The sequence below is a fragment of the Erpetoichthys calabaricus genome, chromosome 12 (genome assembly GCF_900747795.2).
Source record: "Erpetoichthys calabaricus chromosome 12, fErpCal1.3, whole genome shotgun sequence".
NCBI lineage: Eukaryota > Metazoa > Chordata > Cladistia > Polypteriformes > Polypteridae > Erpetoichthys > Erpetoichthys calabaricus.
Window position 1 is genome coordinate 11,752,857 of NC_041405.2, and position 144,179 is coordinate 11,897,035.

Here is a 144,179-nt window from a genome sequence, read left to right on the forward strand (position 1 = left end):
ATGAAGATATGAGGAGATATGTAAAACTCCACACATACAATATTCAGGTATGTGATTTGTATGCAGGACATGTGAAGCAGCAATGATTCCCAATGTGCTACTATGCCACCTTCCAAAACAACTGTGTTTAGGTTAATTGGCAATTACAAACTGCCTCTCTGACAAATGGAACTTTGAAATCTAAAATTTCCAGTATGGTGCTCTGAGCGCGTCTAGAGAGCTATACTATATTTAATCACTATCAACTGATATTTGCAAACTCAACATGAATTTTTAGTCAGAGAGCATGTGACATTTAAAGGCTACTGTTTCTCAGCTGTGTTGCCTATGAGGGTTAATTGCTATGGACACACATCACGAAGCATCTTAGTTTGCATATTTGCACTGTGGTGAATTGCTGGTGGTCTGTCGCAAACACATTAGTTTTGGATTACAACGGCTCCCAGAAGTAGTTAGTTACTTATCAGCCTGAGCTAAAGGAGGTTCCAACGCTTGGCCAAGCACATACTGCTTCTGAGAAGCATTGTAATCCTGATGTTGAGGGGTCTCAACTGACTACCAGCAGTTAACCACAGAACAAATCTGTGAACTTGAGATGCTTCCTTGTGTGAGCAAACAGCAGTTCTTTTGGTGATGAGGATGGGATTTGCATTGTGGACAGATGGACAGACAGTCAATAAAAGGTGTCAATTTGCTTGACTTCACACTACATCCATAATGGCTAACACGGTACAACAACCTCATACTATGGACAGATGGAACATAGTGGTAGTGTTGCACAAACGATGTTGGGGTTGAGAGAGTGAGAACTCAGTGCATGCTACCAGGAAGCAGTCCACTTGCACTGTTCAGAAGAAGTCACTGCATGGATGACTAACGGTGTTTATTTATTAGCTCATACTTTAATAAGAGTACATCTGAGCCAGGTGTTGTAGGTTTGCAGCTCATGACACAGTCCAAATTAGTGAACTGAGATGCTTCATGGTGTGAATCCACAACAGTACAGAGGGTGTCACATTATACAATTAAGAAACACCATGGGTGACTGGTCACATGATTCCCTGATGACGTTTCATCATGGTTCTAAATCTCATATTGCACCTGTCACAAAGTGCCTGATTTTGGCAGCAGACCGCAAGTGCTTACCAGGTACATTGAGATCGGTTGAATTCAATATTTCTGTCTTTTTGTTTTCCACTTTTTCATGTTATGACAAACATTAAGCATCAAACCGATATTTGCCTTGACTTTAAGATCGATGAGCCCTTTGTCTGTTTGTACAGAGCTCAATACTCGCTTTCCTTCATTCCTTGCATCCGCCAATGTTCTTCTACATTTGTAGGCATTGTAGGATTTGTACTCCAGTTGAACACTCATTTGATGTTAGCTCTTTTACACCCCAAAGTTCACCTCACCATAATGTGCTTCTCACAATGTGTTTGGTTTTATTTTGTAGTAAGTTGCAGAGAGCTGTAGGAGGTTTGAAGTGAGGGATGATTGAAATTCTAGGGGTGTCACCCTACACAACTCCAGTTAATGGCCACACGTTAGGACTGTCCACAATTAGCTGTGATTTCCTTATGATTATGTAAATGAAGGCTATGACTAAAAATGACAAAAGTCGCTAGTTTGCAGGCTAAAGGTCAGGTAAGTGTGCATCCTGAGGGGAGATTTGACTGTATCACTAGGGGGTATTAACTCCAAAACTTATAGTCAGGAAAACACTAGGGAATAAAATAGTCTTCTTGCCTGTTCCATTGTTAATTAGTGCAGGTAGTTTATAAATAATTCTAGGTTTTCTGACTGTAAAGGGAATATCTAAGGTGCATTAATGCCAAGGAGTGCTGGGGGGCACTGTGACATGATCACATCAATATTTAGTTTCCCATTTACTTTCATCTGTTTAAGTTGGCTATTTAATGAAGACTTACCATTTCCTTTCCCTCTTCATATACGGATTCTGAAGGTTCTAAAAGAGATTAAAATAAAAATAAAATCAGTTATACAAGTAAAAATTAATCACTATAGAGTATATAAAACAGTTCATATATGGTTATTGTAGATGCCCCAGAGGACAGATGGGTATCCCATCCAAGATGGAGATGGATCTCTTACCCGGACAGGATATGTTTTATGATTCCCATCCTGAGTGGGATGCCCAAATGCTACGAGAAGAGAGGATGGTAGGAAGCAGTTAATCTCCAACTATACTAGGTGGCAATGTCCCTCATATAGAGTCCCTGTTTGGACACCTGCAGGGCTGCATGGGAGTTGGAGTCCAGAAGTGTAGTCCTGTAGAGATCCGGGGGGTAGGTGATAGAGGGCGCTACTAGGGGAAGACCTCCCTGGCTTTCTTATGATCCAGAAGTACTTACAAATGGCCAAGTCATGTCACTGGAATTGCTCCCGGGTCCAGCATAAAGGATCCCGCAGCAACACATGGATGAGTCCGAGTTGGGGGGGCAGCGGGAGACACTCATTGGAGGAGAGAAGGAGGAAGAACTTAAAACTCTGTATATTGGCTGTAATTGTAACTGTACTGAGGTGAGTGGATTAAAAGTCCTTTATTTTAGAACTGGAGTTCTGTTGGGTCACGTGTGTCTGGGGTCTGGGGGCTCAGTAGCGCCCCCTACTGTTCAAAATGCACATAGTGTAAGCACTTTAGTAATATTCTGAATTCAAATTAAGGAAACAGGAGCAGATAACTAATTATTATGATCTTTTTAAATTTGAAAAGAATAAAAATGAGAATTTTTACTTTGGACTCAAAAGCTGCATTTGACTGTAGGGCTCTATGCAAAATAAAACTGAAGTTTAAGTAATTTTTTTCCACCACACAGCAATGTCAATTACAATTAAAATAAATACTATTGAACATGTTATTTGTTAAAAAGTAACATTTTCTCAATTTAAATGGTAGTGCGAAGTGTTTTTGGGCCAAATTCTGAACTCTTCCTAAAAACGCAACTCATTCAAAATATTATGTTCCATCCATCCAAATATACTTCAATATTGTGGTGAATAAAAAGTCTGTCCTATTATCTTTAAATTAATCTGTTGGTTTGCAGGTCTTTACTTGTTATATTATGAAGTGGTATATTGTTTATGACCAGCGTTTAAACTTGACAGCAATGGCATTCTGGAGTTAGTCTGATGATTTGAACCATCACTGTCAGCACTGACCACCATTTTGCTATCAGGAGTTCAATGGGAAATATTCACACTTAAATATTAAGTAACAAATTAATTTAACTGACTGGTCATTGCAGAAATATTTCTATTATGACTTCATTTTGTGGACATAAAATTGTCAGTTCATCTTAGACAGAAGGATATGTTTGTATGTATATGCAGGGACCTCCATAATGTTTGTGACAAAGACCCATTTTTCCTTGATTTCCACCTCTGCTCCACAGTTTAATATTCCAAATCAAACAACTGAGACATCGTGATCAAAGTGCACATTACAGACTTTAAGGGGATTGTCAGTCAGACGGTCAGTCTATATCCTAACACAGGGTCACGGGGGTCTGCTGCAGCCAATCCCAGCCAATAGAGGGCACAAGGCAGGAAGAAATCCCGGGCAGGGCGTCAGCCCAACGCAGGGAACACACACCCACACATCAAGCACACACTAGGGACAATTTAGGACTGCCAATGCACCTAACCTGCATGTCTTTGGACTGTGGGAGGAAACCGGAGCACCCGGAGGAAACCCACACAGACACGGGGAGAACATGCAAACTCCACGAAGTGAGGACACGGAAAGCGAACCCTGGTCTCCTTATTGTGAGGCAGCAGCGCAACCACTGCGCCACCATGCCACCCTAAGGGGATTGTTTGTCCCAAAATTTATGGAGGGTATTATACAGTATATAAGGGTATATTATATATATATATTTGCAGGTGGAGATCCACAAAGGGAGAAAATGAATCACATATCATAAAGTACTTTTTATTCTTGAGCTTTCGGCCCCTGCCAGGAGCCTTCATATGAGGATAATTCTTAGACATACAAGAATCAAAGGCAATATATAGCAAAATTACGTGGGGTTGGTCAGTGTGTACGGGGTTGGGGGGGGGGGGGGGGGGGGGGGGGGGGGGGTAATGAGGTGGGGGTTGGGAGGAGTATTGGTTATAAAGTTTTATTTATTATGAATATGTTCTTCTTATATATATATATAATATATTTATTTTATATATTTATATATATATTTATATATTTCCACGAAGGGAGAAAAAATGAATCACATATCATAAAGTAGTTTATATTCCTGAGCTTTCAACCCCTATCAGGGGTCTTCATCAGAGGATAATGCTTAGACTTACAAGAATCAAAGGCAGTATATAGTGGGGGGGGGGGGGGTGTGTGTGTGACTAAGTCCGTATGATCAAGGGGGGGGGGGGGGTTTGTATAGTTTATTTATTATGCACATGTTCTTCTTAAGTTAGCATATGCTAGATTTATGTCCAGGTGTCTGTTGATGGCGTTTTCATCTGATAGCCAAGACTCGAACAACTCTCTGGCACTTTTAGTACTGGCCTTAAAATTTTAATTTTACATTGTCCCAGTTGAATGTGTGTCCTGTCGATTTAGTATGTGCATAGATCAAAGATAGTGCGTCCTTTCTTCTGACGGCGTTGCGATGTTCCTGTACACGTGTTGAGATTCTTTTTGACGTTTGTCCTATGTATACCGCTGAGCAAGAATTGATCTATGCACATACTAAATCGACAGGACACACATTGATACGTGATTAATTTTTTCTCCCTTCGTGGATCTCCAGCTGCAAATATGCAAACCGTATAACAGACCTTCTCTTCCATATATATTTATATATATTTATATATAGTGTATATAATTGCAATGATAATACTTGGAATACTCAATGTGGATACATTTATTTAATTTTGTTTTGCTATTTTTTTGTATTAAGAACTTTCACTTCTAGTTGCCTGTAAAATATCACGCTGATTTCACTTGTTTATTGATGTATCAAAGGAAGCACATCACTGTTTTAGAACACGTTAGCCCTCTCTAATATGACACCTCTACCCACTACTACCCAATTTGATTCAACACATTTGGTGTACAAGTGAATTGTAAAGCAGCAACTGAGCTGTGAAACGACATCTCTCACCTCTGTCTCTCTTATGTTTAAAACTTCTAAACTGCCGCAAGATTTTGAAAATAACATCTAACTCTACAGTACAGAGCCTCTCATTAAAGTGAAACCAACAACTTCACTTGCATGCTGATCATCCTCTAGTTCTGTTGCTGTTCTGTGATGTTTTGTGTGCTCTTCATTTGTGGAATATTAACTACAGTATAACTGTTTTCCACTTTATTATGGAATTGCTACTACTTACCAATAACAGATAATGAGTACACATTAGGGATATCATGTGTTTGTAAGATCATAATCAGTCACAACCCTGTTTAAGCCAATTCAGGGAAGGCCTAGTTCTCAGCCTGGTAGCATTGGAAACAGCCCTGGACAGGATGCCATTGTATTGAAGGGCCCATTCATTCTGGAAACAGTTTAGAATCACTGACCAACCTCACCAACATCTTTGGGAAAAACATAATGAAAACACTAAAAAACCTGGAGGAAAATCCACATAGACACAAGGAGAACATCCAGGGAGGATTCACGCCCAGGACACTGGATCTGTGAAGCAGCAATGGTGACCACTCTCATACCATGTAAGATGCACTTTTTATAATTGATATTTATGTTGTTATTTTTTGCATTGTGACTTTGGATCTCCTTACATAAACCAAAACAAAATGTCTTATTAGTTTTATCCATTCATTTTAAAGCTCCTTCATGTATTTAATCCATCAGAGATTTTTTATCATTCACATTTTTTGGCCAAATTGACAGTTCCAGTTACTAATGTTTCTTCACTGACTTTGAATGAAGTGCATGATATTCCTCCGGAGCCTCTTTGTTACACAAAAATGTATTGGAATTCCTTTTGGTGTTTAATGCACTGGGGGAACATGTAATATCCATGTATTGACCGCTTTTTAATGTTCAAAGCTAATTTTTATCTCAGTTTTGATGTACACGAATTTGACAGTTTCTAAGCTATGTGTTACATATGTTGTCTGAAATGTCAATGAAGAAAATATACCAGAGTTATTGTACTATTAGGATGATTTAAATGTATTTTTTTTGCAATTATTATTTCAGCTGAATGCCTAAGTTGCAGAGTGGTGTTGTAGTTATAGCACGACCACCTCATATAACCAAAAAAGCCTTTTTGCCAAACCCACACCCCCTTTTGTTGCCTATGTGGAGTTCATACTTTTCTAGTGTTTGAATGTTTGTTTTCCCTTAAGTTCTTAAAAAAAACCCTCAAATACAAGGTTTTTGTACATTAAATCAGTGTTTTCAGCCCTCGGTGTACGGACTGGTCCATGGAAAACCTTTGACAGTCTGTGAACCTGCAGCCCAAGCCAGTATATGAATTCCATAAATGCTTCATGCAGGTCTGCGAAAGCTCTCCATTTGAAGTCTTCGGTCTGAGAAGCTCTAAATCCGAAAGCCACAATGCTCGTCCCCGGAAGGACCATCAAACATTACAAAATAGCGGTTCGAAGCTCCAAGGGGGGAATAGGAGCTAAGAACGATCGTTAATAAACGAGAGTATCAACATTTTAAAAACGGTCCACTTGCCAAAAAAGGTTGACAACCACTGGCTTAAAGAAGGACGTTCAGAAATTGTCCACCACTGGGCCCACTTATGCAAACATTCACACAGGGACATGGCACTCTGTTCAGAATGGGTTCCTGCGCTGCCTCTGGGGTAAGCTCTGCACGCCTACCTCATAAATCTGAATTCGATGAAACAGATTTCTGAATGTCTTATGTTGCTCTATATTGAGTTTTGTTATCGATGATAGTAGGGCACTTTTTCTTTGAATAGTTTACAATGTGACACTTGCTTATGAGGTAGAATGGTATAATAATAATAATAATAATAGTAATAATAATAACAATAACAGTAACAATAATAATAATAATAATCCATCCATTATCCAACCCGCTATATCCTAACACTGGGGGTCTGCTGGAGCCAATCCCAGTCAATACAGGGCGCAAGGCAGGAAACAAACCCTGGGCAGGGCGCCAGCCCACCGCAGGGCACACACACACACACACAGCACACACTAAGGACAATTTAGGACCACCTAACCTGCATGTCTTTGGACTATGGGGGAAACCAGAGCACCCGGAGGAAACCCACGCAGACACGGGGAGAACATGCAAACTCTATGCAGGGAGGACCTGGAAAGCGAACCCGAGTCTCCTTACTGCGAGGCAGCAGCGCTAACACTGCACCACCGTGCCGCCCACTAATAATAACAATAATAATAATCCAGAAAGGAGTCAAACGGATTTGAAAAGTCTCTGAAAAAACTACCAGGACATAAAACAGCTCAAAAAATGAAGCTACGTGTGCAGGTGGACAGGACATGAACATGGCAGCAGCCGTGAAAAACAAAATAAAGAATAACAATAAGAAAAAGAATTCTGAAAGAGGATTTCTGTAAAATATTACAGATTGAAAAATAGAAAATGTGCCTTTCTTTAAATAAATATGAGAACAGCAATTGATCTGCATTTTTGTTCATAGCAAATTCACAAAATGACTAAATTGACTGACCGAGTAATTAGATATATACTGTATGTGTTTCTTTAGTTGATTTATTTTTAAGTTGTCTATATTATTTGGGAATTGCATCATTAAGGTGGAGTTTAAATGATTGGAAAATTAACTTTATCTTACCTGTTGCTGCAGAACTGCTGGAGAAGATCAGAAGTAAATAAATGCCGCCCAGAATTACAGGAAATACAAGAAAAGCTAATGAATACCAGTATTTCTTCACTGCAGTAACTGCAAAATAAGACATAAAAAGAAAAAGAAAGAAACAAATTATATACAACATCATCCGTTTCTGTTTTTTTTTTCTTACTGAGGTGCTGAATAAAAGTTCGTAGGATTACCACAATACTAGAAGAACCAAACATCAGATTTTGACTATTTATACTAGAATAGTGGTCATCAGACTCAGTCTTGCATGGAGACCCCATGTGGATGCAGTTTGTTTCTCCCCCCATTTTCGCAATCAGTTGATTTGATCTCATTTAATTAGTTGCTTTATTTTTCTCTTCTGTTTTTCTGCAAAGAACAATGATTTTTACATTTATATAACGTTTACAAACACATGTACTTTTGCTGCAGCTTTAAACGCTTAACTCTCTTTTCTTGTTTTTCTGTTAATGTGTCCTTCTCTGTAAAGTTTGCTCTCTTAACTGTATCGTAATATGACAATTAATAAGGAGCAGAGCAGATACCCGGGTAAACAACACTGAATGAACAAATGCTAACTATTTGAGAGTCAGACCCCACTAATTAAATAATAATGGATTAAATAACCAGAATACATCGAAGAGCAGAATGAAAATCTGATGATGATGATGAAAATCTTAAAAAGCAAGTTGTTAAAAAAAATTGTGAGAATTTTTTTTTTTAGTTCTAATTAGAATTTCTACTTCTGATTCTATAAGTCCATTCGGTTTGATTTATTAAAAAAAAAAAAAAATGACTCCATGTATTTCCATGTAACATAAACAAATAATTGGTATACATAAAAAGTGTAGATTCTACATTTTCCCCAAAATATAGAATCTAGAAAAAAAACAGAATTCTAAATTAGTCTAAGTGTCCAATTTAAAACAACCACATGGAATCCCCAGGACTGAGTTGGAGAATCGCACTAAGACACACACGTTTTCAACAACTGATTCGAGTGTACTTTATATGAAGTTTTAAAAAAATCCAAGTTCCAACACTTAACTGTTCTCAACTGAATTCCTAATGTACTTCTTTAGTGGCCTTGCCATTGACGTGTGAGTTGCTTCACACCCGATCTTTGTGCCCGGTAACCACAATGAAGTATTGACTTGAAGGGTGGAGCTGCTGCTGTAGGTGCCATCCGGCAGAAGTCTGGGCGCTACCTGTGAGGTGGTATGGGGTACCTCAGGGAGAGAATGGTGCCAGGAAAGGATGATACGGGAAGGGTAGAAACCCAGGGCGGTGCAAGTCAGAATTAGGAGTTCTGAGTTGTTAGATGAGAAATTAGATTGGAGATTCAGACTGGGGATCACGTTGAGAAAAGAGTGTGGAAAAAAAAAAGGCAGTGAAAAAAATTAACATGAAACTAAGTTAGCAATAAAAACACTGAATAAAAATTGATTGCTATTTTTTTACAGGAAACAATTAAAAGAACCATTTACACATAATATAAAATTTAGTGGTAAAATCATGCATCTTAGATATATGTTATGTTTTATTATTTTTCTATATTTAGATAGATAGATAGATAGATAGATAGATAGATAGATAGATAGATAGATAGATTAATCTGTAATGTTAATCCCTTACCTTTACAGTCTTCCAAATATTACTTAAATAGAAGGAAACTGACAACCTATTACTCTGCTTTTTAACACAAAATGATGCGAGTACAGCTATTTAGAAAATTGTTTAGCTCTTTCTTTTGAAACATGTATTCGCAACTTTAATCAGAGAAAGTATTATTTGTAAAGATTTTTATTGGGTTATGTTTTAAAAGCCACATTCAATTTATTGAATTCCTCACCTGTGACTGTTAAACGAGTCCCATTACTACGCATTGCTCCACGCTCTTTCTTCATGCACAGATAGATCGTCGTGCAGTAATACAACCCATTGTCAAAAACCGTCAAGTTTTCAATCCTCAGAGTGCCCGTAAAAGAAATAGAAATCCGACCACCATTTAAAAGGTCTTCTTTGAACCCCTGGGTCCCATTTTCGAATTCTGGAATTTTGTTCCAGACGTAATATTGAGCCGCGCAACCTGAAATATGACATTTAATAATCGCGGTGTCCCTGACCTGCAACGACAGAAATGTCGGAGACTGGGTGACCCGGACAACGGCGCTCATGGCTCCGACAACTGAAAAAGAAAAGGAAAGAAAAACCTTTAAGTGTGCATGGAAAAACCTCACATTCCATACACTTCCACTTCCACGATAATATTTAGACATATATTATTAGCATTCTTTGACTTGAATCCTTTTGAAGTTCGTTTGTTCAACTGTATGTGCAAAGTTATTTGTATTTTGATGTGTGAAATGTGTAGTTTGGCATTTGTAGAACTATTTTACCTGAGAACTTACAGCGCTCTAATGAAAAGCGCTATACATAATAATAATAATAATAATAATAATAATAATAATAATAATAATAATAATAATACACCATTTAACAGCATTGGCTATCGCGTTCCCGCACCCACGTGCCGAACCAGCTGCTTAACATGGATGAAACCATAATGAATCCGCTTTAAATAACTTACTAAAGATCAAAACCTTTGTGGTTAGATTAATAGGTTAATAATGTCACTTACATGTTAAATGCATCATCCATAGGTTACCCTGCTTCATGTTTTAAATCGTGTACTCTTTGACCTGCTGCATACGACCTATGACAATTAAAAGAATCACATCGAAATCTGCCAAAACGTCCCGCTCTCTCTCTCTCTCTCTCTCTCTCTCTCTCTCTCTCTCATCCACCCACACACGACACACACACACATACGTGTACACGCACACACACACACTCACAGTCTTTCAGGTGTTGTCACAGGAGCCACTCCATACACTGCACCGGATTTATTTATTTAGCGGAGTTCAATCAGACAAAGCCCGCTGAGCAGTTACATTGTCTCAGGTTTATTTTCGTTTTATGTCAATTCTAAAAAGCGCGCATCATTTGAACGTTAAATTGAGTACAGTGAATATTAAAGTGTTTCAAGGATCCCAAAATCCTAAACTCATAAGAACTTGACGGACTTCCAAAAGGTCTCCGCATTTTCATATTTTCGTTGGAAACTTTGAAGGCAGGAGGTGTGGTAAATGGCCATTAAAAAGTTGGTACGACGCTGGGAAAATTGCATCGCAAACGAAAGTGACTGTGTAGAAAAGTGATGCCATTTGCTTTTGAAATTCTTAATAAATAGAGTTAAAAAAAAACTGTGGAAACTTTTTGAACGTCCCTCGTATATTTTTTACTATTCTTTATAAAAAATAATTTTCATATGTTGCACTTAATGCTTTTTGATTTTGTCTTCTAATATACAGGACACACATTAAGGGATTAGTGATACATTTACTTGTTAGTGACCTCATTTAGATTCTGATTCCAAGCATAAAGTTTATATGGAGCTTTTCTCTGGATTCACTATAGAAAATCCCAACGATGCATTATTTCGGCTATATGAATGGGATCCTACTGCTCCTAGTATAGAAAAAAAAGTCTTCCGTTCCCTATAAGAAAAAAAAAATCAGAACGTAGATAGATGGACAGTGGATTAAAACATTATCATTATTGAAGAGGTCCCTGTCCTACCTGTGCATTTCTCATTTGGGTGTTTCAGAATTAACATTTTTTGATCAATACAACAGTCTTATTTCTCCAAATAATCGATTTGTCCAGGCAATTTCCATTCAGTGTCATGAACATTTTTGTTAATTTTTAGATTCAGGTGTAAACTTTCCATTAAGTCACTGCAATGCAGTGGCATAGCTAGACTATAATGTCTGCAATGGCTGATCTAGGGAAAATGAAGGGGATTTCTCTTACATGTTCTAAAGAGGAAAATGTGACAATAGTCAAATTCTATACTGACCATGGCTTTAGACAGCTGACCGCTTTTGCATTAAGAACAACCTGGACCGTTTAGGCCCCATAGGTTCAAGAAGGTGTCAAAAGTGTGGTCCAGTGGAGTTTGTCAATGTAGACTCCATGTTAGCCAGCTGTTGATCACTTCTCTGAAGTGTCTCTTTTTATCCGAGATATGTTTAATTGAGGAAGCAATGGACTGTGGTCAAACATTGTCCACAGCAGTCAAATCCAATCTACAATTCTGTAATGAATTGCACATTAGGTGGTATAAGTACAGTGGTTCAAAGGTCTAGTTGGGTGTGCTCTTTCTGTGATTTGTATCAGTCCATAAATTGGTTTTAACACATAATCATAAACTGATTATCATAATATGTTTTTTCTAAATTAAGTTTTTTTTTTCTTTATTTACTATATTAATAAGCACAAATGTAGGCAAGGTGCTGAAATTGGATCTGTCTTTTACTTTCAGCATTACTGGCCTTGGTGTCTGCTCTGCTTGCCATTTGGATGCTATTAAAAGTGTAAACTCTGCAGAGAGTTAAGCATTTAAAGATATCACAAACTATTCACATAAGTTCCTCTAAGTGAAAATATCACACTAATAAACGTTTTGGAATGCAACATAAGAGAAGGTTAAAACATTTTCTAATTAAATAATGGGATTACTTAAGGATAAAAATGTCCCCCTGGTTGTGAAACAAAATCTGCTGCCGCAGACAAGTCGAAGACCGGACCACTAGTACAGCATACAGCCCTCTTTATAGGCTGATCTGTCTGAGGCTCCTTCACCTGCCCTGTCTCCAAGTTTCACTGACTGTGGTCTACACTGTGACCTGACTCTGTGACATACCTGTAGCTGCATTGTCCTCCTGCCTCTCATCATCCATTTTGTGCTGCTTTGCTGATATATTCATCTATCTCTATATAAAATCCAATGTCTGTCTGTATGTTTGTCTGCTATTCATGAGAGAACTAAATAACGGATTTAGATTGAAAGAATCACAAAGTTTGCTTGCAGGAGAGATATATTTGTGCTAATCTGAGACAGAGGCTGCAGACCGAGGGGAGGGGGAAGCGTGACGTCAGGAATGGGGAGTTGGTCTGCCTCTACGTTTTGGAGTGTACCTTGCCTCCCCTTAGCTAGCGATACCTTTTTGTTTATTTATTTTTAAAGTTTGTCCTGTTTCACTAGCCGCGGGGGACAGCTAGTACACTATAAAGGCGTTGAATAACAAAGGATTGTTTTGTACAACCCTGATCAGTGACAACTGTAAGGTGTGTTCCAATGGCATCATTGTTAAATACATTTCTTTTACTTATATATTGCTGCAGACTGAAGAACGCTTTATTAAAAGAGATCTGAAGTAGAACTGGGATTGAGATTTTTCTTTTCAGTACATAGTAGATAGGGGGCATAGGGTACATTATATAATGAAATTCTTGCTTGCATATCTTCACAGAACAGTTGACAATTATCCAGTATCAACAGATAAATACACAGACACATACAAAATAGATATATTAAAGGAATACTCTAACCCAAAATGATATTCTGATAAGTTGATAAGTGATAAGTTTCTGAGAGAAAAGGCATTTGCGGTGACTGATGATAAACAAAATAGTATGAAAACATCCCTGAAAAAAAATGCCCCTGTACTTATTTTAAATTATCCACATATAAATTCCTCCAGTCATATGTTCACAATGTCCCAAATACAGGTATTTGTACCCTCAGAAAAGAAGGGGAAACCACTCTGTTCCCCTACATTGAAAACATAATCTCCTCTGTGACTGAGGAGACTTCAGACTACCTCCGACTGGCCTTCTCTGCATTTGGTCACCTGTGAAACCAAGGTTGGCAAACAAGGTTGTAGTCCTTCATGTAGTGTTTATATCAACATCCCTGTATGGATGCGAGTCCTGGACTCCCTACCACAAACAAATCTGCATCCTGGAAGTGTTCCACATCTGCAGCCTCCAGATGATCCTGGGCATCACTTGGGAGAACAGGGTTCCAAATATTAAAATTCTGGAACGCTGTTCATAAACTACTGCGGTGGGTTGGCACCCTGCCCAGGATTGTTTCCTGCCTTGTGCCCTGTGTTGGCTGGGATTGGCTCCAGCAGACCCCCGTGACCCTGTGTTCGGATTCAGCGGGTTGGAAAATGGATGGATGGATGGATGTTCATAAACTAGCATTAAGGCCATGCTGCTCAGCCATGTCTTCCACTGTACCAGGCACATTATCTGCATTGGATGAGTCTTGGTTTACCTGGATGGTCCTGTATGGTGAACTCGCCAAAGGATCACAACCTCAGGGTGGCCCAAAGAAACACTGGGAGGATTACTTGAACATAGGCAGCTCGATACACTTGCTCGGGATTCATGTGCTTTGGAGATGGACAAAGAATTCTGTCACTTGGAACAAAAAGGGGGTTGGGATGAAGGGACAAGACATCAATATCGACGCTAACCCACTGTGCCTGGGGGTAGGGCCCCTGCCAATTGTGCCCCCCCAGATCTGCCTTACCCAAACTGGGCTGCTGTTCCACCAGCGTACACACAGAAGGGGGAGTGACAGAGGCAGACAAATGGATGGGCAGCATCATCATTGGAGCAAAAGAGAGCCATGGCTGATTACTGAATCCACATGTCAACTCATGCAGTTGTATGTTCACAACATACCAAACAAAGGTATTTTTATTAAAAAAATGTTATATTAACATATGCTCGGAAATGCTGTTGTGGACAGAAATGGAAGACATTCAGATACAAATGAGTATTTGAAGTGAGTGGAGAATGCCAAGTGTGTGTGTGTGTAGGTAGGTATGTAGATAGATAGATAGATACTTTATTAATGCCCAAGGGGAAATTCACATACTCCAGCAGAAGCATACTCATAAGAAACAATATTAAATTAAAGAGTGATAACAATGCAGTGCAAGTGGAGAGTGCAAGGCAGGTAGAACAGTCAATAACATTGTATAATGTTAATGTTTACCCCCTGGGTCAACAGAGTGAAGCTGCAGACTGCAATACCTCTGACGTTAGACACGGAACGCCCTCCATATCACGGAACGCCCATAGCGTTAGTAACGGAACGCCCTTGACAGCGCACTCCATGTAATGACACGATTATTGTAATGCCTTCTCCCAATGTCACTCACAACATGCCCTCTGCGAGACAGTATTGACACGCTCATTTGCACAGTATGCTGCACTTGTAAAAATTACAACAGTTTCTATTTGGACAAACAAATGACTTCCAGTCTCACACGTAAGCTATCCAACCATTCTAAGCACTTTGCAATATAAAGAAGTTTGTTGTTTTTTACTATTTTGAATGGTTGTTCATATTGTTTTCTCCGGAACCATTACATTATAGTAAAAGTAAATCTTATTACCATGTAGTGTTTCAAACAGAATGCACCTCATGAAACTCATACCTAGAGATTTTCAGTCTATAAATGTATTTCATATTTTCACTAGCAAATTATAAACATGTGAAACAACATTAAACTTAATTTTTAAAAGGTTTGCAAAAACAGTGCTACATATAAAATTAGTTTTAAAATTGTCAGGGAAACATTTTAGGAAACAGCAATTTATTTATTGATTTGATCCATCAACATTTTCATTACTAAAAGCTGTTTGTGTGAAATACTGCATGTCATTTTCATATCAATTGAACGGTATGTGACAGCCAAGAAATTTTACATTTTTAAATAACTTTTGAGTTTGAGACAATCATGATTGTTCTTAAACCTTTGTTGTGCAACATTTAATGTTGATCGCAAAGACCCAACTTAGATCAGCATAAAAACAAACGGTCTTTGAATTGTCGTCTTTTTTATCTTTGATAAATATCAAATACTATTAACACTGCTACTTCTAATAGTAATAAATAGTTGGTTGGTTGCAGTGTGCATTCAGTAGGGAATCATCCCAAGGTGATCATCATTACACATATAGTATTTATCGTCTTGTGCATACAGTAGAATTATATTGTTACTACATGCCTCTCCAGAACAGTGATAATAATAAAACACAAAAATATACATAGAATACAATATACAGTATAGCTATATATTAAGTTATATTTGAAATATTGATACATAGTCTTTATCTTACAATGTTTCTTATTACGATTGGCTGTTCAGTAACTCCACAACTAAAACACTTTCTCTGAAGCCATACTGAAGGCCACTGGTTCTTTACTATTTGCCAGAAGGCAGGAGCAAGAAAAACAGTCGTGCAGAATGGCTGAGTGTGGAATAATCTTAGCAGAATGTCTTTTAGATACCCTGCCTGGATAGAAGGCAGCTGGGTGCCAGTAATATTTTCTGGCTTTCACTATCCTCTGCAGTAACACAAGCATGTGTGCCCTAGCAGGATGTGATGCCGCCAGTGAAGATGGACTCCAGACAGCACCTGTGAGACATCTCGGAAGGCATTGGTGAACTTGGCAATAAACAAAATGTGCTGTTCTCTCCTCAATTAATCAATGACTAAAAGTCAGATTGTCCTGGGACCACCGAGTCAAGCAGATAGACCTCTCGTCTGCGAGCAATTTAATCATTGTTGGTGGCCAGGCCTATGACGGTGAGGTCAGTAACATTTTTAATGACAGAGCTGGTGTGGTGTCCGGACGCACAGTCACACCGAGGGATTGATGCTGGCAATCTGCAAAGCGGAGGTCTGTTTGCTATGAAGTCCAAAATCCAGTTCTGTTGGCACTACAGTGTCGAATGCTAAGCTATTGTCTATAAACATACCTCTGTAAGAGCAGTTTTTACATTATCCAGATGTGCCAAGATGATATGGAGTATAAGACTTAACTGCTGTACCAGTATGCATCATGGAGATGATGAAGGGGAGCAAAGTTATGTACTAAGTTAAAGAAGTCTGAGTGAGTGTAGTTAGTTATAAAATTAGTTATCACATACAACACACAGACTGTTATGGACATGAAAATGATGAATAAACAGATAAGCACATTTTAAACATTACAAGAGATGTAAATCATGAAACACACATATTCCCTCTTTCTCATATATACCTACATACATACACACACCCAAACCTATATAGTATACATATTAATAATCCTGATTTGTAACATGGCATTGTTTCATACAGTGGTTCTCATATTCACTCCCAGGAGCTGCAGATTTTTGTCGCAACTAATTTTTGCTTTTAATTAGACTCCCATCTTGAACTTGCAAGCCAACAGTCTAGGCCTTGAAAGTTGAAGTGATGCATCAAAACACAAAGCTCATTGTTATAACTACCACATAGGGGAGTGTAACCAGTGGAGGGCAATTTTAGCACCTAAACCCTTGACACAACCACACACATACAAATTCCAGGTTCAAACATGAATATATTTTAAAGAACTAAAGCACACAATCCCAGTCAGGACACCCATCCGTGTCCTCCATCCACTATATGGGTCTTTTGAGTAGACAAGGCACTATTGAACCATATCAGAAAGCCAGTCCATCCCCACCTTTCTTTACAGTGGAAATTTTGAAGATTGACAAAATGAAAACAAAAGTTGACAACCTAATTGGTAGAACAGCAGCTACTGATGGGAACTTTTTTACCCCGTATTTCATTAAGATATGAAAGCATATCCTTCATGCAGTCAAAAGTAAATAACAAGGAGGACATGACTTCTTCAATATCTTCATCATCTCCACTTTGGTCTAATTTTCCAATTGTGTGTGTTACTTCATCCTTGTCCATATCCAGAATTCTTGGCCCGAGTTCTGTCCCAACAAGTCGGTCAGAAGCAGTCAGGATGTTTTTGATGAATGAAGACTTTTTTGTGAAAAAGAAAACAATGCAGAGTGTGAGGTATTTTATTAGGAATACCAACACATTATCTCCACGTTCACTCAAACTACAGCCAAATTGGCTTATGAACACACCAATATGACCACAGCATGTCATAGGAATGCTTAGCTCTGTTGATTTATCTTGCGTTTTGCCTCTACTGTACCCCCTGTATTCATGAGGTGGAGTAAAAATGAAAAAAAAAAACTCCAGCGTACAACCATAGCAGTTCATCTTCAAGGGAACGTCGTGTCTAGTTAGAAACCATTCAGCAAGTGCACAAATAATTAAAAACGACTAAGTGCTCTGAAGTGAAAAAAGCATACATTTTTATTTACTAATACATTGCTGTAACACCCATTTCAATTCAATCTGTATGTATACAGGAATTGTACTTGAGTACCTGAAAGACAAAAATAGCCCAATTACCACAATATAGTCACTTGTGAAGGCCAAATTCATCATTTCAAATAATATGTAGTTTAATTGTTCCCAATTTAGTAAGTATACTTTAAAAACTACTAAAACATTCACCTAAACATTGCAATAGAAATGCTACATGTAAAAGGTTATACGCAATTTAAAGGTTTTTACCTGAAGTAAACAATCACTCCATTCTAGACTGATTGATGACTGACCGATATCGAAAAGGAAAAAGAGAATCCTTACCTTTAAGGCATTTGCTGTGTTTGAGTCAGTAAGAATCATTTCACTACATACAGTAACTGACAGGGCTGTGCCTTTGTGAGAACCACATTTTCCATGCTACAAGGCACTGCAATACAGATTATTAAATATTATGCATTTCTGCAAATCAATTATGTAGCATTGAATTCATTATGTAGCATGTAAAAGAGAGAGTGCAGGCAGGGTGGAATGGGTGGAGAAGAGTGGCAGGAGTAATTTGTGACAGACAGGTATCAGCAACAGTGAAAGGGAAGGTCTACAGGACGGTAGTGAGACCAGCTATGTTATATGGGTTGCAGACGGTGGCACTGACCAGAAAGCTGGAGACAAAGCTGGAGGTAGCAGAGTTAAAGATGTTAAGATTTGAATTGGGTGTGACAAGGATGGATAGATTAGAAATGAGGACATTAGAGGGTCAGCTTAAGTTGGACGGTTGGGAGACAAAGTCAGAGAGGTGAGATTGTGTTGGTTTGGACATGTGCAGAGGAGAGATGCTGGGTATATTGGGAGAAGGGTGCTAAGGATAGAGCTGCCAGGCAAGAGGAAAAGAGGAAGGCCTAAGAGGAAGTTTATGGATGTGGTGAGAGAGGACATGCAGGTGATGGGTGTAACAGAACAAGATGATGAGGACAGAAAGGTGTGGAAGAAGATGATCCGCTGTGGCGACCATTAACAGGAGCAGCTGAAAGAAGACGACGACGACAATTTGCTACCAACTACACATAACCATAAATATGCTGACATGCAGATTCAGTTAATGCTACCTAATGCCATAGATGAAACTGATCTTTCAAGAACAAGGAAAACAGTTAAAAAGTTACACTTCACAAAAGGAAGCCTATGAAGCCATTCATTGCCTAAATTTTAAGAACAGTAAACTAAATTTGATACTATTCATTGTACTGGCATAAATAATTCAGTCAACATTTTCAAAAATACATGCATTTTATATAAAAGGTTTGGTATTTATAGGTGAAAACACTTGATTTTCTTCTGTATTCCAATTCAGTAGTCTTATACTACATTATATTTTCACAAAATATATTTTACATTATCACATATTGGTTAAGGATATACAATATCAAGCCCATGAGAAATGTGTGAATTAGTGAGAAAAAGGAGAGAAAGGCTGCATATGCTTCACTATTGGAAAAGGAGCAGAGAGAGGAAGGTCCTGGCTGTTCCTTATCTTGTCTGGAATTACTGGATGCAGAAATAATTGCCATTTAATAAATCATTTAGAGCACACAAACCCCCCATTTTTAAGACCACTATTCTCTGCCCCCATAATGCCATTGACACGGCACAGGGCTGAAGAAAGACACGAGTCAGTGAAGGACTCACTGGAGGCCTGGTTTGTGACCTGTTGGTCAAAGATTTTTTGTGAAGTTCTAATATATAAAATGAGTATCAGAGAACTTTTAAACTGATAATTAGGAAGCACTACCTTTGGTACACAGAATGTACTTCTTCCCGTGTGGAAACTGAAGATGGCTGTCTTGGCTGGAGGAAAAAAAAAAAAAATACTGTAAGCTGACAAATTGATAACAGTTCTTCCCTTAAAAAAGCTTGAAAAGTTTCACACCTTTAATGCTGGCTTTCCGAAGTAAGAGAAGACACTGCCATCTTCTAATTTATGGCATGTCTTCCTAAGAAATGTAAATCAGGAAATTGCAATAAATTCTGATTAAAAGAAATAGCATGCTTTTTTTTATTCATAGAACAAACATTATAATAAAAGATACAGCCAATGACGTTTTTAAACATTTATGAAAATATATTATATGTTGCCTGTCAATTGTAGGTAATGTAACTCCATGCTTACGTTCTTAAAAATTAAAGTATTCATACTCTATGAATATACATATGTCATATTCTACTAAATATTTTAAAAGAGAAAATTGTGTTAATAAACAGTCATAAATGAATTAATCTAAAGTTAATCAAAGCAAGCTTTTCAAAACGTGGAAAAGTAAACAGTATACTATTTTGTCAAATAAAATCTTGTTGTTAATGTAGAGCTGTAGCTGCATTAAAATGTGTTAAAAGTGTCAATTGATCAAAGTTTATAAGTTATGAGAGCTTCACATACCTCCATGGACCACCACTGTCTTTTTATGGCTTTGTAAGTGGTGATGAGGCCTACAGAATCTGATCTTTTATAGCAAAATAGACAAGCAAACTCCTGAGCACCAAACAACTGTAGGTTCCTCTGTGGACTTGAACATACTTGTGTCTCTGGTGAATATAAAATAGATATAAAGTTCTTAAAACTGGCAAATATGCACAAGAACAAACGTTTCACTTTATTTCAATTGGAAAAAAAAAAAAAAAAAAAAACACTTCAAAAGCAGTATTTTTGAAGAATGCAGGAGAAGTCAGCATGAAACGCTGAATATTGTTTTAAGAGTTTAAACAAACTATACTATCATTGAAAGAACTTTACAAAATAAAATACTAATAACTGGCTGTTCTTTTCCCTCCATTGTCTAGAGTCTAATTTGAACTTTCTTGAACCGGAGGTAATTGAATATTGCTTTAACACTTGACCTTTGTAGCTACTTGGCAAAATTTTCCATTATGTACTGTAAATATATATAGAGAACTATGAAAAAGGTCATCTAAAGCAGGGGTGGGCAGATTCAGTCCTGGAGGGCCACAGTCGCTGCAGGTTTTTGCTCCAACCCAATTGCTTAATAAGAAGCCCTTATTGCTCAAGTAACACTTCAGCTTCACTTTAGTTATCTCGCTCGTTAAGGTTTTGAACCCTTATTGCTTATTTTAGTCTTAAACAGCTGTATTCTTGGTTTTTAATTGCTCCTAATTAGCAATACCATGCAAATGACAAAAGAGACCAGCATTTCTCCATTTAGCTTGTTTTCATTTACACCTGTGTGTATTTATCATGCACTAGTTGGTTTAATTAAATACTTGGAAGGAAAGTGAAGAGAAAAATGTGAAGCACTGAGAATCATTTGGATGATATCCTTAGAAAGGAAAATAAATCTAGGATATGAGAATGACTTGACATAGCAGAGTTAAAGCACTAGCAAGCCATGCAATTAAATAATTGACAAGGATTGTTTTTTAATTAAGCAACTGGGTTGGAACAAAAACCTGCAACCACTGCGGCCCCCCAGGACTGAATCTGCCCACCCCTGATCTAAAGTGACCTAAGTGTATTCAAACTTTTGACTAGTAATATTACTATACAAAAAAAAATAGTATATCCACTATTAACTGTGTTTGTCTTAGAAACTTGTGCTCTTTTTCCACTTTTCAGTAGAAAATCACTTTATATTGGCTCAATCTCTCTTTACTATCTTTTTGAAATATATTTTGGTATCCAAAATATCAGGTTAATGTTAGGTTTGCTTCTTATTAACTAGCATATACGTGATATACAGGACAGTTATAGGGCAGGGCAATTATAAGATCTTAATCACAGTAACTGATAATTTGATTACGATCCGTTACATTTAGCTTTGTTATACTCAAAGGACAATTGCATATTAGTCATTATAAAAAATAATCGACAGCAGAATTTGTCAATTTAGTATTCAAAATTGAGTTTTCCGAACAGCCCTGTAACAATACGCTACACAAACGGACCTGCTTGTTGTTTAATACTTTCTAAGAGTATTGCACAGCACCTGAAAGTCGATTCAACTAACATCTTTAATACATTCTGGTATAACGTACCCTACCAGTAAAGTATGAGGTTATCTAATATTAATAAAACTTGCAACAAGCTCACCGTCATCTTGATTTCCAACTCAAACTCTGTCTTGTTCTTTTTTGCACAAAAAGCTTTCATAAAGATTTATTCAAAGTCCACCATTCCTTCGAGCGCCGACAAAAACAATGATGGACGTATCGAAACGGACATCAGAGGGCATTCCTTGACTAATATTAGGGGCATTCCGTGATATGAAGGGCATTCCGTGTCTGAACCATAGGTTTTGCAGGCTGCAGGTAGACCCTTCTCCCCCGGGTGGAATTGAAGAGTTGCATAGTGTGGGGAAGGAACAATCTCCTCAGTCTGTCAGTGGAGCAGGACAGTGACAGCAGTCTGTCACTGAAGCTGCTACTCTGTCTGGAGATGATACTGTTCAGTGGATGCAGTGGATTCTCCATGATTGACAGGAGCCTGCTCAGCGCCCGTCGCTCCACCACAGATGTCAAACTGTCCAGCTCCGTGCCTACAATAGAGCCTGCCTTCCTCACCAGTTTGTCAAGGCTTGAGGAGTCCCTCTTCTTTAGGCTGCCTCCCCAGCACACCACCGCGTAGAAGAGGGCGCTCGCCACAACCGTCCGATAGAACATCTGTAGCATCTTATTGCAGATGTTGAAGGACGCCTGCCTTCTAAGGAAGTATAGTCGGCTCGGTCCTCTCTTGCACAGAGCATTAGTATTGGCAGTTCAGTTCAATTTATCATCCAGTTGCACTCCCAGGTATTTATAGGTCTGCACCCTCTGCACACAGTCACCTCTGATGATCATGGGGTCCGTGAGGGGCCTGGGCCTCCTAAAATCCACCACCAGCTCCTTGGTTTTGCTGGTGTTCAGTTGTAGGTGGTTTGAGTCACACCATTTAACAAAGTCCTTGATGAGGTTCCTATACTCCTCCTGCCCCTGCCCACTCCTGATGTAGCCCACGATAGCAGTGTCATCAGCAAACTTTTGCACGTGGCAGGACTCCGAATTGTATTGGAAGTCCGATGTATATAGGCTGAACAGGACCGGAGAAAGCACAGTCCCCTGCAGCGCTCCTATGTTGCTGACCACAATGTCAGACCTGCAGTTCCTGAGACGCACATACTGAGGTCTGTCTGTAAGATAGTCCACGATCCATGCCACCAGGTGTGAATCAACTCCCATCTCTGTCAACTTGTCCATAAGGAGCAGAGGTTGGATGGTGCTGAAGGTGCTAGAGAAGTCCAGAAACACAATTCTTACTGCACCACTACCTCTGTCCAAGTGGGAGAGGGATCGGTGTAGCATGTAGATGATGGCATCCTCCGCTCCCACCTTCTCCTGGTTTGTGAACTGCAGAGGGTCAAGGGCATGGCAGACCTGTGGCCTCAGGTGGTAAGGCAGCAGCCGCTCCATGGTCTTCATCACATGTGATGTCAGGGCGACAGGCCTAAAGTCATTCAGCTCACCAGGACGTGATACCTTTAGGACTGGGGTGATGCAAGATGTTTTCCCAAGCCTCAGGACTCTCCCCTGTTCCAGGCTCAGGTTGAAGTTGCGCTGTGGAGGACTCCCCAGCTCCAACACACAGGCCTTTAGCAGTCGTGGTGATACTCCATCTGGACCCACTGCTTTGCTGGCACAAAGTCTCCTCAGCTCTCTGATTACCTGGGCTGCTGCTGTTGTGGAGAAATCTTAGAAAAAACAAGCAGAGTCTCCAGAAAGGCAGTCAGAATTTAAGACATTATTGCACAGCATAGAAAACAATTGCGGACCACATAAAGCCCGTCTCAATTCATGAAGTGAGCCCCGAGTGTCCTGAATATATTACAGTTCTTATCTCTAAATGCCCCCTTCCAGACTAGGTTCCCAGCATCTACTGTATGGAGGTTCCCATGATGTTTTCCTCACTCAGCACCTTTACCCATAACAATCACCTGTCCCAGACCTTCTCATAACAATATTCTTGCCCCTGGAGACATCCCCATAAAAATCATCTTTTCATAACAATGTTTTTGCTGGCAGGACATATTTGCCATCTGGCGATAAACATCACCTGATTACCCCTTTCTCTATTTTTAAGGCCTAATCCTGGACTGGTATTGTCAATAGCCTTTCAGTTGTTAATCAACTCCCAACTTAACAATTAAGTTGAGGAACAATTAAATAGAGATCAGGGGGACTCAGATAAAAACTGGACTGCCTAATTAATAATTCAATAAATGATTACTTGTTGCACTAGCATCCTGTAAGGCTAAGGGTAACATAGTAAGCGGCTGTGCCAATGAGCAGTAGCACACAGCTTCACTGATAAGGGCTAAGCTGCAAACAACCTTGACATGACACAGTGCTTCATGCTTGAGAGAAAAGAAAAAAAAAGACAAGCCTTTAAAAAATTGCTTCTTTAAGCTCACTCATATGTACTACTATATCTTATTATCTATTATCACTAAGCTATATAAAGAAATATTGCAAATGCTACCATAAAATTTAAACATGCGTGCTAATATAGAAAGCCAATGAATGCAGGCAGCAGCACTGTTAAGTCATGGCACACAGCTGCCCAGTGGTCGGACAGAGGCCAACCTGCTGCTTACGTCACAGCACATATTCAGAAAAGTCCCCTAGCTTTCAATAATCAACTCTTAAGTGCCTAAAGGGTTCAAAACTAACTATATCATAAAACATGGCATTTCATTTTATTGCCTAAGCCATTCATGGAGTCTAATGCTTCTCTTCTAAATGCCATTTAATTACTTATATATTTTATACGTTAGCTTAAGAGCTTACCCTTTACTCACACAGGTAAAGGCCTTACATGCAGTTTGTTTAGTCTTAGAAAAAGCTCTGTTCCTGCAATTTTTAAAACAAAGTTTGCCCGCTTGCTTCCTCAGAGAGCATGATGGCCTCGTCTCACAGCTTGCTTTGCAGAAACTCAAACACAATGCAAGTATGAAGGACAGGCAGGCAAGAGGCCTCTCTAACAAAACTAATGGTGTCCTTTAAAAGTTGTTTCAGGCCTAAACTTTTCATAGCTAAGAGCACAAAACTAATAATAAAGCCCATTGATCTCTAATCAAAATTGTCACTACTGTAATTGTTGGGGGGGAACTCTCTCCTATGCTGGTATCAGCAGAAGGATGTGTGGAGGGTGCAGTACTCTGAGGTGAGAGTGAGAGAAGGTTATGGTGGTCAAACCTGTTAAAGAAGTTGTTCATGTGGTTTGCTCTCTCCATGTCTCTCTCGATGGTGGCACCCCGCTTTGAGCTGCAGCCAGTGATGATATTCATCCCATCCCACATTTCCTTCATGCGGTTATTCGGCAACTATTGCTCCAACTTTCTCCTGTACTGCTCCTTTGCTGCCCTGAGCTGGACTCCCAAGTTCCTTCTGCATACGCTTGAGCTCATGCTGATCACCGCCTTTAGAACAAGCGCCTCGGGGGGTGCTGCGTTTGTAGTTTAGCAGTAGCGGAATGGATGATGTCACCCGCTATCTCCATGTCCGCCCGAGGAGGGATGTAAACAATAAAAACAATGACGTGTCCAAACTCTCTGGGCAAGTAATAGGGACGCAGACTTACAGCCAAAAGTTCGAGGTCCCTGCAGTAAGTGGAGATTTTGACATTTACTTGTCCAGGGTTGCACCACCTTGTGTTCACATAGAGAGCGAGTCCTCCTCCTGTCTGCTTCCCCGCAGGTATTTGTGTCTCTGTCCGCTTTAACTGTGCTAAATCCGGGTTGGCTCCACGTTAGCATCTGGGATGCTAGTTGTTAGCCACATGTCACAAAAACACAACAAACTGCATTCTCTGTAGGTCCTGACATTTTTCACCAGTGCAGCCAGTTCAATCTTATTTGGTAGTGAGTTCACATTTCCCAGGACCACAGAAGGCACCAAAGGCTTGTATCGCCATTTTCTCGCTAGCCGCTTGGCCTTTAGCTTAGTGCCGCTCTGCTACCACAATACGGCCTTCTTACCTCTTCAGGTAAATAGGGAACCACACCGGCACAGGCCTTTGTTCTCAGTGCTAGAAGTTGACTACCTGAATAGAGGAGTCTGTGTGTGTAAAAATCCATGTCCAAGTAATAAAGTGTCCAGGAAACGAGTCCACATAAAAGTGGTAGGAGTGATCAGTGAAATAGAGAAAAAAGATAGAAAGATAGTCGTACACGGAGCTGCTGGAAAGGCCGCTACTCATGGCGGCGCCTAACTAACACTAACACACATAAAACCAAATACAAGTCCATTGCTATAATATCTTATTTAGTGCCAGAAACATACCCTTCACAACCATTTTAAAATTTCTTTTAATTTGCATGCTTCGTAAATGTTCATGGTTTGCACACCATCAGAAGTACCTAAAATAAAGCAAATACTGAAACGTCAACCTCTACAAGCTGTCACTTTAGTCTCATTCTGGAGAGTTCCTACAAAAGGGCTTCAGCTTTCACTTGTTGCTTATGATCCTTTTCCTTTCTCCCGTTTCCTGTTCCTCTCTTGCGCTTCTTTATTTGTGTTGTTATTTGGATGGTTAGGTTAGGGCAGTGGCGGACAGGAGGCTCATGTGATTGGAGAGGTGCACCGAGGATGCAGGGGGGGCCGCGTATGTCACATCATGTCTCTCTCTCTCTCTCATTCACTTGTTTGCTTGCTTCCTCTGTTGCATGGCATGTGGCCCAACTGCATGACTCAGAGTGGCCTGGAATTGTCCCATTGGTCAATTCATTCCTGCAATGACATTAGAAGACTGGTGTAACTGGTGCATTAAGTTCACTTTGTGTTTCATAAATGGTCACAAAAATATTACAAAAAATAATTGGTATTCCTTATACAGAATAATTGCTAAATGTATATATCAAATCAAAAAGTCCCAACCAATTGATTTCAACCAATACACTGGACCCTCCCACCGACCAAGCAAACGTGAGCTATAGGCTGAAAGCCACCAACAGTGTTATACTAATCTTCTGATTTGTTGCTTTCATGTATTATTTCACAACACAACAGAAAATAACTCCGAGTGACACATCTGGGGGGTATTTTTCGTATGTGGATTACTCGCTTAGCCGGATGTAATTGTTGACGATTTGGCCTGATCCTGGATCGGTCGTTTTTTAAAAAAAAAAAAAAAAAAAAAAAACTCTTGCTAGAAGTGTTGTCATAGCAACACATCCAAATCCGCAAACCTGCTCGGAGCAGGTTTGTTCGATGTAAACAAGGATTAGTTTACACACGTAATTAGTGATGGTGCGTGGAAGTCATCCAGTCACGGCTTCGGCGTTCATGAATGAGCGACCAATTGATATTGGTGCGCAAATTATACGGAGAGAATTTTATATAGAGGGGGTTTTGCGCGATCGGCAAGATCCTTTATTGCTCCCGGCGGAAATTCTGTACGAAAGATACCGCTTTAGCCGAGGGGGAATATTGTACCTCAAAGATTTATTAGTGCCTAATATTCGAAGTCAAACTTGGCGAAGTCGGGCTCTCACAACCACACAGACAGTATGCATTGCTTTGACGTCTCTTGCAAGCAGCACTTTTTTTTTTTTATATATATATATATATATATATATATTATATATACACACACACACACACACACACTGCAGGCGACGCGGAACATCTATCGAGAAGTGCAGTTTGCCAGGCAATTCGTAAAGCCTGTTTGGCTCTGAAACATTTCCTTTGGGTTTTCATTGCGTTTCCTGGACACCTGCGTGTGCAGACAATATAAGAGGCGTTTCATGCCATTGCAGGTAGGTAATACACAGGCAAAAACACCCACAGTTCCATTAGGAATCTCACAATCAGCCTAACATTCTCATTACCTAGGATTTCCAAATGTGATTGGGGCACTGGATTGTACGCAGATACGAATAAAGGCCCCATCAGGTCCAAATGAACCAGATTACGTGAACAGAAAATGCTTCCACAGTATTAAACATGCAGGTAATGTCAGTTTTTGAAAGAGTTGAAAATAGTCAATAGGTATGTTGACAGTAAAATTGTTTGACCTACATGCTATCAATTCTCAGATGATCAGTGATTCATCCTACCTAATATCAAATGTGGAGGCTAAATGGCCAGGGTCTGTTCATGACTCAAGAATTAAGGAGTCACACCTGTATCGGACATTTGAACAAGGTAATAATCTAATTATTAATCATGGTGATGTGTGTATTGTATTCACAATTTTTACATATTCCACCGGTCATCATGATGGAATCCTGCTTGGGGACAGGGGATATGCCTGTAGGAATTTTCTAATGACCCAGTTTCCTGAACCAAACCCTGGGCCACAAACTAGATATAATGCAGCTCTGTCTAGGACAAGGGCACGAATTGAAACGACCTTTGGCCAACTGAAGGAGAGATTTCAATGTCTAAAAAGGCTGAGGGTTGCACCTGACAGAGCATGTGACATAATTGTTGCTTGCTCTGTCTTACACAACATAGCGACCATCAGAAAAGAGAGTCCCCGAGGTTTTGGTGCAGCCTGATGATGACCTTGACCCAGTGCACCTTGAACAAAGCAGTGGCAGAGCTGCCAGAGACAGGATTGTGGCCCAATATTTTCAATGAAAAAAAACGACAACAGTGGTTTCACACAAAACTGATTTATTATATATTACAGACCTTCAGCCTGTAAGGAGGAGAACAAATTAAGGATTCACTCGCGCATACACATCATGGGAAAGATAATTTTGTTACCAATTGTTTTTGTAGTATTTTAATCTGCAACTTCATTTTGGTGGTCTTCAGTTCATGAAGTTCCATGTCCTGCTGTAGTTTCCTCATTTTGAGTTTCCTGTACGTGACTTTCTGCTGCAGATCTCTCTTGTATAGAGCCTTCACATTTTTCTGCAAATAAATTCACAATTACAAATGCCTTTGTTCCTCTATATTGTATACACAGTATATCATTTTGAATCATTTCGTATCAAGTACAATAAATGGCTCAACCAACCTCACCATCTCCTTTTTTTGATTTGGATGTTCCAAATGGTACATGTGTGCTGCCTACAGGCACCTGCAACACAGTTAAATCACGATTAGCACATGGGACTGATCAGAGTGGAGTTTGTTCAAACATTTGGAACATTTACATCTCCTCCTGATGAATAAATCAGATACAGTGTCTTCAAATATTTGACATTCGTCAATAGCTCGGTGGTCAGACACAGGTTCTAGGGATATGACATTCCCTGCAACTGACCCAACCAAAAAAAAAAAAAAAAAAAAGGCTAAATGGGACATACTTATGGCACACATTGAGGACAAAATATATGCAGTGACCATCCTTTACCTGAAATGAAGTGACCACTGCATACTGCCACTGGTTCTGAGGAGGAGCTTCCCCCGGAATGCTCTCAGAAACCGGGCGAGGGGCATTTTGCTGGAGAGCCAACTCTTCTGCAGGGGTTAGGTCTGTACAGGTCTTGTGCTCATGTTTGATCTGGAATTATGACATTAAATAATTATTAATCTGACACATAGGAAATGAAATGCTGCATTCAGTAAATACAATGCACACTACTTACGCGTTTAAATTTGTCAGCCACTTTTTGCCAGCCGTCTTTTCTGGTTCGGGCCGCTTTTGCAGCGTTACCCCTTGTACATATTAACTCTTGAAATTCTTCATATCCTTCGAGTAACAGGTCCTGCTCCGCTTGTGTGAAATAATGTGCCCGTTCTTTCGTCATTTTGTTGCAGCCTATCAAAGACTTGCTGATCATGTTTTCTGGACTCTATATATGGGCTTTTCAAATCAGCACGGGCACGCGCAATCATCTCAGATGATTAGATCCAGCTACACTAATCTAATACACAGCTGTGTTTGAAAAACTGACTTATCTGGATGAGTTTCACTGGCATTAACTCATCCAAGATGAGGCACCTGATCTTGGATGGTTTAAGCGACGTACGAAAAATACCCCCCCTGTACTTTCAGTTGATTCTACAGATCAAAACAAGACCAAGCACATTATACAATGCACTCATGAGATATCCTCCAAATAACAGGAGTTGAGGCAACCTTTGACAAGTACACCTCACATTTCTGTGTTATTAGCTCTGACTCAGTAGGTCAGGTGTTCCACAATCTCCTTCCGGATGCAATTCTGGGTGTGGCAGCAGCCCTGCAGAGATGGGCTCAGCCATTCTCCATGCGCCCCCTGGTAGAGGCCATGATCCTCAGCAGGACCGAGTTTCCATACTCTAAACCTGTGGCACTATAGTAAACAGGCTGCCCTCTATTGTCCTGTTGGAGGTACTGCCCTACGTAAGCTCCTTACTCCGGTCCGTCCCTTACGAAAGTACCCCAGCTGGGTAGGATTCCTGGCTGCCCATTATAAATGTAGAAAGTAGGAAAACAAGCAAACCTTAACATGGCACAAGATCTACTTCATGCTTCAGAAGGGAGCAGGTTCCTCATCCTGTGCTTCACGGACCTCTAGCTGAAGATTCTCAGGGTTTCTGGCAGACTCTTTGGTGGTGCCTAAATTAAAAGACGAGTAACTGGAACTATGTATTTGGAAAGGTTTGTAAAATATGTTAACATAATGACAGACATTTTTTACAGTAACTTTAAAACAGGACTTTCAGTTTAGACTTGGAATCTCCACCTGCAGCTGCATCTGTCTCTTGATTGGCATATTCTTTCAGAATTTATCAAAAGTATGTTTTTGGTTCACTTCTTGCTTCGAGTTGCAATTTGCACAAAAAGTGACAGACGCAAGATGAAGGCCTCAGACTCCTGGAGTTAAAATAATAATGATACAGAATTTGAAAATACATTACCTCTTCGTCTAAAGAAAAATGCAGCAATGGCCACACAAGCCAAAATGATCACCACAACAGAGACTGTCAAAGTTCTGCCTCTTGTGACTTTTGGAACTGTCAAAAATGGAAACACGCACAATCAGCTCCAGTTTTCACATAGACACAAGATCTGTATAGATGAGCTAAAAAAAAAAAAAAACTGGAACATCTTTAACAAATTTTATGTACAATTACAAGCCCCTCCAGTGATACACCCAAAAACCTTAACCTTGCAATTTCACATCTTTGTTTTGCCATACTTTAATCTTAAATTGTAAAGCTCAGACGTGCTGGTGGTAACATGCATTCCTGAAGGAAGCACAGTAATGAGATGGCTGATGTTTAATAACCTGCTCAAGGTTTTTAAATTTTGATTTGTCAGACCACTAAACCAGGCAATAAAGGTGAAAGTGATGACACTGACAAGAGAACAGCATGAGATGTCTGACTATTTTTAGTCAAAGTACTGATTACATAGAGAATGGATATTTTTGGACATATTGCATATTAACAAAAATTACATGAACTTACAAATTATTTCAAGCGTCACCCCTCCTTCTTCACGTGTCCTCTCTGTTCCCAATGAATATCGGTACAGCCCACCATCTGTATTTTGTACTTCATTGATGTAAAGGGAGATGTCTCCTTGACTGATACGATCTTGATCAAGGGCAAATCTGGAGTTTCCAGTTTTTGTCAAAGTTGGGCTTTTTCTTGGATAGCTGGCCAGGATATTGTCATCTTTGGTCAAAAAAACATATGTCACCTTATCACCGTTCAAGTTCTCAATGGTGCAGTTAACTGAGGTGTTCATAGTTAGGAAGGCTCTCTGCGGACTTAGGCATTTCATCTCAGAAGGCACTATATGAAAAAGAAAAGAGTTTTAAAAGAAGTCAACAAATAATTTAAAAGGGTATACAATACTTTTACAAGCAATTTGCTTTATTATTTCTTAATGTAATACGATACATTTTGGTTAAATTCTTTGACTCATTCATTTTTTATTTTGGTGTTGAATTGACAATGTTTATCAAGCCATATGAAGATAGTAAATGGATTCAAATTTGAATAAACCACACACAGGGTTCCCACTCTTTTTAAGGAACCATTTTCCAGGAGCTATTTCCAGAAATTCATGACAGGATCTGGTCATACAGTCATACACTTTAGTCGCAGGCTTAACGCCATTTTAATTTCTCTTTGCTTATGCAGGGACTTAGTGTCACCGATATGCTAAATTACATAAAGGCAACACCAATTAATGCACTGATGTATAATGGAGTTGTTTGACCTCTTTTTGTTACACACTTTTAAACTGCAAAACTTTTAAAGAAATAAATGCCTCTTGGATTGTGGAAAACTATCCAAACACTGACATATACGGAGCAATTTCATAATGTTCAGTATAGAGCTGTTGATCACACCATGAAATAGGCTACCATAGTGACCTAATTTCAGTAAAAGTTACTTGCATATTACATATTATGTCATTGTTTGTATCAAATAAATTTATGTACAATGTTTGTATTAAACAAAACTGCATAAAGCCAATTTATTGCCTATCATGTGTATGATGCCTATAACACTAATATATGCAACAACTGGCACGCGACAAAACAAAGAGTTAACTTTCAACTGGTAGCTTTACTGGGAATACAGCAGCTGTAGAATTTGCATAAGTCAACGACAAAGATTATAATAAAGAACTTAGCTTTGTGGGAAAAGAAGCAAAATGCATCCATTTTAAATCATGATAGCCTTGCCATCAATTCCTGAGTTGAAAACTTGGTTAAACTAGAAAGAATACTAGGAACAAAGGATAAGAGCCTGAACTCCAGTATATTGGAAAAAAACAAAACAAACAAACAAACAAACAATCTAGAAGTCACTGTAGTGTAACCTATGAAAAAGGCATCTGGTGTAGGCCTAGGTTTAGAAACAATGCTGGTGTTGCTCCTTGAGGTCTGATAAAACTGCATCCAGACCAATGACCTCTCTTTTTTTCAGCAACACTTTTACGATAGGCATTAGATTTTGTGAGCAGTGTAAAGTCCTGTTTTCTCTCAGCCTTCTCTGCCATTGCATCTGCTTCTTCTTGCATTGCCTCAATGCTAGTGATTATTTTCTGTCCCTTTGCTGCCACTTTTGTGATTTCAGAGCGGAGCTCCTCTTTGCTTGTCATTTTCAGTTTCCTTTTTCTTCTTTTTTTCCATCATCAAGGTATTGGACATATCGCATCCTGGCATTTCTGCAATGCTGCAAGAGGGGCTTTGGCAATACTCCATCAAATGAGCCACCAGTCAAAGAATCTTGGATTAGGCGAAGAGACATCAGAGTCCTTCCTTTCAGATTTGTAACCAGCATGTCCTTATTCACAGAGTACCCTCTTTCAACCGCTGCTTGCCCATGTGAACAGGTCTTTCATTGAATTCCACAGAATTGCGTATTCTGCTTTGTCACCAGCAAATCTTCCCATGAATGTGTCCAGCCGACAGGAGCTACTTCTATACCCTTGAAATCCCTCCTTATGGTGCTGCACCATTTCAGTGAGGAACATCTTGTACTCAGGATTTGGTCACAGTCCTCTGCTGTATGCCATTTGGCACTAAGCAGCAGCTGTAAGAGCTTCTCAAACATGGAGATGGCACGCCTTTCATCGCTGATCATAGTTACTGGATCTAGGCATGCCATGTGCCTTACTGCTGCATAATTCAAAGGGCATTTGTCCAGCAGTTTCTTTGCTGTTGCGGACAGGAAGGCTACACATTCTCTCCGGAATTGTTGACTCGGCAGCGGTTTTTCAAGCAGCTTCTCTGAGGCTTTCTCAAGAGCTTGTTTGGTGGCAAAGCCAAGATCCACCTCTTTCAGTGGCAAATGGAGTGTTTTGTCCAGTACATCAATTTTAAGCATTTGGACAGGTGTTTTGATGTTATCCAGTACCTCCCTCTTCATAAAGCATGAAATCAAACTCTTCAGAAGGGCCTGAAGGTCTTTTGCCAAAAATGGCATCATGGGGGCATCAGTCTGGAGAGTCTCAAAAGGGTTTCAGCTGCCTTGCCACATAGGCTGTTGGTGACCCCCTTTTTGAGGCAAAATTTTTGCCTCTCTGACCACAGTGTATGATGTGGACGTTGGCATTTTACTCTCTGGCAGTTTCTTGTAATTGTCGACAAATATTTCAACATGTGGCCACATCTTAAGTGTTCTCTCTGCCACTGGCAAGTCCTCCACCCACCTGTGAGCACAGAATTTTAGAGGGAATGTTGATGTTTTGGTAATTTCAATAAAGTCATCCCATCTGGCTGGTGTGTCATGAAAAAGCTGCCAAAGGGCTCTTAGTTTGTCACCTATCTTCCATCCACTTTCCTTCTCGCCTTGTTGTCAGCTACTGACAAGCTAGAGCAACGAGGGTCAAAACTCAAATATAATTGCCTATACAGGTCTCAGTAGGTGGAGACATTGCGCAGCAGAGGCCATGACCTAGCTCAGCTGTCATATCTAGACTTACGAACAGCAAGCTGTTTCAAACAGAAAAATTAAAAAGCGAAAACATAAAATTCCAGGACAAGAAAGATTCAGGACATTTGGCCATTTCGATCAGTTTCCAGGTCATTTCAATGACTGGAAAATAACCCTCAAAATTTTCAGGTTTTCCAGGACGCGTGGGAACCCTGCACACATCCATTTCAACATTCTGATTTCTACCAAATCTAGCTTCTCCTGCTCGTCCTTTTACTGCCCTTGTCTCAGCTCCATACATCATTGCTGGTCCTATCACTGTCTTAATAAAGTCACCTTCAACATTTGCCTCAATTTTTCAATCGCACAATATTACGGATTCCTTCTTCCAATTGTTCCCACGGAGTGCAGTGTGGATGGATCTCTCGACATCTAGCTTTCCATCTCTTGTTAAGGGTAAATTTCACACATTAGGAAGTTTTTCTTTACACAAAGAACGATAGACACTTGAAATAAGCTACCAAGTAGTATGGTAGACTACTAGACATGAAGGACTTTCAAAAACTCAACTTGACGTTTTTTTGGAAGAATTAAGTGGGTAGGACTGGAGGGCTTTGGTGGGCTGAATGGCCTGTTCTCATCTAGATTGTTCTAATCTCAGTCTACCACCGATCTTTAATATTTAAAACTTATCCACTTTTTCAGTTGCACTCCCTGCAGGTTAACTTTTGAATCCTGATTATAATTAAACCTCATATATCCCATCTTCTTCCGATTTATCTTCAAACCTTTGTCTTCCAAAGCCTTTCTCCATTCTTCCAACTTCCTCTTTTTTGGTGCTACAAAACACAGCGTCAAGAATAATGATATTTAACCAGTGTTTCTTATTTAACTTGCAAATAACCTATATCACTGAAAAATCTTTGGGTTTATATATGTCTTTTAGATGTCTCAGAAGAAACAGCAGCACCGTCTGTAGGCAGCAACTTGAGACCTACCAAAAAACAGAACCTTCTACCATGATGCATTTCAGTTGAGATGGGTATAACTGCATTCAGCAATATCTGTGTATGTTATACATGATTGACAACACAACATCAAAGGATGCCCTCAGTGTTGGTCACAAAATGCCCTTATGTCACTTTGTTTACTCAATGGTTGTCACTGTTTGAGCAAGATTATCCTCCCACAAACCTAACCTTAGTCATAGTTTTACAGGGTGTAGGTGTAACATCACACAGATAAGGCAAAGTGGCAACCACCTCAATGGAGGGGATCTCTGGAGGTCTGCAGCTAGACTCTATTAGTCTCGACACATGATGGCTGATTCAGGCCTGATGTTGTGGGTGTTACGTGACTGAGATCACAGGTATTGAGAGCAGCTGTTACACTCTGCTTCAGTCCACTTTCACTAGAAAATTCCAAGCTTCTGTGAAAATTAAGTTTCTTAGGATATTAAGATCATGAGCAGGATATTCACACAGCAATCATAATGCTAGTATTGCAACTTTGCAAAAGTATTAGCCAATATGGCCTTTGCAGTTGCACTCGCAGAGCACAAGCTGACCAGCTGGCATTTGTCTCACAGAACACCTTTATTCTGCTATTCTCGCTTTTTCTGCTTTCATTAGAATGCCTAAAGAACTTTCATGCTGAAATGACCCCATGGTATTCATTCCTGCCATTAGGAAATATTTTGACTGGCTGGTTATTGCACAGTACACCAGAAAGATTAGCTCCATTTCCATTTACTTAAAATTATAACAGGTTAATAGTCATTGCTTTTTCTATGATTATCTGAAGAGACATGTCCTAATTTGATTAAAGAAATTCCAGTATCAGAATAGTGTCCTATAAAAATACCTCAGCATTTAATACGTACAGCTGCCACAAACCTGCGTGAGACGTATAGGAAGAATTAGTGTGTACACAGGACAAACTTAAACTTCAATATCACTTAATCCTTAGTGATCATAATCAAGGTCGAGGTCTTGGGTTTGGATATTTCTTTTAATAAGTACATACAAGCCTTGTTGACAGGCACACCAAAGTGTTATAACCAGTAGATTAATCGCGTGTCCTGAAGAAAAAAAATTGTAATGTGTTTAAGAGATTAAAAAAGGTCTTGCTTTGAGGGATAATCAATTGTACTCAGTGAAGAGCAATGGAGTAAGTCATTGGAACAATCACAAAACATGCTGACCAAAATCCAGGACGAAATAAAAAAAATAAATAAATTGTGAAATTACAAATATTTCCCCATCTTTAGCCAAAACAATCAGTTCAGCATAGTTGGCAGATGCTTCCCTAGCCCTGAGACACTTAAAAGCCCATTACACCATTATAATCCACTCAAATCTACTTCAGTTCCTCTTTCTCTGTTAACTTCATGCGTTTCTCAGAGTTCGCCGAAGTTCCGAAACATTTATCACTCAGGGTTCACTCATCACTACTCTCCAGCTAACGTGCTTCCATTTAAACCTGTGTATACGAATCATGAAGTAGTTGTGTTAATAAAATGTTTTTGAAATAAATAAGGGAAGGACCATGGAAGTACAAATCTGTTCTGGACTACAAAACAAATGGATAGGGTTGCCAGTAAATGAAAAATCTACAATGCTAATAAAGATTAGTATTGGAAGAAGCACCAATCAGGCATATAATTAAATACCAAGCTTCTGCATCTGCCACTCCTGGCTTCTAATTATGATATGAAAAAAATTGTTGTAAAGAAAACCTGCAGCCACTTTGGCCCTTCAGGACCATAATTGAGGACCCCTGCATTAAAGCCTCAAATACCAATCTTTTCTATTAAGATAAAGCCAAAAACTAAAAGATTCAACTTTTTCACATATGCATAGAAACATGGAAGGACTTTTTACTTTCAGAAACACATCTCCTTCACGTTTCACTTTTCCTGTTGAAATTGTGTATTGATAGTTGCCCTCATCTGACTTGTCCACTGCTGTTATGTCTAGGGAGAAATCTCCTTGCTTGATTCGATTCTCATCTAGTTTAAATCTAGGCAAATTTTTGTATTCATTGTGGTTTCCATTGTCAGGATACACAGCCAGGAATGTATTCCCTTTATACCAGTGAACAAAGGTTAGCTCTTCGCCATTTAGTCCCAAGGTTGTGCATTTGAGGGTGAAGTTTGTGTTGATCTCAGCAGTCTGTGGATTTTTACAGTTCACTCTAATTTGTGCTACATTGATGAAGAAAAATAAGAATACGCCTATATTAGTATATTCTTAGCATTTTTATTCTATTATAGAATTATGCTTATTTATTTGGAAAGACATTTTGACAAATTAAAAAAAAAAAATTATGACTGATCTATCTTGAAAGTTTCAAATTCAAACAATGCAACAACCCTGTACGGGATACTAGTGCACAATCATAAGTCACCCACCTTCACTAATACCAGTGGCTATTAAGCATTGCATATGTAATTAAAGTTTATGAACACGGTCCCCCCCATTTCAAGGCACCATAGTGTTTGGGACATAGCAATTGTAGGCTTGTATATTAAAAGTACTGTTTAGAACTTTGTTGCATATCCTTTGCATGTAATGACTGCTTGAAATCTGATTTATAGACATCAGCAGGGGCTGAGGAACTTCTCTGGTGATGCTGGCATCTTCAGCTCCTGCCCGTTTCACGGGCTTGCCCTCTTAGGTTTTCTCTTCACAATATGGAAGGCCTGCTCAATTGGATTTAAAATTGAGTGACTGGCTTGGACATTCAAGAATTTTCCATTTTTTAGGTTTGGAAAAACTCCTGTTTTGCCTTAACAGTATGTTTGGATCATTACCTTGTTGTAGGGTGAAATGTCATCCACGGAGTTTGGAGGCATTTACTGGAACTTGAGCAGATCAGATGTTTGTATACATCTCAGAATTCATGGAGTTACTGACATCAGCAATTTAAATCAATGAAGATAAGCGTGCCAGGACCTGCGACAGCCATACATGCCCAAGCCATAACCCCAGCACGTTTAACAGATTAGATGGTCTGCTTTGGATCTTGGGGAGCTCCTTCTCAGCTCCACACTTTGCTCTTGCGGTCACTCTGAAGCAGGCTCATCTTTATCTCATCTGTCCAGAATACCTTTTTCCAGAATTCTTTAGGCTCTTTGAAGTCCTTTTTTCACAAACTGAAATCTGGTCATCCTGTTTTTGTGACTAACTAGCAGTTTTCCTCTTGCAGTGTGTCCTCTATTTCTGTTCATGGAGTCTTCTGCTGATAGTCGTCTGATACATTTGCCTCCTGAAGACTGTTTCTGACCAGTTTAGACAGGCATTTGGATGCCTTTTCTTTACCTCAGTGAGGATTCTTCTGTCATCAGCAGTGGGTGGTTTTCCTTTGCGATTTCGGAGCTCAGTGTGTTCTTTCTTAATGATATTCCAGACAGTTGATTTAAGTCATCCTAAGGTTTCATTAATGTCTTGGTTTTATTCTTTTACAGCTTCAGAATGGATTCTTTGACTTTCATTGGCACAGCTCTTGTCCTCATGTTGAACAATGACAACCACAGACTCCAAAGAGCAGAAGCAAGCCGATTTATCTTATGAAGACATGAAACCCACCTGATGAATGACAAACACCTGTGATGCCAATTGTCCCAAACATTATGGTGCTCTGAAATGGGTGGCCCATTTAGAAAAAGTGTTGTCATTTCTACATGGTGTGACTGAAATGAATGCAAACCCCTTTCAATGAAAGTGTTCAATGTGCACTTTAATCACATATGAATTTTTTGAGTTGTAATTTTAAACTGTGAAGCAGAGGGATAAATCAATGGAAGATGCATCTGTGTCATACATTAGAGGGCCCTGTACTGTATATACAATCAAAGAATTCAAACAATTCAGAAAATTTTGTTAATGGGGAGAAAGTTTCTGCAAACAATTTTCAGGTTTAATTTTTTCATGTTGCTTCATCCAGGAACTGATGCTGGCCACATTCTTAAATAAAATAGACCCAATACAGAAAATAACCTACTTTAAAGTCCAACAGACCTAGCATGTTCACCCTTGAAATATGGTTAGAAAAGAAAACAATCATAAATGCGGGATTATTCTCATTGCATATCTTTGGAATAAGGGAGGAAAACTAAGAAAACCCAACAGAGAGAACAGAATCTGCAAACTCTACACAGGGCTAATATTGTTGCCATTTCACCCATTAAATGAATTTAAGTCTTAATTCACAGAGCCTGAAAAAACACGAGCACTAAGTGATCTTTTATCAAGACAGACCATCATTCACCTATATTTTGAAGCCACATTTTATAGACTACTAAATTTTAGAATGAAATATGGCTCAGGGTGATCCCCTGTAGAGACTGGCAAATGTGAATACAATTTGGTGGAGATACTGTAGGTTCAACAGTGTGGATTGGCCTACCAGACAAACACAAGTAGAAGTATCTGCTACTGCCCTGGGGGAGATGTAGGTTAACTACATTTTGGAAAGAAACAGTTTACACTGTCAAAAATACTTGTTCTTTAAATTGCATTTTATGTTTTTTTACTGGGTTGTATGGATCCTTGCAGAACCATTGCTTGACAAAGCACTACCAGTATGTCATTCTGGGAAATATTTAAATGCTTTGCTAGGCTACCTAGCAATACACCAAGATTAAGAAAACTTGAACTTAGCCTGTGTTGCTGGATGTATGCAGCAAGAGTCCTTTTAAAATCATTAGCCATTGCATTTTAGAGATTACCATCTACTGTATTGTTGGTTATTAGTTGAATGGAGCTGGTTACGAATCTAAATAAAGATTCTTTCTGGAACCTTCATGCAGATGGGTCTTTTACGAACCCAGAACTGTTCTCCTATCCTATTGCTTTCAAGAACCACTCTGGCACCTTTATTTTAAGAGTGTATGATGATCCCCTGTAATGTAAAATTTGATTGAGATACCATAGGTTGAACAGGGAGGATCTGCATACCAGACAAGCACAAGTAGAGGTACCTGGTGCCAAATTTGGCATAAAACATAGAAAATCCCATAGTATGGACTTAATAATGACTTACTGGTAATAACATCAACGATGAGGAGGACGACAAGTACAGCATTCAAAGTAACATGTAGTTTGGAGCCAAAGAAAATCATCATTGAGAAAGACATCAATTCAGTGGGAAGAAGATCTCCTACCATCCCTGATGCTTTAAGGAGTATAAATATATATATTAGCCCATAACATCATTAATTTGGTCTAAACAAGCTTCCAAAGAACATGGAAACAAAAGAGGGAAAGGATAGTTGAAGTACTGACAAAATTCACTAAAATTTTTTTTTTTTTTTTTTTTTTTTTTTTTAAAAACAAACCAGCAATATGAAAACATGTTTTCATTAAAAAAAAAATTTGCAATCAGTTACAATTCATATTTTTAATGGTAAAAACGATTTCTAAGTAGAAAAACACAAGCGGGTTGTAAAAATAAAAGGGTTTTTCACCATCCCTTCTAGATTTATATAAATGTCTCTCTAAAAAAATAAATTTTTTTCTATCATTTTTAATAGTGAATTTGTTTAAATTTTATAAGTTGTTTAACGTACCTAAATTCTCGAATTGCCTCCCTAAAAAAATCAAATTGCCCCACGTAGGGAATCACCGATCTAAATTAAAAGGTTATTTCTGGATCCTTTAAGTGGATGATTAATTTGTGAACCAAAAAAAATTTTTGGCATCTCTATAAAGTACCATTTTAGGAACCTTAATTTTTAATTGTGCCGGTAATACTCATGCAAACTCTTCAGTGATGTCACTCCAATTTAAAGGCCCGTCTTTCCCGTCATTCTTTCAAAGACGTTTCTTCTAAAATGTTATAGCTCTACCATGTGGACAAAGTAGTCATTCGCGTCATATTCTGTCAATGACTGTTGCAAGTTTAGTTTAATTACCAAAAAGCCAATACACAACAGTACTTTTGACGAGAACAAACCATTCAGCCCAATAAAGCTCTCCAATCTCCAATTCGCCTAAACTGTTTTCATTCAGAGCACATTTTATTGACCATTTTCAACATACATACGTAATGACAACTGGAATGTTATACCGCTCTCAGATCCGGCACGATTATAATATGCGCTGCTCTCTGAGAGGCAGCAAAAGAAAATAAATAAATAATCCGGGGCGCGTGTGACCAACACTACTTTTCTACTACACCACTTCAAATTATGGAGACACAGCAATGAGAGCAGGATCAAGAAAAAATTGAAAAACAATACTCATTATCACGGGACAAAACAGAAAACCTTGTATGCATAATATCGCGCTGCATCGCTACCCGTCACGCAACAATCACAACACAAACACTAGAAAACATACATTACTAAGAAGGATTTGAGCAGATGGAAACACACAAAAAAAAAGAAACAAAGAATTTATAGTCTTATCTGTACGGTAGCGTAGCTCAGTCTATCTTGGGGAACGAGGCGCCGACCATATCTCGTATTCCGGGAAAATGTATTGATTAACTGTTCCTAGTGCTGGCCCGTCAAATCCTCTCCCGTCTGCCTTCCTCCCGAAAGAAAAAATAATTTCGCTGGCAATGAACCCGGGTTCACCTGACGATATCCAAAAGGTGTTAATCCTTTCCCTTGTGCCTTTTCCTGTTATGGCCGCCGCCGCCGCCGCCGCCGCCTCCTCCTCCTCCTCTCTCCTAGCTCTTCTTTCTTCTTTTTCCCGCCACCTATTTACATACGGATAGCTCCTCCCCGTACAGTCTGTTGGCCCTCCAAGCCAGGTGCTCCCCTCCCTGTATAAAGGGCTGGCCCTGCACATAAAGGCGTACCACTAAAACAGGTATGGAAAAAGGTACAAACTTACAAGTACATACACATATTCCGGTCGACCGTTACAGAGTAACATTGACCACACCATGCATTCGTAAATCCATGTTCTAATGCAGGGGTCCTCAATCACAGTCCTGGAGGGCTGCAGGTTTTTGCTCCAAACCCAGTTGCTTAATAAGAAGCACTTATTGCTCAAGTAACACTTCTGCTTCACTTTAGTTGTCTCGTTCGTTAAGATTTTGAACTCTTATTGCTTATTTTAGTCTTAAACAGCTGTACTCTTGGTTTTTAAATTGCTCCTAATTAGCAATAACATGCAATGACAAAAGAGACCAGCAGTTCTCCATTTAGCTTGTTACCATTTACACCTCTGTGTATTTATCATGCACTATTTGGTTTAATTAAATACTTGGAAGGAAAGTGAAGAGAAAAAAGTGAAGCACTGAGAATAACTCGTCTGTTTTAGACTTCAAATCATTTGGATGATATCCTTAGAAAGGGGAAGAAAATCTAGGATATGAGAATGACCTGACATGGCAGAGTTAAAGCACTGACAAGCCATGAAATTAAATTATTGGGAAGAATTGCTTTCTAATTAAGCAACAAGGTTAGAACAAAAACCTGCAGCCACTGCGGCCCTCCAGGACTGTGACTGAGGACCCCTGATCTAATGGATCGGAGTTCATAAACACACACACACACACACACATGCATGCACATGCATATTACATTAAAAACAGTATTAATAAAAAAGTCAGTTTCCTTTAACCCTTTCTTTGCAACAATGTGCTAACTTGACCTCAGTGATTTACAACATTTGACTAACTTAAACTAAAGAACCCTTCATAATAAGTACTGAGTACTCCTGAACAAACCACTTAAACAAGGCTTTTTATGATTACAAATACTGTAGTATTAAGACACCCTATCGATTTAAACAGCCCTTGAGCAGAGCTTGGGGTCTTCTAAAATGGTGTCATTCACCCATTATTTTTCTGAACCTGATTATTGTTGTAACACGATTAGAGTAAAGTAGTACGTAATCCAGCCGTATTAGGGCTGCATGGCAATGACTAACGAGCCGTATCCACAACTGAGGTCTTGTGGCCTTACCTGCCATCATCCTCCATCCATAAAAAAAAAAAAATGACAAGATGAAACACTTCCGTTGGTGAAAAATTTGTAGGAGCTAATCTTTATTATATACGAGTTAAATTACAATAGATAATTTAGTAGATATACATAAAAGAGGTCTCGAGGACCGCAGCCACCTCAACAGATTGCAGTGCAATTAAAAGAAGAAATTTGTGAGATGAAATTTGATTTTTTTTAACCACTTTGTATTTCTCCACACTACCGACCACAAATCAACATTTAATTAACAGACATATATATTTTAGAATTTTAAGAAATTTGTTGACTAATAATTTACTAATGTATAATGGAATTTAAACAAGTTAACTAGACTTTCTAAAGCAAACAGTTCTATCGTGAGCAATTTTTATTCTATCTTCAGTACTTACCTGTAATTACAGGTTGTTATTTGCCATCTTATGAGGTGCAGCACGTTGTAGTTCGATTTATCAAACTTCCTGAAGAAACTCAGCAATTCCAAGAACTTTGCACATAGCGGTATTGATTAATGGCAATACTGCTCACCAGGGACCTCATGTATAAACGGTGCATACGCACAGAAATGTTGCGTACGAACGTTTCCACGCTGAAATCGTGATGTATAAAACCTAAACTTGGCGTAAAGCCACGCACATTTCCACGGTACCTCATACCCTGGCGTACGCAATTTCTCCGCTCGGTTTTGCAGACTGGCGCCACCCAGCGTCAAAGCAGTGTTACTGTTCCTGTGTGGTCACGCTTTCTTTCTTAGACCCACATTCCTGACGTGGCTTTATAAATACACTGAAATTAACTCCATATTGTTTATTAGTGTAATGCATCTGATTGTAGTTAACCTGCAGCAATATAATGGTCCAGGGAATAGCCATAGTATTACAAATACCATAACTGTTTTAGCGTTGTTACTCTCACTGCATCTTCTTCTTTCAGCTGCTCCCGTTAAGGGTTGCCACAGCAGATCATCTTTTTCCATATTACTCTCACTGCACCACTCAGAGTATTTATATCACTGTATCTGAGTGGGGAATCACAGCAGCAGCTGATAGGAAAGAGAATTATCGGTATACAGTTTCAACAACAACAACATTTATTTATATAGCACATTTTCATACAAAAAGTAGCTCAAAGTGCTTTACATAATAAAGAAAAGAAAAATAAAAGAGAAAATAAGAAATTAAAATAAGACAACATTAGTTAACATAGAAAAGGAGTAAGGTCCGATGGCCAGGGTGGACAGAAATTAATTCTGGGAGGAGTTGGGGCGGGACAGAAGGCGCATGCACGTGCGTTACTTTTCACGCTGATCGGGATTTATGTAGTGGAAGAACGTGAAAGTTTGTGTGCGCACAGATTCCTGCATCTGGATTTTTCTGTGCGTATGCACATTCCCACTTTTGTGCTTACGCCATGTTATAGTGTGAGTTCTACGCACGGCGTTATACATGAGGCCCCAGAAGCGTGGTCAGGGAGCTGCTGTTGACAAATTCATCTGCATTTCACAACGTTTATCTAAGAATGTGATCCTGTAAGATCTGTAAAACTGAACCTCCATTATGGGAGGTTTTTGATGTTTACTCTGATTTTGCGCAGCTCTTGTGTAATCTCGGCAAGCACCGACACGTTTTTAACATGTGCAATTTATGGGATGATATCACATATTACTATATGGAAAACAACAGAGAGATAGAAACGAAAATGAAAGTTAAATAAAGCAAAGAAAAATCTTTTGAAATTAAGAGTGCATTTATGCCTTGGGAATTCAAAATGACAACATTTAAATGTAATCATTTGAAAAAATATATATATTTGCAGATTTTAAAATTTGATTTATGCTAAACAAAACTGAGAAAAAATAACCAAGTTGAATTGGTCCATCGACATATTAATTTTATTTTTCATAGTTAGTGACATTATAATACAATTTAAAAATAGTACGAAAAAGGTAAACAACAAAAATAACTTTGTTACCGTCTTTCACCTGGCAATGACTAAGAAACACAAAATGCAAATACATATGCAAAATAATGAACAGCAAGACAGATTTGTACAGCAAACTAAAAAGAACAATTAACCAATGCACTTCTTATCTAGGGCGGCACGGTGGCGCAGTGGGTAGCGCTGCTGCCTCGCAGTTGGGAGACCTGGGGACCTGGGTTCGATTCCCGGGTCCTCCCTGCGTGGAGTTTGCATGTTCTCCCCGTGTCTGCGTGGGTTTCCTCCGGGCGCTCCGGTTTCCTCCCACAGTCCAAAGACATGCAGGTTAGGTGGATTGGCGACTCTACATTGGCCCTAGTGTGTGCTTGGTGGGTGGGTGTGTTTGTGTGTGTCCTGCGGTGGGTTGGCACCCTGCCCTGGATTGGTTCCTGCCTTGTGCCCTGTGTTGGCTGGGATTGGCTCCAGCAGACCCCCGTTACCCTGTGTTTGGATTCAGCGGGTTGGAAAATGGATGGATGGACTTCTTATCTATCTATCTATCTATCTATCTATCTATCTATCTATCTATCTATCTATCTATCTATCTATCTATCAGCTGTTAACTGAAAGGTTGGTGATTCGAGCCCACCCAGGGACGGGCTGACTTTTACAGGCAGTGTGGTTTAGTGGTTAAAGCTTTTGACCTCAAACCATGTGGTTGTGGGTTCAAATCCCCTCACTGATAGTATGTGCCCTAGAGCAAGTCACTTCATCTGCCTATGCATCAGGTAAAAAACGAAGAGAAATGTAACCAATTGTAGGCCACTTTGGATAAAAGTGTCATGCAAATTAATAAATGTAATCTATCTGTCTACCTCAAAGCATTTTGATTACAAAGTTCATGTGTTACCATTTCAGTTTAGGCAGTTCATAGACAAAAAATTATCCTGAACTGTTGGTGGCCACATGGTTTTCAAATTGCTTAGTGTTAAAATCAATATGGCTGTATTTCATCAGATGATGACAATGTTACAATGATCTGTTGCCAACTGAGAAAAAAATCAGGCACCAGCATAGCATTGTGTGTTGAATTTTTTTTTTGTGATGTTAAAGGCATGTGCAATTGTGTTTTTCTACTTATTAGCCAAAGAGGGTCAAACATTATTCATTGGGTAAGTTAAGGTTTATGTTAGTGAAGTCTGCACACACCTTGAAAAAAACTGATATGACCCCACCAGAATTTTCATGCCAAAAATGGCACTGATGGGGAGGCTCACTCTTTCCATGTATATAGTGGATCACCGCCTTTTTCCCAAAATACAGTAGGTAGAAAATAACTTCTCTATGGCAAAGTTAAGTGCAATCACAATACTAACACTCATTATCAGATTGTTCCATGATTAGTGTTTTGGCTTAAGTGGGAAGGAATGGCTTTCCAGTGCATACCAGAGCTCCCAGGTTTGCTCTCCTTCTCTGCTACTCCAAGTACACAGTGGAATCCATTTTCACTGAATGCATAACATCCTTTATTGTACCTGGTTGACTCGAGATAAGACTGTAAAGCAAAACACAAATCAAGAATAAACCTTGAAGGAATTTTATACATACAAGTGACAAGAAATGGATGCATAGAGGAGTCTGTAAAGTAACTGAAGGAATTTTGCAGAACAAAGGAAACTTGATGTCTTACCAGACCTGTCTTTCTACCTCAGTTGAGTTGGGTCCTTCATATTCCCATCTACCAAAGCTTTTTTATTTTCCTTCTTTCATTTCCAATCTCTCTGTCTCCTCTAATTTTGTTATACTTTCTACTTTCTTGCTTAACCTTGTAGTCACTGTCGAGTTCAGAGGTGGTTCATGTAGTTTCAGGGCTGCTACTTCACTGGGATGTGGAGTAATCATAGCAGGGATTAAACTCTAGTGACATTGTCTGACCATTATTTTGGAACAGCCAGGCATCCAAGAATATTTCTGTGTATATATAAAAAGGATATACAAAAAGTTTCCACACTTTTATGTTTTTGTTGGAAACGGTGAAAGCGGGAGGAGTAGTAATTGGGCATTAAAAAGTTGGTACGGCGCTGGGAAAATTGGATCGCAAATGAAGGTGACTATGTGGCAAAGTGATGCAATTTGTTTTTGAAATTCTTAATACCGGTAAATAGAATTAAAAAAAAGTGTGGAAACTTTTTGATCATCCCTTGTAAATTGTAAATGATAAATAGTGAGGGTCCCAGATGGATAAACCTCATTTACTGAACCAATGAATATGTTGGGTTTATATAAACACAATTCTGGCAGTAACCACTGTACTTAAACATTGGCGGTGAGAGAACAGACTCTTCTAGATTAGCTTCTTATGAAATGTAGAGGAAACAGCTACAGCTGAAACCCCTTCACATGTTATGTTCTCTTTAAATCTATATATGTAATTTGCAGAAAAGAATATACATTTGTGATTGATTGCTCTTTAGGAATTCCCAGCAAAGGCAGAAAAAAACATTAGAGCAATAGTGGCAAGAACAGGCCATTCAGCCTAACAAACATGTCCATCCTATAGATTGCGAAAAATAATATCAAGTTGAGATTTGAAGTTTCCTAAACTCCTATACTCTCCACCACACTAGCTGAGCCTATGATTCTTTGTGTGATTTCTGATGTTTATTCTTGTTAAAGAATTCATGTTAAAGTAACAGCTGGGACCCACTGTACTAATTCCCTTCATAACTTTAAACTCTTCAGTCACTTCTTCTTCTTCTTTCAGCTGCTCCTGTTAGGGGTCGCCACAGCAGATCATCTTCTTCCATACCTTTCTGCCCTCTGCATCTTGTTCTGTTACACCCATCACCTTCATGTCCTCTCTCACCAAATTCATAAACCTTCTCTTAGGCCTTCCTCTTTTCTTCTTCCCTGGCAGCTCTATCCTTAGCATTCTTCTCCCAATATATTCAGCATCTCTCCTCTGCACATCTCCAAACCAATGTAATCTCTCCTCTCTGACATAGTCTCCCAACCGTCCAACCTGAGCTGATCCTCTATTGTCCTCATTTCGAATCCTGTCCATCCTCGTCACACCCAATTCAAATCTTAGAATCTTTAAGTCTGCCACCTCCAGTTCTGTCTCCTGCTATCTGGTCAGTGCCACCGTCTCCAGCCCATATAACATAGCTGGTCTCACTACTGTCTTGTAGACCTTCCCTGCCACTGTTGCTGATATCCGTCTGTCACAAATTACTCCTGTCACTCTTCTCCACCCATTCCACCCTGCCTGCACTCTCTTTTTCACTTCTCTTCCACAATCCCCAATACTCTGTAGTGTTGATCCCAAGTATTTAAACTCATCCACCTTCACCAACTCTACTCCCCGAATCCTCACCATTCCACTGACCTCCCTGTCATTCACACACATGTATTCTGTCTTGCTCCTACTGACCTTCATTCCTCTCCTCTCTAGAGCAGATCTCCACCTCTCCAGGGTCTCCTCAACCTGCTCCCTACTCTCGCTACAGATCACAATGTCATCAGCAAACATCACAGTCCACGAGGACTTCTGTCTAATCTTGTCTGTCAACCTGTCCATCACCATTGCAAACAAGAAATGGCTCAGAGCCGATCCGTGATGTAATCCCACCTCCACCTTGAATGCATCTGTCACTCCTACCACAGACCTCACCCGTGTCACACTTCCCTCGTACATATCCTGTACAACTCTTACATACTTCTCTGCCACTCCCAATTTCCTCATACAACACCACAGCTCCTCTCGAGGCACCCTGTCATATGCTTTCTCCAAGTCCACAAAGACGTAATGCAACTCCTTCTGGCCTTCTCTAAACTTCTCCATCAACATCCTCAGAGCAAATAACACATCTGTGGTACTCTTTCTTGGCATGAAACCATACTGCTGCTCACTAATCACCGCCTCACTTCTTCACCTAGCTTCCACTACTCTTTCCCATAACTTCATGCTGTGACTCATCAATTTTATTCCCCTGTAGTTACTGCAGTCCTGCACATCCCCCTAATTCTTAAATATCGGCACCAGTACACTTCTTCTCCACTCCTCAGGCATCCTCTCACTTTGCAAGATTCCATTACACAATCTGGTTAAAAACTCCACTGCCATCTCTCCTAAACACCTCCATGCTTCCACAGGTATGTCATCTGGACCAACGGCCTTTCCATTTTTTATCCTCTTCATAGCTGTCCTTACTTTCTCCTTGGTAATCCATGCACTTCCTGATTCACTATCTCCAAATCATCCAACCTCTTCTCTCTCTCATTCTCTTCATTCTCAAAGTACTCTTTCCATCTGCTCAACACACTCTCCTTGCTTGTGAGTACGTTTCCATCTTCATCCTTTATCACCCTAACTTGCTGCACATCTTTCCCAGCTCGGTCCCTCTGTCTAGCCAATCGGTACAGGTCCTTTTCTCCCTCCTTAGTGTCCAACCTCTCATACGATTCATCATACGCCATTTCTTTAGCCTTCGCCACCTCTCTCTTTACCTTGCGCCTTATCTCCTTGTACTCTTGTCTACTTTCTTCATCTCTCTGACTGTGCCACTTCTTCTTTGCAATCCTCTTCATCTGTATACTGTCCTGTATTTCCTCATTCCACCACCAGGTTTCCTTTTCCTCCTTCATCTTTCCAGATGTCACACCAAGCACCCTTCTTGCTGTCACCCTTACTACATCTGCTGTAGTTTCCCAGCTGTCTGGTAATTCTTCATTGCCACCCAGTGCCTGTCTCACCTCCTCCCTAAATTCAACCTTGCAGTCTTCCTTTTCAATTTCCACCATTTGATTCTTGGCTCTGCCCTCACTCTTTTCCTCTTCTTGATCTCCAACGTCATCCTACAGATCACCATCCAATACTGCTTAACTACACTTTCCCCTGCAACCACTTTGCAGTCTTCAATCTCCTTCAGATCAACTCTTCTGCATAAGATGTAATCCAGCTGTGTGTATCTTCCTCCACACTTGTACGTAACTCTATGTTCCTCCCTCTTCTTAAAATACATATTCACCACAGCCATGTCCATCCTTTTGGCAAAATCCACTATCCTCTGACATTCTTCATTCCTCTCCTTCACACCATACCTACCCATCACCTCCTCATATCCACTGTTCCCTTCACCAACATGCCCATTGAAATCCGCTCCAATCACCGCTTTCTATCCCTTGGGTACACTGTTCATCACTTTATCCAACTCACTCCAAAAATCTTCTTTCTCACCCGTCGCACACCCAACTTGCGGTGCATATGCACTAACAACTAGGGAATCCATTCCCGGGCTCCCGATTACTGGGAATGAAATGCGGGATTCCCGAATTCCCGGGAATGGATAAACCTGTCTGGGATTGGATTCCCTACTAACAACATTCATCATTACACCTCCAATTTCCAGCTTTATAAACATTACTCTGTCTGATACTCTTTTCACCTCCAAAACACTCTTGACATACTGTTCCTTCAGAATAACTCCTACTCCATTTCTCTTCCCATCCACACCATGATAGAACAATTTGAATCCTCCTCCCATCCACCTGGCCTTATTCCCCTTCCATTTAGTCTCTTGCATGCACAATATATCAACCTTCCTTCTCTCCATCATATCTTGTAACTCTCTCCCCTTACCAGTCATACTGCCAACATTCAAAGTTCCTACCCTCAGTTCCACTCTCTTTACTTTCCTCCTCTCTACCTGCTTCCGGACACGTCTCCCCCCTCTTCTTCTCCTTCTTCTTCGGCCAACAGTAGCCCAAGTTCTGTCAGCACCCTGTTGGATAACAGTACTGGTGGCGGTCATTGTTAACTCGGCGCTCGACCGATCCGGTATGGAAATTTGTATTGTTGTCCGCTTATTGATTTGGCAAAATTTTACACTGGATGCCCTTGCTGACGTAACCCACCCCATTTATCCAGGCTTGAGACCGGCACAAAGACACACACTGGTTTGTGCATCCTCTGTGGCTGGGTTATGAGAATGAATGGTAATATTACAAAGACGGGAATGCTTTACCATTCCACCTTTTTTTGGAATGTCTTGAATGCCTACAGGAATGGATGCATATTAACAAATGAAATGAAGCTGACCTGACAAAATCTGAAATATCTTAGGTTCATACTGTCAGTGATTAAATAAAATTCAAAGTAATTTAACAATCACTGCCTTTATTTTTTTCCTTTCCAATACTATCCCAACATTTTTTGACTTGGGGTTCTAAAACAATTAAATTAGTACATAGAAATAAATAATTACTGCATTTTATATTAGGAGAAAATGTCAAAAAGATAATGCATATAGACCAAGTTAACATACTTCAAAGATGAATATTCTAGCATCAACAGGAATGCTAAAATCACAAAAAGGCATCATTAAACAACGAGGCAAATAAAGAAATAAATAAATCACACTGAAACAGCCTTTACTTCAATAGTACACATTATGCACTCTTACAAAATGTACATATCTGCATGGAAAATTTAAAGAGAATATACTGTACTTCACAAACTGATAACCAAAGGAATGTCATAGATAAGCTCGATGTGATTCAGCTTTATCTTTTCTTGTCTTCTTTCAGTGCACAATTCCCCTAAAACAAACTCTCTATGAGCATACAGTAGCTCCCTGAACTGTATAGCAAATAAGTTTTGAATTCAGAGTTAATCCAATTTCTTTTTAAATATTCTCGTTTAGAATGTTGAACTCATTGTATGTTTGATTGAGCTGCCTTTAACATAAAACCAAAACATTCTGGCCTCGTCTTTGTCTGTGTGGCTGGTGTGGTATTTGAATACTCTCCCTGTGCACATGTGGGTTTCAAGCAGGCACTTTGGTTGTCCCCCTCCAAAGATGCGTCAGATTAAGTGGTTAATCTTGGATTGTCCAGTGTTATAGAGAGCGAGTGTGTGCTGCGACGGGCTAGTATCTGTCATGATTTTAAAGTACATGACTAAGTGAATGATAGTGGTCATGCAGACTCTGCACAGGGAGCTTTGGCGTTGTCAGCAATTTGAGAATTTTTTGAAGTTAACAGCTCCTTTATGTTAACAAACTGAAAGCGCTTGGCAAACGAGTTACAAAAAAATAAATGGCGCTCCTCAGCCCACAGCTGCATAACTTGAATTCCCTAACAGTTTACATAACGGAGGCAGAACGAGTCATTACATTCAAAACAAAAAGATTGGCAAGGCTTCTTGTTTTTTATCTTTATAAAGCGGTTAATCTCCTTAATACTTTAAGTGGAGGGATTTATCAGAAAAGAGTTAAGAATGTTTCAGAATTTAAATTTAACAATAATGCACAATAATTTAGCGAAACATTGCCAAATATTGGTAACATAAAGACATTAAGAGGAAAATCAATTTTGCATTCCTGTTCAAACTAGTTTTTACAAAGTTGACTCTGATAGATTAGGAGGGATATAATTAGTTGATATAACAACAGGTAACTTAATAGACATAAAAGATGCTATCCAAGAGACAGTGAATGATCGCGTTATACAAAATGGAGTGACAGATATTTCATTTTGTGCATTGAACCATTTGCAAAGCTGAAAAACATTTAGATTAACAGAACGTGACACTATGTTATCATTCTGCAGCTGCTTTCTAAAATCTCTGTTTTGATATTTTCTAAACATTTATTCTGGTTGCACTGATATGCTGATCACAATTTTTTTTAACTAAAAATAAATGCTTAAAAATGCACAATGATTTAAACACGTACTTTCTATTTTCTAAACCTTTAATCAAATGTTTTAATTAAATATTCAGCAAGTAAAAGGGTACTTGCTGTATGTGAAGCTGACTGAAGTTTATTTGCTACATAATGAAATTGAAATTTTGTAAAATGATCTGTAAATGGAATGCATTACTTCCTCTTTGCATTTTTTTTAGTTTTATTTCCAACCCCAGGCCAAAAGTTTAATTTATTTATTAATGTACATATTCATATTTTTTATATATGTATACAGTATATATACCAGTAACAGCGCTACACTTGACTTGAGCATTCCTAGTTTTCATCCTCTTTCTTTCTTTGTATGTTTACCATTCATTTGCTCAGAGGTTGATGCGCTTGCTGCTTCCTGAGCAGCTCTTCTTCTCTCCACACTAGCGGCCCGCTTCTTCTCTTCTTCTGTCGCCATCTTTTCGCGTTAAAACTGATTGTCAGTGTTTGTGTTGCAATAACTTAGTATGTTTTCATTATTTTTTCAGTTAAGCTGACACTTGAGGCATAATGAAGACTCAAGAATGATTTAAGATATGAAGAGGTAGGGGAAGTGGTAGGGATGAGAACGGCTTCCGCATGTATGCGCCGCATGGCTGCCTGCAGTTCACTGCTGAGAGTTGATTCTACAATAAAATAAAATAAAAAAAAAAAGAGCAATAACCTTGGAGGTCAATCATCACATTGAAAGCAGATAGTAGACATCACATAGTATATGTGTAGCAAATTTCAGGTTAATAGTTCAAACGGTTTGCGAGCTACAGGTGATTTAAAAATGGGTGGCCATGGTAGAGTATTATAATAAGATGATATATATATATAAACAATCAGTCAAAAAAGTGCAGAGTTTAAACAAGAGGTCATACACAAAGGTGAACACGACAAAGTCCACAATTTTCAAAAATCTTGAAGCAAAAGGCAGAATTCAAAATGAGTTAAAGGTTAAAAAAAATCAAAGCAGGAATCCAAACAAGGCAAAAATCATTAGGCAAGTTGAAAATCACAAAAATAAAGTAAAGGCCAAAATATGAAGACGCTAAACAAGCTCATTAGAATAAAACATGCTCTAGAAGGAAAGGAACAAATTCAAATATTTTAGCACCTCACTAGGTTTCTGTTTTTTATGTCCCCAACTTGTCTATCGTGTGACTGCTGTTGTGGCCAGTGTTTATCATGAAGCAGGCTCAGATGATGTCTAGGACTATGGTCAGGAGAAAGGAAGGTAGAGCTGATAGACACTAAGTACAGTGTTACATGTCCGCAGTCTTCTGTGAAGCACATGAGCCTCCTGTAGTGTAGAGGTGCATTTCAGCCACCTGTTTATCAAAATCACGGAATGATGGAATGATGCATCTTTGAGAAAAATACTTAATGGTGAAAACATAATCATTTAGTATGATAATGACCCCAAACAAATTGCAAACACAATTAAGATGTACTTGGGGCGGCACGGTGGCGCAGTGGTAGCGCTGCTGCCTCGCAGTTAGGAGACCCGGGTTCGCTTCCCGGGTCCACCCTGCGTGGAGTTTGCATGTTCTCCCCGTGTCTGCGTGGGTTTCCTCCGGGCGCTCCGGTTTCCTCCCACAGTCCAAAGACATGCAGGTTAGGTGGATTGGCGATTCTAAATTGGCCCTAGTGTGTGCTTGGTGTGTGGGTGTGTTTGTGTGTGTCCTGCGGTGGGTTGGCACCCTGCCCAGGATTGGTTCCCTGCCTTGTGCCCTGTGTTGGCTGGGATTGGCTCCGGCAGACCCCCGTGACCCTGTGTTCGGATTCAGCGGGTTGGAAAATGGATGGATGGATGGATGGAGAGAAACAAAATGATACACAGATAGGCCACTAACAGAGTTAAAAGGGAGACCATGGGGCCCAAACCTTAGTATACAGTAACTGAAGCTGTGTGGGTTACTTAGACTAGAACAAAAACAAAACATTCAAAGTCAAAAGAAGAATTTTGATAAATCCTACAACAAGATTGTGCCACTGGACCACTTGAAAAATTATGATGCAATTTAACAAATTGAATCACTGCATATCTGTACATTAAGAGAGGCCACACCTGAATTGTTTTAACAGAACAGGACATTTTAGTTACTTTTTATTGTATCAATGTTTATTTATATTTATTCCAGTGTTATAAAATGTTTTCTACACAGTGGTGTGCTGGGCTGGTAACATCACTTCAGAAGAGACTCACAGAATCAACAAGCTAATTAAACACTTTAGACCCCCTGGAGGTCGTAGCAAAGAAAGAAATTAAAACAAAAATGAGTGCCATTATGAACAATTCTGCACATCCTTTCTGTGACACACCAACACTGAGGACCTTCAGCCAACAAATTATTCAGCAGTGTGTGGTTTCTCGTAGAACGATTGCCTGACCAAGAACAATTTCATTTTGGGAAGGGGTTTTTCCATATGAAGTTGGTTCTTTATGCTTTGAAATACCTCCTAGTGTATAGAAAAGAAACAAAATCTTTAATGTATGGTAGGTTGCCTAAAAGGACACTAACAAAAGAAGTAAACCTGAAATTAGCCTGTTTTATTATATGCACCAAGAATCATTTTAAAATCATGACCCATTGATATTTCACAAATTGGTTACCATCTGTTCATTGTTATTTCCTGTAAGGAGCCTGTTAAAGATCTAAATAGATAAAATGTGCTTTCTGGAATCTTCATATAGATGGGTGTTTTAGGAACCAAATATAGTTCCCCTATGGCATCGCTCTGAAGAGCCACCCTGGCCCATTTTTTTTAAGAGTGTATGTGTATATAGTATTTGCCATCCCCCGCCTGCTTAGTAGTAAAACAGAACAGTGAGGAGGGCCCCACCCGGCTCCTCACTCCTGATGTCACACTCCCCCACCCCCCCCCACCCCCCCTCAGCCCACAGCCTCTGTCTCAGATTAGTGTGAATATATCACTCCTGAAAGCAAACTATGATACTTAGCGTGATGAGAGAAGTCGCGAAATGAACCGGAATGTTCAAGCAAATTCTAGAAAAAAACCATTAAGTACTTCTCTTGTGAAAAGTGGACAGACATACAGACAGACAGGCAGACAGACATTGGATTTTATACATATAGAGATGGAACAAGGGGTGGTACAGTGGTAGCGCTGCTGCCTTGCAGTTAGGAGACCCGGGTTCACTTCCCGGGTCCTCCCTGCGTGGAGTTTGCATGTTCTCCCTGTGTCTACATTGGTTTCCTCCCTGTGTTCGGATTCAGTGGGTTGGAAAATGGATGGAGATGGAACAAAGAAAGAGATATGGTGGGAAGAGTCAATTTATTGATTGACTAGGTAAGTAAGTTGGGTATGCGCAAATACACTGCCAACAACATCTTTTGCACAGCGGGGGTGATGGAGCAGTGGTGCCACCATTGATGTGTAGATACATGTGGGCCACTGGAAGTTACAGTCTTTATATAGGCTGCAACAGTGGACAGAGTTAGGGCAGGTCACAAGTTTTTATCCAGGTCAGCAATTTCAAAATTGCAGAGTATCAACTACAGCTGCAATTCCTTCCTCTTTTCTTTTTAAATTTACAGTATGTATATACAGGAGATCATCTGGTTAAGATGAGCTCAGTTTCTGCAATGTTCGTAACACGATTTTATACGTAAGTTGGAACTTGCAATAAAAATGTTTGCTAATGAAAAAACAGTTAAATATTGATTTATTACTTATTTTACTGGATAATTTCAAGTTTATTAATAAAATAATAGAGGTAATATTAATGTACTGTAAACCACAAAATACCAATAATGGAAACTAAAATGAACCCCAGATGTGCACAGCATATCAACCTTATACTTAATCATTCTGAAAATGAGATAATGCATTCATAGCTCGGAAAAGGCAGAATGATTGAGGGATCAATTGTCATTATTATGCCTTTTCCAACACCAGGATGTACAGCGTAATTTTCAGAATGTTTAAGTATAAGGTTCGACAGACAGTGCACATCTGGGGTTCATTTTTGAACCGGGGGAAATTACGAGTAACAGTTTCTACCCCTCAGCTAAACTGCCAACTGTCAATCGGACTGCTAACCTGTGACCTTTCACATTCAATGACTTGTGTGCACAAAACCACACAATGATTGAAAACGCTGTAAGAATTATGTTTCTAGACTTCTCTAGCGCCTTCAACACCATCCAACCTCTGCTCCTTAGGGACAAGCTGACAGAGATGGGAGTAGATTCATACCTGGTGGCATGGATCGTGGACTATCTAACAAACAGACCTCAGTATGTGCGGCTCGGGAATTGCAGATCTGACATTGTGGTCAGCAACACAGGAGCGCCGCAGGGGACTGTACTTTCTCCGGTCCTATTCAGCCTATATACATCGGACTTCCAATATAACTCGGAGTCCTGCCACATGCAAAAGTTTGCTGACGACACGGCTATCGTAGGCTGCATCAGGAGTGGGCAGGAGGAGGAGTATAGAAACCTCATCAAGGACTTTGTTAAATGGTGCGACTTAAACCACCTACAAATGAACACCAGCAAAACCAAGGAACTGGTGGTGGATTTTAGGAGACCCAGGCCCCTCATGGACCCCGTGATCATCAGAGGTGACTGTGTGCAGAGAGTGCAGACCTATAAATACCTGGGAGTGCAGCTGGACGATAAATTGGACTGGACTGCCAATACTGATTCTCTGTGCAAGAAAGGACAGAGCCGCCTGTACTTCCTTAGAAGACTGGCATCCTTCAACATCTGCAGTAAGATGCTGCAGATGTTCTATCAGATGGTTGTGGCGAGTGCCCTCTTCTACGCAGTGGTGTGCTGGGGAGGCAGCATTAAGAAGAAGGATGCCTCACGCCTGGACAAACTGGTGAGGAAGGCAGGCTTTATTGTTGGCATAGAGCTGGACGGTTGACATCCATAGCAGAGCAACGGGCACTCAGCAGGCTCCTATCAATTATGGAGAATCCACTACATCCATTAAACAGTGTCATCTCCAGACAGAGGAGCAGTTTCAGTGACAGACTGCTGTCACTGTCCTGCTCCACTGACAGACTGAGAATATCATTCCTCCCCCAAACTATGTGACTCTTCAATTCCACCAGAGGGGGTAAACGTTGAACATTATTCAAGTTATTGTCTGTTTTTTTTACCTGCATTTTTTATTACTCTTTAATTTAATATTTTTGCTGCTGGAATATGTGAATTTCCCCCTGGGATTAATAAAGTATCTATCTATCTATCTATCTATCTATCTATCTATCTATCTATCTATCTATCTATCTATCTATCTATCTATCTATCTATCTATCTATCTATCTATCTATCTATCTATCTATCTATCTATCTATCTATCTATCTATCTATCTATCTATCTAAAACAGCAACAAGGTCTGTTCTCTGTAGTAGTGTTCCTCATCACTAGTGACGTTTGCTGCATATTCATACGTGATGAAACAAGCTAGCTTCATTGATAAGTAAAAAAGGGAACTTGCTAGATAAAAATGAATTGAAATTCAGCTGACAAGAAATAAATTGGGAGTTTTATTTGCTTGTTTGTGTCTGTGGAATTAACTGTAAGATGAGACCACTGCAGCCATAGACAAACCTGTAACTTGCATACATAAGACCAATATTTATAACTGATCAGAGTGTAGGAAAGCCTACCAAATGCACATGGAGAGAGATGGGCTAAAAAATGGAAAGTAAAACCACTATGGGCTCAACAGTCATAAACAGGTCTGTAGGGACTTGAAAGGAACCCAAACAACACCTGATGTGGTACAGGTTCACAAGTCAACCTCCAAAGTGTCTGATCTTCTTAACTGAGAAAAACAGGTCCTGAAGATCTGGGAATATAGAGGACTCAGGCTGGCAAGAGGTGAACAAGTGAGATTTAACTATCTTTAAAAGATACCTGACAGTTACAAATTACCTTTCAGAAGTGTGGCTGTAGGAACACAAGAGAATGCTAGAGGGAGCCCTTGGCTTGGGGTCTGCTATGCAAGGCCTTCAATGATCTAGAAGTGATTTTGGAGCTTCAGAATGAAATATACTGTTCATGCTAGCTTAAGGGCAGGGAGGAGAGTTTGGGATAGTGGGTTGTTTACAAGGTTCGGGAACAACGTCCCTTTTAAAAAAAGAGAGAAACACACATTTAGAAGTAATGAACTTTGTGGTTCTTAGGAGCTGGACAAGTAGCTAAGCTGTCTGTTTCATAGACAGGAAAGTCAGAGTGAGAGCAGGTTTGCTTTGTCATTGTAATTCCTTTTGTATTTATATTCTACCTGTGTTTTGCCATCCTTTTTTTCTGTTATGTCTCTATGTTCTTCTGTGTGTGCAGAGACAATCTGACACTTTCTATTACAAAATGAAGGAATCTTCCAGGTGTGTTCTGAATGCCAAGTCACTGTAAATGAGAAACTGTACACAGTCTAAAGTCGAGGTGTTTAGACTTGTTTGCTGCAATTCTGTGTTGCATTTTTACTTAGAAACTATTTGATTTTTTTCCCATTTAACTCAGATTTAATTGTATTTGGAACATTTTCACCTCAGTAGCTTGCCAAGGACTGTTTACTTTAGTCTCCAACCTTTTTATTATCCCATTTAATAAGCATGCCATAAGGTACGAATTGTTCCAAATGAAAAATGAAAGAATGAACAAAACATGCAAGGTTTGGTAATTTGTTCTAAAGGTGGATCTCATATTTTCTTTTATTTTAATTGTATCTGCCAAACAGGCTTAGCCAAAGCCCTTCACTTTAACCCTTTCATTCCACAAGTCTCCAGCACTTAAAAAGACCCCTCAGGAATTCTTCCCTACAAATTTCAACTGAAATTCTAAGCTTCTTTAAAGTGCATCATTTTGTTACATTTATTTACCTCGCAGTCTAAATCAATTGTTCAAAGAAATAAATGTCTTTTCCATAAATAAATGAATACTTTGCAATTAGTAAGTTACAGGCACATCATTGTATAACTTATGAATGTATCTGAAATCGAAGAGAATCAATACCACTATGTATTAATGAAACAGCTTTATTTCCATTATCAACAAATTTGTGTAACATTAAAAGTTGTCACAAAGCAATAAAAAATTAGAATATGAATGACGGACATTTGAATTGTTTATTAACCATAAGAAACCAGAAGTAATAAGAAACATGTTTAGTGCCTCATGAATTCAGCAATCATTAAGACTTGGATCAATGTCTCTCATAAAGTTTTGTGAAAATACCTGATTTCAGGCCTTATTTCTCTCTTAAAAACATAGAAACATGTTGGTTCTGCATGATTTTTTGTCCACATCCGGCAATTACTTGATGTTTATCTTTCACTACAGTGATTAAATCCACAACTACACTGAAATGATGAAGTTTATATCTAGTGGTGTATCTGCAAATTTACTTTAGGTATCATGGTGCCCATCAGATCTAGCTTCCTGGAATTGGAATATTTTTCCCTATGTCTGCTAGGGTTTTTTCCTACATTTCCAGTGACATCCTGGTCACAGGCAGTTTTAAACTGGTTCCAGTGTGTGTGTTATTATTGCCCTGCAAAGGTATGACACCCTATATGGGTTTTTTTCTTCCCTTGAGTGCAGTCCTGCCAGGATGGGCTTCGGGCAACCACATGATTTAGGTTAAGGTTATTTGAGAATGTATGTATGAGGGTTGTCTGATATGAAGTGAGTCTGCCTATAAAGCAGTAATATCAGTGTGAAATTATTTTTCTTAAGTAGACCAGAATATGTTTTGTTATTCCTGCCATCTTATCAATGTGAAAGATGCAACTGCTTATTGCTGAAAAATGTCCTGAAAAGTTGTCCTTTAAAGTCCTCTTTCATCATGGCAATACTCCACTACACAGAACACAGAACTGTTACCCCACCCTCCTTAGCTTGAGAGATATCAGATTTGGTGCCTTCTGACTTCTTTCTCTTTCCTGGGATGAAGAAACACCTGAGTGGTCACCATTTTAATACAGATGGTACTGTCACTTATGAAGTGGTGCAGTGGTGTGATCTACAAGAAGCTTTATTTTTCTTCTGAGGGAATCTAGAGGTTGGAACTTTGGTGAGAAAAGTGTTTTCACCTTCAGGGACACTACACTGAAAACTCCTAAAATGGCGTCGTACCATGCCACTTCTTTCCCAAGTAGGCGCACTTCACATCAGACAACCCTCGTATCTATTTCTATATATAAAGCTAAGGGATGTCTGTCTGTCACACATAAACTCACAAACCCCAGGGCCTTGAGGCTTATTCTTGGTATTAATCGACATTGTATGCCATAATACACGCAACACATCCCATGAATTGGATGTGCTTGCTACAGCAGCCCCAAAATTACATAGGCTTCGACTTCTGCTTGTCCACCTTAGCAAACAGGAAAAACATGTTTGCCAAAGATTAGATCCTGTGTACTAAAATGTGCAAGGCATTTGTAATTGATGGTGTATATTTATTGTTTCAGAACTGAGTCAATATCAATGATGAAAACTGCAAAAACAAGTTTTGTGTTATTGATGAGTTTCCAACATTGGAGACTAATGTGCTGTTGGGGATGGGTTGCAGAATTCCATGGAGGAAGGATAAATCTTGAAAATAACCCATGGTAGGGCCAGCCTTCAAAAGATGACAGAAGAAAATGTAGCTCTATGGAGCAAATTGCAATTGGAGCTCAAAGAGCGACAGTGCATGAAATAGCATACAGTGTAAGTTATTCAATCTATTACTGTATTCAAATATCCAAACCAGAACCTTAAGCTAGGGAAAGATTTTATAAGCATTTCATAATTGGAGAGGAAACTTGCAGATATCACTATGTCCCAAAGCCCAAACACCAACTGAAAAAACTGAACATGGAGAGTCTCCAAAATCTAGGAAATTCAAGGTTTGTTAAAATGTAAGTAATGTATGGTTTATTGTGGTTTACTTTGTGTTTTCTTTCTCTTCTATGAGCATTGGTATCTGGACACTTTGCCTGCATAAACGACTTACATTTTGTTAAGCCCTTTCAGTATTGTTAATCTGTTTCCAAGTGAAACTTACCCGGTCTGACTGTTAACTAAGGTGTTTATTTTTCTCTCCTTTATCATCAACTACCCATACAGGGCCCTCCAAAATGCTTGGGACAATAATGACACCTTGATTTCCCCCTCTGCTCCATAGTTTAAAATTACAAAACAAACAATTCAGACTTGATTACAGTGCACATTGCAGACTTTCATTTAAGTGGAGTTGCATACGTTTCGGTCACACCATGTAGAAATTTGAATTGTTTGATTTGTAATTTTAAACTGTGGAGCTGAGGGATAAATCAAGGAAAAAGTCTTTGTCCCATCTCTGAAGCCACTTCTGTGTTTTTACACCCGGACCTTCCCCTTTCTGCCACTTGAACTCAAGGCCTGGAAATCAGCCATCTTGTTTCAATTCAATTGAGAATTCCTGTCTGAAAAGACTGCTCTACATTTATTGCCTGTTTTCTTTGTTTATTTTTCATCTAATTATATCGGGTCTACTGTATAAAATGGTTCTGCTAAATATTATCTTTGTTTATATCCTGTTTTATAATGTAAATACAAAATGTTTTGAGAGTTTAATTATTCTGAATAATTACAGTTGTTGGGGAAAAAAAGAAACTTAATAACAGAAGTGAAAGACTTCTTTTTCTCCTAATGACTTCAATCCATCCATCGACTTTGCTACATCCACTAAAGTGTCTCATAAAAACACTTATTGGCCTAGCAGAGATTTTGAAAATGTTTTCATGTGATAGCTCTTGACACCTTTAGCTGCTCCCTGTCACAAATCACACCTAATATGTTTGTTCTTGCCATGTAGGCTATCCCTTTATGACCACAGGACGCTCTTCAGTGGAAACTTTGAATATTGTCTGCACTGTTTAAGATCTTTGCACTTTGATATGCCCTTTAAATATGCCATTGCAGTTTCAAAATTGCTGTTAACCAGTCCAGAGGAAACAAGCTGGCTAGAGAAAACATCTCATACTACCAGCATCAGATTGTATTGACATTTTGTAGCTAGCACATTTTAATATTTCTTGCAACTGTGAATTAGATTTAAAGAGTTTAATAATGAAGGGATAGGCTTTCAAATACTGATTTAAATGTGTTTTCACAGATACATATGGGAAATATTGAAACATTCAAAAAAGTATTTATATTACTACTCATTTAAACCATGTCAAATATTATGACACTTTTTGCTGTTCATGATTCATACTGGCTTGGGATAGAAAGAATTTCTTGTTCTGAATGCATTTAGTAGATATCCTGCTCAGGATTTTTTGGAAACCTGTATTATAGAACGTGTCATGACATGGTGATGTCTGGAGTAGATACTAGGACTTTTAATGAGACAACCCAGTTCTCCAGATAGCCTTTATATGCAATGAGTTCGTGATGCCCTCTGTATGGTGATGTCAGCAAATCAGGGCGTTTGGAAGGTATGGCAATACAAATACAAAAGTGTCCATCCTGAGTTGTTTAAACATGAATGTAAGAAGTAACCTTGAAATCATGGGTGGAGATTAAGGGGTGGAAAGGGGGGGGTCTTCCCTCCCCAAAAGATTGCACCATGTCACTAAAAAAAGTCTCAAATAAAGGGTATTTTGTCCTCTTTTAATTTAAGGATAGAGGTAATGTAAAGATGTTAATATTCAATGAATATGCTGCACGATGTTGCAATGGTAGTGCTGCTGCCTCGTAGTAAGTAGTCCTGGCAGTTGCACATCATCTGTAGAGTGAGAATGTAGCTCCACGTGGGTTTCCTTTTGCAATCCAGATACATGCAGGTCAGGTGAATCAATGATGCACCCTGGTGTGTGTGTGTGTGTGTACTCACCCTACAACAAGATGGCATCCTCTCCTGTCTGTGCTATTTGTTTACTTGTTAGGATAGACTCCAGCTGCTCCCTGTCCCCAAGAAAACTAGGTTTAGAGGATAGATGGATGGATGGATCAATGAATTGTATAAACCATCCTGCCCAAAGTAACTCTTCCTTGCACATTGCCTTTCCTTAAAACAGACATTTTCCTTACAATTTTTATTGCAGATTACTTAACAGCTACAGATTTAGCTTGAGAGAGGTTATTTCAACTTGTATTTTCTGAATTCAGTATTTTCCACTTTTACACATCTGATAGTTTCTTCTGTTGGCAAAGCAGATCCTCAGTAGTCCTTAAGAGCAACTGAAAATGGAAGCATATGTGTGTGTCCAGCAGTTAGCCCCATCTGTACAAATAGCTGAGTGGAGATCTGATTAAATCTCCATTTCATGTTACACTCAGCCCTGTTACAAAATATTTAAAAAACAAAAAAATGATATCTATCTATTTGATTAAGCAAAAAAAAAACCATGTAAATGATCCAACTTGCAGGTTATCCCTGAATGCACTACTTACACTTTGGATTACTTTTCTAACTTGTTAAAATCAGACATTGCTTACAAATAAAATGTAGTTTCGGATACTGAGATATGCTGAAACTACCCCTTCCATTCACCAAAGCACTTGACCGTTCTGCGTGATACTTTATCCTGTCTCTACCCGCACTCGTTTCACCAAGGTGAAAGCCTGCTGTTCTGCCGGTGGTTGTTTCAACACCCAAAAGCTTTTCGGTTGCTATATGAATTGTCAGTAAATTTAAAAAGGTAAAAGTGGGTCCTGAAGCCATAAATTTTGAGGATGGATTGTGCTGCTGGATTTCTATCTTCCATGCTTAGTTTAAAAATAAAAAACAACAAACATTATCTGACGATACATTGTCTGACCATAATGAGAATATAATGAACACTGCCACCAGATATACAGTGCTGATCAGTGTTATCGTGTGCCTAGCTACAATCCCTTAACAAGTATTAAAGCTGCTCTCCCCACCCCGCATCAGAAAACACAGGACAAGCTGTGAAATAATAAAAACAAAAGATATTTTACTATTTACAAGATGTTTCTTTTTTTATTCTCAATGGAAGAAGAAAGTGTGAAGCATTTGCACAGATACATATGAAACAAAAAAGACATTCCCGCTGGGTCCGTAGCCACAACTTCAAACAATGGAATGAGCCAGTCCCAATCCGCCACTTTATGGCAAAATCAATGTGTGCCTAATGAGCGTAACTATGTTAACGTAATGATCTATATTTTACTTACATATTGCTAATTTGTGGTCATTTGTTGCATTTTGTTTGTGTTAATCTTTCTAATTAGAATGGCTGCCTGACAGCTCTGGTTACCTTTTTGCCACAGTAACTCCAGCATAGTTGACAGACACTTCCCAAACTTTCTGGGACACTGAAAAGACAATATCACTATTAAAATGGACTTATAACTACTTTGGTTCCTTCTTCCCCAATGACTACAAAACATTTCAAGGAGTTCAACAAAGTTCTCAAAAATATTTGTGATTTTGCTGAACTCACAGAATTCCATGGAGGACACTCGTCACTAATTACGAATATTTAAACATTTTGTTGTTCAGCCTTGGAGTTTTTAAATAAAAGTAAGCTCATTCACTTTTTTAATTTTAAATTATACTTGCAATGTTCACTCTTAATAAAAAGTGTTGTCAGCAAGAGCTATTCATCCCTGAGCTGCAGGTCAATGGTGAATATGTAGTAAGCCGAGGGCTTTTCAATATGGTGACATTTGGGGTCTCATGAATATCCGGAACAGTACAGTCCATGCTGTTTTCACATTCTGTTAAACTGCCCTCTTTCATCTTCACTTCTGAGTATATGCACCTGAAATCATTTTCATTTTGAGAAGAAGTGTATTTCTTTAGATTCTTCTGGAAGAGAGTGGAATACTGCAGCTCAATCTCCTAGAAAGAGAAAAATGAATTAGCATCACTCATGACAGAAAGTAAGCTTTGGTGCTTACCTACTATATATGAGGGATGTTGAAAAAGTTTCCGCACTTTTATATTTTCATTGGGAACGGTGAAGGTGGGAGGAGTAGTTAATTGCTGGGAAAATTGCATCACAAACAAAGGTGACTATGTAGAAAAGTGATTCATTTGTTTTTGAAATTCTTAATAAATAGAGTTTAAAAGAAGTGTGTAAACTTTTTCAACTTCAAACGCTGCCCAAGTTGGCAAGATTACAAAAAAAGGTATACACTTAAAAGACTGAGCTTTCACTGGCTCAGAAGTCCTTAACTCCTGTTCTTTTAATTCTCAACCAATACTCTGTGAAAAAATATATTTTTACCAAAGAAAAATGTATGTATAAAATTATATGCACAGTAATAAGGATTAGGAGGTCTTTTAGGATAAACCTATGGCGTCTTTGATAATAGACTCTCTATCCAGCAGATGATGGTTTGTGGGACTCAAAGACTGTGTCAGGAACACTGGAGCACCACAAGGAACAGGCCTACCTCAGACTAGAAATATAACAGCAAGTCAAGTCACTTGCAGAAATTCTCAGATGATTATGCACTTATGGGGTGTATTGATAAGGGTGATGAAAGGGAATACAGAAGTCAGGTGGAGAAATTTGTTGCTTGGTGCAAAAATAATTGTCTGCATCTTAACATCAGCAAAGCTAAGGAACTGGTGATTGACTTTCAGCACAATAAAGTGCACCTACACCTGGTCACTACTCAGGGAATGGTTGTGGGAGTGATGCTTTGCTACAAGTACTTGGGGGTCAACACCAATGACAAGCTGGACTGGTCCCATAACACAGAGAAAGTAACAGAGCAGACTCCTTTTTTTCAGTGTTCCTTTAATACGTGCAATGACATCCTTTACATGTTCTACAACTCTTTGTTGGCCAGTGTGATTTTCTACAATTTTGGTGTGCTGGGCCAGTAATATTACTTCGAAGAGAGGCCCACCGAATCAACAAACTTATTAAAAAGGCAAGCTCAGTTATTGAACACACTCTGGGTCCCCTGGACGTAGTAGAGAATTAGAGAATGAAGACAAAAATGATGGCTATTATGAACAATGTTGCACATTCTTTCTCTAACACATAAGGAATACTTTTAGCCAATTTATTATTCAGCAGAAGTGTGTCAAGAAAGTCCACTGGGGTTCATTCATAACTACAGCAATACAACAACAACATTTATTTCAATAGCATATTTTTATATAATGGATGAAGCTCAAACAGTTTCACTTGATGTCAAAGAAATACAGTAGTTACAAGCACAGAAAAACAAATTAAAATTTGATAAGAATAATAATGAATAAATAGTATTCAGCACACAAATAATGCACACTTACATAAGGTAGATATATATTTAAGAGATGTAAGTCTGTAAATGTGCGTCTGATGATAAGGTCCGGTGGCCAGGTAAACAAAAACGCTGAAGTTTGTTCTTCTTTTTTGTAAATCTCATGTATGGTTTTTGGGTGTACAGTAATGGGGGCTTTACTACTGTTGTCTATTATAATCTTTCTATATTTTTTTAGCGTCGGTAAAAGCTAAAACTTTCCCTTGCACAAATAAAGTGATATCTATCTATCTATCTATCTATCTATCTATCTATCTATCTATCTATCTATCTATCTATCTATCTATCTATCTATCTATCTATCTATCTATTATATAGTGCCTTTCACATCTATCTATCTATCTATCTATCTATCTATCTATCTATCTATCTATCTATCTATCTATCTATCTATCTATCTATCTATCTATCTATCTATCTATCTATCTATCTATTATATAGTGCCTTTCACATCTATCTATCTATCTATCTATCTATCTATCTATCTATCTATCTATCTATCTATCTATCTATCTATCTATCTATCTATCTATCTATCTATCTATCTATCTATCTATCTATCTATCTATCTATCTATCTATGAGATTAGAAAAAAAGCAGCAGTGCTTGCCCCCCCAACCCCAACAACCATGCTTAGGTAATTGGCACCTCTAAACTGCAGTTCTGGCAAATAGAAGAACTTTATTTTCAAAAATTTTGGCAATTAAATAAACCAAGACGTAACGCTGTCTGCTGTATTGATAGTTTTACCATGTGTTATAGTGGTCTTTTTTTATTTTTAATTCAATTATGCTTAAAAATGTGTACAGCACTATGAGCCTGTCTATTAGAGGAATGTGCTGTAAGCAGACAGGATAAAGTGATATTTGGAGTTCCAAAGGTATAACTAGAAAGTTTTCCTTTCAGATGGAGGAAAATGACCAACACACTACAGGACTCAATGTGGATTCTATTTTTATTTTCCACTTTGTCATATTATGACAAACAGGAAACATCTAACAGATATCTACAGACACTAAAGTTTCATGAGACTCTCCTCTGTTTCCATAGACCTCAACACTTGCTTTCCTTGATTTCTTGCAATCACCATTGTTCTTCTCTGTTTTTGGCCATTGCATACATTGTACTCAGGTAATGTGCTCATTACTTGTTAACTGATGCAGAGCCAAGAACTTACCTCAGTGACTTGCTGGTCACTTTGAGAAAAACAAGAGCAGATTGGTTGTATTTCGTAGTTGTTGTTGAGAGTTATGGGGCTTTAAGAGAACTATGACTTAGTTACTAGGGATGTCAAAAAAAACAAAATCTTCTCTTTTCCTCTAATGCTGTTCAGATGCCTTTTAAATAAAGACTCACCATTTCATTTCCATCTTCATCTGTGGGTTTTGAAGTTTCTAAAACAGATTAAAATAAAAGTGAAATCAGCTATTGAGGAAATTACTAAGTTACTACTGAGAATATAAAACAATGCACATAAATGTTTTAATAAAATGTATTAATTTAAATTGAACAAATAGGTTCATCTAAGTCATTTTAGATAATTATTTAATCTTTTTGAGGTTCACAAGGATGACAAAGTGAATTTTAACTTTGCGCTCAAAACCTGATTCCGACTGCAGGGCTCTAGACAAAATAAAAAGAAACCATAAGTAACTTTATTCTCCCTACCACAGAGTCAATTACAATAAAAAGATAAATTACATCTTTTGCTTGTTATTTCTTAAAGAGTAACATTTTCTCAATTGAAGACGCCATCAGTGATATCAAGCCAAATTTTAAACCATTTTCAAAAACTTTGCACATGCAAAACATTTATGTTTCCTTCATTCAAATACACTTCCATGTTTTGTCAGCTAAACCGTGTGTCCTATTATCTTTAAATTAATCTAAGGTCCTATGTTTTGTCTTTAATTAAGTGGCTTTTTGCTTCTGACTGGTGCTCAGAATTGAGAGTAGCAGCTTTCTAGAGTTAATTTGATGATTGGAACCATTGCCATCAGTGCTTCCTTTTTGAATTTTAATGGGAAATATTCACAGTTACTTATTATGTAATGAATTAATTTAACTAACTGGTCAATTAAACAATGTTGTTATTGTTGCTATTGTGATTAATTAGGGTGAAGATAATTTGCATGTTCATTTCAGACTGAAGAATAATTTTGTATGTATCTATACCCTTAAAATGGCACTACAGGAAAATTGAACATACTGTACATCCATTTTGTCATTTTATATTTCTATTTGTTTTTATTAAGAACTTTCACATCTGGTTGCCTGTAAAATATCACACTGATTTCACTTGTTTACTGATATATCAAAGGAAGCACATCACTGCTTTAGAACATGTAAGCCCTCTCTAATATGACACTTCTAACCACTACAGCAATTTGCTTCAACACATTTGGTGCACAAGTGATTTGTAAATCTGCAACTGAGCTGTAAAACGACATCTCTCACCTCCATCTCTCTTATGTTTAATACTTCTAAACTGCCACTAGGTTTTAGGAAACAACATCTCAATATATGGACTGTCTCATTAAAGTGAATGCAACAACTTCTCTTGCATGCTGTTCCTCTTTCTAATTCTGTTGTTGTGCTGTGCTTGTGACCTCTTCCTCTGTGAAATATGGACTACAGTATCTGTTTTCCACTTTATTGCTGAATTGCTGCTATTAGACAATAACAGATAATGAGTACACATTAGGAATATCATGTGTTTGTAATTTCATAATCACTCACAAACCTGCTTAAGACAATTCAGGATTATGGGAAGGCCCAGTTCCTAACCTGGCAGCATTGGACACCAGGTTGAAAACAGCCCTGGAAAGGATGTTAGTTAATTGAAGGGACCACTCACTCTGGAGCCAATCTGGAATCACCAATCAGACTCACCTACACCTTTAGGAACATGGGATCTCCATACAAATACCTGAAGGAAAATCCACACAGTCACGACGAGAACATCCGGGCCAGATTCCCACCCAGGATACTGGATCCACGAAACAGTAATGGTAACCATTGTTTTATCCATGTTTTCCAATGTGATTTTGGATGCATGAATCCAATTAATTTCCTTGATTGTTTTCTTGGACATCCACTTATTTTTAGAGCTCATTTGCACATTTATTAAATTTCTTATTGTCCATATTTATTACTGAGTGCACAATTCTAGTTTAGGCTTTAACAGCCACTACTGTTTCTTCACTGAGTAACTGTGAATAAATTACATAATATTCTTCTAAAGCCTATTTGTTACACCAGAGGATATTAAAATTGATTTTGTATTTCATGCTCACTGCGGTGGGTTGGCACCCTGCCCAGGATTGGTTCCCTGCCTTGTGCCCTGTGTTGGCTGGGATTGGCTCCAGCAGACCCCCGTGACCCTGTGTTCGGATTCAGCGGGTTGGATAATGGATGGATGGATTTCATGCTCATGGGTGCAATGAAATATCCATATATTTACCTATTAGTGCATTCTAACATCCAAAGCTATTTATTTTTTTCAGTTTCGTTGTCCATATACTTGGCAGTTTCTAATCTCTTTGATTGATGTGACATTTATAAATATTAGCAAAAAATAACAGTTTGTCTAACTACTTATAAGGATTTTTACATTGTTTAGAAACCAGTACTTGTGGTGGCTGGTTGACTGGTTGAGTGGCAGAGTGTGGATCCAAATTAGTCTTGGTTTCAATTCCATGCCCCTAGTCATTGTCTCTGCGGTGGGTTGGCACCCTGCCCGGGATTGGTTCCTGCCTTGTGCCCTGTGTTGGCTGGGATTGGCTCCAGCAGACCCCCGTGACCCTGTGTTCGGATTCAGCGGGTTGGAAAATGGATGGATGGATGGATAGTCATTGTCTGTGTGGAGTTAATATGCTTTCCGGGTGTTTAAGTTTTTTTTTTCAGCAAACATTGTTCCCCCAAATAAAAATATTTTGTAGATTGAATAAAGCCATATAAAGACAGCTGTGTGTGAATGTTTGCTTTTATGGTCCCTGTAGTGGATTAGCACTTTATCCTGATTTTCTCTTATTCTGAACTTAGTGTTGTTGAAATAAGTTGAGCCCCCCAATCACTCCGAATTTGATTAATCAGATTTCTGAATGTGTCATGTTGTATTATGTTGAGTTACATTATAGTTAGAGTTTTATTCCAACAACATTGTACTTTCTCTTGGCACAATTTACAATGTGGCACTAGTTTATGGTGTAGAATGATATAATAATCATAATACTGAATAGTATTATTAGTATTACAGATTACACTTATTGCCATGAAACAAATGTGCCCCACCTTAAACAAATATGAGAAACAGTAGTTTGAAAGACAAAATAGAAATTAGTTTGAAATTTCATACATACGAATTACATGAACTGACTAAAGTGAGCAATTATTTTTTTAAATTTATTAAAATTAATTTTAAAATTAATTAGTTAATGCATTACCTTTTTTCATAGTTGTTGACCTAGGTTGTCTATGTTTTTTGAGAATTGTTCAGTTAATGTGAATTTTAATTCACTAGAAAATTAACTTTCTCTGGCTGTTACCTGTTGCTGCTGTGCTTCTGAAGAAATTAATGAGTAAATAAATGCAGCCCAAAATTAGAGGAAGAGCAAGGAAAGCAAATGAGTACCAGTATGTTTCCCTTGTATTAACTGCAAAATAAGAAAAAAGAAACATATTTTAGAAAACCTCAGCATCTTCTGAGATGTTGCTTTACTGGGGTACTGAATAAAAGCTTTGATATTCATCACAACAGGAGGCCAACCGAATATCAGTTTATGAAAATTTCCAGAATGTTCCGGTTCTATTATCAGCCCTTTCCACCAGAATATTAGTTCTCAATAGTATAGCTGCAGGTTTTTGTTCCAACCAGTTTTCGCTAATGGGTCTCATTTAAGTCGACAGTGTTTTTCCAGTTTTCTCTTATTCTCCATTCAGAAAAGTACTGTGGTGTAATTATTACATTTATAAGTCACTTAGAAATATTGTATCATTACTATAACTTTAAATACTTAATTTTTGCTTGTTGTTTTCCCATTGATTCAAGTTTTTTATGTAGTTTGCTCCCTTAATTGTATCGTTGTATAAGATTTAACAACCAGCAAAACAGATGCTCAGGCCACCAACAAACACTGCATGTTAAAAGGTTGCAACTACTTTACCGTTAAACTGATTAATGACTAAATAACAAATTAAATAGCCAGAAAACTAGGAAAAGCAGATTAAAAAAATAAACTGATGATGAAGAGAATCTTAAAAAACAAGTTAACAATAATAAGTTATCCCTATGGCACATTTATAAATATTTATAGTTTTGAACTTTCTATGTTGACCCCAAAACATTTACACTAAATTATAATAGTTTGCATAATTATAGGAAAAGAGTCCACTTAAAAAGAAACGTTTGCTGGAACATAAACCTGAAGCCACTAGGGACACTGAGGAGTGTGTTTGATGACCACTGCACTAGAGGATATCCACATTTTGAATACCAGTTCATGTGTACGTTTTATGAAATTTGTAAAAATCAAACCCCAAGACTTAACTTTTCTCAGGCACATTCCTAATGTATTTCTTCAGTGGCCTTATTGTTGATGTGTGATTTGCTTCACACCCAATCTCTGTACCCGGCACCCATAAAGTAGAATTGACTTGAAGGGTGGATCTGCTGCTGTAGGTGCCATCCAGAAGAGGTTCAGGGACTTCCTGAGAGGTGGTATGGGGCACCCCAAGAAGAGAGTGGTGCCAGGAAAGGACAATATAGGAAGGGTAGAAACCCACAGCACTACAAATCAGAATTAGGAGCTCAGGGTTGTTAGAAGACAAATTAGACTGGAGATGCAAACTGGGGACTGCTTTGAGAAAAGAGTGAGAAAAAAGAGAATAAAAAAAGTAAGAACATGAAAGAGTCTCAGTCAGTAATTACAATAAAAAACAATGAGTAAAACAAAAATGTACACACAATAAAGCATTTAGTAGATAGATAGATAGATAGATAGATAGATAGATAGATAGATAGATAGATAGATAGATAGATAGATAGATAGATAGATAGATAGATAGATAGATAGATAGATAGATAGATAGATAGATAGATAGATTTTTTTACAGTGCTTCATTAGTGATGTTTAAGCTTTAACTCCCTTCCAAATAAATCTCAAAATGAATGAAAAACAGTAAGGAAGGCATTTTACATTCTATAGTCCCACTGTTATACTAAAATAAAATAATCTGTTCAGGCTTTTCTAAAGTTTTACAGTATTTCCAATTTCAATATGTAATGTTTAAATGAGATTTTAAATGAGATGTATTCTTACAAAATGTATTTACAAGTACGTCAACCAGATTGTTTTATTGCAAATCAGGAAAAGGCAGTTTACAAACCTTTGTTGAGATTTGTTTTAAAAGCCACACTCAGTTTACTGAATTCCTCACCTGTGACTGTTAATCGTGTCCCGTTACTCCGCGTTGCTCCAGGCGTGTTCTTCACGCATAAATGGATCGGTCTGCAGTAATACAGCCCATTGTCAAATACCGTCAAGTTTTCAATCCTCAGAGTGCCAGACAATGAAACCGAAATCCGACTACCATTTAATAGGTCTTCATTGAACCCCTGGCTCCCATTTTCGAATTCTGGAATTCTATCCCAAATGTAATGTTTAGCTGCGCAACCCAAAAGCTGACAGTTGAAAATTGCGGCATCTCTGACCTGCAGCGACAGAAATTTCGGCGACTGTGTGAACTGGACAACGGCGCTCATGGCTGTGATAACTGAAATGAACAAAAGAAAAGTCTTTTAATATGTTTAAAAAATCTCGCATTCTACACACTTTAACTATACAGTAGATATATAGCATACTATATTGTAAGGATTTGTTCACCTGATTCAGTTTCAAATGCTGTGCACACCGTCAGCAGCAATATTTTGATGTGAGGGCATTATGTAATTTGAAATTTTTTAAACTTTTTTTTTAATCTGTGAATTTGTTAGAGTGTTGTACAAAGAAATAGAAGAAAAAAAAAACAAAAAAAAAACCGTAACGATCCCCACAGGCTTCCTACGATACAACGTAAAAAAAATCTAGGTGATGTGAATGTAAGTTTGCGGAAACTGCAACTGCAAATTATGGCTGACAAAGCTAAACGTTCCTGAAAGAAGAACTTCTGCACCTTGTCGGGTCTACTTTCTCCAGGCTGCAGGTTATTATATGAAACTGATAAAATATGTCACACAGTGCTTATACCTTTTGAAGCCTTACTACAAGTGTACATTAAACAATAACTTTTGGTTCATGTGACACCTTTCTATATACGTGGCACGATCAGAAAATGATATCTGCAAAGGAATTAAAACATACATAACAATAAAAAAAAGAAATAAACAATTTAAACAATTCATGGAGTAATGCTTTAAATATTTCAAATAAATATGGAGGAAGCAATAATGAATCCACTGCTTATTAAAGTCGCAAAACCTTTGTAGGCAGATTAGTATAATGTCACTTACGTTTGAAATGCATCATCCACACGCTACGCTGCATCATGTTTCAGATCGAATGCACCTTTACCTGCTGCGCCTTTAAGACTTATATGACAGTGTGAAGAATCAGATCAGAATCTGTCAAAAGGTTTACCGCCCTCCCCCACCCCTTCTCACACACACACACACACACACACACACACACACACACACACACACACACACACACACACACACACACACACACACGTCTTTCAAGAGTTGTCACAGCAGACACCACTGAACCACCAAATCTGCACAGACGATTTCGACTGACCGGTTAATGGATTTATCATCTTTGAACAGAATAACTGAGCCTGTTTTTGAAAGCTTCCTCAACGAACGTTGTCGAGACAATTAAAACGTTTTTCTTTCTTTCTTTCTTTCTTTCTTTCTTTCTTTCTTTCTTTCTTTCTTTCTTTCTTTCTTTCTTTCTTTCTTTCTTTCTTTCTTTATGCTTATATTTTTTTCCTCTTCTGAAATACCCAAACTAAGGGATCAATAATACCTCTATACAAGGTTGTTACTGCTATAAACACTGCATCAGAACTCCAGTAATCTTTTAACAGATTTCGATTCCATTATTGATATGAGGCTTATCTGGAAAGATGTGCACATTATTCTTTCTATAGGAACAGTTTCCTACACTGCAAGTCTTCCTAATGCAAGAAAGAAAGTCTTCTGTTCCCCATGGTGAACACATGACCTCATCTCATCCCATCTTCTAAAACCACTTTTCCTGGTAAGGATCACAGACCATGCAGGCAGGTGAGCCCACACTTCCCTGTCCCCAGTCTTCAGCTCTTCCTGGAGAATTCCCAGTTATTTCCTAAACAACCGAGAGATGTAATCTGTCCAGCATGTCCTGGGTCTGTCACAGGGTCTCTGTCCAGGGGAGTCACATGGGGGAAATCCTTAAACACATGCCCAAACTATCTCAGCTGGCTCCACTTGATCCAGAGGAGCAGCATCTCTATGCTGGAATTGTCCTGAATCACAGAGTTTCTCACTCGATCGCAGAGTGTCAGCCCAGCCACCCTGCCAAGAGCTTTCATTTCATCTGCTTGATTTTTGCGAGGTTATTCTTTCCATCATTACCCACAACTCATGACTATTGGTGAGGACCAGAATGTGTTCAACTGGTTTACCAAAAGTGTTCCCTTTAGACTCAGTTCCTGTTACTCTTGTGTCGATCTCATTATTATCTCTTATTATGTACTTTGTTTTAACATATTTCTTGTTTCATTTATCATTTTAAGGACAAAATATTTTGCATTATTTAAACTCATCTTTTTATTGGAAAAAATACAATTCACAAGAGGCCTGTAAGTCATAACTTAAATAATATACTCACGGAGCAAATAATTAGAACCACTATATCTAATTCTGGGCTGAGCCTCTTTTTGCTCTCAAAACAGCCTTAGTTCTTCATAACATGGATTCCACAAGATACTGGAAACAGTCCTTTGAGATTCTGGTCCATGTTGTCATGACTGTGTCTGTTTCTGCAGGTTTGTCAGCTGCATATTCTTACTGTGAATTACCCATTCTACCACATCTCAAAGTCTTCTGTTGGATACATCTGTGGTAACTGGGAAAGCCACTGAGCTCATTATCATGTTCATAAAATCATTTGGAGATGACTTTTGCTTTATGACATGATGTATTATCATGCTAGAAGTAGGTATTAGAAGATGGATAAATTGTGTCCATGAAGGGATGCACACCGTCAGCAGCAATACTCAAATAGGCTTTGGCATTCAAATAATGATTAATTAGAATTAACGGGCCCAAAGCATTCCAAGAAAATACTCCCCACACCATTACACCACCTGGGACGATGTCGGTCCCCTACAGACTCCCAATTCCAACATGGGAGTCTATTGAACCAACACCGTCAATACTTATGACCGAGATGAGCCACACTGCGCAGCCAGACTATCCGAGGTCGGCACACCTCCCGTCTTCCTTCGCGCCCACTTGGTCACCCCTTGGATCCATTGGGAGCTCTTCCATCCTGCTCGCCCCACTCTACTTACTTACTTACTCATACTTAGCTGGCAGGGGAGATACCATGATCACTAAGGCGGTTCTCCCAGGGCGAGGCTCATCCATTGCACTCCGGGTGTGCTGACCCCTGCGATTTCCCCAAATGCGGGAAACTCGACTGCATAATTTGTGGTAGTGGGGGACTGTGTTCGCGCTCTCCCCTGATTATTTTGTCCTCACAGGTGGCGCAGTGGTAGTGCTGCTGCTTTGCAGTAAGGAGACTGTGGAAGATTGTGGGTTCGCTTCCCGGTTCCTCCCTGTGTGGATAGCGCTTTGAGTACTGAGAAAAGTGCTATATAAATGTAATGAATTATTATTATTATTACATGATTATTCAGTGGGGTGAACCAGCCCTTACAGCACTTCAGATTGCACTCCCAAATGGAGCCCAAGCTCGTGCTGCGTTCTGTAGGTGTCCAGTTCATCTCCCCTTGACTACCTTTCACGTGTTTTAACCTCCGTCTTCTGATACGTTCTTTCATATCTTTCTCCCCCTTGCACCGGCCAGTACATATACGTCTCCATGGGTGCAACACCTTAATCACACACCGCAGGAAGCCAATGAGGAAACTGAGAACGATGCAGGTGCGACTCATCCGAATTGCCTCATTAACTCCCTGCGGTCATGCAATTGCACCCACGAAGACGGACACGGCTTTCTGGTTTTAAAAACTGGCCAAATTTTTTCTGAAGCCACGGACTCACTATACCACACACCACCATCCTGGACTATTCACACAAGGCAGATTAGTTGCATGGATTCATGTTATTGGCACCAAATTGTGACCCTACCATCTGTGTGCCTCAGCAGAAGTTGAGATTCATCGGATCAGGCTACATTTTTGTAGTCTTCTGTTGTCCAGTTTTGGTGAGACTGTGATGACCACTGCAGCTCCAGCTTTCTGGTCTTTCCTGATGAGAATGGAACCTGACATGGTGGGACGATGCGGTTTCTGCTCCATGCTCCCTTCTTGCTTTTGGGAGCCCTTGAACCCAACATCATCGGTAATGTCACTGATGAGCTTGGCAGTGAGGCACAACAAATGGAGCAAAGGGATGGTGCAAAAAAGTGCCAATGTGCTTTTATTAAAAACAACAACCAAAAACAGTGTCCAAATAAATAGGATGCAGTGCATCACAGTTTCTTCAATAAATAAATAATCCCAATAAAACAGTTGTGAAGTGGAGGTTAAAACAATAAATAAATCCTTTAAAAAGAGCTTAAAACAATGAGGGAAGCAGTCCTTTAAAAACACAAAGCCCGGTGTCTTCTTTTACCTGGCGGCTCCCCTGCTTCTCTCATCTGGGCCCCGCAACAGGAGAGTCACCCTACCAGCAGCTGACCTTCTCTCTCTCTCTCTCCTGATCTGGAGACTTCCTGATCCCTGGCTTCGGTTCCGCACTCTCCAGACCGAGACTTTGGTTCCCCAATGGCCAGGACTCTCACGCTGGGGAATCCATCTCCCAAGCCTCCCGACTCCCGCTATCTTCCACGGCGAGTCATCCTTCTCGCTGGTCACTCCTGCTCCTCACAAACTGCTCAGAGGAAGCGACCACTACCAACTGCCGAAGGTGTTGGCCAAACACCCCGCTAGGGCTCACTGTGCAGCTGCCTGCGAGCCTGCACTTACTTGCTTGCTCTCGCTCTCTCTCTCACGCACACAAACACACACTTGCTTTCTGCTTTCTTTCACTCCGCAACCTCCATCTTTCTTTTCTTTTCTTTTACTTTCTCTCCTTTCACTAGCCGCCTCATGCTTCTATTTATGACGAGGGGACATGATTCACCTGTGGCAATCAGACAACTCCTGGGAACAATTATGGATGCGAATGACTCCTCACCTGTGTACTTAAGCAAGGATCGCCTGCATCACAAATCACCCCAGGAATTGCATCCGCTACACTACCACACCCACTCGCTGAGCCACGAGAGCGGTGATTATTTATTTAAAACTGGCCCTTTAAACATGAGCTGTGGACCTGCTACACCACACATGGTCTTATGCTGTTGTAGCATGTTTTTTCTGTCCACCCTGGCCATAGGACCTTACTCCTTTTCTATGTTAACTAATGTTGTCTTATTTTAATTTAGTATTTTGTCTTTTATTTTTCTTTTCTTCATTATGTAAAGCACTTTGAGCTACTTTTTGTATGAAAATGTGCTATATAAATAAATGTTGTTGTTGTTGTAGCTCATCCACCTCAAGTTTTGACATGCTTCACATTCTAAAATGCTTTTTAATTAACCATAGTTGGTTAGTACAGAGTGGTCATCTGAGTTACTACAGCCTTTCTGTCACCTCAAACCAGTCTGGCCTTTCTCCTCTGACCTCTTTTATCAACAAGGAGTTTCTGTCCACAAAACCTCCATTCATTGGATTTGTTTCTTGCACCATTTCTGAGTAAACTCTATGTATTGTGAGTGAAAATCCCAGGAGATCAACAGTTGCAGAAATACTCAAATTAACCAATCTGGCACCAACAAAACTACCACACGGATAATCACTGAGCCACCATTTTTCTCCATTCTGGTGTTTAATGTGAACATTATCTGAAGCACCTGACCTGGATCAACAGAACTGTATGCATTGTGCTGCTGCCACATGATTGATTGATTAGATAATTGAACAAATATGCAGGTATACAGGTGTGCCTAATAATCTGTTAAATGAGTGTATTTATGTGCACTGTGTTTGTAATAAAGAATTCTTACCTTTAATGTTCAAACACTTTTGAGTGTATTTACATATGCACACACTTTTTCCCATGTGTATTTGCCATTGCATGATTTTCGCTGTATGCTTTTATTAGTCCATCCTCCCTGATAGATTGTGATTTAAATATTGAATTGCTCTTATTAGTCTTTTTATTGGTACATATGGTAAACAGAGGAAAGTAATTCCTAAAGGCCCCTGGCCATGAAATGAATCTCCTCCACAATGTAAAGTGATGTATATATCAGGTAAGAAAAAGTAACACAAAACACAAACATTTTAATTATTTATTTAGACTTTTTCCAAATATAATAAAAAAAAAGTAACTTATTTGCTGCAGTATGGATTAAAACAGAGTACAGAATACTGAATATGACATTTAACACTGATACAAATCAAGTTTACTCAGTAGTTTACTCTCAGCCTTTGCCAAACATATTTCATTAGTATAGTGCCATCTACAAAAAAAAGTTCCTCTTAGTATTAAATACATTTAGACTGAAAAATTATATCAATACTTGATAAATGACATGCCCAAATATTGCACAAATAGTTTTTTTCATGGTCCTGTTCTGCCTATATACATCAGACTCCCAATACAACTCAGAGTCCTGCCACGTGCAAACGTTCGCTGATGACACTGCTATCGTGGGCTGCATCAGGAGTGGGCAGGAGGAGGAGTATAGGGACCTAAGCAATGAGTTTGTTAAATGGTGCGACTCAAACCACCTACAACTGAACACCAGCAAAACCAAGGAGCTGGTGGTGGATTTTAGGAGGAACAGGCCCCTCATGGACCCCGTGATCATCAGAGGTGACTGTGTGCAGAAAGTGTAGACCTATAAATACCTGGGAGTGTAGCTGGATGATAAACTGGACTGGACTGCCAATACTGATGCTCTGTGCAAGAAAGGACAGAGCCGACTATACTTCCTTAGAAGGCTTGATTAAACAAAGACATTGAAACTCATGAAGGAAATGATATTTGCTATGACTGTCACAAATACATATATATATATATATATATATATATATATATATATATATATGTATATATGTATCCATCCATCCATCCATTTTCCAACCCGCTGAATCCGAACACAGGGTCACGGGGGTCTGCTGGAGCCAATCCCAGCCAACACAGGGCACAAGGCAGGGAACCAATCCTGGGCAGGGTGCCAACCCACCGCAGGACACACACAAACACACCCACACACCAAGCACACACTAGGGCCAATTTTAGAATCGCCAATCCACCTAACCGACATGTCTTTGGACTGTGGGAGGAAACCGGAGCGCCCGGAGGAAACCCACGCAGACACGGGGAGAACATGCAAACTCCACGCAGGGAGGACCCGGGAAGCGAACCCGGGTCCCCAGGTCTCCCAACTGCGAGGCAGCAGCGCTACCCACTGCGCCACCGTGCCGCCCTATATATATGTATATTTTAGAAAAATGAACACTACAGAGATTAGAAGCATCTTTGCTCAGATCATCACTTATTAGCATTTAGTGGTCTGATACATTAAGAAAATGGTATTTAACATTTGAATGTGATGACTAATTTCCTGCTACTTTAAGAACATAGAACATAAGAAATTTGACAAATGAGAGGATGCCATTCAGTCTATCAAGCCTGTTTTTTTTTTAGCTAATAGCTAAGTTGTCCTGTTATCTCATTCAGGTTCTTCTTAAAGGTTGTTGCGGTTTCTGCTCCAACTCCATGTCTCAGTAGTTTTTTTGAGAGTCACACAACTCTCTGCATAAAGAAGTACTTCCTGACTTCAATTTTAAACGCACTTCCCCTTAATTGCCACTGATGTCCTTGAGTACAATTCACCATTAAGCTATGTTCTTTTGTGACACATTTCAAGTTATTTCAGTATCTTAACTAACTATAGATGTCATCTCTCTAGACGAGACGTGATCTTTTAAAGAGAGATAGAGTCACTTTAACTTCCTGTGAGACAGACAAGTCATGTCATACTTACAATATTCAGAAGCAAGTCCCATGATACACATGCAGCACAGGTTAGAGATAATGGAAGTATGAAAATTCAAAAGTCTCAAATAATAGTAATAATAATAAAAAATGAGAGTAAAGATCGCATTAGCACAAACACATTGAAAATATTACTCAGAGAAATAATGGAACAGCGAAAAGAGATTGAATATTCAGGTGCTGTACAGGCTTTTAAGCATTCGAAGTGCTGCATGAAATGCAGATCATGCGGCACGCAGCAGCAGCAGCAAGCCAACAGCTTCTCGAGCAAAGAGGAGTTGGAAAAAAACTCCTGCTACTTGTTTCCCAATGTATCACCGTGTAAGAGGGGTTTCAAAGGAGCCCCCCTCTTCACAACGGCGCCTACCACTGGCAGGGAGAGAGGAGTTATAGTAGGCGAGTGAATCGCAGATCACGCGGCACACAGTAGCAGCAAGCCAACAGCTTCTTGAGCAAAGAGGAGGCAAAAAAAAACACCTGTTATTTGTTTCCCATTGTATCACCGTTTAAGAGGGGCTTGGAGAAGCGGCCGATGGTATGGGGGGAAAGGGGTTGGCGAGCAAAGTCCCCTAGTATTATAAAAAATACATCAGGAGATATGACAAGGTGAACATAAAATTGTGGCAAATGCAAATAGCAGCAGTCCAAATGTAAAATCACAAATGGCAAGCAATGACCCAAATGTGTTCCAGTCATGTCAGTGACAAACAAAATGGTGGGGTAGCACTAGCATAAGTAATACATTGGAAAACTGGGCAAACATCACACAATTCCTGCTGATGAATGGTGAAGGAAGAATAAGAATGTGGCAAATCATCCATTAGTCTACAGAGCCATCCTGCTATATTTCAAAAATAAAGACTAATGTTGATGGTGTAACAACATGGGTGTGATTTTGTGCGGCATATTGGATGCCTTGGTATAAACAGGGTATCTGACCACTGCTGGCCATTGGATGTATCCATTTGCTGCAGCAATAATAGGGATTTTCAACAGAATAATACATCATGTAACAAGTGTAGTGGTTTTGGAGTATATGTTTTGTCAAATTATCATTTTTGCACTTCAGAGAATAATCTCATATTTCTTGTGGTTATTATTTTGTTATATTATTTTGCTTATACTTTTAGTTGCCATTTTGTTTATTGTAGTCACCACCATTTTGTAGCTTGTCAGGTGGCCATCTTGTGGTTAGCATCGCATCCGCATTTCCATCATGAAACACCAGGAATTTGCATGTCATAGTGTGACTACCTTGAACGTGTTTAAGACAACAACATGCTCCTCCTTGTGTTCAAGATTTAAAGTTTTCAGAGAAAGCTAAAACTTTTAAGGCATTAGGAGTGTGTTTAAGAACATTAGTTCTAATGATTTTTGCTTGGTACATTGACTCCATCCTTATAAAATAATCATTCAGTCATATATTTACAGTACGATGTGTATTTCAGTCCAAGTGTGCACTTGGTTAGTCTTTTCAGCTCATCTTCGAGAGCTGCTATGTCTTCTTATAACATGGTGACTACATAGTCCATTAGTGATGCAGATGCACTCTTGTTTGATTTATTTTGGATGGTGCAATATAATTGCATTTGACTGTAGCAATTTTTACTATACAGTTTTAACACAACTTGAATTGCTGATCAAAGAAAGATGGAATATAAAAATACCAGTAACGGCGTACTGCACGATAACATGCAGTGAATACTAGTATTCATCCTCCTTCTCTGTACGTTTATCATTTGTTTGCTCAGAGGTTGATGTGCTTGCTGCTTCCTGAGCAGCTCTTCTTTTTTCCACCCTAGCAGTCCGCTGCTTCTCTTCTTTCGTCGGCATCTTTTCACGTTAACACTGATTAAGTTAGTTTTTGTGTTGTAATTACTAAGTACGTTTTCTTTAATTTTTCACTTAAGCTGGCACTTAAGTCTTCAATCTGCCTCAAGAATGATTAGCGAAGGTGGTAGGGAATGAGAACTTTTTTTCTTCTTCTTTTTAAAAATAAAACTTTGATCTGAACAAAAAATTAATCCACACCTTTTGAAAATAAATTTGAGGTATAATACAAAACTAGTTAGTCTAGTTTTAAAGTGAAGCTTATTTCTTTTTGTAAAGCATCATTTTTGCCGGCACATGTTGTTTGAAGAAACAAGATGATTTGGCAGATAATGGGAACATAAATCAGACTTCTGCAATCCCTATCATCTTACATGTCACTTTCATGTAGAATGTAGGAAAGCAAGCTGAACCTTAACATGGCACAAGATCTACTTCATGCGTTGTGTAGAGCAGGTTAATCATCCTGTGCTTCACGGACCTCAAGCTGAAGATTCTCTGGGCTTATGGGAGTCTCATTGGTGGTGCCTAAATTAAAAGAAATGGAAACATCTATGTATTTGTGAATGTTTCTGAAATATGCAAAAATATTGACTGACATTTTTACAGTAACTTTAAAGCAGGAGTTTCAGTTCAAACTAGTCTTTAAATCAGTATATTCCTTTAGACATCATCAAAACCAAGTCTGCATTTACTGTAGTTAGAACATTACAATGATTTAGACAAGAACTGGCCATTCATCCCAACAAAGCCTGACAATCTTATTCACTTAATTCCACCAAAATAACATAAAATTGAGGTTTGAAGGTCTCTAAAGTCTGACTGTCAACCAAACTACTTGGTCACTTATTCCACGACTCTGTGGTTCTCTGTGTGAAGAAGAACTTCCTAACGTTTGTGTGAAATTTACCCTTAACAAGTTTCCAGCTGTTTCCCTGTGTTCTTGATGAACTCAGTCTCAATCCACTGGACTAATTCCCTTTATGTGTTTAAACATTCAATCGTGTCTCCTTTTAATTTCCTTTTGCTTAAACTGTGAAGGCTCAGCTCTTGTAATCTTTCCTCATAACTCATTCCCTTTTTTTTCTGGCTTTGTGTGCCAATCTCCAGGACACAGAAATTACAATGTCAATATAGTAGCATAGTGGTTAGAGGTGCTGTCTCAAAAATCCATCATCCTGGATTTGATACTCACTCTTCATCACTGCCTGTGTGGAGTTTTCATGCCTCTCTTTGTGTGTGTTATGATTCACAATTTTGTTCAATTTTTGTGCCTTTTCAGAGAGAGTTTCTGAAAGAAACGGTGTTTAGCTAGGCCTTTCTTAACCCAAGGATCATCAATATGAATTTAGCTAGTTTCCAGAAAGTGTTGAATTATTTTACCGTTTTTTTCCATGACACCATTTTGTGGAGTAATTGTTGCTTCAATGCTAGGGTAATGACCCTGTTGTAATCAACTTTATCATCATTGTATGGGTGGGCAGTCTTACAAAATACTGGTCCTTTAATGGCATTTTATGGTTCTTTATTGGGTTGTGTGGTTCCTTGTAGAACCTTTGCTTGACAAATCACCATTTCATGCAGGGATGAGTTCTTCCATATGAAGTTGTTTTTATTTTTCTCCTTTAAAAAATTCCTCTTATGTAGAAAAAAAACCAAAATCTTTAATGTATGATAATCTACCTACTAGAACACTTAAAGATTAAGAAAACCTGAAATTATCTTGTGTTACTTTACGCATGAAGCAAGAGTCCTTTTATAATCAGGGCTCACTGGTATTTCACAAATCTGTTACCATCTATTCTTGGTTATTTACTGTATGGCGCCTGTTACAGATTTAAATAAATAAAGGTTCTTTCCGGAACCTTCATGTGAAGAAGTCCTTTGGGAACCTAAAATGGTTCCCCTATGGCATTGCTCTGAAGAACCACTATGGCACCTTTATTTTTAAGAGAGAGAGAGAGATAGAGAGTGTGTGTGTGTGCGTGTGTGTGTGTGTGTGTGTGTGTTAAGTTTAAAGGTCATAATGATAATTTTCTATATATCTGAGCATATCTGATTTAGGGTTTTGATTTTTCCTTGATGACAATGTTAATTTGACTTCCAGTTACAGAAATTGTGAGAGCTTTTCTACAGATAGTCTGAAGTTCCTCCTGCTCAGTGATGTGAGTGTTAGACTAACTGGTAATTGATTACAGGTCCTAGAGATTTGTGTATGGGGGACTACAATGAAATGACACCCAATCCTTGGCTTGTTCTTGGTTTGCACTAAATGCTGAAAAACCAGGCACTGGCTTTTAATGTCCCTAAATTGGAATAGGCATATTTAATAACATTATATGTGGAGATAACCATGTTTAGAGGCCCTGAGTTTTTCCACAATAAATGCAAGAATAGAGGGGCGTATGTTTTGTAGAATCCACATGGCATTGATTATAGAAATTCACACACTAGTTGAAACAGTCTCCTTGATTCATAGTCAGTGAAATTTTACATTATAATGGGAGGAAAGAGACTAATCAAAAATCTATTACAATCTGAGAGACGGTATAGTATTAGCATGACAAAGACATAAAACAGGTGTGTTCCCATTTTTTAAATCTAAAGATCTCTGTTTATCAATTGCTGCTTAATTAAGTCAAAGGTTGTAAGGAGTTAGAGTCTATCATGGGAATACCAGCCACAAGCTGGGACCAGCCTATCACAAAGCACACTCATGAATTCACCTACGCCCACTCACACCAGGCCAGCTTAGAGTCACCATTTGACTTAACACTTACAGTATGTACTTGGGATCTGGGAGGAAAATGCATGTAGTCACAGGGAGGCCATGCAGTCTTATATTGACCTTTCTTTAATTGTTTGTATTCTCACTTGTTATTATCAAACCTGTGTCGAAGTTTTAATCAAATATAGTTTTCCCAACATTCTAAAATTGTAAACAGAATATTCAATTTGATTGCGTATGTGCAGTATCATATCCTAGCTTCAAATGAATCACAGAAGAATCCCACCATAGACAGGGAATTAGACCAACCCAGAGTACACCTATACTGGCCAATTTAGTTACCAGTTTTACTAAAACACACATTTTGTTAAGGTGTTTAACTACAGAAAATTGGGTTACAGACACAAAAAGTAGTACAGGCACAAGGTGAATGTATAAGCACCATACATACAGTAACTGGACTAAGATGTAGGCCTCAGACTCCTGGAGTTACAGTAAATAATAATAAAATACAGAATTTGAAAACAATACATTACCTCTTTGTTTAAAGAAGAAAAATGCAGCAATGGACACACAAGTCAAAATGATCACCACAACACAGACTGTTACAACTGTCGAAGTTCTGCCTCTTGCAACTTTTGGAACTATAAAAAATGGAAACACACATTATCTTTTCAATATATCATACATAGATACAAGATCAGTGTAACTGAGGTGCAACAAAGAACAAGAATATATTTAACAAATTTTATGCACAATTACAGTACAAACACCTCCAGAGGTAAACCCCAAAACCTTGACCTTGCAATTCCACAGCTTTGATTTGAAATTTGATGTTGACGTTGCACTTCTAACCCTTTGATTTGCTATAGTTGAATCTCATATTGCATAAATGAGATGTGCACCTGGTAACACACATTCCTGAACTAAGCATAATAATGTGAAAATGACTTAATAAATTAACATTCAAGAGTGTTTTTTTCATTTTATACATATTTTTAAGCCAGGCACAAATTCAATAATGTCATCAGCTATTTATGATTTTTTACAATCAAAGCCAATTTACTACTCTGCCCAAGATATGTAAACTTCTATTGGCCCTCTTTCAAAGCCATTCAATCAGTAGCTCTGCTCATTGTTCTTCCAAATTGCAAATGCACAATTCATTGATACCTGCTCACTTCTTTTAATGTGTAATGTTTACATATGCTATGAAATGTCTCTGATTGTAGAGCTATCTACAGTAGCAACATCATGTGCACCTCCTGAAATGTTTTGAAAATTCTCCATCTCATGTTTCAAGCAGGTGTAAGGCCAAGATGTCACTAACTATCTAAGGCCAAGACATTTAAGGACTACCACCCCTTGGACCTTACATTTCTTTTGTGTTGGAAAATCCTCGTGCTTCCATTGTTTTGTTTTCCGGATTCTGGGTCACAATGATGTATTTCCAGTTATGTAATGCTTCCTAAATTTATCCCAGTCTGAATTAATTAGTTTGAGATAATCCTTGTAATATTGGACGATGTGGTGCTTCATTTCAGGAGTCAATATTCTAGGCACCCGTACTCATATTTAATTTGTCATGAAAAAAGAATTCAGCTGAACCATAATTAATCCCTAATGATATATCACAGACTCTTCAATTCTTTTAAGTTCTGATTCACAGTGACAACATTTTCTTCTGTCATTGATGTTGAAGACCAGCCAGATCTGCGGTGCTCTTCAGGTAACATTGTCACAGCAGATTTCTGCAGATCATTTCTGGTATGGTTCTAGTAAATACTGATTAGGTGAGAATTAAATCTCTGAATGTGTATTTTTTTTTTTCTAGTGTTAAAGAATCAGTGATACAACGAAACTTGATTCTTCTGGCTTTCTGTATCCATTTTGACTTTTGGCACAACAGCTAATCTTTGATTACTTACAAAATCAGCAGAATCGTGTCATGCCCAGACCCATTTGGTGTTTCTTCCCTCTACCCATAAGTATTCAACAATAGCTTTCATTTATTTCTTGTTTGTCTTGAGTTGCACTACAGTAATTGCTAACATGTAGCTGTTAACATGTTGCACTGAATTTCACTTTTGTCTCTTATGCTTGATGACTAAAGAAAAAATCATAAATAAAATAGCAAAGCATTTTGGAAGATGAAAATAAGATGTCAATACAGCATGGAAACTTAGTAGAGCCAATCAGCTACTGTGAATATACTGATTGAAAGAAAAAAAAAAAAGTGCACTTACGAATTGGGAATGAGCAGGTCGACTGAGGAAAGCAACTACAACTGATGGTGAAAAAAATGATGAGAGATGTGATTACAAACTCTGAAACAACTGCTCTGGAAATTGCCAATACTTTCCACAGAACAGTGATGAAGAGATAGCACATTATAGTACACAGACGAGACAAAGGAGTAAAGTGCAGAAGATCCAAAGCAGACCACTTCTTCTGATGGAGGCACAGTAGTGTAATGACCTGAATATGCCTGGACACCTCTGTAACTGGCTCATTACTGGTGACCAGCAGAAATACCTGTAACTGACTGAGTGCATTCGAAAATTAAATATTATTGCTAGACAATAAAAAGATATATAAAGAAAAGCAGCAGGTTTGTTAAACAAACATTATGATATTTAATCACAAAAACAACGTAAAACATATCCAGATGCAAAATATATAGAATTAATTTTTTTTTTCCACTGTGAAACAACTCATGTACAGGTCAGCGTATTAAACAATGGCCACATGCTCTGTAAGGAGGTGCTTTAGCAGCAGCAGATGTAGTCAGTTGAAAGTTCTCATGCCTGTTTTATTTACTTTTGTTAGTCTGTTAGCTTTGTGTATGCTGGAGGAAAAAAAAAAGCAGTATTAATTGGTTTAGCATATTTTGGTAGTTGAAGCAGCGTGCTCCTACAGGTTAGTCAAGTAATGAGAGCTCCTGCGACATGTACAATTCAGCAACTGCTGTTTCTGCAACTGGCACAGGAAAAACATGAAACCCTTCAGTCTGAATGCCGTTCACATAATTAACAATCAGTGCATTTACATGCGCTTTAATAATCCAGTTATTCTCAGAAAAGGTTTCTAAAATGTAATGTAAACCCTTATTCCAGTTGAAGAAGAGCTTCAACAGTTTTTTTTTCCATTTAGACCACAAGAACTGACTGAGGAGCGTGAGCTGCAGTGTCTACCCATTCCAAATGATTCAGGGAGAATGAACTCAGTTCAGTTTATGAACTATTATACACATCACCATAAACTTCAATATTTAAAGTTTTAGTCTTTTATACTAGAAAATTGTCATTTCAGATGCATTCACATAAAGGATGTTCAACAGGCCAGTGAGAATAAATATTAAAAAATCTTAATAAAGACATATTTGTTATTCCCAACTGATTCCTATCTTGTACCCAATATTGTAGGTATAGGGTGTGGCCCCTGTGATCTGAACTAGTTTAAGATGACCTTATAACATTTTACATATTATTTTAAGGTAAATTCAAATAGTTCCAATTGTTTTGTTTGAATATATGGATCCTGCCTATGCCGATATGCGATATACAGGTGTAGGAGTTTAAGAATTTTTATTTAGTCAGGTTTACAAAAAAAAAAAAGAAAATTTTGTCCTGATCTACATCTAAAACAAATCTCAGAGACAGGTCAAAAGTTGCACAAAAAATCTGAAATATTTTACATCATTTGAAAAAAATGCTTTATCTAGTGCTTCTAACATTTCAGCAGGAGACATTTAATTAGGCCGATACACATACATAAGGAAGGAAGGAATTTCTGGAGCAAACTGCAAGGCAGCTGCCCTTTTTGATTTAAGTGCTGCATATAGTGGGCATCTGTCATCTGACAGGGTGATTTTCAGTTTTCACAACATAGCTGTCTGGCACACACTTTCCAAATCATCATTATTAGCTCCAATACTTTTGAGTGATGTTTGATAACCTGCTTGGGTTTTTAAAATTTTGATTCGTCAGACCACTCAACAAGGCAATGAAGCTAAAAGTGATGACAGCACGAGAATTTGAAGTGTAGAGAGGAGAAACAATTGCTGATTGCATTTAGAATGGTTATTTTTGAACATATTGTACATTAGTAACAAAAAAATACATGAACTCACAAAATATTTCAAATATCACCCCTCCTTCTTCACGTGTGCTCTCTGTTCCCAGTGAATACCGGTACAGCCCACCATCTACTTTTTGTACATCATTGATGTAAAGGGAGACATCTCCTTGACTGACACGATCTTGATCAAGAGCAAATCTGGATTTTCCAGTTTCTGTCAAAGTTGGGCTTTCTTTTCTTGGATAGCTGGCCAGGATATAGTCATCTTTGGTCCAGAAAACATATGTCACCTTATCGCTGTTCAAGTTCTCAATTGTGCAGTTAATTGAGGTGTTCATATTTAAGAAGGCTGTCTGCGGACTTGGGCATTTCATCTCAGAAGGCACTATATGAAAAAGAACAGAAGAAAGTTTTAAAAGAAGTCAAATGTAAAAGAACCTGAACAGTACATTTAAATTACCAAAAGCAATTACTGTAGCTGATCAAGTGCTTTGAAGATGCATTCATTGTAACTAATATATGTTTAAAACAAATGGTGTAGTTAAAGAATCTACTTTTAAAAGCAATTTCTTTTATTACCATATTTCTTACACTAATATAATATATTTTAGTTAAATTCTTTAATTCATTCTTTTTTTAGTTTTGGTGTTGAATTGACAATTGTTTTCTCTCAAGCCATATGACAATAGTAAATGGATTCAAATTTGAAAACACCAGACGGGAGCAAAGTTGAATGCTATTTTTCATAATATTTTTCATAATAACTGCTGACTGGGTGACTCTGACCCTTGCTTTATCTATTGTGAGTGATGTTCAGGAATGTTTGCAATAAAACTGAAAGCTTTCAGTGAGTCTACTAAAATAATGTGCCTATCAGATGAAATGCTTACTGTGTCGTGCCAGTGGATTTTGGAGTGGAAGATTTAGGAACTAGGCATACCTGTATTGTTTACAGTTTCATTTCTTATTTCTTTTATTCTTTAACAGCCAAGGTTATATAGGTTATTTGCAAGTTAAAAAGGAAACTCTGGTTAAATATAATTAATATTCTTGACATTGTGTTGTATAGTACCAGAAAAGAGGAAGTGGAGTGGAATTTGGAAGAAAGGGGAAAGCCCATTGCACCATAATAATCCCCTCAAACATCTACTTCAGTTCATCCCTCTCTGTTGACATGAATACATTTTACAGTGTTTGCCAAAATTCCAAAATATTTACACATTGGGGTTCATTCATCACTACTCTCCAGCTAATGTAATTCCATTTAAACCTGTTCAAATTGTATGCATCATGAAGTATCTGTATTAATAAAATGTTTTTGAAATAAATGAGAGAGAAGGGAAGGACCAAGAGGTACAAATCTGTTCCAGACTACAAAACTTATGGATAATGTTATCAGAAACAAAAAATCTGCAGTGCGATAATGATTTGTGTTGGAAGAATAAAAACACTAAATAAATACCAAGCATCAATATCTGCAATGCCTGGCTTCTAATTAAGAAATGAAAAAACAAAAAGTAATGGTGGAAACAAAAAAAACTGTAGCCACTGTGGCCATCCAGAAACAAAATTGAGGACTCCCGCTTTAAAGCCTCAAATTCCTAAGTTTTCTATTAAGAGAAGGCCAATAACTAAAAGATAAAAACTCTTCATATACTGTATGAATAGAAACATGCAAGGACTTACTTTTTACTTTCAGAAGCACATCTCCTTCACGTATCACTTTTCCTGTTGAAATTGTATAGTGATAGTTGCCCTCATCAGACTTGTCCACCGCTTTGATGTCTAGGGAGAGATCTCCTTGCTTGATTCGATTCTCGTCTAGCTTAAATCTAGTCAAATTATTGTTTTTGTGGTTTCCATTGTCAGGATACAAAGCCAGGAAAGTCATATCTTTGTACCAGTGAACAAAGGTCAGCTCATCACCATTTACACCCAAGGTTGTGCACCTGAGGGTGAAGTTTGTGTTGATCTTGGCAGTCTGTGGATTTTGACAGTTCACTTTAATTTGTGCTACATTGAAGAAGAAGAACACACTAACATTAGTATATTCTTAGTTTTTCTACTCGATTATACCAAGACATTTTAACAAAAAAAATATATCAATAAATTAGGACTGTGAACTATCTCGAAATTTTCAAATTCAAAGCATGGAACAACCCTGGATGGGGTATTAGTTCATTGCAGTGCACCGTCATAACACACCCACATTCCAATAATACTAATACCAGTTTCTGTTAATTATCCATCCATTATCCAACCCGCTATATCCTAACTACAGGGTCACGGGGGTCTGCTGGAGCCAATCCCAGCCAACACAGGGCACAAGGCAGGAAACAAACCCCAGGCAGGGCGCCAGCCCACCGCAGGGCACCCAAGCACACACTAGGGACAATTTAGGATTGCCAATCCACCTAACTTGCATGTCTTTGGACTGTGGAAGGAAACTGGAGCACCCAGAGGAAACCCACACAGACACGGGGAGAACATGCTAACTCCATGCATGGAGGACCCGGAAAGCGAACCTGGGTCTCCAAACTGTGAGGCAGCAGCGCTACCACTATGCCACCGTGCCAACCTCTTTTAATTATTGTATATGCAAATCAAAGCTTTTGTACATGGTCCAATTTCAGGGCACCATAATGTTTAGGACACATCAATGGCAGGTCTATTAAAGCTGTCATGTTTAAGACTTTGTTGCACATCCCATGCATGTAAAGACTGCTTACAGTCTGCTATTCTTAGACATCACCAGGTGCTGAGGATCTTCTCTGGTGATGCTTGGCCAAGCCTCTAATGCAGCCATCTTCAGCTCCTGCTTGTTTTGGGGGCTTGTCCCCTTAAGTTTTCTCTTCAGCATATGGAAGACCTGCTGAATTGGATTTAAATAGGCTGACTGGCTTGGCCATTTAAGAGTTTTCCATTTTTTAGCTTTGAAAAATTCCTGTGTTGCCTTAACAGTATTTTTGAGATTATTATCTTGTAGGATGAAGCGCCGTCCATGAGCTGTCCATGAGTTTGGAGACATTTACTGGATATTGAGCAGATAAGATGTTTCTCTACACCTCTGAATTCATTATGCCACTGCCATCAGCAGTTCCATCATCAATGAAGAGAAGCGTGCCAGGACCTGTGGCAGTCATACATTCCCAATCCATAACACCCCTAGCACCATGTTTGACAGATGAGGTGGTCTGCTTTGGATCTTGGGCAAATCTTTTTTGTCTGCCCACTTTGTTCTTGCCATCACTCTGATGTCACTCTACTAATGGGCACCAACTAAATTTTAGAATGAAATATGGTCCATAGTGATCCCCTATAGAGATGGCAAATGCATGTAAAATTTGGTGAAGTTATTGTAGTTTCAACAGTATGGATTTGCATAACAGACAGGCACAAGTAGAAGTACAGTACCTGCCGCTGCCCTGGGATGGGGCATTGATTAAACTGTGGAATGAAACATAGCCTACGCTATCAAAAATGCTGGATCTTTAATGGCATTTTATGTTTTTTTTTTACTGGGTTGTACGGTTCCTTGTAGAACTATTGCTTAACAAAGCACCATTTGATTCCCGGAAGGTTTCTTTGCATATGAAGTTGGTTCTTTCTGCTTTGAAAAATATCCCAATATGTAGTAAATAAAGAACTGAAATCTTTAATGTTTTGGTAGGTTACCTACCAGTAAACTAAGAGATTAAGAAAACCTGAACTTAGGCCTGTGTTACTGGACATATGCTGTGAGAGTCCTTTTAAAATCATTAGCCAGTTATTTTACAGATTTGTTACCATCAATTTTTGATTATTAACTGCATGGAGCCTGTTATGGATCTAAATAAATAAAGTTTCTTTTTGGAACCTTCATGTGGATGGTTCTTTAGGGAACCTAAATGGGTTCCCCATGGCATCCCTCTGAACAACCATTCTCGCACCTTTAGTTTTAACAATTTATGGTGATCCGCTGTAGAGACGGTGAATGTACGTAAAGTTTTGTAGATTCTACAGTGTGGATTTGCATACCAGACAAGCACAGGTACCTGGCACTGCCTGGGGATGGAAACGTTGATTAAGTCTTGGAATGAAACAGAGCCTACAGTTTCAAAAATCCTGGACTTATATTGTATTTTATAGTTCTTTACAGGGTTGTATGGTTCCTTGTAGAAACTTTGCTTGGCAAAACACCATTTCAACCTGGGAAGGGTTCTTTGCATACTGTATGAAGTTGGTCCTTTCTGCTTTGAAAAACTTCATAATGTGTAGAAAAAAAAAATATATTTAATATATGGTTGACTGCCTAGCAGGACACCAACACTTGAACTTAGCTGGTGTTATTGCATGGGACAATAGTCCTTTTAAAATCATAACCCACTGGTATTTCACAAATCTGTTACCATCTATTCATGCTTATTTACTGTATGAGGCTGGTTACAGATCTAAACAAATAAAGGTTCTTTCTGGAAACCTTCATGTGTATGGGACTTTTGGGAACCAAAAATGGTTCCCCTATGGCATCGCTCTCAAGAGCCACTCTAGCACCTTCATTTTTAAGAGTGTATGGTGATCCCTGTAGAGATGGCAAGTGTGTGTAAAATTTGGTGGAGATTCTGTAGGTTCAACAGTATGGATTTCCATACCAGACAAGCACAAGTAGATGTACCTGGTGTTGCCCTGGGATGGGGACTAAATTTTAGAATGAAATAATCCCAGTGGTATAGATTCGCATAACAAACAAGCACACATTCAGTTTTACATTTTTAAAATCTATCAGGGTAGCAGAGAAAAGTAATGTCATAGCTTGAATAGTAAGCTTTTCGGCCTGGCTCTTTCTTCCTGTATTTAAATCACTGTCAGAAGTTTTTTTCAGATTGTTTTCTGTCATTTGAACAATTTCCTTTTTAATCAGCTTTCCTCAATATCTTTCAAGTTTTATTCTAAATAGTCATTTTAAGTATGTCAACTGTTGCAAGAATGCCAGACAATCTGTGCTTTTCAGATTTGATTAGTAGAGTCTGGCCTCTCCTCGATCACGTGAAGAGCTAACTGTGGATATGTACTGGAAGAAGAGTTATCTTTGGAGATATAGATAGTTATCCTCTAAATCTTACACTGAGCAGATTATTATGTTTATATTACAAGATGCACAGACAAACACTGCACAAATTAAATTTCACTGGGGAAAAGAAGAATTAAAAATGGAAATACCAAGAACAAGAAGCTTCACCGCTCCCTGGGGACTCTCCCTCTTGGTATGAAATGAATACCAATAGTTGCCTTCATCTGACTGAACAACATTCTTGATGATCAGAGAGATGTCTCCATGATGAATACGACTCTCCTCAAGTGCAAACTTTGCCTCTTCAGTTCCTTCCTTTTTAATGGATCTCCTTGGATATTTAATGAGCTCCTGTGTTCCCTTTTCCCAGATAACTGAAAGCACCTCATCTCCATTCAGCTGTTCAATGTAACAGTTCAGTGATGTGTCCTCATTTATTAACGCAGTCTGTGGACTTGTACAATTCATGTTCAGTGCTGTGTCATTGGAAAGAAACCGATTTGTTATGCTGCTGTAATTTAACTATAAAATGGCATGAATGTAGAGGCAAAGTAAATGACTTACCGGTGATGACATCAATGATGAGGAGGACAAGTCCACCATTCAAAGTAATATGAAGTTTGGAGCCAAAGAAAATCATCATCAAGAAAGATATCACTTCAGTGAGAAAAAGGAGAAGTCCTCCGAGAAGAGACTCCCACCATTCATTATGCTTTAAAGATAAAAAAAAAATGATATATATCACAATAAAATTACTTTGAAAAATTACGGGACACAAGGCCCTGTACAATCCTGAAATACAGTTGATTAAGTGTGTTTGAGAATGTTGTCTTTTGTTTCTAAAAACTCTGCTAATTATTTATCCCTGTAGTTTCATGTTCTCTTCATTAAAACCTTTACAGATGCATTTTATATCTAATTATTCCCATGTGCCATCTAAATCCTTTGCAGTTCGCACTGACCCTGAGCTTGGCACATGCCAAATTAATGGGTGTACACTTTGTGTGGTCACCTTGCTGAAGCTGTCATTTTCTCAGTACCATATGAAGCAGTTGCCTGACATCTCATTGTAATCAGATCATCAAAATGTTGCTTCACCGTTTTGTTTAATGTACTGTTCAGAGCTCAGCAGTCCAAAACATACTAACTCTATATTGTCTCCTATGAAGAGATACTTAATCATTACTGTTACTTTATGTATACTATGTAGTTTCTTTCCAATTTTCAATTAAGTCCCTAAGATTCATTGTGTATACGAATTACCTTTGTAACAGGTTATGTTTTAAAATCTATTCTTAAGAGTCAAATTTTTCTCTGGTGGACATGTAAAGTGCTATGTACACTGTAAAAAATGTTTGTTCTTAAATGACATTTCTTAAAAGGTTCTGCATATGAAGCTGGTTCTTTGGGCTTTGTAAATGTTCTTAATATGTGGGCAAAACAGAAATGCTACTTAGACTACCTAGCAGAATACTAACAGATTAAAAACCTGAACTTAGCTTGTGTGACTGTATACAGGAAGAGTCCTTATAAAATCATAAACTCATTGGTATTTTACAAAGCTGTGATCCATTCATAGTACCTGACATGGATCTAAATAAACAAAGGGTCTTTCTGGAACCTTCATGTGGACATTTCTTTTGGGAGTCAAATGGTTCCCCTATGTCAGTGTGTTAGACAGACAGCGCAATAATAAAGAGACACAGCTCACATTTCAAGGGTGCACGAGAACATGTATTATGTTTGTTATACGTTAAGACACAACGCTGTTTAAAGTGTACTGTTTAGCGTTTATATGTTGGGTTAGTGTTATTTACATACAGCAATATTCTTTCAATAATAGTTTATTTTGTTACATCAATGTACTTTACTAAATGTCTGTTGATAACTGTTTACTGATAAACGTTTATTGATTTGGATCTCATACTGCCGATAAGCTAGTGCCTAATTTGAGTAATACTGACATCTAGTGGACTTTGAGTAATTTACCAATAAGCTTTGTGTATTCTTTTTTACTAGGGGGCTCCGCCCCCTGCTCGCTTCGCTCGCCAACCCCTGGTGTTGGGAATGACAAAGAGCGTGATGTATGAATGAGATATAGAATAGTGTGACGGTGTAGATGATGCAAATAGAAAGCAAACAATAAAGTGTGTGGCACAGTGTAAAGGTTTATTTGAAAATTTCTTTGTACACGCCGTTTAAGTGTAAAAGGTAATTCCAGCTCAGAACTTGTAAGGTCATTTAAGATGGTTATTGTTGTGATCAGAGTCAAGTTTGTCAGAGCTTAGAAAGAGTTGTGTCTCTCCAGGAAGTAATGGAATGACTTGGGTATTTATGTTTTGCACATTAATATTTTTTGGACCTAATATAGTGCGTTGTGTTAAAAGGGGCATTTGGTCTAATGAGATTGCTGTTCCAAATCTCTCTGTAACTAAGTCGTCGCAGATAAAGGCTTGAGGAATTGTAATAATATGTGGGTGAAGTCCATCTGTATTGGTGAGTGTACCATCTCTCACTTGTAATAAGCAATTGTTATGATCTGGTTCTGGACATCGTATCTTTTTTACTAACTGTATCTTTTGAAAGCAATGCCAATTGTCTGCGTATTTTAAGGTGCACTGAACAATAGCTGAGTGCATGGCATCTGGAAGAATAGCTAATCACTGTCTAAAATCTCCTGCTCATAAAAGTACCTTTCCTCCAAATCGAATATTATTATTCATAAACGTTTGTAGAAGTTTATGAATGGTGTTGAGTAAGTGACTTCATGCCATTGTACATTCATCAATAAACAACATTTTTTCAAGACGGATGTCATGTGCAGTGCCACCGTTAATGTTCATAGTGGATACCGATTTGTAGGATCTAATGTAGTTGATAAAGATTTCACTTTCAGGTACATCGTCAGTTATAAGCTTCTGTAGATATTCAGTATATGAATGTAAAGAAGGCAGTCTAATTTGACCCTTTTGACAACAACGTGTAAATGTATAACTTGTATTGCCAGTTGTTTCTTCAGGGAAGTGAACTGAATGACAGTGATTGCAAATGACATTCATTAATTCGAGTGAATTTTCCTGATGTATGTTTTGCTTGTGCCGTTTGAGAGGCGCGTTGTTGCATGTGTAGTATTTGGGACGTGTTGTTTTGGAGCTGTAATCGATTTGCCTGTGCTGTGTGAGAAGCCTGTTGTAGCCTTCGCTGCCATTAACGTATGTCTGAGACGGGAGGTGTTTCGTTTTGAATCCGTGCCTGTTGCGATGCAGCACTTTGATTGATAGTTTGCGTCATGTGGATCCAGGATGTAGATTTGTGCATATTTGCGTTGTTGATTTGTTTCAGGGTGCACTGTTCCAATGCGATGCAGTATTTGTGCACATATGCGAAAGCAGTATGGGCCATTGCCTTTTGGTGGCCTGATATTTACTAAAAGCAAATGAACTATTGTAGGATCTAATGCAGTTCATAAAGTTTTTACTTTTAGGTACATCGTTAGTTAGAAGCTTTAGTTGAGCTTTGCGTTTTTGGAGTCGAGACATTTTTTCTTTTAGAAATATGGATAAGTAATAAGGAGTATTGCACTCACTGTTAATATGGAGCCTTTTCTGCGGTTGAACGGTTAATAGTGCCTTATTGTAATGAGATCCACCTATGCTGCATAGCCGTCTATTTTGTTGTTTCTTTCGTTTTCGTGTGTTTGTTCCTGTTATCCTTTCCTTTTCGTTTTGTACCCGTGACCGTGTATTCATGACTTGTTTCTTTCTCAGCATGCGAAATATGGATAAGTAATAAGGAGGATCGCAGTCACTGTTAATATGTTTCTTTTTCTGCAGTTGAACGGTTAATAGTGCTTTATTGTAAGGAGATCCACCAATGCTGATACCTATGCTGTCTAGTGTGAAGGTGCTGATGTTCACTTTAGAATATGTGGCTTTGGGTGTCACTTCTTATGGATGTGTGTGTGTGTGTGTGTGGGGTGGGGGGGGGGGGGGGGGTTGAGGATTGTTGTCGCGCGAGCGTCTTCTTTCTTTTTGTGTTCCTGTGTCTTGTTGAATCCCCCTCTTTGTGTGTGTCCCGTCCCTTGCTTGTAGGGTCTGTGGGGTGGTTTTGTGTTCTTTTTTTTGTGTTCCATGGGCTTGTTGAATCCCCCTCTTGGTGTGTGTCCCGTCCGGTGCCTGTAGGGGGGGGTGGGGGGGTGCCTTGCTGTTGTGCGCGAGCCTCTTTTTTTTTTTTTTGGGTCTAGTTTCGTGTGCAATGTGTTTCGTGCTTTGCCTGCGTTTGACTACTTTTTTATGTGCCTTTTCCTTTTTTCGGTGCTCGTTGCGCCTCATTTCTCCATTTTTCCTGTGCTCACTCCTTTTTTCTGTGGTCTTGTCCGCCTCTCGCGGCCCCTCATCCGCCTCTCTCGCCCTCTTCTATCCGCCTTTCTCGGCTCCTCAGCCGACTCTCGCGGACTCTTTTTGCGCCTGCGCAGTACGTCTTTTTGCAGCTACGGCCCATTGCCGGATGTGCCTGCGTCCATCATCCGGTTTAGCATTCTCGGTTAGTAATATGGATTGTAGACAACACACACAAACACATATACAGTGCATACGGAAAGTATTCATAGCGCATCACTTTTTCCACATTTTGTTATGTTACAGCCTTATTCCAAAATGGATTAAATTCATTTTTTTCCTCAGAATTCTACACACAACACCCCATGATGAGAATGTGAAAAAAGTTTGAGGTTTTTGCAAATTTATTAAAAATAAAAAAATTGAGAAAGCACATGTACATAAGTATTCACAGCCTTTGCCATGAAGCTCAAAATTGAGCTCAGGTGCATCCTGTTTCCCCTGATCATCCTTGAGATGTTTCTGCAGCTTCATTGGAGTCCACCTGTGGTAAATTCAGTTGACTGGACATGATTTGGAAAGGCACACACCTGTCTATATAAGGTCCCACAGTTGACAGTTCATGTCAGAGCACAAACCAAGCATGAAGTCAAAGGAATTGTCTGTAGACCTCCGAGACAGGATTGTCTCGAAGCACAAATCTGGGGAAGGTTACAGAAAACTTTCTGCTGCTTTGAAGGTCCCAATGAGCAAAGTGGCCTCCATCATCCGTAAGTGGAAGAAGTTCGAAACCACCAGGACTCTTCCAAGAGCCCAGACTTGAATCCGATTGAACATCTCTGGAGAGATCTTAAAATGGCTGTGCACTGACGCTTCCCATCCAACCTGATGGAGCTTGAGAGGTGCTGCAAAGAGGAATGGGCGAAACTGGCCAAGGATAGGTGTGCCAAGCTTGTGGCATCATATTCAAAAAGACTTGAGGCTGGAATTGCTGCCAAAGGTGCATCGACAAAGTATTGAGCAAAGGCTGTGAATACTTAGGTACATGTGATATCTCAGTTTATTTATTTTTAATAAATTTGCAAAAACCTCAAGTAAACTTTTTTCACATTGTCATTATGGGGTGTTGTGTGTAGAATTCTGAGGAAAAAAATGAATTTAATCCATTTTGAAATAAGGCTGTAACATAACAAAATGTGGAAAAAGTGATGCGCTGTGAATACTTTCCGGGTGCACTGTAAGTATCCAAATACTTCGAATAAATAAGTCAATTTCATTCTAAGCTGCCAGTGTCCTGACAGGCACTCCGGAGTGAACACTACAAGTCCTGTACTCATCAGAGATACAGTAGTACTTTGTTACACAGTGGTTCCCAAACTCGGTCCTGGAGAGCCCCTCTGCCTGCAGGTTTTTACTCCAACCAGATTCACAATAAGTGATAATAACTGATCTCATTTAGTTAGCTGGTCTTATTTTTTCTCTTAATCTGCATTCAGAAAAGCACAGCAGTATGATTTTTACATTATAAGACATTTAGAAATAATTCTGTTTTTTGCTATAGCTTTAAATGCTTAACTCTTTTGTTGTTTTTCTATTATTTTTCCCTCATTGTTTGTAGTCCGCTCCCTTCATTGTATCGTAATAATAACAATTAACAATAAGCAGAGCAGACACCAGGGAAGAACAACCCTAAATGATGAAAGACTACAACTGCTTAAGCATTAGTCCCAATAATTAGTCAAAAGGCAAAATGGAAATCGGGATGAACATAAATAAAAATAATTCACTATCTACATATAATTGCTTAATAATTATTAAAATGTATTAACACACTTGCTTTTTTAATTTCTTCATTGACCCCAAAACACAGATACTGGGAAATAACAGCTCACTTAATTAGGCTCGGACACTAAATAAAAACAGAAGTTGGTTTAAACAAAAATCTGCAGCCCCAGGGGGTCTCAAGGACAGAGTTTGGGAACCATTGCTGTATCTAATTGTTCAGAATGCTGAACATGATGGTATAACATCTGTTAAGTTCTTTCTTTAGAACATTTCATACAGAAATTTCTTGAAGTGAAGACAAGGCAAGATGAGACACAGCTTGCACTCTTACAAATCCCGTGTCTTTAATGGCACTGTAAAATTATGTTGTCAGGATTAAGTTAGAGGGGTAAATGTTCACTATATTAGAATGGAGATATGTATATAGGCTACCTACATTTAGAACTGCAATGATAATTTCCCTGTTAAATTGTATTAATTTAGAAAGTAGTGTTTATAAAATTAAGCATTCAAGATCTGGGAAATATTAAGAGGAAAGAAGATTGTTAATGTTTTGATGTGGCCTGCCATGTGCTAGCAGCTGCCGAGAATATAAGGTTAGGAGCAGGCGGTGATACAGAATACAGCCTTTTTTTAAATAAACAGGAATCTGCCTCCATCCAATTCTTTTTGTTCTTAAAAAGGTTTCGGGACTCGTAGATTGCTTGACAACGGCCATTTCCTTCTGAAAAGGGTATCTCTGAGAAGAAATAAATAAATAATGTACAGTAGGTTACCTAGGTGCACATTAACAACTTAAGAAAACTTGAACTTAGTCTGTCTTCTCAGCCATCAGTATTTCACGAATCTGTTACCATCTGTTCATGTTTATTTACTTTATGGTGCCTGTTACGGATCCAAACAAATAAAGCTTCCCTCTGGCTGGGCCGTTTGAGAACCAAAAATGGTTCCTAAGACATCGCTCTTCAAAACAACTCTGGCACCTTGACCTTTAACATCGTGCCCCGGTGCTTGTGTGCGTATTTGTTATTTTGACGGCGTTCCACGTGGTCCCCAATACCCAGGAAATGTGCGTAGGCGCACCAAGTTAAAATCGACTTTCCGTTGTGTTAGAAGGTAAACTAAGTACGCCCGCTTATATTAGGGTTCAGACCTGCTCATCTTGCGTGGTGTCTCGTGCGCCGCTGTCGCTCCCATCTTGATGCTTGTTTCCATGAAAAATACTGTCCGGTTACACCAAAAATATAGTAAACAAAGTTCTAACGGCAAAAAACGGAAAACACAGCAAATGGGCGTAACTACAGTGGGTAATACCCCAACGTCACTGCGACACGCCCATCTGTTTAGGGGGTATGAAACTTTCATGAATTGAAAAACCTTTGAACATAATTAAACGTAGTGGAGTATATATATATATATATATATATATATATATATATATATATATATATATATATATATATATATATATATATATATAAGAAAAGAAAACTTGGGAATCTATTTTTAGTTATTCTGTTGACACTCATGCACTGTTACTCCATTTTAAAGCCTCGTCTTTCCTGTCATTCTTTAGTACTAGGGTGTTGTACCGTGTTAGCCATTATGAATGTAGAGAAAAGCCAAGCAAAATGACACCTTTTATTGGCTAACTAGAAAGATTACAATATGCAAGCTTTCGAGGCAACTCAGGCCCCTTCTTCAGGCAAGATGTAATCTGAGTTGCCTCGAAAGCTTGCATATTGTAATCTTTCTAGTTAGCCAATAAAAGGTGTCATTTTGCTTGGCTTTTCTCTACTGTCATTCTTTCAAATGCATTTCTACTAAAAAGCGTTATAGCTCCACCATGTGGGGAAAAATGGCAATTCACGTCACATTGTTGCAGGCCAGTTTTAAACACCTAAAAACCAATACACTACAATTGTTTTGCGGGAAACAAGCCATTTAGCCGAACAAACCTCTCCAGTCTTATTCACCTGTACTGCCCTCATTCACAGCACATGCTTTATTGACTATATCATCCATCCATTCTCTTCCGCTTATCCGAGGTCGGGTCGCGGGGGCAGCAGCTTGAGCAGAGATGCCCAGACTTCCCTCTCCCCGGCCACTTCTTCTAGCTCTTCCGGGAGAATTCCGAGGCGTTCCCAGGCCAGCCGGGAGACATAGTCCCTCCAGCGTGTCCTGGGTCTTCCCCGGGGCTTCCTCCCAGTTGGACGTGCCCGGAACACCTCACCAGGGAGGCGTCCAGGTGGCATCCTGATCAGATGCCCGAGCCACCTCATCTGACTCCTCACGATGCGGAGGAGCAGCGGCTCTACTCTGAGCCCCTCCCGGATGACTGAGCTTCTCACCCTATCTTTAAGGGAAAGCCCAGACACCCTGCGGAGGAAACTCATTTCAGCCTCTTGTATTCGCGATCTCGTTCTTTCGGTCACTACCCATAGCTCATGACCATAGGTGAGGGTAGGAACATAGATCGACTGGTAAATTGAGAGCTTTGCCTTACGGCTCAGCTCCTTTTTCACCACGACAGACCGATGCAGAGCCCGCATCACTGCGGATGCCGCACCGATCCGCCTGTCGATCTCACGCTCCATTCTTCCCTCACTCGTGAACAAGACCCCGAGATACTTGAACTCCTCCACTTGAGGCAGGATCTCGCTCCCAACCCTGAGAGGGCACTCCAACCTTTTCTTTCTCGGATTTGGAGGTGCTGATTCCCATCCCAGCCGCTTCACACTCAGCTGCGAACCGATCCAGAGAGAGCTGAAGATCACGGCCTGATGAGGCAAACAGGACAACATCATCTGCAAAAAGCAGTGACCCAATCCTGAGTCCACCAAACCGAACCCCCTCAACGCCCTGGCTGCGCCTAGAAATTCTGTCCATAAAAGTTATGAACAGAATCGGTGACAAAGGGCAGCCCTGGCTCTCACTCATTGACTATATCAATATACATACTGTATATAGTTATACACATATATAACTATCCATCCATCCATCAATTTTCCAACCCGCTGAATCCGAACACAGGGTCACGGGGGTCTGCTGGAGCCAATCCCAGCCAACACAGGGCACAAGGCAGGAACCAATCCCGGGCAGGGTGCCAACCCACCGCAGGACACATATATAATTAACATATTAATAAAGCATATCATGTCAAATCAAATTATAAATATATATATATACTTTTATAAATTGTCCCTAGTGTGTGCTTGGTGTGTGTGTGTGTGTGCGCCCTGCGGTGGGCTGGCGCCCTGCCCGGGGTTTGTTTCCTTCCTTGTACCCTGTGCTGGCTGGGATTGGCTCCAGCAGACTTGTGTTACCCTGTAGTTAGGATATAGCAGGTTGGATAATGGATGGATGGATACTTAATGACACCTTGAATATAATATGAGCAGTAGTTCATGTTGGGGAGTTTAAATAAAGTTTATTGATTTATATAAATAAAGGAAGGAGAAGCAATAAGGGGGCAATAATAATAATTTAAAAAATGGTAGAAGGGAATGGTATTAGTCCACAAACTTAAAATCCCACCGCTGCCACCAGTGTAAGAGCGGGTGTAGAGAGTCCGCTATTCTGTTACCAAAATTCGGCATCAGTTCTTTTTGGCTTATGGGTGACCTTGGTAGCATAGCAGAGTCCTTGATGTGTGGGAAGTCATCACAGTTTGTGGACTACTTGACAATTGTATTTTTATTTATTTTATAACACAACAGTGGAGATACAGTACTGAGCTACCCAAGAACAGTTCTCTTCCCTTCTACCTTTTTTTTATTATTCCCCCTAATTGCTCCTCCTTCCTTTATTTATGTAAATCAATAAACTTTATTTAAACACCCCAACATGAACTACTGCTTACAATATTGATAGACATCATGCATTCACAAATTAAGGTTCTAAAGGATCATAACTCCCATAGCGCATACACATACACACTTGGTTCTTACATAAAATTTAGTATTAGTCAAAAGTCCACTTCTGTAGCCTGATTTACATCTTGCCTGAAGAAGAGGCCTGAGTTGCCTTGAAAGTTTGCATATTGTAATCTTTTTAGTTAGACAATAAAAGGTGTAATTTTGCTTGACTCCTCACTGCCTACTTTGAAAAAATCTATGAACTTGACCTCACCGATTTACAATATTCAACATTTTTAAACTAAACAATTTTTCAAAATAGTGGCTGAGTACTCCTGAACAAATCACTTAAGTGTTAAAATTGCCAAATTTCCTTGATCTATCTATCTATCTATCTATCTATCTATCTATCTATCTATCTATCTATCTATCTATCTATCTATCTAAGCTTCTCTGCTGCTTTTGTCTTTAAAAAGCAGAGGCATTTACATCCAAAATGCTAGACGAGAATTTCTTGTAGTGATCTTCCTGAATGGGCGGCACGGTGGCGCAGTGGGTAGCGCTGCTGCCTCGCAGTTGGGAGATCTGGGGACCTGGGTTCGCTTCCCGGGTCCTCCCTGCGTGGAGTTTCCATGTTCTCCCCGTGTCTGCGTGGGTTTCCTCCGGGCGCTCTGGTTTCCTCCCACAGTCCAAAGACATGCTGGTTAGGTGGATTGGCGATTCTAAATTGGCCTTGGTGTGTGGGTGTGTTTGTGTGTGTCCTGCGGTGGGTTGGCACCCTGCCCAGGATTGGTTCCTGCCTTGTGCCCTGTGTTGGCTGGGATTGGCTCCAGCAGACCCCCGTGACCCTGTGTTCGGATTCAGCGGATTGGAAAATGGATGGATGGATGGATACTAACAGATCAAGAAAACCTGAACCCCTGTGTTTAAATCATAAACCTATAGGTATTTTAGAAATCTGTTACCATCTTTTCATGGTTTAATTATGCAATCTGTTGTGGATTTAGATAAATGAAAAGGTTCTTTCTGGAATTATTTTCTGATTATTTTGAGTAGCCAAAAATTAGTTCCCTTATAGCAGGGGTCCTCCATCACAGTCCTGGAGGGTCGCAGTGGCTGCAGGTTTTTGTTCAAACCCGGTTGCTTAATTAGAAAGCAATTCTTGCCAATAATTTAATTTCATGGCTTGTTAGTTCTTTAACTCTGCCATGTCAGCTCATTCTCATATCCTAGATTTTTTTTCCTTTCTAAGGATATCATCCAAATGATTTGAAGTGTAAAAAGAATGAGTAATTCTCAGTCCTTCACTTTTTTCTCTTCACTTTCCTTCCAAGTATTTAATTAAACCCAATAGTGTGTGATAAATACAGACACGTGTAAATGGTAACAAGCTAAATGGAGAAATGCTGGTCTCTTTTGTCATTTGCATGCTATCGCTAACTAGGAGCCATTAAAAACCAAGCAAACAGCTGTTTAAGACTAAAATAAGCAATAAGGGTTCAAAATCTTAATGAGTGAGACAACTAAAGTGAAGCAGAAGTGTTACTTGAGCAATAAGTGCTTCTTATTAAGTAATTGAGTTGGAGCAAAAACCTGCAGCCACTGTGGCCCTCCAGGACTGTGATTGAGGACCCCTGCCTTATAGCATCACTCTGAAGTGGGATAGTGGTAAAGGCTTTGACTTCATACCCTGCTGCTGACAGTGTGTCACCTGCCTGTGCCCCAATAGGAAAAAGAAATGTAATTAATTGTACCTGAAATATTATAAGGCTACTTGGATAAAGAAAACAGCCACTTCATAGATGTAAACCACATTGGCACGTTTATTTTAAGAGTATGAAGGGCCGCCTGTGGCTGCAGATGTTTGTTCCAACAAGGTTCACAATCACTGATTCTTTTTTTTTTTTTTTTACCTTTAATTAATCTAATTGTTTAATTATTGGTCCTTTTTAAATGTATTCACTTTTTCACTTCTCATTTATTCAATTTATTATTTTCATTCAGAAAGGTATTGTGTTAAGACATTTTTCTAATGAAATTTTTAATTCAAACTTTCCTTTTTGTCTGTGGAATTTGCTCCGTTAATTATAACCAGACTTTAACAATCAATAACTAGCAGAGCAGACACCAAAGCAAGCGACACTGTAAATGTGCTGCACCTGCTTTGGTGTTAATGACTTGTGTGCTTAATTTTTTAAAAATGACTTAAATACGGAAAAAAATGAGTGTAAATTTCTACCTCACTCCATAGAAACTTAGCTCAAGTGGTTAGTAATTTCTGGAAAGATATATAATAAATAAATAGTGTAGTGAAAGCTGGCTGAATTAACAGAGGAGTTTAAATTAAAAGAAGACATTGGTTGAGTTGAAGGATAACCGGCATTTTTGTTTTGATTTATTTTCCTCCCCATTATTGTTAACTGACCACAATTCAACATTTAAATAACAGACAGATAGGTTCTATTTTTTGTTAATCATCTTCAATCTACTCTGTTTTCTTACCTTTTCAAACAAATCTGTGTCTTTATTCTTTCTGTAATAAATGTAAAATTTGTGCAACTATTTAAGAAATTCATTGACTGATAACTTACTGATGTAAAATGGAATTTAAGTAAGTTAACTAGACTTTTTAAAGCCAACAGTTCTATGATGAATCGTCACTACTTACCTAATAACGTTATTAAAAAGTAAAAGGTGAAGGCTTTTATTTGACATCTTACTGTGAGGTGCAGCATGTTGTCGTCCTATGCATATAAACTTCCTCAAGAATCTCAGAAAGTCCAAGAACGTCGCACACTTTGATATTCATTATTGGCAACTCACCATAGAAGACTGGACAGTGAGCTGCAGCAGATACCGATAATTAAGAACTTGTAAGCACATTACAGCGTTTATCTTTGGATGTGACACCGTAAAATGTACACAACTGCACCTTCAGTATAGCCTACGAGAGATTTTCGAGGTTTACTCTGATTTCGAATAGCTCTTGTGTAATCTCGGGAAGCGCCGACACGTTTTAAGACGCGCAACTTAAACAAACCCTTATTGATATCAAATGAAAAGAACAGAGAAATAGAAACGAAAATGAAAGTTAAACGAAGTAAAACAAAAAAAAAACTTTTTATATTAAAAAAGTGCATTCAAAATGGCAAACGCTTCTCAAAGGCAATGCATTTAAACGTAATTATTTAAAAACATATTTTATTTCGCAGGTTTTCAAAATTGGTTTGTGCTAAACAACACTGAGAAAAAGTAACCAAATTGAATTTGTTCATCAGCATATTCGTTTTATTTTTCATAGTTAATGACATTAGAAAAAAAAAATTAAAAATTAATTTGTTACTGTCTTTCACCTGGCAAAGTTAAACACAAAATGCAAATACAAATGCAAAAATATGAGCAGCAAGGCAGATTTGTAAAACAAATTAAAAAGCATAATTAACCAATGCACTTCATCTATCTATCTATCTATCTATCTATCTATCTATCTATCTATCTATCTATCTGTACACCTTAAGCATGGGAAAAGCACTATAAAAATAAAATGTATTATTATTATTATTATTATTATTATTATTATTATTATTATTTTTGTTTTGTAGCTCTCCCACCAAAAATAACTGCCACGTTACCTATGACATAAGATGAAATTTCATTGGTCGGATCCACATTAAACACCTCCCAATACATTTTAATAACCAATGGGTCCAATGAAACAATTATTATTTATAATTGTTACACTATTTCAAAGTAATGATTTGTAAACACTCACTCTTTTTTATTAATCATTTGAATGCAACCACCATGTAAGCACTTTACACAATCATGGATAGAAAACAACAAACAAACAAACAAAAAAAACATAAAACACATTTATTTAAACACACCGCTTATGGGATATTATCAAAGTTCAACTTAACTAAATTTGTCTGAGTTACAGCACAAGTAAGGTTCACACATAGAAATCAACAATAAATATATATATCTATTAAAAAAAAATCGTTGGCGCGCTTAGCTGGAGCTCATATGCAGTACATAACTTCACGTGTACTCACGGTGTCCTTCCAGAACTTTTCCCCGCACTTCTCATTTTCCTCCGTGGTTAAACACAGGAATCTCACAGCTCCGTCTGGGATGACGCCAGCAGCTTCGTCTTGATGCGGAATTTATTTGCGTTCCCTGATTAGTTGTTGCCTTCTGTGATATTTCTGACAGTGCTTATTTGCATTTTCTCTTTCTGGGATAAATCATGTCAGACGTATTGCGTGCCCAGCTATGCCTCTATGAAATGTGGCTGTGGCGGTCCTCCAAAAAGTCCTTATCGCCGAGCTCTGTAAAGCTTCAAGCGAGATCGCCTTTACCTCTTCGGCAAGTGAGGCAAGAACCTGCTGGGCACGAAAGTGTCCTTCCCGCTTTCCCGCGGCTCCGAAAGCCGCGCCCGCACTTAGCGTCAAGTAAACACTTCTGAGTTTACTATTATACCCAACTAGGAGGGTGCTACATTATTATTATTATTATTATTATTATTATTATTATTATTATTATTATTATTATTATTATTATTAGTCTAGTATGGCTGTTTACTTGTCTTCTATCTATCTATCTATCTATCTATCTATCTATCTATCTATCTATCTATCTATCTATCTATCTATCTATCTATTGCAAGTGTGGAAGCAGATGGAGTGACATCCTGGCTGGGATTGAGAACAATCAGCAGTTTGTCCCAATATGTGCAAGAGGTGGCAGTGCTCTTCTGATAGGGGCCCAGTCTGGACACCCACAGGATTACCTGGAACTTGTAGTGTGAATGAACAGTCCTGTCTCTGGGTTCCACAATGGGGCATTATGAAGACTGGATATCCCTAATATGGGGAACTCTTATATGACCTGGAAGTGTTTCCTTTAAGCAATGCTATGAGCACCGGAAGTACTCCTGGATCCAGCATTAAAGAGGACACTTCTGCTACCTCTGGATCAGAATTGGGAGAAGGTGGATGAGGCTCACAGAGGTTGTAGTGGAAGGAGACAGAGGTGCTTGTTCTTTCATTTATATTGTGTTTGACTGCATTTTGGTATGATTATAAAATAAACATTATTTTATTTTACCCTTGAAATTATGTTTTGTTGGTGTCTGGTGGTTGGAACTATCTATCTATCTATCTATCTATCTATCTATCTATCTATCTATCTATCTATCTATCTATCTATCTATCTATCTATCTATCTATCTATCTATCTATCTATCTATCTATCTATCTATCATCTGTTACCTGAAAGCCATTTGATTGCAAACATCATGTGCTACCATTTCAATTTAGGCAGTGCTGGTGGCTAGAAGGCTCTCAGATTACTTAGCATTTAAATCTATATGATTGTATTTGATCAGATAATTAGAACATTAGAACAATCTAGATGATAACAGGCCATTAAGCCCAACAAAGCTCACCAGTCCTATCCACTTAATTTTTCCAAAAAAATGTCAAGTCGAGTTTTGAAAGTCCCTGAAGTCTTACTGTTTACCACACTACTTGGTCACTTATTCCAATTGTCTATCGTTCTTTGTGTAAAGAAAAACTTCATGTTTGTGCGAAATTTACCCTTAACAAGTTTCCAACTGTGTCCGTGTGTTGTTGATGAACTCATTTTAAAATAACAGTCTCGATCCACTGGACTAATTCCCTTCATAATTTTAAACACTTCAGTCATGTCACCTCTTAATCTCCTTTTGCTTAAACTGTAAAGGCTCAGCTCTTTTAATCTTTCCTCATAATTCATCGCCTGTATCCCTGGAATTAGCCTAATCGCTTTTCTCTGGACTTTCTCTTGTGCTGCTATGTCCTTTTTATAGCCTGGAAACGAAAACCGCACACAGGACTCCATATGAGGCCTCACCAGTGCATTATAAAGGTTGAGCAGAACCTCCTGTGACTTGTACTCCACACATTGTGCTATATAACCTAACATTCTGTTTACCTTCCTAATGGTTTCTGAACACTGTCAGGAAGTTGATAGCTTAGAGTCCACAATGACTCCTAAATCCTTCTCATTGTATATACAATGTTACAATGATCTGATGCCAATTGAGAAAGAAAAATCAGGCACCAGCATCCAGTTGTACGGAAGCCGAGAGAGGACATGCTATATCGTTTTTTTTTTTTAAATTGTTTTCACGAGATAACGGAATAATTTTATCGAGATCTCGAGAAAACGAACTTTGTTTTCTCGAGATAACGGAATAATTTTATCGCCATCTCGAAGAAACTAAACTTAACCTTTGCTCCTGGCGGGCTTGCTATCATAAATCACAGTATCTGATGACAACGATAGTAACTTGAAACCTCCTGTGATACATACAGAAATGTAAGTCTATTTGCATCATGCAATTTTGCAAAGTAATTAGATGAACTGTTGCATGCCTGCTTTGGTTTGCATTTTGACAAACTGCAGCAGCCAACAGAGACTGCGTTTTTATTCATTCAGCCACACCATGGATCCGTTCATCATTGCACTTAAAGAAAGAGGGATACCGGAGGAGAACCTACACCAAATGGCACAAGACAAGGTCAATTTTCAAATATCTCCATACTTTACGTTCGATTTTTATTAAGTTAACTAGCTAAGTGACGGCTATACTTAAATGAATTTACCGTAAATCTATCATGGGAAATATGGTGAATAGCTCATTAAAGATTTGAACAGTGCTGAAAATCATGTGCTGAAAGTCATAATTACTGTCAGTTCCGTCTATGGACGGCAAACTGGGGCAGTAGTGCGTTCCTTCATTGAACACCATGATTTCGAATTTTAGAACACAAAGTGTCACCCGCCAGACGCATATGATGTGCGATAGCTTTTACAGTCTGGAGTCGTGATATCTCAAAGGCTGCAAAGAATTTTGAAAAAAACATTAGATGGAAATTATATTGTCTCAACATTCTCTAAGTTTGCTTCTTATGGGAGGAAAAAAGTCGAACAAAAGTTCAAATCTCTACAAAACGGTGAGTGATACAGAACAAAATGCATATGCAGCCCAAGCTAGGATATGTGAAAGATCCCTGGAAAGGTTTGTCAGGCAAAGCTTGACAGCTGTATGAGAGGAATGATAAAGACATTTTATATAAAGATAATGTTATTATTATTATTATTATTATTATTATTATTATTATTATTATTATTAATAACAATAATAAAAATAAAGTCATCATATGTATTATTTGATTAATGATCCTTTTCAGTCAACTATATCTGAAGTAGCATATACGACCAATAGATATTATCAGCCCCTTTCCATCTATCTTCCCTGGTGCTGCTCTTCACCTTTATTGTTCTAACTTTTGCCTGGATGTAAGCAGATAATCTGTATATTTCTGCAGTCATTCACATCAGCAATGGAGACAAGCCACCTACTTAAATCACAACCACGTAGGCTTCACCACATGTAAACGTGTGATATGCCTCACAATCAGAATATAAAAAATATAGGAAAAAGGCAGACAACAGACAACAAAGAGTATGTTAAAAATCTGTAGTCAGATTCCTGGTGTCATATGAAAAAATAACAAAGAACCTGTACCAGAAAGCAAAGTGTGTAGAAGGCACAAACAATACCTTCTACAAGCAAATCATCAGCTGTTCAGCATGGTGTGGGTTCTGTTATGACTTAGGTGTGTATAACTGCCAATGGAACTGGTATCCTTGTGTTCATTGATGCCACTGCTGAGCACAGCAGCACAATAAATTACTTCAATGTTTATCTATCGTTTGAACCCCTAACACTGAGAAAGTTTTTACGAAAAGAACTGTAGCTTCCAGTTCAATTGACATTAAAATAGTTAGCTTTTGTCAATTTGTCATTGTTTAAGTTCAAATCCAGTTTGCTGGTGTGCATAGTATAAACAACAAAAACTGTGGGACTGTCCAAATATTTTCTCTAAATTGAACATGGTAGTAGGTGTTATGTATGGTACAATTTCCTTTTTATTTATTTATTTTTAAACCAGACCATGATGTCAAAAAAGAATATGGTATATGACATACACATGCCTGGCATACACAACTAGGAGTACATCTAGGTAGCTGGTGTTTTGCAGATACTGTAAGTTTCTGTTTCCTGTTGTCATAAGGCCTGCACTAAACTCCTGTTAAAGTAACCCAGTGTGATTTTGATGTAAATAAATGTTTTGGTTTATGTCCAGACTTTACAATTTATTGGTGGTATTCCTTGTACTGTACCAAGATTGCTTAGTTATTTTGATTACTCTATCAGTAGCATTCTAAGTGAAACTTTTTACCTAAATCCATGTTCCAGATGTGCATTTTGTAGGTTTTACTCAGTGTAGTTTTGCTTAGTGGAATACCACCAAACTATTATTTTATAAAATTCACATTGAATACTTTTAACTTTTGTACAATGGCTTGGTATACCTTAGGTTACTATGCTATGCAGTACATTGATTGATGCTATATATATATATATTTATATATATTCATCCATCCATCCATTGTCTCCCGCTTATCCGAGGTCGGGTCGCGGGGGCAGCAGCTTGAGCAGAGATGCCCAGACTTCCCTCTCCCCGGCCACTTCTTCTAGCTCTTCCGGGAGAATCCCAAGGCGTTCCCAGGCCAGTCGAGAGACATAGTCCCTCCAGCGTGTCCTGGGTCTTCCCCGGGGCCTCCTCCCGGTTGGACGTGCCCGGAACACCTCACCAGGGAGGCGTCCAGGAGGCATCCTGATCAGATGCCCGAGCCACCTCATCTGACTCCTCTGAATGCGGAGGAGCAGCGGCTCTACTCTGAGCCCCTCCCGGATGACTGAGCTTCTCACCCTATCTTTAAGGGAAAGCCCAGACACCCTGCGGAGGAAACTCATTTCAGCCGCTTGTATTCGCGATCTCGTTCTTTCGGTCACTACCCATAGCTCATGACCATAGGTGAGGGTAGGAACATAGATCGACTGGTAAATTGAGAGCTTCGCCTTGCGGCTCAGCTCCTTTTTCACCACGACAGACCGATGCAGAGCCCGCATTACTGCGGATGCCGCACCGATCCGCCTGTCGATCTCACGCTCAATTCTTCCCTCACTCGTGAACAAGACCCCGAGATACTTGAACTCCTCCACTTGGGGCAGGATCTCGCTACCAACCCTGAGAGGGCACTCCACCCTTTTCCGGCTGAGGACCATGGTCTCGGATTTGGAGGTGCTGATTCTCATCCCAGCCGCTTCACACTCGGCTGCGAACCGATCCAGAGAGAGCTGAAGATCACGGCCTGATGAAGCAAACAGGACAACATCATCTGCAAAAAGCAGTGACCCAATCCTGAGCCCACCAAACCGGACCCCCTCAACACCCTGGCTGCGCCTAGAAATTCTGTCCATAAAAGTTATGAACAGAATCGGTGACAAAGGGCAGCCCTGGCGGAGTCCAACTCTCACTGGAAACGGGTTCGACTTACTGCCGGCAATGCGGACCAAGCTCTGGCACCGATCGTACAGGGACTGAACAGCCCTTATCAGGGGGGCCGGTACCCCATACTCTCGGAGTACCCCCCACAGGATTCCCCGAGGGACACGGTCGAATGCCTTTTCTAAGTCCACAAAACACATGTAGACTGGTTGGGCAAACTCCCATGCACCCTCCAGGACCCTGCTAAGGGTATAGAGCTGGTCCACTGTTCCGCGACCAGGACGAAAACCACACTGTTCCTCCTGAATCCGAGGCTCGACTATCCGACGGACCCTCCTCTCCAGGACCCCTGAATAGACTTTTCCAGGGAGGCTGAGGAGTGTGATCCCTCTGTAGTTGGAACACACCCTCCGATCCCCCTTCTTAAAGAGGGGGACCACCACCCCGGTCTGCCAATCCAGAGGCACTGTCCCTGATGTCCATGCGATGTTGCAGAGGCGTGTCAGCCAAGACAGTCCTACAACATCCAGAGCCTTGAGGAACTCCGGGCGTATCTCATCCACCCCCGGGGCCCTGCCACCAAGGAGTTTTTTGACCACCTCGGTGACCTCAGTCCCAGAGATGGGGGAGCCCACCTCTGAGTCCCCAGGCTCTGCTTCCTCATTGGAAGGCATGTTAATGGGATTGAGGAGGTCTTCGAAGTATTCCCCCCACCGACCCACAACGTCCCGAGTCGAGGTCAGCAGCGCACCATCCCCACCATATACAGTGTTGACACTGCACTGCTTCCCCTTCCTGAGACGCCGGATGGTGGACCAGAATCTCCTCGAAGCCGTCCGAAAGTCATTCTCCATGGCCTCCCCAAACTCCTCCCACGCCCGAGTTTTTGCCTCAGCAACCACCAAAGCCGCATTCCGCTTGGCCTGCCGGTACCTATCAGCTGCCTCCGGGGTCCCACAGGACAAAAGGGTCCTGTAGGACTCCTTCTTCAGCTTGACGGCATCCTTCACCGCCGGTGTCCACCAGCGGGTTCGGGGATTGCCGCCACGACAGGCACCGACCACCTTACGGCCACAGCTCCGGTCAGCTGCCTCAACAATAGAGGCACGGAACATGGCCCATTCGGACTCAATGTCCCCCACCTCCCTCGGGATGTGGTCGAAGTTCTGCCGGAGGTGGGAGTTGAAGCTACTTCTGACAGGGGGCTCTGCCAGACGTTCCCAGCAGACCCTCACAACACGTTTGGGCCTACCACGCCTGACCGGCATCCTCCCCCACCATCGAAGCCAACTCACCACCAGGTGGTGATCAGTTGACAGCTCCACCCCTCTCTTCACCCGAGTGTCCAAGACATGTGGCCGCAAGTCCGACGATACGACCACAAAGTCGATCATCGAACTGAGGCCTAGGGTGTCCTGGTGCCAAGTGCACATATGAACACCCCTATGCTTGAACATGGTGTTCGTTATGGACAATCCGTGACGAGCACAGAAGTCCAATATATATATATATATACTTTTTTCTTTGGACAGGTGGACCTGGATGTTGTCAGATTGATGGATGATGACACACTTTCAAAATATATTCCTCATTTTGGAGACCGTGTATATGCAAGAAATTGGACAGATTCATCTTCAGCAGCTTCAAACAATGAGGAAAGGAAAAGGAAACTCATAGAACGTCTGCGATCAAAAATGAAACTTCCAAGCTTGCACCCATCAACAGCAGGTTCACAAAGTAATCCTCGCCGAGCAGTTGGTAAAGGGAACAAGAATGCTGAACGAAAAACAAGAAAAATAGAACTGGGTTGGATGGTGTATCAAAATGGTAACTTTAAACAAGTTAGATGACCAACTGGTGGGGGCACAAGAGAGCTCATTGTCAGTAAAGATGATACTGTGAACAAAATTTTAGAAGATGGGAAGCAAATATTCTTTCCTAAGGGGAAATCATCTAAAGGAAGAGTTGAAGACTTTGACTTCTCTTTATGTATTATGGGCTCAGAGGAGCAGTTACTGTAGATGCAACTCTCACAGTTGGCAGGTTGTATGATACAACTTATCATAAATTACTCAGGTTATACATTTGTTCAAAACCCAAAAAAAGTAATGATTCAGCAAAACAGGCCAAATCACCTGAGAGATTTGAGACAGCATTGGCACCCGCCCAGCAGGATCTATCTCCCATATCTTCCTCCCATAGCTCCCATAGGCCTTTTACTTCCAGTCCATTAATGACTGCAATTTTACCATCTGTTACCACCACTTCAACATTTGATCAAGAAGTTATTTTCCTTGGTGATGATGGAAACTTGTCCTTGGATGTTCTTTGTGACACTTTGATTTATCAACCTGCCCCTGAACAACAGGAATCAGAAAATGATATTGAAGTGATTGAAGACAAAGAAAATCAGAAAGATGAATCTACTTTTGAGCAAGTAGTTTCCAGCTCTGCTGGTGATAACACAGATTGCAGAATATTGCATAATATGATAGAGATTGTTGGTGAACCTGTAACTGAAGTGCAACCTTCCGAACATACACCCACAAATAGCAACTCAGTTGCTTCATCCGAGAGCCCATCATCAGTACCTGATGTCATAAATCCAGAAGTAATGTCAAACCATGCCTCCCCAAATACTTCATCTGCATCTTTCTATGACAATACTGAGAATATAGCTGAGAAGCAAACCATTTCTGTTCGCAAAGTTCATTGTGTGTCTGACATGATTCAGACATTTTCAGATGAGAACATACTATATGCTAATATAACATTTGAGCGTGTGCTGGAAAATGGACAGTTGAAGAATGGAGTTGGGCATGGGCTTGTTATGGACTGTCTTACTGACTTCTGGGGCACTTTTTATGAAACAAGAACGTGTGGAGCCACATATAAAATCCCCACTTTGCATCACGCTTATCAAGAACTAGAGTGGAAAGCTGTTGCCCGAATGTTGGCCTTTGGGTGGCAGAGATTTCAATACTTACCTGTTCAGCTTGCTCCACCATTTCTTTATGAAGCTCTTTCCATATCTTCTTATACCTGCAATCTAATGGAGGCATTTTTCAACTACATTAGCCCCACTGAGAAGGATGCACTGACAGAGGCTTTGAGTGATTTCAGTCAAGCTGATTTGGAAGAGATTCTTACCATTCTGAGCAGTCATAACTGTACCTCTCTGCCAACAAAAGAAAACTTGCTGACCTTGTTAAAAGAAATCGCACACAAGGAGATGGTCCAAGAGCCAGCATTTATAATAAAGTGCTGGCAGCCAGTCCTGAAAGCTATAGAAGAGTCTTTGAGTGGGAAGACACTGGAAAAGATTCTAGATGATCTTCAACCAAAGCCAAGAAACATCACAAAATTCATCCAGTTTCCAAAGTCAATGTCACCAATTGAGAGGACCACATCTCTTCACCTTCTAAGATTTGTCAGAGAGATTGATCAGAAGGAGATTGGACTGTTCCTTAGGTTTTGCACAGGGTCTGATCTTTTTCTGTCAAAGACCATTAATGTTACATTTAAGGACATGTCTGAATTTACTAGACGGCCAGTAGCCCATACTTGCAGTTGTGCCCTGGAGCTAGCATGCAACTACAGCAGTTTCTCAGAATTCAGGTCAGAGTTTCTGTCTGTGTTAAAAATTGGAATATGGGTCATGGATATGGTATAAAAAATTTGTGATCAATTGAAGACATCAGAATGGCCACGTGATAAGATACTGCGGGGATGCAGGCCTATACATCAAATAAGGAGCACAATTATGCATTGCACTGTGCTACAGGTGTCTGAAATACAATTAACATACTGCTCCAAATGTTTTATAGTGGTTGCTGTCTTCCTGAAGTTCTGTTTACACAAATCAGTTACATATGTATTCTGTTTTTTTGTCATCACAACATGGTTCCCTCAACAAGAGCCAAACTACTAAATGTTTTTCTTCATAGTTCAACATAATGCTCTTTAATGCATTACTTTGTTACATATTGCATTTTGTTACCTTTACAGATCAAGCAAGTTGTTTTGTTTAATACACAAAAGTTATTGTAGAACAACATAAATGATGTAATTATTAAGTATTAATAAAAAAATTTATCACAAAGATCACATGGATTTTGCCCATCTAATTTGCATTTGTATTTCCGTTGCTTGATGTTTGAATTTTGTGCAAATTTTTTTTTCCAGAGGAACTGTTGGAAAATGAGTTTTAGTTTTTTTTAATGTACATTCATGTTTCACATTTAACAGCTTTTCTTTTTTGCAGGTCTATTGTGTGATATGATGTCATGTAATGAGGAAAACAAGCTCTGAGGAGAAAATATTTTTCTAGTGCAGACCCCCGTGACCCTGTGTTCGGATTCAGCGGGTTGGAAAATGGATGGATGGATATTTTTCTAGTTTTATATTTGCATTTTATTATTTTTTATTACAAAAAAATAAATACTTAATCTACGGACATCTTACTTCCCCAAATAATAGAGTAAGAGTATATTGATTTCAAATATTAGTTTTCAGATTTAAATATGTTAAAAATTCTATGCCTTAACCTCCAAACTGCTTCCAATGACCAGATTGTTTAGTAGTGTAGATATGTATTTACATGCTGATTGAGTGATGGGGCACTACAAAGAAAACAAAAAGAGGAGGAAGAAGAGTGAAGTTAAAAAAAAATTAAGTAAAATAACTTATTTCTGCACTTTGGGCATGCTGCTGACATTCACGCAGATGTCTGAAAGAGAAGGTTGCTGCAAATTCAGCTCCTCCTCCATTCAGCCATCAGCAGAAGGGAAAACAGAAAATAGTATTTGTGTTTTATTGTGTTATAAGATCACCTGTGGCATGCACCTAACGCAAAATGTACTAACTAAAGTTTTAGGTTTTTTTCTTGGGGGATAGGAAGAAAGTCAATACCAGCTATGTATCTGTTACCTGTAACCTCTTGCCTGTTACCTTCATTGTCAACTCTACAGGCCACCATGGCAGGCTGCTTTGCTGAACCTTTAATTCAACTCAACTTACCACCAATACAAGGCTTCCAAGAAGTGTCCTTTGTACCCTTAAAGGACTATTGCTAAGGAATGATCAATCGAAGCATTGAGCTTGCTAATAGCAATTGGACAAAGACACTGATTTAAGCTTTTATTTAAAAATTATTTATTTCCATAATGACAGCAGATAAAAAATGTTTATTTGTATAATAACTAATGACAACAAATAAAAACAAGTATAAGTAATACAAAGATTATACAATCTGGTTGGGTTCATGCCTATCTTCATTCAGTCCCAGATGTCAGTTTCTAGATGGTCCAGTTTCTTATTTATTAATTACATATCCTTAAGTAAAAAGTTAAAATAAAGATTTCTTGCTGGAGATTGAGCTCCTTTACATGTGTCCAGCAGCTATGCAAATAGCAAGCTTCATTTAAATGTCCATGGCTCCTCTCAAAATGTCCATAGTTGCAAATGAGTTGGGCTCTTTACAAAAAGTGTCAGAAAGCAACTGAATTAAATGCTCATTTTTTGCCACAAACTGGCAAATGAACTAAAGCAGAATTCAGAACTTTTTCTGAAAAGAGTTATAATAAAAGACACCACCGCAATCCCACACACTCAAATAAACATTTACACCTGGCTTTCATTCCACTACCACAGTTATCACACAAGCCAAGTTTGATTCCTAAAAGTTACTTGAACCTGCAAACAGGCTGGCTATACAAATCATTCTGAGGTCCTGTTTCACGTTTCAGCTTTCCCAAAATACACTACACTTAAGTTCAGCACAACAAAAATTTCAAGGTTAGGTCATTTACCTGAAATCTATCAATAGAAAAGGTTAAACCATAGTAGCAAAACAAACAAGCAAAAAAGTCTAAAGGAAACATACACACTCAAAGGAAACAGACATAAATAAAACAGTGAGTATAAGATCCTTTATGGACATATTATTACATATGTTGGTGTGAGTACATCAGGGGGTTCTGACTATTCTGGTTCTGACAATATTTCTCTTACCAAAGGCCTAAGTTCTCTGTACAGCCTAGTAGCCTCAACAGCAGTATAACTAGCTTCAAGATGGTGTTCCTCCATTAGCAAAACACAGAGTTCATGAAGATCTGGATCACAGGGAATACCAGTTTTCCAAATGCAAACACCCTCTTCTACAATTATATCAAGTCTGTCATAGTCAACTGGATGGAGGTAGTCCTGTGCTTGGTAAAGTTCTGGTGCTTGGTACATGAGAAAAGGTCTGCAGTGAAATAAATCACGACCACTCCCACCTGGCCTGATCCGATGGTTGTTCCACATTCTGACCACAGTATCTAACTCCCTCTGCAAAGAATATTCAGATTACTCAAATGTGTTACTAAACTTCTCACCACAACCCCAATACACAGGCGCACATATAGACACAGGTAGGAATTACTGTCCCCCTGAAAGAATATTGCTCTGGGCTGCCATATACATACATATATATATATATATATATATATATATATATATATATATATATATATATGCATATACATATACATATACAGTATCTATACACACACACAACATTATATTAATTTAGGGCTTGAAATTCATCTTTGAAATTAGGGGGGATCCTCCCTTAAATTAAACTCAAGGAGGAATTTCAGACTTGCTGGAGTGAATGAAATTGTGTTGATGGGTCAAAATTCCAAAGATTAAAGATCACTCTGATATTAATATTTTAGACATTTTATAAAATCACATCTTATTCTTAATGATGTTTAGAATTGTTTATACAACTTTGTGTAGATGGAGAAACCTGAAAGTCTTTCAAATAGGTTGTTATTCCAGTTATTTTAACTTTAAATAAATGATTGTTTAATTTTGCATGTAAAGATTACACTCATATTCAGACAAAAAACAGACATGCAAAGGAAAATCGCTTAAGTAATATAAAAAATTTAGAGAATGTAAAATACATTATGCAAAAGGAAATAAGTATTCCTTAATTTTTGTATCTATTGTTTTTCCTATCATAATATTATTTTCCATAGGTCTTAGACAGTTTAGTAGTCAACATAAGGGTGTAAGTGTGAATGCTGTTAATTTATGAAATTTTCAATTGTAAAAATGAAAAGCTAATATACCCCCAGCTTGGGTGGTACCACAGCACATATTAATTAGCACTGCCACAGATTCAGCATGCTTGTTTCAAATCCAGCACCTGATTGTGTGTGTGGATTCATATGTTCTCCCTATGTCTCTGTGCTTTTTTTTCTGGGTACTCCAGTTTTCCTTCCACACTCTCGAACCCATGCTAGTTTGGTTACTAGCATGGCTGTGATGTACCAGTATACCCTGTCCAGACCCTGTCTTGAGCACAGTTCTAACATTATAGGCTCTTGCTGTCTGCTCCTCTGAACTGGAGTAACCTGAGAATGACTAGGACTATAAGTCGGCCAGTGTACACATTTACTTTGAAACTGCCATGAACTGTTGCCAAAACCAAAAGTCACTTCTAAAAGATCATAAAATAATGAAAATTTGAATTGTGCTATCATAGGGTAATGCGTTCTACAAATTCATTTATAGGCTGAAATGTCTTTCTTTCCAGAGTTTGATGGCAACCTTAAACAGGGGTATATTTAACAGACGCTTTTTCAACGTTGTCTTTGAGTAGGCCTACTGTTCATCATTGTGTCACAGCAGTCAGTTCGTCATATAAAAAGGAAGGAAGCTGATTAAGGACTCATTAAAATAATCCAAGTTAATTTCCTGAAATGTACTGATTTTAGTGCAAGAATGTACTTCAGACTGATTTTCGCATTTAAGTAAATAAAGTTTAGTCAAGTGTTTTCTAAAGCGCAGTTTAAACATACGGCTATACGCGCACCACAAGTCTTAGACTTGGCGCACTTGAACAGGTGTACTAAACAGTTGATCAAATTGAGGAATTCAGCAGCTGCATGATGCATGATGCATGCATGAGAACTTAAGAAAACGTAAAGTGTAAAAAAAATTAAATCCCTACATAAATTAGGTACAATTACTTAACAATAATTTTACAAAGACGTTGAGATCGCTTACAAAATAATGTGCGGAATAGCTTACTCGCAATTCCACGCTGAATTTCAAGCCCAGTGTAATTTTATTCACTGGAATGTTCGTGGGTTCCCATCCAGCTGTGAACCCTTACAATCATCACCACCTTTCACATCAATAGGTATAGCTCAGCAAACACAAATATTTACCCAAAAAAGGAAATCCGCCAAGCATATACAGTATATACATTTAGGCCTAATCGGCATTGATGGACTCATGGTTAAATGGCAAAAAATGCAATTACACCAGTTCATAAAAACTAAAAATGCGTAAAGGCTACTTGTAATAGTATAGAATTCATATGTACTTGACTATGGTGTGCATGTCCGTGTGTGTGCGTGTTTGTGTGAACGAGTTCTTCCTACCTGAATGACGTCAAGAAAGCAGAACTGAATGAGACCTTTGTCAACCACGTCACCATTGAAGTCTCCCACTGACTGAAACTCTAGAAACAAATCTCTCCAGTAGTCCACATTTTGTCTCCGATAGAATCCCCACCACCATTCAATCCTCTGATTTGCAGTACTTCTTCCTTGAAGAATAGCAGGTTCAGAAAGTGTGCCGTTTTCATCCTCACGTAGAAAACGCTGTAGTCTGTTAACGTGCACATTTTCAGTACCGAGATCGGATCTGATTATTTTTGGGCAGCCCCCCAACTCAATGACAGCACTATTAAAGTAACCTGCAACAACTTCAGGTTTATTGTTAGTGACGTTCGCTTGCATCCAGATGATATGGCGTGAGAAGCCATCCACGCATCCGTTCACTGCGATACCAAAAGGTGTGAGCTTATCATAGCTGTCCATGTGCCAAAGGTAATTTGGTCCCGGGACACGGTAATGCCTTCTTCGCAGTCTCCTGCGTCTCCTTAGCTGAATGCCATCTGGGTCCAAAGTTGATTGTATTTCATATACAAGATCTCTAGTGACTCTTAATCCAGCTAATCTACATCTCTCTGTCATCATACGGTATCCGTGGAGTTGCCCAGGGCCCATTAACTGCTCTGTGATGTGATGCACAATGGCATCAGGCTGGCTTAGATTGCGACGCCTATACAACTGAAGCCTTGCTAACCGTCTTCTTAAATGACGCACACTAACGTTGTTATTTTCTAAACTAAGGCATAAAGATATTTCAGCCTGCGTCAGTCCTTGATTAAACAAAAATGTGACGCGCTGATCAATAAAGTTCCGCTCTTCTGCCGTTTCAAACCATTTCTACCATTATTCCGTTAGATCTCGACAAAATTATTCCGTTATCTCGAGAAAACAATTTAAAAAAATAACGATATAGCACGTCCTCTCTCGGCTTCCGTACAGTTGTGTGTTGATTTTTTAAATTTTTTTTGTGTTGTAAAAGGCGTGTGAAATTGTGTTTTGCTACTTATTAGCCAAAGAGGATCAAACATTATTCATTGGGTAAGTTAAGCTTTGTTAGAGACGTCTGCACACACATTGAAAAAAACTGGTATGGCCCCACCAGAATTTTCATACCAGAAATGGCAGGCTCACTCTTTCCATGTATATAGTGGATCACAGCCTTTTTCTCACAATAGACTGGGTAGAAAATAACTTACATTTACATTTACATCATTTAGCAGACGCTCTTATCCAGAGTGACTTACAACAGTGTTTGTTAGTTTTTTTCGCATACCCCTTGGGGTCAGAGTGCAGGGTCAGCCATTGTACAGCGCCCCCTGGAGCAATTACAGGTTAAGGGCCTTGCTCAAGGGCCCAGCAGAGTAGGATCTCTTTTGGCAGTGACGGGGATTCGAACCGGCAACCTTCAGGATACCAGCGCAGATCCTTAGCCTCAGAGCCACCACTCCGCCTGCCACCACTTCTCTATGGCAAGTTAAGTTCAGGAGTACTGTAGTGCAATCACAATACTAACACTCATTATCAGATTGTACCATGATTAGTGTTTTGGATTAAGTGGGAAAGAATGGCTTTCCTGTGCATACCAGAGCTCCCAAGTTTGCTCTCCTTCTCTGCCGCTCCAAGTGCACAGTGGAATTCATTCTCACTGACTGCATAACATCCTGGTATGGCACCTGCTTGGCTCAAGATAAGACTGTAAAGCAAAACACAAAGCAAGAATAAACCTTGGAAGTGATTATATAAATAAAAGTAACAAGAAATGGATGCATAGAGGAAATTGTAAAGTAACTGAAGGAATTTTGCAGAACAAAGGAAACTTGATGTCTTACCAGACCTGTCTTTCTACCTCAGTTGAGTTGGGTCCTTCATATTCTCTTCTACCAAAGCTCTTTTTATTTTCCTTCTTTTCACTTCCAATCTCTCTGTCTCCTCTAATTTTGTTATACTTTTTTCACTTTCTTGCTTAACCTTGTAGTCACTGTTGAGTTCAGAGGTGGTTCATGTTGTTTCAGAGCTGCTACTTCACTGGGATATGGAGTGATCATAGCAGGGATTAAACGCTAGTGACATTGTCTGACCATTCTTTTGGAATGGCCAGGAATCTAAGAATATTTATGTGTATATATACAAAGGACGTTCAAAAAGTTTCCGCACTTTAATATGTTTGTTGAAAGTGATGAAGGCAGGAGTAGTAATTGGGCATTAAAAAGTTGGTACTGTGCTGGGAAAGTTGGATCACAAAGAAAGGTACTATATAGCAAAGTGATGTAATTTGTTTTTTAAATTCTTAATAAATAGAGTTAAAAAAAAGTGTGGAAACTTTTTGAGTATCCCTTGTAAATTGTAAATGATAAATAGTGAGGGCTCCAGATGGATAAACCCCATTTACTGATCCAATGAATATGTTGGGTGTAAATAAGCACACTTCTGGAAGTAACCACTGTACTTAAACATTATCAGTGAGAGAATAGACACTTCTAGATTAGCTTCTTATGGAATGTGGAGGAAACAACTACAGCTGAAACCCCTTCACGTGTTTCTTTTAAATCTAAATATGTAATTTGCAGAAAAGAATATAAATTTGTGATTGATTGCACTTTAGGAAACTACAGCAAAGGCAGAAAAAAAAGAAAAATAGTGACAAGGACAGGCCATTCAGCCTAACAAACATGTCCATTCTATTCACATAGATTGCGAAAAATAACATCAAAAAGAGATCTGAAGGTTCCTAAACTCCTATACTCTCCACCACACTAGCTGAGCCTATGATTCTTTGTGCGAAGAAAAACTTTCTGGTGTTTGTTCTTGTTAAATGATTCAAATTAAAATAACAGCTGGGGTCCACTGTACTAATTCCCTTCATAACTTTAAACTCTTCAATAACATCTCTGGTTGCTTAAACCAAAAACGTTCAACTCATTTAATCTCTGGTTACAGATTACACCTCTCAGTCCATTGAATCAGCTTAGACATTTGTCAGTAGACTTCCTCTGGAGCTGCTATGTCTCTTTGTGCAATATGGAAATCAAAAGTGTGCAAATTACTCCAGGTGAGCCCTCACTAGTGCATTATATATGCACCAGTAACGGAGCACTGCACAAAATACACTTGACTTTCTTTCTCTTCACATTTATCATTCGTTTGCTCAGAGGTTGATGCACTTGCTGCTTCCTGAGCAGCTCTTCTTATGTCCACCCTAGCGGCCCGCTTCTTCTATTTTTTCATCGGCATCTTTTCACATTAAAACTGATTAAGCCAGTTTTTGTGTTGCAATTACTTAGTATGTTTTCCTTAATTTTTCAGTTAAGCTGGCACTTAAGTTTTCAATCTGCCTCAAGAATGATTTAAGATATGAAGAGGTAAGGAAAGTGACGGCAAAGTTGGTAGGAATAAGACCGGCGCTCATACGCATGCGACGCATGGTCATCCTGCTGCCCGCTGCCAAGAGTTGATTCTACAATAAAATAAAAATTAAAAGAGCAATATTTCCAAAACTCTTTGCTTTTAATATAAAGCTGTAGTGCAAAGTTTCAGTATAGTACAGTATATATGTACCAAATTTCAGGCTACCGGTTATTTGATTATGACATTGACCTTTGACCTTGGAGGTCAATCATCACCCTGAAATCAGATATTAGAGGTCATGTAGTATAGGCGTACCAAATTTCATGTCAATAGGCTAAACGGTTTGCGAGCTACAGGTGATTTAAAATCCTTGACAGAGAAACAGACAGCCATGGTAACGTATTATATAAGAAGAAAGTGTAGCCTTCCTTGCCTTGTACTCCACACGTAATTCTAGAGAGAGAAAAAGAGAACTAGTAGAAGATGAAAGCCCCATGAGAAGGTATCAGAATGACAAAGAGGTCTGCGCACTGTATCTTTGGAAGGAGCCAAAGAAGTTCCTACTATAGTAGAAGGCAACAGGTTAATCTCAAAAGGAGTAATGGTTAAGAAAGGACAACCCAGAATACAGTAAGGGACTAGTGAACAAGTGGATGTTGATGCCCTTTTAAGATAGCTGGCAGCATGGAAACTGTTTCTATTACCAGGCTCATCCTCAGGTACAGTCCATCCAGAAAGTATTCACAGAACATCACTTTTTCCACATTTTGTTATATTACAGCCTTATTCCAAATTGGATTAAATTCATTTTTTTCCTCAGAATTCTGCAAACAACACCCCATAATGACAACGTGAAAAAAGTTTACTTGAGATTTTTGCAAATTTATTAAAAATAAAAAAACTGAGAAAGCACATGTACATGAGTATTCACAGTCTTTGCTCAATACTTTGTCGATGCACCTTTGGCAGCAATTACAGCCTCGTCTTTTTGAATATGATGCCACAAGCTTGGCACACCTATCCTTGGCCAGTTTCGCCCATTCCTCTTTGCAGCACCTCTCAAGCTCCGTCAGGTTGGATGGGAAGCGTCGGTGCACAGCCATTTTAAAATCTCTCCAGAGATGTTCAATTGGATTCAAGTCTGGGCTCTGGCTGGGCCACTCAAGGACATTCACAGAGTTGTTCTGAAGCCACTTCTTTGATATCTTGACTGTGTGCTTAGGGTCGTTGTCCTGCTGAAAGATGAACCGTCGCCCCAGTCTGAGGTCAAGAGCGCTCTGGAGCAGGTTTTCATCCAGGATGTCTCTGTACATTGCTGCAGTCATCTTTCCCTTTATCCTGACTAGTCTCCCAGTTCCTGCCGCTGAAAAACATCCCCACAGCATGATGCTGCCACCACCATGCTTCACTGTACGGATGGTGCCAGGTTTCCTACAAACGTGATGCCTGGCATTCACACCAAAGAGTTCAATCTTTGTCTCATCAGACCAGAGAATTTTCTTTCTCATGGTCTGAAAGTCCTTCAGGTGCCTTTTGGCAAACCCCAGGCGGGCTGCCATGTGTCTTTTACTAAGGAGTGGCTTCCGTCTGGCCACTCTACCATACAGGCCTGATTGGTGGATTGCTGCAGAGATGGTTGTCCTTCTGGAATGTTCTCCTCTCTCCACAGAAGATCTCTGGAGTTCTGACAGAGTGACCATCGGATTCTTGGTCACCTCCCTGACTTAGGCCCTTCTCCCCCGATCGCTCAGTTTAGAAGGCCGGCTAGCTCTAGGAAGAGTCCTGGTGGTTTCGAATTTCTTCCACTTACGGATGATGGAGGCCACTGTGCTCATTGGGACCTTCAAAGCAGCAGAAATTTTTTGGTAACCTTCCCCAGATTTGTGCCTCGAGACAATCCTGTCTATTTATTTTTAATAAATTTGCAAAAATCTCAAGTAAACTTTTTCACGTTGTCATTATGGGGTGTTGTGTGTAGAATTCTGAGGAAAAAAATGAATTTAATCCATTTTGGAATAAGGCTGTAACATAACAAAATGTGGAAAAAGTGATGCGCTGTGAATACTTTCCGGATGCACTGTATATTACATCTCTATCCTGGTGGTCTTTCTACATCCACAACCTGGCAGTGATTCTTGGGCTTGGCCTGAAATTAACTTCAAGATGACTTACTGCCTCTATCTGTATATGGAGAAGTTTATGTTAGGAGCAGAGAAGGAGAGTTTGAGGTGAAGGCTTACTAACGAGAGGCTGAAGGAGAAGGTTCTACACAGAAAAATACATGAATGGAGGAGCTTCATATTTCTTGAACAAATAGATGAAAACCTGAGGGAGTAACATCAGGATGGACATGTTTTTGTGCTTTCCTTGTATATATTTGTTCGTTCTGTGTTCTGTGTGTGTGGAGACAATCAGGAACTCTCTGTTAAAGAAGAAGTTATCGGGTAGTGCAAGTGCCAAGTTACAAGTGGAGATATTTAAACTCGTTGCCTTTTTTTCTCACTTTTTTCATGGAATTTGTATGATTTCCTTTTTCTTTAGCTGAGACTTAATAGATTTAAAATTTTCATTCACCTCTGTTGCTTGCCAAGGATTCTTCACTTTATGCTCAGGCCTGTTTTATTCTGATATTTAAAATGCCTGCCCTGAGGCAAGTATTTTCCTAAATGAATGAACAAAACAACGTTTTGGCAATTTCTGTCCAGGGTGGAACTCATTTTTAAACACTATTTTATTAGTCATATCTGCTAGATAGGCCAGATCACTTCACTTTACCTATTTAATTCCATAAGCCTTCATCGCTGAAGCTAAAATGTTATTTTGTGTTAAAAGCCACCACTGGAGTTTGTAGCTTAACTTCAAAGTGCAAAATGAAAGCAGCACCCAGAATCAGTTATTTAATCAAATTTCAGCTGAAATCCTAAACTTTCATTTTTCCCCTTTTACTCTGAAAAGGCCTTTGAAGCAAATAAACATTTTTATCAACTTAACTAATGCCTTGCAATAAGTCTCTTATTCACACTTTATAATTATATCTGACATCAGGGAGGATTGACACTAATATATGGTACCTTATTAAAATATGTTTCTCCTTTTTACTATCAACCTCTTAGTGCAAAATGTTGTGAAATATTTAAAAACATGAGGCAATAGGAATAGGAAAAGAGAAAATTAAATGACGAGCCATTAAAACAAACAGTAGCATGAAATATATTGTGCGGCCTTGGAATTTTCCAGAGATTGACAATCCTCAGAAATATGTTTATATCATTGTTGATATTCTATAAATTGAGATTGGTATTCTTTTATGTGTAAATTAATATTGTTGAAAGCAAAGGCCCCTGCTGCTATCCATAGAAGTGGTGCAATAGTGTGATGTTGGTGCACCATTGCTATAAACCAGTGCTTACAAACCTTTTTACTTTGGTGGCCTACTTGTTGTAAACAAAAACATTCCAAGGCACACCACTACCTTACTAACCACAAACACATGTATATCTCATACACTCGCTCAACCACGTGAAGGGGCAGGGACTACCAGAGAAGTCGGTAAAAAACAGCTTTGAGATCAGCGTTCACAGACCTTGTGACCACTTTGCTGGCATCCTCCAGCTGCTTTATCCCTTTGCCTTCCTCTTTCTGCCTCAGAAGCAACTTGTATGCCCACCGTCCACTGGTCCTGAGATACTCACTGGTGACCACACACCCAGGCAGATGGACTCTAGCAACCTGGAAATGTGTCTAAAGTGCTCTGAGTGCTGTGTCTGTAACATAGTGATCTGCTGAGTGCTGCTTTTATGCCAGCTTCTCCCGGTAGTCCTGTCCTCCTCAGACAGGTCTCGACCATCTGCATAGCTTGTCGATCTCAAGTTCAGACCCAGGTGCCCTTCACTATTATTTCCATGGCACACCTGGGGTAGCGCTCATGGCACACCATACTGCTGTGGCAAACTGGATGAAAAACCCTGCTATAAACAATAGTGGAACATTCATACCGGTGTCAAAGTTTTCAATTAATCTATAAATATAAAATTCTGAGGTATGTTCGTCTGTAATGCAAATTACTTGGGCTAGATCTTTGAACTTGGTCTTGATCAAAACCTTATGACATTCTGGTAATTCAACAAATTCAAGCAACAATCAGAGCTGCACTTGTGGGTTTCTTTTGTCACATGAATTGGCAAATAAAATGAGGTGGTGTAAAATAAAATTGGAAGAAGAAAAAGAGCAGCAACATCTGCTGAGTATCAAGAAAATCACAGAGGCTGATGATATGACAAAGAACATAATAATAATAATAATAATAATAATAATAATAATAATAATAATAATAATAATAATAATAATAACAAGAAGAAGAAGAAGAAGAAGAGTAGTAGGAGGAGTCAAATGCAAGATACAGAATGCAAGAACAACAAAATGGAAAAATGTGCATGTAACTACTAGGGTTAGAACTTTGATCTTGGTCTATTTCAAAAACGTATGACCTGATACAATCTGGAAATTCAAAAAAATGTAAGGTAGTGGCAACCTCAGATCCCCTCTGCTCTTTAATTTATTTTGGTAAAGTGATGGTCAAACAAAGTGACATGGCAGAAAGAAAAATAACACCAGTGACATCTGCAGAGTATCAAGCAAATCTCTGAGGGCACTAATATCATTAAAAAGACCATAATAGGTAGCAGATGAAGAAGAGTAGCACTATCTGATGATATTCGAGTGTGGTATACAGAATGCAAGAACAACAAAGAACAAGTAATGCATTTGACTGCAGATACATTTATCTCACTAGTTACACAAATAAAGCACAATAGTCTGACGCAAGGAAAACACAAACTCAAATGTCTAGTATTTAACAGGCTGACAAATAATGTTTTACTTTAACTTAAAATTATGTTAGTTAAGATTTACACAATTATTTTGTGCTTCCATATTGTAGTTTCAGTTATTTATAAACAATTAGCATGGCATTCAGTTGTAAAGTTCATTAACTATACAGAGTGCTCCCTCTAGTGGACTATCACAAAGTTAAATATTAGAATTGAGTCATTCCTATATTATTTGTTTTCAATGCCAGACCACACACAACCATGAAAACCAAAAACCATTAATGTCAGCATCAACAAGAATGTTTCCAGAGTTTATCATCCTAGGTGCTTGATGTATAAGCCACACTTTGGCTGAGTTTATGTGAAGCCATCATTGGCATCCAGTCGAGGTGTTTGAATTGACACATCTGATTGAATATTAACTATCTGTTTCTTATATAAAACATTTACATAAAAATTTCCTCCAATACAATATTTTTAAAAAAGCCTTTGCAGCTGAGAAAACTACCTAGAAAATGAAAGAAGAAAAAAAAAATCACAAATCACATCAGCAGGAACAAAAGAAACAAAACCTAACAAAGTAGAATTCAGCCTCCACCCGAATGTAGCCAATTTCAGAGCCAACAATTAAAAAGCCACAGGACTGAAACCCTACACCCTATTAAAACACAACACCCTATATATATATATATATATTATTTGCATTTTTTGGAGAAAGAGAACTTACCTTGCAGAATAGGAAATACTGTATTCTTCATATAATAGATAAAATACATTCACAGATTTATTAAGAGTAGCCAGTAGGTGGAGTTGTAAAGTTTTCAATAGTCAGGCCAGCCTTAACCTCTGCTTAAGTAAACAGCACCTTATTGTTGTGTTATGTTATAAATTTAATTTAGTCTGATAGTGTGCTTTGAAAAAAGCACCAGAGGATCAGCTTTAAACTTATCCTCTTTATCCTTGTTGTAGTTTAAAAAAAAATATGAGGAAACTTCAAAGATATCAACTTGGCATACCTGTACATCTAGACATGTACCTCCCTATAAATTTAATTATTAATCAATCAAGCCAACAGCATTGTCCTATCATTTCTTCTTCTTTGCTTCTTCTTCTTCTTCTTCTTCTTCTTCTTCTTCTTCTTCTTCTTCTTCTTCTTCTTCTTTAATCACAGATATGACAAACAGGTGTAACAGATGCCCATACACACACAGACACACTGACATACAGACCAACAATGTCCCAAAACACACACGTTTATTGCTGCCTCCTGTACACAGCACCAAACACTGCACAAATCAGCACACAGTCCTCTCCTTTCTCTCTTTTTTCTTCTTCTCTGTCGCACTCACTCCTCCTCTCACAAGCTCTGTCTTCTTCCTCCCGACTAATGGAGTGATGCGGCCCCTTTTATAATACCCCGGATGTCCTTTAGGTGCTTCATGACGATCTTCCAGCGGCACTTCCTGGTGTGGAGATAGTGCTGCAATCCAGGGCTCCACAATCCTCCGGATGTCCCCTGGTGGTGGCCATGGGCCCCAACAGGGTTGAACTTCTAAGCTCTGATCCGGTGGCCCCAATGCAGACCAGGGCGGCTGCCCTCTCGTGGTCCAGGGGAGGTATTGTCCTTCTCCCGGTCCTTGCAGGATCCCCAGCCGTCCGCCACACTTGGAATGTACAATATGACAGATATGGTTGACAGATCATACTTTCTGTCAGATAATGTGGCTTTCACAAACTATTATATCTGGTGTAGCCCAGCCCTGGAAGTTTCAGAATGATGGGAATAATTGTAATGTCTAATGGCAATTGAAGTAAACAAGTTATGTGAAAAATAAATATCTAGAAAATACTTTCTTGGGAGTTTAATTGGTTGACGTATTTGACTCCCTATCACTCATTTGAATGAGTACTTATTATTTCATAGACAGTTTTGAATATCCTTGATTAAACATTAAGGTTATGCAATGGTAATGGACAAGACCATTTAGTTTCATAAGGTTTGCTAAAACAGCTCTGCACTTAAGTCTGTTGTGCCATTTCCACTTTTGCTATTTTTCACACCTTGATGAAACGGAGGATGTTAACAAAACACCCAACACCCAGTTGAGATGTACATCTAAATGAAAATGGTGTACATTTCCATTACTATACATATCTATTTAAATATAAAATAAATGGTCAGCTTCTATGTGTCTCTGCATATATAATACTTTAAGAGATAATGAGTAAAGTTAAAAAAATATTTTAAACAATTTTTCTGCCTTATTTTTTTATCACATTTTATATATATACCAGTAACTTGAGTATTCCTAGTTTTCCTCCTCTTTCTCTGTACGTTTACCATTCGTTTGCTCAGAGGTTGATGCGCTTGCTGCTTCCTGAGCAGCTCTACTTTTCTCCACCCTAGCGACCTGCTTCTTCTCTTCTTTCGTCGGCATCTTTTCATGTTAAACCTTGTGCTTGTGTTGCAATTACTTAGTACGTTTTCTTTAATTTTTTCACTTAAGATAGCACTTAAGTCTACAATCTGCCTCAAGAATGATTTAAGATATGAAGAGGTAGGGGAAGTGACAGCGAAGGTGGTTGGAAAAAGAAACGGCGCCTGTACAAATGCACCACACAGCCACCCTGCTGGCCGCTGCCGAGAGTTGATTCTACAATAAAAATAAAATAAAAGTTAAAAGAGGAATAACCTTGGAGGTCAATCATAACCCCAAAAGCGGATAGAAGCTGTCACAAAGTATATGTGTACCAAATTTCAGGTCAATAGGTCAAACGGTTTGCGAGCTACAGGTGATTTAGAATCCTGGACAGAAAAATGGACAGCCACAGTAGCGTATTATATATAAAGACATATATATAGAGAGAGGAAGTGGGAGCGCCTCCTACGAGCTGGACCTCTAAATCAGGTGAATGACACCAGCAAGCAGGCAAAGAGAGTTTCAAACTTCTCTGGCTTTGGTTCAGGTGGAATGGACGATGGCATGGGTTGAGCTCGTGAAAGACAGGTGGACAGACCTGAGTAATAATTGGAACAGACAGGCTCAGAGAATACGTTCATGATGCTGGGTCTACTGTCAAGTCCCATTAATGGTGTCTTGGGCTAAATGATGAAACACCAGAGAAGGGGGAGGCTCTGTTCCAGGGACTGAAGAGATGAATGGAAGAAAACACCCCTAAGAAAGAGGGAAGGGAGCGATTAATGCCCACCGTCTCGCATTACGTACAGACGGTTGCAATGAGTTCATTGTGTTTTACACTTGCACATTTTTCGTTGTGTCCATGACTGGGCCCTGTAATAACCTGATCCATGTTTTTGCTTTCATTTTGGTTGCAATAATTTTAATTTCCCAGGGACAATGTGCCTGGAAATAAAGGTTTACAAAATATGTAAGGAAAGAGTTTTGTCAAAAAGACGAGTATGCAGGTACAGCAATAGTCAAATGGGGATAATTAGTAGGACTTCTTTCCAATTATTTTCCATCATTCCACTAGAGATTATTTTGTCTTTTGGTTGTGTTTTGTACTTTTGTGGTCTTAATGTATGTGCTTGGTATTGGGGAGGGCATTGCTTTAGGGGTATTTGTTATATGGTATTGTTTAATTTTCATTCTTTCAATTTAAATATATAACTTACTAGCCATGTGCGCCCAACTACGTTGCGCGTGTTAAAGTTGTCTGTGAAGGGCTCCCTGTTTAAACGCGGCTGCCAGTCGTGAACTGGGCCCTTCGTCGCACAGCATTATGATTTTTTATAAGGGAAACAAAATTACAAAACAAAACCCTTGGACATTGATTCGATAGGAACGGCCTACTCGGAATCGCTGTCCGAATAGTAATTATGTGGTGGTGGAGGAGCATTTCTGCTTCTCTCCGTTCACAGTCCGTCTCGTTTTCACGACGCTGTCGTTTCCTCTCACGATCTCTTCTCAACCTTTCTCCAATCTCGCAGGTTGCTTTGTGACAATACAAAGAGTAAGGAAGAACCAATGCTTCTTTCTTGAACTCCAAACGCCGACTGATGGAAAATCACAGAAGTGTGTCCGACTTATATACTCTGACTGCCGACTCCAAGAAGTGGGTGAACATTCAATTTGGACGAAGTGCTGCCAACGACGGTCGATAGAAACACAAAAAACCACAGTCTCGACAACGAAGCAGGTGTCGACGCCAGATCTAAACAAAAGTAACAACCAAGGCAGTGTCAGGGGAACCTGAATTCGCGGACAAAGATCAAGATCCAAATGAAGATTATATATGAAGATAAGCAACGGTGGTGTGTGCGATGTGAGGTTATTAGGAAACCATTTCTTTCTTTCTTTCTTTCTTTCTTTCTTTCTTTCTTTCTTTCTTTCTTTCTTTCTTTCTTTCTTTCTTTCTTTCTTTCTTTCTTTCTTTCAATACAATCATATCATTTGAGGATTGACACAAGGTGATCCATGAAATGCTAGGTTTCAATTATCCTATTAAAAATGGCTTTTCTCTGACTCCCTGCTGTAATGGTGGAATCCCCTGATGGTCAATAAGAGGAATCCTACCCATACTTTCAGTAGCCACTTCAGTTTCAGTCCTAACAACTTAAGCGAGCTACTGTGACTTCCTTTCTTGACATTCAGACAATGTCTAACTTTAGGCACATTCTGTTGTTTGTTATTTGGTTAAACATGCTATATATTTTAAGCCACAGCTGTTCTGACCATGTAAACCACAACCTATTTTTGGATATGAAAGCATACTTTATTTGTTCTGTCTCTGGCACTGCCATCCAGTGGTTCAAGTCCTATCTGACTGATAGGCAAGAGTTTGTTAGTCTAGGCAACAGCAGATCCAGCTCAGCACCAGTCACACAAGGAGTTCCTCAGGGGCCTCATGTATAAACGGTGCGTACGCACAGAAATGTTGCGTACGAACCTTTCCACGCTCAAATCGCGATGTATAAAACCTAAACTTGGCGTAAAGCCACGCACATTTCCACGGTAACTCATTCCTTGGCGTACGCAATTTATCCGCCCGGTTTTGCAGACTGGCGGCACCCAGCGTCAAAGCAGTGCTACTGTTCCTGTGTGATCACCCTTTCTTTCTTAGACCCACATTCCTGGCGCGGCTTTATAAAAACACTGAAATTAACTGCATATTGTTTATTAGTGTAATGCATCTGATTGTAATTAACCTGTAGCAATATAATGGTCCAGGGAATAGCCATAGTATTCCAAATACCATAACTGCTTTAGCGTTGTAACTCTCACTGCATCTTCTTTCAGCTGATCCCGTTAAGGGTTGCCACAGCAGATCATCTATTCCCACATTACTCTCACTGCACCACTCGGAGTATTTATATCACTGTATCTGAGTGGGAAATCACAGCAGCAGCTGATTGGAAAGAGAATTATCAGTATACAGAATGAAGCAGACGCTGCCTGAGCCACAGCAAACGCTTTAGTCCCTGTACGGACTTCGCGGTTTAGAAACAGTTTCATCCCAAGAACTCTAAACACACTAAATCAGTCCATCAAGTGCTCCTTGTAGAAATATTTGGACTTATAAGTACAATTACCCCACTGTAAACTTGCACTACAGTTATAATATTGCACAAACTGCGCCACTTTATAAAGCACGTATTTACATGTGATGACGGTATTCATTTCTAAGACGAAATGCAGCAAAACATGTTGATTATATTATACAGATAAAACTTTAACTTCATTTAAATAATCTGTATTGTTAATAATTAAACATGTGAGGACACGGTGCCGCAGCACTAGCTAGTTCAGTAATTGTTCCTGCCTTGCGCTGTATTCTTGCTGGTGCTGACGCGACACTGGAAAGATAGACGGATAGAATAATTAAACACGTACTACTAAGATATTTCAATGTTCCTTAAAAGTTTTGAAGACTCGAAGTTCTAAGCTTACAGATGGCTTCACGTCTATTACATAGCTTATTGTGTGGCGATTGACTTTTTGGAGAAAGAAAAGTAAGGACAGGAATTGGAGGTTAGTACGTTTGAAAGAGACAGTACTGCTGTGATAAATTATTTAATTGAAGGTTGCGCATGGCGCAGCAAGCCTCTTGCGTGAGACATGAACAAGCACTGCGCCACCGTGTTCCCATGTTTAATAACATGCTTTCATTCCTATCATCATGAAAAAGATATCACGTATACATCTCAGTATTTTAATTATTCAGAGAGCTGTAATATCAAGAATGTAATGGATTATGTGTCCTGTCGGAGAAAGAGAAAGCCCGTTTAAAAAGCAGGTAGTGATTCACACACATAGAGCACATAGAAGATCAAATACAGAACAAAGCATTTAACATGCCACTTTAGTTACAATGGGATTTGAGAAACTAGTAAATTAAACGATTTTAAGATGAAGTTTATGATGTTCTACTTTAATGGCAAAATAAACTGTGTGATTAAAGTGGAAATTTCGAGATTAAAGTTGACATTTCGTGCTTTTTTCCCCACTGTGTGCCTTTTTTTTTGTCTGTACCCTAATAAGCTTTCATATGACACTCAGACGGTGGGCTACGACTCGCTTTTTCACGGCGACTTTGATATGTGATTTCTTTTTTATTTCGGGCACTGTGCGACTTTGTGAAGTTGAGCCTTCGAGTTTCTCCGACACTCTGTCACTCGATCAGCTTCCTTTTGTTGATTATACCACTGTTTAAACCAACAAGTAGTACGTTTTTCCTTTGCCTCCACTTGGTATTCGCTGAAATTCTTATATTTTCTCCCGTGCTTTTCCCATTGTCTTTTCACAGAAGGCTATTTATATTGATTTGCATATTCAAAGAGGCGTAATTCTGGGAGGAGTTGGGGCGGGACAGAAGGCGCGTGCACGTGCGTTACTTTTTCACGCAAATCGGGATTTATGTAGTGGAAGAACGTGAAATTTTGCGTGCGCACAGATTCCTGCATCTGGATTTTTCTGTGCGTACGCACAATCCCGCTTTTGTGCTTACGCCATGTTATAGTGTGAGTTCTACGCACGGCGTTATACATGAGGCCCCTGGTCTCTGTTCTTGGCCTTCTTCTCTTCTGTATTTATATGCTTTTCCTTGGCCATATTATTTGTATCATTTTTATGCAGATGATACTCAGCTTTATTTCAATGTTAAAAGTGGAACTTCATCAGAGCTTTCTCAGCTCACAACTTGCCTCAGTGAAATTAATATCTGGATGGAGCAGAACTCTTTAAAATTAAATTGCAACAAAACTGAACTCCTGCAAATTGGGACTAAAGTCCAACTTAATAAAATGAGCTCCCTCCCAGTCCATCTTGGCAGTGATCTCATCAGACCTACCTCTACTGCAAAGAATCTTGGTGTCATTTTTGATTCCTCCCTTTCTTATTCCACCCACATAAACCACATTAAGAAACTTTCTTACTTTCACCTCCGTAACATATCCCGTGTTCGCTCCTTCCTCTCCTTCTCTAATGCTGAGAAACTTGTCCATGCTTTTATCACATTGATTATTGTAATTCCCTACTGGCAGGTGCCCCTTCTAATCTTATATCACAGCTCCAGCGTATTCAAAACTCGGCTGCAAGAGTCCTTACTCAAACCAGCAGCAGCGAGCACATCACACCCATCCTGCTCTGTCTTCACTGGCTCCCTGTGTCCTACAGAATCGAATATAAAATCCTACTAATAACCTACAAAGCCTTAAATGACCTTGCGCCAAACTACATCAGTGACCTTCTCCATCACTATGCATCTGTCCGCCCACTAAGGTCCTCTGATTCTGGCAATCTTGTTGTGCCCCTCACTAATCTACACTCCATGGGTGACAGCAGGGCCTTCAGCTGTATAGCGCCCAGACTCTGGAATGACCTACCGAAATTAATCAGGTCAGCTGACTCCATGAATTCTTTTAAAAAACAACTCAAAAATCATCTGTTCAGGAAGGCTTTTAGCTCTACTTGACTTTATTACCCCTTTTCAGTTTACCTCCATATCAAGATGCTCATGTAACCTGTGTGTGTGTGTGTGTGTGTGCAAGACCATCAGTTATGTTGTCTGTTATCCTTTTTTCTCTGAATTTACTGTCTTAATCTTCTTTATTTATTTATCTGGTTTGTACAGTGCTATATACTGTATACCCTGCCACTCTATCTTAAACTCTGTGAAGTGCCTTGAGCATGGGAAAGGCACTATATAAATAAAATGTATTATTATTGTTTTTATTATTATTATTATTATTATATTCTTCAGAAACTTTTGCATTCCTGACATTTGCTTTGTAAGAAGTGAGCTACCTGAAAGGGGCATATTTTTAACAGCTAATAAAAGGAAACAGAGTTTCAAACCACATAACTCAATGAAATAGCTTCAACAAAGGACTCCAAAACAACCATAAAACCACTGAGTATATATCTGAAAAACCAGAATACATGCAGCTAAAATTACAGAGCCATGAAGCTTTTTTCTCTGTAAAATGGTACATAGGGTACATTAATAGCTTATTACTTATTATCATATTCTTTCCAAAATCTGCTTAATCCAATACAGAGTTGCAGGAAGAGGAAGTCACCATCACTAACCTGATCAAGACCACTGAGGCAGTTCCACAAGAAGTCAGTTATGCCCCATCTATGGCACTCCTCTACTATGAGTGATACTCTCTACTTCAGTTGTTGCAGAATTGGACTCTGAATCCCCATTTCTTGGTTCAATTTCCACCATTGACACAAAATTGGGCCCAGAAAGAATCACGTTGCAGTGCAGGATGTAATTTTATATCATTTTATTATATAAATATCCACCCACACTCAAGAAAATGCTAGTAAGACAAATCTCTGTGTACCTGACACAAAGCAGAAATGTAAATTACCCATAAAGTAATGGACCAAGTGTCCATTATGAGACAAGAACATGAAGACACATCTTGATAATTTTACCGAAGTGAATCTTACAGAGGAGAAGAAATGCTTCTTTCAATAGACAAACATAGCTAGGGCTCCGAATTGGCTTGTGGAAGGTGATTGGGAAACAAAACTAATCTTCATTCTAGGAGGATAAATTAATTTTAGTGGCATGTTTTTGGACTAGCCCAGTGAAGTGGATGGATTTCTTATCTCACAGTACCATGTTACTTGATTTGAATCACAGTCCAGTAAAGGTCTGCATGGATTTTGCACATTTTTTTCTGTACAAAAATCATCTTTTCCCACGAGATGCTCATTCATCTTCACAAATATGTGAATGTTAAGTTGAATCTATCAATATCTATAATTTTTCAAGATGGAACTCCAACCCTGGATCTTCCGTTTTTCCATTTTTTATTGCTCCTAACATTTTATCTATATTTTAAATTGCTTTCAGTTACAGCTGCCAATTACTACTTGTTTTGTTATGAAGGGTCCTGTGGTGACATTTTCCCCTTTATATTCTTTATTGTGTAGACTTAACGAAAATGTCTCAGATCCCATTCACTTACCACACTGTGGTCAGATGCACTTCTTCAGTGCACTTCTGCACTTCAACTTTTAATTCCCACTTCCCTTCTTTATCTATAATCTCAGGGAATAAGACAGAGTTAAAAAAAATAAGCAGGAGAAAGAGATACACTTTTAACTATGTATCATAGGTAATGCATTTTATTATAAATAGTGCCATACAAGCTTATAGAATGTGCCTTTTTAAACCAAGACCATACAACCTGATAATGCTAGATGTGAAATTTCAGGTGATGCAGTCACTTATACAGTAGTTGTAGTTGATTCTTCATGTCATCATCTGGTTTGCTTTCATCAGGATGCAGCATTGTGGAGAGATCATGCCTTTTCAAGCCTCTCTCTTTATTGTCCCCATGTAATAATAATAATAATAATAATAATTCATTACATTTATATAGCGCTTTTCTCACTACTCAAAGCGCTATCCACACAGATGTATCTCCTGGGCCATTCACCAATGGAATAGCTCAGACGCAGCCCCTCCCACTTCAAGTCATTTAGTTTCTTGTCAGCATCCTTCAATTAAACAACCAAGAAAGGAAATGCAAGCCATTAAGAAATAAAAGTAGCCCACTCTGTCATAGATGACCAGCAGTTCTGTCATTAAAAGAACATTTCTAAAGTTTTTGGGGGATAGAGAAAAAAAAACAAACAAAAACTGGTTTGTCCATTTCTCCTGCTCTTTAAATATTATAACAAGTAAAATGCTAATTCTTCAAATGAAGACATGCAAAATATATGCAACATATCAATCCAACACATTACCGATTTCTGATTACGGCAGCCAACTGAGCTCTAACTCAGCTGAGACATTGTGTGCTAACATTGTTCTGCCGTCTTCTGCTGGACTTTTCATTATTATTATTGTTAGATTTTTACATACCTACATAGATTATTTTCCATATGTAGCAAGCATCTGTTTGTAAAGTGAAAATATATGTTCAACTAATATTATACAGTATATACTTTTATATACTATTATATATAATATTATGGTGGCGCAGTGTTAGCGCTGCTGCCTTGCAGTAAGGAGACCTGGGGTGCTTCCCAGGTCCTCCCAGCGTGGAGTTTGCATGTTCTCCCCATGTCTGCGTGGGTTTCCTCCCACAGTCCAAAGACATGCAGGTTAGGTGCATTGGCGATCCTAAATTGTCCCCAGTGTGTGCTTGGTGTGCCTTGCGCCCTGTGTTGGCTGGGATTGGCTCCAGCAAACCCCCGTCACCCTGTAGTTAGGATATAGCGGGTTGGATAATGGATGGATATATATATATATATGGCACCAGTGAGTGATGTGTGTTGCATGCTGATTAGCACAGGTAAGTAAGAATGTCACTCTACTTTGTACATGTGTTAATAATGACATTATGTCACTTTATCTTCATGTTGGAGTGGTGGTTAGATTCTTGACTTTGCTTCTGAGTTTAGTTTTTAAATTAGTGGTTTGGATTTTTAGGACTCTTAGGATTCAGGCTTTCTTGTTCTCATATCTCTCTTTAGGAGTTAGGTTTTGGCATTTATGTGAACTTTACTATTTAGAATTTGATTATGTGTTATCTCTTATAGTTTTCATTCTGGCTTATTTTGCATATTTCTCTGCATTATTTTTTTAATAATACTTAAATTCTCATTCTTTGTATTTGTTTCATGTAGATTGATTATTTTCTATTTCCTTTACTTGGACTTGGATTGAAATTATTATTTTTTTTATTTCTGATTTATTTTTTTGATTTATTACTTATCTACCTGTTATTAAATTAAATAATTGATTTTTATCATTAATTCACACTAAATGAATTAAGTGTTTTGGCTTTTGGTGGTGGAATAGCATTGTGGACATTACAGATTTCTACATTTCCTGGTCAACCCCTGACCTGATTTTATTTCAGCAGTGATCTAAAACATAATGATTAATAAATATCTGAGCAGATTATTTATTGATTTTAAAAGCAGTAAAATCCAATTTATCCTGTGATGGATTGCCACCCTCTTCAGGGTTGGTTCCTGCCTTATTTCCAGTGTTAATAGGATCAGCTCTGACCCTTTGTGACACGTTATGAAAATAAGAGGGTTTGAAAATGTGTTGTTTATGATATCCACTTTATACAGCTATTTGTATCTGCTCATTTCCTGTTAAAGTGCAGCATCATAGTATAAAAGAAATCAGATGCAAAATGAGTTTAAACATATTGACCTTATTCATTTCTTTGCAATGAAAAACAAAATTAGACTGTTGGCAAGAATATCCATCCATCCATTATCCAACCCGCTATATCCTAACTACAGGGTCACAGGGGTCTGCTGGAACACAGGGCTCAAGGCAGGAAGCAAACAATGGGCAGGACGCCAGCCCACTGCAGGGTGTTGGCAAGAATATCTAAAAGCAAATGGAAAAAATAAGTCTTGAAAGGTCATTTATATTTAGATGACAATGTTCTGCTTTTGAAACAAATTTACACCTTTTCAGGAAATTAGTGCAGCTAGTGGAAATAAGGTAGAAGCGATATATGCTTTTTTTGACATTGTGCCATCCAAAACACTCACTCACTCACTCACTCACTCACTCACTCACTCACTCACTCACTCACTCACTCACTCACTCACTCACTCACTCACTCACTCACTCACTCACTCACTCACTCACTCAATCAATCAATCAATCAATCAATCACAGAGTTCTGGACACATATGCTTCTAACTACCAAATCAATTTCCTAGCTTTACCTAGCAGTCACAATCATCTGTTGCTCCATTTTCTAATCATGTTATTCAGTGCAAGGTTATAAGGAGCTGATATCTATCTTAGCAGCATACAGCACAGTGTTGGATGGGTGCAATTATAAGGAATGCATGAAAACTGATTTGGTGCAACAATGAAATTTATTAATTTGATAGGTATTCTTTTTGGTTATTTGCGGAAGTATGACATGGTTTCTCCTCTTGATAGCAAGAGTCAAGTAAAGTCAAGTCGGGGAGCATGCACTGGTACAGTGCATTGCTGCACCCACTACGTGACGAAACAGCTCGGGATCCTGGTTGGCAACCCTCCAGGCACACACGCAGTCCAGTCCCACCCTCCGGAAATGACCCTCTGTCTGTTGCAGCCAGGTGTTACGTGGGTGACCCCTTGGCCTGGTCCAGCCACTCGGGTCCCCAACAATGTGAGCTGGATCAACCTCGGGGAAACGCGCCACATGGCCGTAGTGCCGTAACTGACGCTCCCTCACAATGCAGGTAATGTGCCTCATTCAGGACTCCATAAGCAACACAAAGTCAAACCAATGGTACCCAAGGATTTTTCGGAGAGACACAGTATCAAAGGAGTCCAGTCTTCATCTTAGGTCACTGGATAGCGTCCATGTCTCGCAACCATATAGCAAGACAGGAAGCACCAGGACTCTAAAGACTTGGACCTTCGTCCTTTTGCATAGATATCAGGAGCGCCACACACCCCTTTCCAGCAACCTCATGACCCCCCATGCTCTCCCAATCCGTCTCCTGACTGACTAAAGAGTCAGTTATATGAGTAATGCCTTGTATATCTGATAATTTTATTTATTATACCTAAAATGGCAGGAGTTCAAGCAGTGTGCAAAATAACCCATGGTAAGCAGGATGTCCCGTTCCTGCTCATTGTTTGA

The 144,179-nt window shown here is 39.0% G+C and overlaps 2 protein-coding genes and 1 non-coding gene across 7 annotated transcripts; 1 reads left to right on the forward strand and 2 right to left on the reverse strand.

Annotated features, from left to right (window-relative positions):
- Nucleotides 1–17,348: 17,348 nt before the first annotated feature.
- On the reverse strand, nucleotides 17,349–107,973 carry LOC114661868 (uncharacterized). 4 transcript variants are annotated; one of them, XM_051934564.1, is made up of 11 exons: nucleotides 107,702–107,973; nucleotides 95,623–95,770; nucleotides 95,208–95,534; nucleotides 91,695–92,021; nucleotides 90,061–90,393; nucleotides 30,769–30,864; nucleotides 30,351–30,466; nucleotides 25,162–26,694; nucleotides 22,025–23,657; nucleotides 20,360–20,505; nucleotides 17,349–19,770 (listed from the first exon to the last, which is right to left on the reverse strand). In XM_051934564.1, exons 2-7 carry the CDS (start codon nucleotides 95,699–95,701, stop codon nucleotides 30,381–30,383), a joined length of 1,248 nt encoding a protein of 415 aa, XP_051790524.1. In that variant the 5' UTR covers nucleotides 95,702–95,770; nucleotides 107,702–107,973; the 3' UTR covers nucleotides 17,349–19,770; nucleotides 20,360–20,505; nucleotides 22,025–23,657; nucleotides 25,162–26,694; nucleotides 30,351–30,380. The 4 variants fall into 4 exon arrangements, with proteins under 4 accessions (XP_051790524.1, XP_051790523.1, XP_051790525.1 ...); XM_051934563.1 differs by lacking the exons at nucleotides 17,349–19,770; nucleotides 20,360–20,505; nucleotides 22,025–23,657; nucleotides 30,769–30,864 and adding an exon at nucleotides 86,465–86,572 and having other exon boundaries at nucleotides 24,890–26,694; XM_051934565.1 differs by lacking the exons at nucleotides 17,349–19,770; nucleotides 20,360–20,505; nucleotides 22,025–23,657; ... (1 more) ...; nucleotides 30,351–30,466; nucleotides 30,769–30,864 and adding exons at nucleotides 80,806–83,728; nucleotides 86,465–86,572.
- LOC127529786 (uncharacterized) lies at nucleotides 64,833–74,689 on the reverse strand. Of its 2 annotated transcripts, none has more exons than XM_051934599.1 (6): nucleotides 74,594–74,689; nucleotides 73,522–73,857; nucleotides 72,633–72,938; nucleotides 71,631–71,738; nucleotides 68,440–68,477; nucleotides 64,833–65,662 (listed from the first exon to the last, which is right to left on the reverse strand). In XM_051934599.1, the coding sequence occupies exons 1-6, from the start codon at nucleotides 74,628–74,630 to the stop codon at nucleotides 65,408–65,410; spliced, it is 1,080 nt and encodes a 359-aa protein (XP_051790559.1). In that variant the 5' UTR covers nucleotides 74,631–74,689; the 3' UTR covers nucleotides 64,833–65,407. The 2 variants fall into 2 exon arrangements, with proteins under 2 accessions (XP_051790559.1, XP_051790558.1); XM_051934598.1 differs by having other exon boundaries at nucleotides 72,633–72,941.
- LOC114663283 (U1 spliceosomal RNA) lies at nucleotides 76,655–76,818 on the forward strand. Its single transcript, XR_003718100.1, has one exon. It is a non-coding gene; the product is annotated as a U1 spliceosomal RNA (small nuclear RNA).
- Nucleotides 107,974–144,179: the final 36,206 nt, after the last annotated feature.

What these genes read in the sequence shown, in the direction of transcription:
- LOC127529786 (XM_051934598.1), bottom strand. Translation starts at nt 74,630, where the DNA reads ATGATGCAGCGTAGCGTGTGGATGATGCATTTCAAAC. An exon ending in GTGGATGATGCATTTCAAAC is followed by an intron (nt 73,858 to 74,593) that starts GTAAGTGACATT and finishes TGTTCATTTCAG; the next exon opens with TTATCACAGCCATGAGCGCC. An exon ending in ATGAAGATGGAAATGAAATG is followed by an intron (nt 65,663 to 68,439) that starts GTGAGTCTTTAT and finishes TTCTCTTTCTAG; the next exon opens with GAGATTGAGCTGCAGTATTC.
- LOC114661868 (XM_051934563.1), bottom strand. Translation starts at nt 95,701, where the DNA reads ATGATGATTTTCTTTGGCTCCAAACTTCATATTACTTTGAATGGTGGA. An exon ending in GGTGAAGCTTCTTGTTCTTG is followed by an intron (nt 92,022 to 95,207) that starts GTATTTCCATTT and finishes TCTTCAATGTAG; the next exon opens with CACAAATTAAAGTGAACTGT. An exon ending in TGTGCTTCTGAAAGTAAAAA is followed by an intron (nt 90,394 to 91,694) that starts GTAAGTCCTTGC and finishes TTTTTCATATAG; the next exon opens with TGCCTTCTGAGATGAAATGC.